The sequence below is a fragment of the Lepidochelys kempii genome, chromosome 6 (genome assembly GCF_965140285.1).
Source record: "Lepidochelys kempii isolate rLepKem1 chromosome 6, rLepKem1.hap1, whole genome shotgun sequence".
NCBI lineage: Eukaryota > Metazoa > Chordata > Testudines > Cheloniidae > Lepidochelys > Lepidochelys kempii.
The window spans coordinates 45,654,379-45,798,557 of NC_136385.1; the positions used below are offsets into that span (position 1 = coordinate 45,654,379).

Sequence of the window (144,179 nt, forward strand, 5' to 3'; positions counted from 1 at the left end):
ATTTTCATGGAGTGAGAGGGCTTGATGTTGCAAGCTGTTGAGAACCCCAGGAGGCAGTGAGTAACCCTTAACTCCCATTGAAACATTGTGCCCAAAGTGAGGGCAGAATTTGACCCATGGACTCTTTCATTGTCCATTGTGTGCTGGATTCTGGATCTGAAATATAATGACATGTATCAATGCTCCTCTCAATGGTACTGTACTGTATTCAGAGGGTGATCAACAGGCCATGAATTAATTAGAATGGGGACAACAGACTATGAGGATGTAAACACAGCTGCTCATTTCTGGCTTATGGGATATGAATGTGATCAGTGACTGAATAAATTGATAGGCCAATGCACTGCTTTGTTGGGTTTTTTTGCATTCTTAATTTGACTTGACAGCAAATCATCTGGCGCATTATTCATCAATATAATCTGATTGCCTGGAAGCTGGAAATCAAGTCCAAGGACTGATTCCTGCCCAGCATGTTTTCGCTCTGAGGGGCCAGAGTTGAAACATCTGGAAGTCTTGTACAAGAGTCTCTAAAAATGAAACACAAGAGCACATTTTTCCAGTCCAGGATGCAACAGCGCCAGCCAACGTTCTAAGAACGTTCGCCTCCGTGAGCATTGACATTAATGTACCTAACCCACCCAACTGCCCTCTGGCACTCCCAGCTCGCTTTCTCACTAGCTTAATTGCTTCATCACAGCACATGTTCTATCTTTCATGGAGATACAGTGGCCTCACTTAAACTCTTCCTAATTCTCTTAGATAAGCAAATAACACTGCCTCGGCATTTGCGGCACTAGCATAATTCCCTACTAAGTCTTATATCTAAAGTATATACTGTAAATACTGTCTTATATCTAAAGTATATACTGTAAATTACTGAGGTAAAACCATTTTTCTAAGGAAAAATCTTTTAAAGACTTTAAAGATTTTTTTTTTAAAAGGGAATCCCCACAGAATGGCTGTACTATGGGAATGGCGTTACACCCATGATCACTCATCAGCAACTGATACTATAATGTCACCTCTGGAAATATTGCTTCTATACAAGAGTGCTTTCTGGACTCACATTATTCAGTGTTGTGCCACAGGGTGGGAGTGTGATTTAGGGGTTAGTGCAGGTGACCAGGCACCAGAGGGCTGAGTTCTATTTTAAACTCTACCACTGACATTCTGTGTGTATCTGGTGCAAATTACTGGGGTCCAGACTTCAGTGGGAGGTAGGTGCCTAAATACCTTTGAGTATCTGAGCCTAAACACCTCCAAATTCCACTGACTGCCACAGTATAACTGTCTGCATTATATGCATAATACTTAAATGTGCCACCCTCATTAAGGTACTGTGAGGTTTAATTTTGAAATCTGACCGTGACTGATATTGTTGAAGTACAAAATGCTAGTATCAGAGAAATTGTTTTGATGTAAGTTCGGACGTCAAACTGCTTCACTTATCTGATTGTTCCAGAACATTGCTTTCACTCTTCAGTCACTGTCCTCAGCCCAGGTATCAAGACAGTGACCTTTTAGATGTACACTTAGAAATTTTAATCATTCTCTTCAAAGACTATGTGTCCAGTGCACTAAATAGTAAAATATAATAGCAAATCATCCTATTAAATAAACAGAACTGTTAAATGAATTGTTTAAGCTAAAGAAGAACAAACAAAAGTTGGGAAAGATACCAAAAGTTGCTCAGATCTAGTGAACAGCAATGCAGTTTTTGGAGAAAATGAATGATTGCAACTTTCTTCAATAATGCATATATACAGAATAATATTATGAACTATGAAGTACAACGATTTAGTAACAGAAGAATTTCTCATGCAAAGGCTGATTTTTCTCTTCTTGCCAGGTTTGTTTCCAGTAGCTATTTACCCCATCAATTTAAATGATTACTGACAGTTAGGAAGTTTTTTCCTAATGTCCAACCAAAACTGCCTTTGCTGCAATTTTTAAGCTCATTGCTTCTTGTCCTATGCCCAGTGGCTAAGGAGAACAATTTTTCTCCCTCCTCCTTGTAATAACCTTTTATATACTTGAAAACTGTTATCATGTCCCCTCTCAGTCTTCTCTTCTCCAGACTAAACAAATCCATTTTTTCTCAATCTTCCCTCTTAGGTTATGTTTTCTAGACCTTTAATAATTTTTGCTGCTCTTCTCTGGACTTTCTCCAATTTGTCCACATCCTTCCTGAAATGTGGCACCCACCACTGGACACAATACTTCAGCTGAGGCCTAATCAGCACGGAGTAGAGCGGAAGAATTACTTCTCGTGTCTTGCTTACAACACTCCTGCTAATACATCACAGAATGATGTTTGCTTTTTTTGCAATGGTGTCCATCAACTCATATTTACTGTGTGATCCACTATGACCCCCCAGATCCCTTTCCACAGTACTCCTTCCTAGACAGTCATTTCCCATTTTCTATGTGTGCAACTGACTGTTCCTTCCTAAGTGGAGGGATTTGCATTTGTCCTTATTGAATTTCATCCTATTTACTTTAGAACATTTCTCCAGTTTGGCCAGACCTTTATCTAATTCATTGACGAAGATATTGAACAGAACTGGACCCAGAACTGATCCCTGTAGGACCACACTCATTATGCCCTTCCAGTTTGACTGTGAGCCATTGATAACTACTCTCTGGGAACAGTTTTCCAACCAATCATGCACCCACCATATAGGAGCTCCATGTAGGTTGTATTTCCCTAGTTAGTTTATGAGAAGGCCATGTGAGACAATATCAAAAGCCTTATTAAAGTCAAGTTATATACCACATCTACATCTTTGCCCCTATCTACAAGGTTTTGTTATCCTATCAAAGAAAGCTATTTGGTTGGTTTGGCATGATTTGTTCTCGACAAATCCATGCTGATGGTTATTTATCAACTTATTGTTTTCTAGATGTTTGCAAATTGATTGCTTAATTATTTTCTCCATTATCTTTCGGGGTACTGGAGTTACGGTGACTTTTCTGTAATTCCCCAGGTTGTCCTTATGTTTATGGCTTATAACTGTATGTGAAATACTAACTTTTTTACACCTAAGTTAAATCAGGTTGTTCATTCTATGCAATTCAAATAATGTTAAGGACATTAAAAGGTAATTTCTGTTGCCCTTTCAGCTCAAAACTCACATTCTCAAACTTCAGTGGTCAACATTTTGTGTGTGCGTGTTGTGTGCGTCTTAGCTTAAGAGACAAAAAGATGAGTTTGTGTTGATACAGTTTCACTTATAGGAAAAAGTACATACCTGCAGGGATAACCATATTTAACAAGGAAAATGACATCAAACATTGTTAATCACTCAAAACAAAGTACCACAATTAATTTGTTCAAACAGAAGATCAGTAACCTCCTGTGAAGCACTGGGCTCAAGTGCTATTAGACTGAATCTAGATGGACTGGGTTAAAAAGTACAACAAGATTATTGCCATATCCAGGTCCCAGTAAGCACTGTCTGAAATTATGCCTGCACTGCAGATATAAAACTGAACCATGTAAATCTTGGGATATCCAGTGACTGTATTTTTCTTTCCACTGGTATGGCTCATTTGCGCTGCTGCCTCTGTCTCTTCCTACTTACTTCAAGCACATATAGTCTGGAAGTCTGAGCACAGGACTGTGTGCTATATACACCTGAATTTTAATCCTAATCCTGATTTTTGTAACCTCCCTGTATCTCTGTTTTTCTAACTGTACAAAGGATGTAATGATGATTATCTACCTGACAGAAGTATTGTGAAGATCAGTCAGTTAATGATTGCACAACACCATGCAAGTGGTAATTGTTTTGAAGCTGCAGTAAAGTGTGCTACTACTCCTTGTTTGGTGGGACCTTTTGCCTTGTTTATTATTATTATTTAACACTCAAAAAGCTCAGTCTCCTGCAATGAAAGTCTGTCTTCCTGTCCTAGCTAGTGATGATAAGGCAAAAGAGCTACTTGCTAAACATGCCTGAAAACACAAGAGGGCGCATAGGTGAGAAAGTCACGGGAATTAATGATGGCTAGAAGGTGGGAATGTTACATTTGTGAATCAGTTTAAAGAATCTGATGTACTCCAACTGACTATGTGTTTGCTGCAACCAAAATACAACTCCTCCATTATATTATTATGAGTAAAACATAATTAAAAAGTTTACAGAGAGGACACGCATGTAACACTTTCATTTATTAGGATACCTAGTCCTCTCCATTTTGCATGGGTTGTTTTTTAAACTATGGTATATTTATCACTCAGATAAAAAAATGGACTTTGCTTCAGCTCCTTTTGCTTTGGTTGTCCACAAATATCCTAGCAAATGTGCTCGCTGGCAGGGATGTTCACTGAAATAGGTTAATTTGAAGCAAATATTAGAGAATACGTGTGCTCAGCCAATTTAAAACTCGTGCTGGAAAGCTGATTTCCGAGAGTTATGCTGACTGGGTGAGGAATCAGAATCCCATCACATCTCACCAATGCGGCTTCAGTGACTTGCCCACACAAGGAAATCTGTGGTGGACCGCACATTGAACCCTGGCTTCCTGAGCCTCGGTTCAGTGGCTCAGCATAAGATCAGCCACCTCTCATTTTACATGACATTTTTGATTAAAAAATTAGAATGATGTAAAATGGATTAAAAACTGGCTGACTGATAATTCTCAAAATGTAACTGTAAACAGAGAATCATCACTGACTGGGTCTGTTTCCAATAAGGTCCCGCAGGGACCGTTTCTTGACCCTACACTATTTAACATCTTTATTAATGACCTGGAAGAAAACCATCACTGATCACTGAAGTTTCCAGATAACACAAAAATCGGGGAAGTGGTAAATAATAAAGGGTCACAGATTCAGAGTGATCTAGATCACTTTGAAAACTGGACACAAGCAAACAATACACATTTTAACTTTTAAATCAAATAAAAGGCTACAAGATTTAATGCAATCTTGGGATACATAAACAGGGGAATCTCGAGTAGGAGTAGTGAGAATATTTTACCTCTGTGTTTGGCACTGGTGAGACCACTGCTGGAATACTGTGTTCAGTTCTGGTGCCTACAAGAAGGTTGCTAAATTGGAGAGGGTTCAGAGAAGAGCCACAAGAATGATTAAAAGTTTAGAAAACATGCCTTGTAGTGACAGAATCGGGGAGCTCAATCTATTTAGCTTAACGAAGAGAAGGTTAAGGTGACTTCATTACAGCGGATAAGTACTTACCCTTGGAAAAAATATTTAATAATGGGTTCTGCAGTCTAGCATAGAAAGGTATAACACAATCCAATGGCTGGAAGTTAGAGCTAGACAAATTCAGCCTGGAAATAAGGTGTAATTTTAATGCTGAACGTAGTTAATCATTGGAACAATTTACCAACGGTCATGGTGGATCACCGTCAATTTTAAAATCAAGATTGGATGTTTTTCTAAAAGAGATCATCTAGGAATTATTTTGGGGGAAGTTCTATGTCCTGTGCTATACAGGAGGTCAGACTAGATGATCACAACGGTCCCTTCTGGTCTTAGAATCTATGAACTCATGCTACTTAGATGTATAACATTTTTCAAGACAGCTCTTTTTTCCCTCCAGGAAGAGCAGAGCAGAGCAGAATGTGTTTATGAGCAAGGATGGTCATGCATGGCAGCAGGAACTCTGAGGTCATTCTTTCCCTGTCCTAAACAAGAGATGACTGGTGCCAAAATTGCTTGCTGGAAAACATAGAATACCATGCTCCTCAACCACATCAAAGGTAACTGGAACCATAGATTTATTGGTGGCATCTTTCATGGACTAAATGAAAATGCATGAAGACAATAGGTCAGCTTTTGAGGATCATAGACGCTTCATCATGTCCTGGCAAAGCAGACCTGGTAATGAAAGCAAAACTGGCAGCATGTTTGCTAAGATGGTATTTTTTAGACAAATACAAAAGATCAGCTACCTAAACAGGATTTGGCAACTGTTTTGTCTTGTGTGTTATTTCATCTGCCCAGGAGAACTGGGCTATTGATCATGCCAAATGGACCATCTTCATATGTATCCATGGTCTGTGCTAAAATTAAAAGGTAAGAGAAGACCGTAACAGCACATAATATTTTACATGTATATAATGCCTTTTGTCCAAGAATCAAAAAACACTTGACTCCTCAAAGCATTGTTTAATAGATGCGGAAAAGGAGCTTGAGATGTCAAGTGACATGCCCAAGGTCATGTAGGGTGTCAGTGACAAAGTCACAAATATGCCTGCCTGTCCTGTGTTCTAATCACTGAGCTGTAGTCTCTTTATTAGACTACTCTTCTGTCATAGGCTGACTCGTCCACTGTCCTGTGTGATTGCTCCAGGAGGGGCATGGTAGGGAATTCTGGGCTGAGAAAGGGGTTAATGAGTTAACGGGCAAGTGGGGGCTCTATTACTGTCACCTAGGTGCACCTGGACAGGGTGTGCCAGGCTCAGGGAGGACTTAAAGGAAGGTGTTCAGGGCAGTTAGGAGGGAGACTGTAGGTGAGAGAGAGGTATCAGGAACCAGGAAGAAGTTGCGATAAGGAGGGTTAGCTTTTTGTTTCCCCAGCAGGAGGGGAGACTCGAGGGAGGCAGCCCTGGGAGTTATTGTTCTGAAAAAAGGTGGCAAACTTGAGGGGGAAGTGAAAGAGGTTTGGAAAGTTCAGGCCCATGAGGGCCAGGAGTTGTATCTTTGTTTGGTTAGGAGGTGGTTTGTCAAGGAGTTTTGCCAAGGGGAAATGCTGTGCGTCACTGCTTTGGGCAGTGATCTAACTTAAATATTATTTGACCCCCATTACATAGTGTCCGAGTACCCCATCATCTCTATCCCCACAACATCCCTTTGAGGTAGCAGGTAAAGTACTATCCCCATTTCACAAATGAAGGACAGGAAGGTTTAGCCAAACTGGTGGGAAAGCAGAGAATTGAACGCTAGTTTTCTGAGACCCAGGCAAGCGCCCTAACCAGTGACCCATCTTTCCACTAGCCCAGAGTCATTGATGATATGCCTTATGAATATTGAGCACTATGATGTATTTGGACCTCCACTTCCATGTGTATGAAATGTCTGTAACAGTGCAATGTACAGGCTTTAGTTTCTTAAAGGACAACTTTATTATTAATGTTAGGCCCCTTTTTAAAGGGAATTTTCTGCAGGCTGAGTCCCTTCCGCCCCCAAACTGATGCAGATTTCTCAACATGATACAACTGAGAGGTCCCCATAAGGGCCCACTTCAAATGCTCCTACCCTACTTTAGAGGGGCAGTTCCTATTTCCTTGATTATAAATAGCAAAGATACAAACCATAAATATTCAAAAAACATTCCAAGTTGCTATTAAACATAAGAAATATAAACCCACTTCTGTCCCAGGGTGAGCAAATCTATGCAAGTTACCATATAAGTGATTGTAGCTTAGTGAAACTGATGATTTGCTTAAACCAAAGGTGGTGCATATTTTAAGCTTAAACTCAGTGAGGAGGCCAAATTGCTTCCAGACTCAGATGGATAACTTTGCCATTAATGCAACTCGTACGATCAAAGCAGAATGCGTAGTTTAGCAGCCATTTCTTTGCTCTGCAGTGGACAATGTGCCTTTTATTGTGTTATTTGGTTTTGGTTATTTTGTGTAATCAGTAGCACCACAACCACAGCGCTCTCAAAATACCAGAATTTCATATTCTATAAAGCAGGGCAATGGAGCTGCCTGAAAAACAGATATCCCGCAATAAGCCACTAGATGGAAGCCCTGTCCCATCATGCACAGTTCATAACCAAGGGACACAGAAGCCAGTCAAGCCTATTTTACTGGGTAAGAAACATTTTTTGTGGACTGTGGGTCTCATCCAAAACCCATTCAGGTTAATAGGAGTCTTCATTGGCACCACTGGGTTTTGGATTAGACCTTGTATTGAGAAACTCTGTGGGCACTGATTTTGTTTTGATTTCTAATTTGAAAGATAATTGCTAGCTTCAGCTTCAAATTTCTGCATGTCTGTTAAATCCCTCAATTATTAGTGAAGCAAAGCACCTTCGATTCTAGAGGAAGTCCTTCAGATGAAGCATAATTTAGAGGATAGTTTTCAGCATAGAAAATGAAAATTAAACTCCTTTAAAATGTTTGTGGCACAGTTGCCAACTTTCATGCGGTAAATAAGCACTCTGACTTTCACAATAAGATAAAAATCAAGCTAATCCCATTTTAAAACAAGGCCAGAACAAGCCAATCCCTAAGACCTCCATCACTCTATGTGACTAGATCCTCTTGGTGTGCAGTCTGGGACTGTGGTGGGCCCACTGTGCACCCCTGACTCTCTCCCCCCTTTGCCTCTGCTTGCCAGGAGCCGATCAAAAAAAAAGCAGCAGCAACAAGCTACAAGCCCAACAAGCTACAAGCCAAAAACTAGCCAACAAGCAACTCACAAGCCAATTAAGCCAAAACCAAGCCCAATTTCTGTTTTTCCCCCCCATGGGTTTGGCATGTCTGGTTTGTGTTTGTTTTTTCTTGTGAGTTGCTCAGGAACTCCTACTATTTCTATTACAGCCAATACTAGTGGCCCCACCCGAGACTGGATCTCCATTGTGCTCAGTGCTGCATGTAGACAGGAAGAGACTGTTCCAGTCCCTAAAATGGAGCTACCGTCAGTGTCACTCTTCCCAGCATTCCAGTCTATTGGCATGTTTTTGTACCAAAATGGTTCTATGAAGAGCCAGGTATGTCAATATGCTTAATACCCAGGAGTGTTACAATTAAATTAGTCCATTTTTGTTTACTATCAGCTCTCCTTTAATGCAATAAGGAAGTCTAAAGGCAACATGCTTCTATTTCTGCCAATTGTCTTGAATTTCCTGGTCGTCATTAATTACCCCAGAGTGATGCCTGGCACGTTCTGGAATTACGTTATTCTTCTTGGCCCCGGTCCTGCAACAGTGAGAGAAGCCTGAGCAACTGGGCTTTGGTCATATGCAAAAGGGTTAAAGCTCAGCAGGGCTCTGGGTAGGAATCCTTTGTCCCAGCTGGTGCTTTAATGCTAGTGCTCCTGGGTAGATGGATTAACACCATTACTGCTGGTTCTTGGGAGCAGCAACAGAGACACAAACAGACATGAGGGTTCACCATGTGACTCCATGTTCTCGAAACGGTGTCCTCTGCTCAGCATGACCTTGCACGCACAGTCTGTGAGAGATCACATGGGCAGAGGCATTCCAGTAGTACTACAGCACAAAACTATATATTTAAATAATAAACTAACCTAATAGAATAATAACAACATGAAACTTATGTATAAAAAGGAAAGTGGTCCATGAAATGTAGTGAGATGCAGCTCAGGGTCTCAGCACCTTTTAGGTGCATATCTAGATCCCAAATGAAGAAGAGGGCTTTGTACAGTTTGCTAGTAATTTGCCCACTGCTTCAACTTGTATTTGTGTAGCTGAAACTGCATACCACTGTGTGAAACTGAGGCACAAAATCACTTGCAAAACAATACTGCAGAAACATGCTCTGCTTGAACCTCTGCTGGTCTCATTAACTTCCACAGACTGTAAGAGTGACATCTTGTAGCATAAGTTGCTAAAACCAGAACATATAGAGCCAGACTCTGAAATCAGTGCAATTATCCCAGATGTGTGTTGGTATAATTAAGAGTAGAATTTGGCCCACAAACTATTAAGCAATAAACAGTGGTTACTACTAAAGGCAAATTTAATTTTGCATCTAATTTCTGCAGGCTCTGGGGAAATCATTAAACAACTGAGTCAGCTCTGGCACTTTGTTAGTCACGTGGAATTAACTTCCATGTGAATGGGTTAAATAGCCTCATCTATGTTGAAGCTGAGCTCAGCACAGCTGTTGGGATGGGGGATGCAAAGGCTGATCTTATGCCAGTGAAATTAAATTAAATGGGGCAATTTCTGCCCTCAGTTACACCTGTGCAATCATCAGTGAGATCAACTGGTTGCAGACTTCGATCTAATTTAGTATGAATAATGAGGGTCATATGCTCAGACCGCACTTATACTTTTTTATATAAAGAATGCATTGATTTACTTAACAACCATACCCTGTATTGATATCATACAAGATTTAGCCTGCCTCGGGACTGAATGTTTTCAAAATATTATAACATGTATGTCTGCAATATATGCCAATTTATTCTTGTCCCACGATACAGCATGATTTATAAAACAGAGGACTACTTAGCTGGTTATTAATCAGATGAGTGTGGTGGAATCAATGTAATCCCTAGTGGATATTTTTGACATAGAACCAACACTATTGCTAATACAATTGGCACTCGGTTCAGGTTTAAACTGAGACAGCGGGTGTGCTGGAAATTAGGATTCAATCTCATCGCGAACTTCTTTAGAAGAATATTTGTCTGATCAGTCTATAAACTAATGTTCATTTGTATTAAGTTATACAATTGGTCTTTTAATCTCTAGCTGAAGTACAGCCTACCTGCTAATCACTGGTGCAGTAATACTGTGTCACATTCTTGGTACTGATAATTCCCAGACATTTGGATAATAAAGTGCCCCATACCTACATCTGTCCTGATTTGTGCTTGCTATCTCCATGAGAATATAGAATGTCAACAAAGTTGGCATGTTACATATGTACAATAAACCTCCTTTCTTGTCCTCAGCGTTCTGAGGTTCCTAGTTAGATAATGTTTAACTGCCAGTAAGCAGAGAATGGAGGAAAGCTTTACCTATTGTTGAAGGCAAGTTCTTTACTGACCTCTGCATCCTTAAGGATATGTCTAGCCTTGAGAGCTATTCATGCAAACAGACTAAATCATGTTTTTTCTGTCCCATTAGTAGTGATAGGAGATTGACAATGGACAAATGTGAGCTCCATGCCAAGCACATTATGTACAAATAACCACAGCTTAAAGATCATCTGCTCCTGCAGCTTGCTCATCACAGTGCAAAGAACAGCAAAGCAAGTGAGTAGAAAAAGAACCTGGTAAAGCCAAGCAGAAAATGAAACATGATTGATGCACTACTGCAATAATTTTACTGCACAGCCATTTCACTATGATGGTTTGGGAAAGTAGGAGGGGTCAGGGGATATAATGAATGATGAGACTCTCACCATGCTAGGCATATTGGCCCAGAGCCACAAAAGTACTTGAAACCCAAAAACTCAGTGAGGAGGGCAGGGCGAGGGCCTGGGTATCCCATAGAGCTAGCTTTAACATTTATTTTATTCAGCAGTAATGCAAGGAACCTACAGGCCTGTATCCTGTAAGACATTGGCTTCAGCAGTTAGCACAAGGCTTGAGGCCTATGAACTTTGGCATAGATAAATGGCCCAACAGTCATCCCTGAGTTTTGGGGAACTGGGGATAGAGTGTTTAAGGGAGAAGTTTGTACGCAATGACACCAGGCAACCACAGGAATATGAGCTAACACCAACTTTTGGATATTTTAGGATAGGAACATCTGCAGGTATCTGACCAGCAGAGTGCCATGGTAACCAACTGACATAATGATAATAAGTTGAGATCATTAATATACTAACCTATAGGAGAAGGATACTCAATATAAGTAGTGTGAGGAAATACAAATAAGGAAAAATCTCTACTGTACATGCATTAGGCATCATGTCATCAGCATAACATATCGTAAAAGTTACCAGCAGCAGAGTGGGGTGGGGGGGAGAGAAAACCTTTTGTAGTGATAAACACCCATTTTTTCATGGTTTATGTGTATAAAAACATCTTCTGTATTTTCCACAGTATGCATCTGATGAAGTGAGCTGTAGCTCACGAAAGCATATGCTCAAATAAATTGGTTAGTCGCTAAGGTGCCACAAGTACTCCTTTTCTTTTTGCGAATATAGACTAACACGGCTGTTACTCTGAAACCTGTCATATTGTAAAAGTTGTATCCCAGCCTGTGTGCTGGAGGAGAGAGAGATGTAGTTCTTGGGAGGTGTCAGGATGATGGCTACTGGAGATGTAGAGGAAGGTGATAGTGATGAGGAAGATCATGGCTAACATTTCAGGTTGTTCTGCAAGAGATGGTGGGAGTACATGGATGTTCAGATATATGTTCTGTATTCTCTCTCTCTATCTTTCTGGGTTAGAGTGTTTGTAACTTTGCTAAATGTATTAATAAAACTATTACAGATGCAGAAGGGTTCCTAAAGTGTGAGTGTTGTAATTGTGCACATTGGGGTTCCCACATGAACAGTCATTTTAATAATACTTGGCCTGATCTTGGTACCTGTCAAACCTCAGAGTGATGACAGGGAATTCTTAAGTAATCAGTAGAACTAATACAAAATCCATAGTTTAGGCAACAAGCCACACCCCTCTCATTGGCATCTTCTACTGACTAGCTCCTGGCCTAACATACTAGCTTTTGTGGATCTCATTCTCAGATGCATATCTCTGCCCATTCACTGTATAGGGACCCTTGGTGCCTAATGTAGTTCTGTGGATCCCATTGTTGTTCCAGTGATTTTTTTTTTTTCTAGGTGCCTAAAAGTTAGGTGTTGCAATGTGTAAGTCCCTGTGTGGATCAGACCACTTCTGCAATTTCAGTAGAGAAGCCAAGAGCAGGAATGTGCATGGATATTGTGACTTTCCTCCAACCCACAGTGGTCCCTATGGAGCAAGGTAAAGATGTAATTGTGGAGGGAGCAATATTGTGTCACTTTCACATCACATATATCTTGTATACCAAGGAGCTGGAGACAGTGAACTATGTATTTAATGGAGCCCACCATTTTCAGTAGATATTTGGCGGAGAGCACAGTCCTGTTCTTACCAGACTGGCTGCTTGCAGATTTGGCCAGTGTTCTTTCAGTGTTGTAGCCAACCCCCTGTATCAAGCAACACTTCAACAGCATGACGCTGAACTCAGTGCATCACTTTTCAATGGAACCTTTTGCAGATATGGGCTTTTGCACTGATTTCCATGAAAAGACAGTTAGAGGGGCTATAACACACTTTTCTCCTTGTAAACAACAACCTTGTTTGTCTTTTAACAAAAGCAGAGGACTCCAGAAATAGAGTGTGATGCATGCTATAAAATTAGGGCTGTCAATTAATTGAAGTTAACTCATGCGACTAACTAAAAAAAGGTAATCACAATTAATCATACTTATAACAATGGAATACCACCTGAAATTTATTAAATATTTTTGGATGTTTTTCTACATTTTCTATATTGATTTCAATTACAACACAGAATACAAAGTACACAGTGCTCACTTTATATTATTAGTTTTGATTACAAATATATGCACTGTAAAAATGATAAACAAAAGAAATAGTATTTTTCAATTCATCTTGTACAAGTATTGAAGTGCAATCTCTTTATCGTGAAAGTGTAACTTACAAATGCAGATTTTTTTTGGTTACATAACTGCACTCAAAGACAAAACAGTGTAAAACTTTAGAGACTACAAGTCCACTCAGTCCTACTTCTTATTCTGCAAATCGCTAAGACAAACAAGTTTGACAGGAGATACTGCTGCCTGCTTCTTATTTACAATGTCACCTGAAAGTGAAAACAGGCATTTGCATGGCACTTTTGTAGCTGGCATTGCAAGGTATTTACAGCCAGATATGCAAAACATTCGTATGCCCCTTCATGCTTCGGCCACCATTTCAGAGGACATGCTTCCATGCTGATAGTGCTCGTTAAAAAATGAGTTAATTACATTTGTGACTGAACTCCTTTGGGGGAGAATTGTATGTTTCCTGCTCTATTTTACCTGCATTCTGCATATATTTCATGTTTTAGCAGTCTTGGATGATGACCCAGCACATGTTTGTTTTAAGAACACTTTCACAGCAGATTTGACAAAATGCAAAGAAGGTACCGATGTGAGATTTCTAAAAATAGCTACAGCACTCGACCCAAGGTTTAAGAATCTGAAGTGCCTTCCAACATCTGAGAGGGATGACGTGTGGAGCATGCTTTTAGCTGTCTTAAAAGAGCAACACTCTGATGCGGAAACTACAGAACCCAAACCACCAAAAAAGAAAATCAATCTTCTAGTGGTGGCATCTGACTCGGATGATGAAAATGAACATGCATCAGTCCATACTGCTTTGGATTGTTATCAAGCAGACCCCATCATCAGCATGGAAGCATATCCTCTGTAATGGTGGTTGAAGCATGAAGGGACATATTTACTTGCCAGATGAGCTAAAGATTCATATCTTGCAATGCTAGCTATAAGAGTGCCATGCAAACGCCTGTTCTCACTTTCAGGTGACATTGTAAACAAGAAGCAGGTAGCATTAGCTCCTGCAAATGGTAACCAACCTTGTTTGTCTGAGTGATTGGCTGGCCAAGAAGTAGGACTGAGTGGACTTGTAGGCTTTAAAGTTTTACATTGTTTTAATTTTGAATGCAGTTTTTTTTGTACATAATTCTACATTTGTAAGATCAACTTTCATGATAAAGAGATTGCACTACAGTAAGTGTCTGAGGTGAACTGAAAAATAATTATTTTTTTGTTTTTTACAGGGCAAATATTTGTAATCAAAAATAAATATAAAGCGAGCATTATACACTGTAATTGAAATTAATATATTTGAAAATGTAGTAAAAAGTAACCCCCCTCAGGAAGGGCATGTATTGAAATGCTCAAGCCACTTGCTTTCCTCCAGCAATCATGAAAATGCCAGCTGGAAACTAGTATTGAAACTGATTACAGTACATAAAAACGACGACTTGGGATGGGACCAAAACATTTATCATTGCTCATTTACAAAATCATATGCAGACAAGCCAACAGGGCTTTATTTGCATGGAATAAAACCAAACACATTCTATACTGAGTGTGGCCTCTCGCTCAGATCCCCAGTCCTGCAAACACTTACTACAGGGCATTCGACTTACTACCATGACTAGTTCCAAAGAAGTTAAGGAGACCATAGGAAGCAGTATATGTGGCAGTGTTTGCAGGGGTGGGAGCCCAAGTCAAGTAATGTGCATATACCACTACTGCAGCCAGACCTCCTGTGCGCAAGAGCTTTGGTTCTACCATGCAGATTGTGGGGTGGGGGAAAACAAAGGTGGCCCTAAGCAACCGTTAGGATTCCTAGGCATGACTGGGCCCTAAAATCAACCCTTTGTAACTCAGAGTAAGCTGAGAGTAGCCCTACGTTGTGCCAGCTAGAATGGGCAGGGGTGGTGGGGGAAAGGGGACAACTGTATACAGTGGTAGAGTGGCAGCCAGCGATGGCTGGCGGAGTCCAGCACCCCTGGTGGGCAGAGGACATAAGGTTGCCAGGTGTCTGGTTTCCAACCGGAATGCCCGGTTGAAAAGGGACCCTGGGCGCCAAGTCCAGTCAGTGGCGTAGCGGAGGCCCGGGGCTAAGGCAGGCTCCCTGCCTGCCCTGGCTCCGCACGGCTCCTGGAAGTGGCCGCCAGGTCCCTGAGGCCTCTAGATTCATGGGTGGCCAGGCAGGCTCTTTGCGCTGCCCCCTCCCTGCGGGCCAGGTCAGCAGTTCCCATTGGCCAGCCAGTGGGAACTGTGGTAAGTGCCACTGGGAGTCTGAACCCCCTCCCGCACCCCAAACCCCTTTCCCAGCCTGGAGTCCCCTCCCACACCCAGACTCCCTCTTGGCACCCACACCCCCCCATCCCCTGTCCCAGCCCCCTCCTGCACCCCAAATCCCTCATTGCCAGCCCTGAGCCCTCTCCCATACCCTGAAACCCTCACTGATGGCTCCTTTACCCCCTTCCGCACCCCCCCAACTCCTACCTGAGCCCCCGCCCACACCCCACACTGCTCAGTCCCAGCCCGGAGCCCTGTTCTGCACCGCAAACTCCTCATCCCCAACCCCAAGCCCTGAGCTCCCACCCCCGTGCTGAACCCATCAGGCCCAGCCCAGAGCCCCCTTCCGCACCCTGAACCCCCTCCTCGCTAGACACACCCCGGAACTTGCACCCTCACCCACTCCTGCATCCCAACCCCCCTCCCACATGCCTCTCTGCACCCCCACAACCCCCTCCTCCCCAACACCACTCTGAGCCCCCCCATCTCAACACTCCAAGCCCCTTGGGCCCAGCCCAGAGCCCCCTCCCACACTCTGAACCTCCTCATTGCTGGCCCCCACCCCCAGTGTTCACACTCCCCCTTCCGCACCCCAACCCCCCATCCTCATTCCCAACATGAGCCCACACCCTCAGTCCCCACCTCCTGCACCCCATCCCTGAGCCCCCCTCCAAATCCCTTGGCCCAAGCCCCCTCCTGCACCCCAAACCCTTCATTCCCAGCCCCACCCCAGAGCCCTCTAGCCCACACACCAACCCCCTGCCTCAGCCTGGTGAAAATGAGGTAGTGAGCAAATGTGGGGGTGAGCAAGCGAGGAAATTGAGTTAGTGGAGGGCAGGACTTTGGGAAGTGTGGGGGGGCATGGAGCAGGTCAAGGGTGTTAAGTTTTCTGATATTAGAAACTTGGCAACCCTATCTTGCTGGCCCTGGTCCCTATTGACGCATGGGGCCATGCACGCGCCACGGTGCCCCTCTCCCTGACAGATATGTGGCGTCCTGCCGGGTGGGAGGAGGTACTATTTAACTGTATAAGTTGATGGGGGGGCACAATGTAAAGGTTTGGCTGTCCCTCAAACTGCTTGAATCACCCCTCTCCCCATAGTGCAGGGATCCCCTCCTTATGCTCGCCTGGCCTCAAAGGTCACTTGCCTGGCTCAGCTCTGGCCAGCTGCTGTGCAAGGAGGCGAGGCTGGGTGGTTTCCAGATGTGGCTTCCAAGGTGCCCCCCTTTCCCCCTCGACCTTCTGGGCTGGGGCCTCCTGCACATTGGCCAACCCATGTCCCTTGTTAATTCGCCCCCCAGGTCCCTGTGCAAAACTCAAACAAACACGAGGGCAGGCATGCAGCCCCATGGGCCAGCGGTGAGCCCACAGAGGGCCCAGCCCTGAAAGCATTGGACAGGCCCAGAATTTGCGCCTCCGTCCCTGCCACGCACAGCTACATTGGCCTGCCTGGAGCCCCCCTGGCCCAATATAGAAGTCAAATTATGCCTATGCCATCTTTTAGAGCAGTGGCCTAGGGACCAATCAGTTGGCCAAGGATTCCTGAAGACCTCACTGTGAGCTCTGGCCCTACATCTCTGACTGGTGGCATGCCCCAACACCCCCCTTAGACACCTCAGTGCTGAGCGGGGGCATTGGCTGCCTGCTTATGGCAGCTAGAGTAACCCTGTGCACTGCTCTAGTAAAGAGTACTTTTGGAGAAAGAACACCAGTCAATTGTGCCATGAAATCAAACAACCATGTGTGACTGAAAAGGGCTATCAGTCAGCAACCCTGGTGTTGTAGTCCCAGTTTGACAACAGACTGAGTCATTTAACCCCCATGCCTCACTTTCCCCATTTGTAAAGCTGTGATAATACACCTCTACCCTGATATAACGCGGGCCTTGGGAGCCAAAATATCTTACAGCGTTTTAGGTCAAATTGTGTTATATCGGGGGGGGGGGGGGGGTCGGTGACATGGCAGGGGGTGAAGTAATGCGGCACCGAGGGAGGTTTCTGATGGAGCAGTGGGGAGGGCTGGCAGGTTAGCAGTGGAAGGGTCAGTGGGGGGCTGTTTATGCGCTCAATGGTGGGCCAGTGGGCGATCCGGGCAGTCCTGGTGGAGCACTGAGGAGCGAGCGGGGGATGGGAAATCAGTATCTCCTGGTGGCTGTGTGAGCACGGGAAGGGGAAGGACAGACACTTGTGGCACGGGGGTAAGCTCTGGGTGCCAGGGGCGCTGCAGGAGACATGCTGGGACCAGCAAGGCGAGGAGTGTCTGGAGGGGAGGTGCCAGGGCAGCTAGCGGGACGAGAAGTTCCACAGCTCTGGAGACGGTCCTGGTGGAGAGCTGGGGGGCTCCCTAGAGGTGCAGCGCAGGCCCCCTTGGTGTAGTGGTGCAGCGAAAGCCTGAGGGGACTGATGGGAGTTGGGACCCATACAGCATGGAGCACTTACTATCCTGTGACTCACAGCTCAGCGCCAGGCTGGGAAGCTTGGGGCGGACTCACTGAGGGAGAAGGGTCTGTGCCTAGCAGGAGAAGCAGGTGGGGCAGGGAGATGCTGACTCTCAAGCCCCTCTTCCTATAATCCCATTGGAGCTATATGATGCAGGGAGCCCCACAAACCAGCTTGAAACCAAAAGCTTCCCTAGACCTTGTGCCAGGATGCTGCTCAATGTGAAGGAGCATTCAGAAGAACCCGAACACAAAGAGGTTTCCCTTGGCACCAGTGTCTCCGATAACGGCTGTCAGGGCGCTGCTAAACACGAGGCCAGAATACAGGCTCCAGAGGGGGTCCCTAATCTCACTTGCACCATCACTGCCACCCCATTAGTCCCATTGGGGACCCTGCCACCCCATTAGTAAGCAAAGCCTCCCTGGACTCAGGGTTCCCTCCCCACTGCCTCATGAGGTCCCTAAAATAGGCCCTTGTAGCTTCCCTCTTATGTAGAGCAGGGTAAGGCAACTCCAGAGAATTGCAATCTTTCTGCTTTCCCAGGCATTTTCCTTCACTGTCTCCTTCTCTCGCCTGGCTTCCCTTTGTTCTCTCTCTTCCTCCTCCTTTCCTGCTCTTCTCTCATCACTTTAATTTTTGCACTGCTCGCCTCCCCGCTAGTCTCCTCACCGTCTGTCCAGCGTGCCTCCCCCCATCCGCCGCTCTCCTGCTCGCCATCTTCCCACCCACCTGCCTCCCCATTCACCTCCTCGCCCTGCTTGCCCATCCGCCTCCTTTACCTTTATAACACTTAACAGCAGTAAATCTGAATTCGTATTATATCAGGTCACGTTATATCAGGGTAGAGGTGTCGCATGGATTAATTAGATCTTGTTTGTGCTCTAGTAGAGCAGTGTAAGTATTATGGACTTTGTCTTGCACAGAATTATACCTCTACATACTACTGTGGCCACAGACCTTTATGGCTAGGCTGTGTCAACTGCCTGCAGCTCATTGTAAAGCGTGCTTTAACTCAACTGCAGCCTGTGGGAACACCACAAAGCATTCAGAATACCTCCTGGAGCTCCCCATTGTGCAGTGGGAGTGTGTACACTGTTATACTCATTCTCAGAGTGTAGCATACAGCCGCCCCCACCCATGGCTGGCCATGGTACCGCCTACTTCCCAACACCACTGGGAACTGGTGTCCAGACCCTCACATAGGTAGGTGCCTAACTTCTATTGATTTCTGCTGCTTCGATGATATGATCCTCCCTAGCCTAATTCAGATTCTTACCCTGCTTTTTTTGAAACAAAACACTCTGCCACATGCTTTGCTAATAAAGAAATGAACTAAATATAGCTGCATGCACACATACCTATGGGAAATGAATGCCATCTCTGTCCCTGAGTTTGCAGATTCATGAATAATCTTATGTTTGTAACAGGCACATAGATCATCAGTGAAAAGTGTCCTTGGAATCGGCAGAAAAGGAGCAGGGAGTTAAAGCACTAAAAGCAGCTTTTCTTACCACGGAAATCAAGACTCTGACAACCAGCATTCAAAGGCTTCACGTGTACAGCACATTTCATGACTCTGAATATAAAACTAGTCACTCTAGCACACAGGACATGCCTTTCATAAATGGAACGTGCCAACTAAGCAGCACAGCGCATTTAATGTTTTGGGATAACATGAATATTACACGAATACAAATGTACACAAAGCAGTGACATATGAACCGGAGAGGTAGTCTGTTTTTATTTACCTTCCACTTTACATTTGGTCTCAGAGTAGTAGCTGTGTTAGTCTGTATTCGCAAAAAGAAAAGGAGGACTTGTGGCACCTCAGGGATAAGCTTTTCGTGAGCTGTAGCTCACGAAAGCTCATGCTCAAATAAATGTGTTAGTCTCTAAAGTGCCACAAGTACTCCTTTTCTTTTTACATTTGGTGTCACAGATGTATGCAAAACGTACACACAAGCAAATCCATGGCTTACAACTGCCAAAGGACTGAATTCATGCTGTCTGTACTCCTGATCCTGCACCACTGGGAGTTTTGCCATTTACCTCTCTGGACACTAGCTCAGATTTTATGGTCCTACCTGCTAAAGGCCACATTCAGCGTGACAGGAGGGCATGGGACACTTCTCTCCATGCACAGTCTATTTCTCTCATGCCCAGGAGATAGGTTCCACTGTGTTGAAGCATAGCGGCACAAGCATAGTCTTCCAGATAGGTGGGGTGCAGTCACTGGTACATGCTAACCAAACTGCACACACTAGGCAGCAAACAAGTGCATGTTACTGCAGATTCCCCAGGCTCACCTGGATGAATACTGCACCTGCATTGCTGTAGGAGAGGATGCACTGCTCAGTGCAACCACCTGAGTCAGAATTTAGCTTCTGTAGCTGATTGGTAACTATAGAGGTAAGACAAATTTGGCTGCACTGGGCATATACACAACCAATCAAATTGCTATCTTTGGAAAAATATCTCCTGGCCACCATTCTCCAGCATATGAGCAAAATCCAATGTCCAAAGCAACTTTTAATAATACATAAGCATATGACTAAAATGGCTCTCGGAAAAGTAATGCACAAAATGACACTCCCCTATAAGCATTTGTATAAAGCCAGGTGTCTTGCTTTACAGTTTAATTCACTTTAACACCACTATGTGGCAAATGATATATAAGAAAACTAATGTACAATTAAAACACAGTGCTGTGGGGTTTTGGTTTTAATAGAGATGTACAAACAGACTGCCTGCATATTTTTTGAAGGAAATGTTGAGGGATCAAATAGCTACTAAAAGCTAGGTTTTGTGACATACCACGAGCTTATGCTGTCACTTCAGACTATAATGTGATGCCCAAACTCTGAGATGTCAAAATTCACTCTTTAGTGTTCTAAAGAACTCGCTCAGTTTCTCACATTCTCATATCAGGAGTGTGAAAATAACCTGTTTCTGTAATCCTGAGTTGTTGGGGGCGGGGGGAGAAACTAACAGACAAAATATGTTCTGGTTAGCAGAATATATTTTTTAAACCTCCCTTTTCCAAATTGAAATCTGAATAAAGGAAATTCATTTCTGTGAAGGATAGTACCCAAGCAACCTGACAGTACTTTGCTGTTGTACACCATCGTGTGTCCCATATTCTGGACCCTACAGTGAGTCTGCAGTACAGCTGGGGAGGGTATTTTATCATGCAAGAAGGGTGCATGAGAGGAAGGATGTCCTTGTGGGCTGGGTTCTAGGAGATCTGGGTTAAATTCCCAGCTCTGCCACAGACTGACTGTGTGATGCTGGGCAAGCCACTGAGGTGGAAGGCTCCTTAGTTCAACATTTAGGCACATTAGAACTGTTGAGCCGTCAGTCTAGGGTTGTCTGACTGCCTATGAAATTTCTTTGTGGGGCAGGAATATATACACCCAGGGAGCGGAAGGTGGCACTGGAGTCCTTCAGGATATGCAAAGACTCACCTGTCTTTTTGTTAAACAGATGAACGTCATTGAAGGGCAGATCCTCCACGGTTTCTGAAGCTCCCTGGGAAACCCTGAAGCATGAACCCCTGATTCCCTGCACATTGAAATGGCTGTAGCCATCACCCCTGAAGATGTCTCAACTGCATCTACCACTGCTGGAAGAGTGGTCCTGGCAACAATCTTGCCTTCCTCTATAAAAGCCTGGAAACAAGCTCTGTCCTGCTGCGGAAACTTGTCAGCAAAGTCCACAGATTCTGAATAGTTCAGAAAATCGTACTTAGCCATCAGTGCTTGGTAATTGGCTATCCTGAACTGAAGGCTAGAAAAAGAAAAGACCTTCCTTTCCAATAAGTCAAGATGTTTGCCTCCCTTATCAGTTAGAGTAGATCATGGGTGTTGCTGCCTAGATTTCTCCATGGACCACTAAAGAGTTTGGGGAAAGATGAGAGAACAGAAATTCCACCACTTTGCTGGGACATGGTAATATTTCTCTGCCCTCTTAGGAGTAGGGGCACAAGTAACTGGGGTATGCCAGAGCACTCTAGCTTACTCCAGTATGGCTTTGTTAACAGGGAGCGCTATCTGACTGGAACCAGAGGATAGCAGGATGTCCAGGAGCTTATGCTGAGGATCCTGAACTTCCTTAAGAGGAATCTGCAGCTCCTCTGCAATTCTGCAAAGTAGTTCTTGGAACTGCTTATAGTGATCAGAAGGATGGAGACATCAGAGCCACCACCTCATCTGGGGATGAAGATGACAATCTTGTTGGTTCTAGTGGAACTGCTGGGTCCAGCATGTCTTCCTACTCCTCCTCAACTGGATTAGGAGGAAGCTCTGATTGCCCTCTCAGACAGGTGGATGAGATGGTTCCCCAGCACACGGCAGCATGGTATGGGTCACATGGCTCCCAATAAGGCCAATAAAATGAATTGGATGAGGGTGGCAGAGGTCCCCATGGCATGGGGTACCAACAGCTGTGAGGCAGGTGATGAGGTGGAGGTTAATCCCAAGCTGGTCCAGGCCTCCTGTCTGGGAAGGCATGTTTTGGAGGAGGAATTAATGGTTCATTGGGTAGTTCAGAATCTTTCGAGGAAGAGAAAGCCTCGGTCAGAGTTATGAGGTGAGCTAGGGCACATGTGTGGACCAACGAATTCTGATTTCATAATTCTCCGGCTCCAGGCGCTTGGAACACATGTGTACCCACTGTGGAATACACAGACGGATCAGCACTCGAAGATGAATACACAATATTGATCAAGCCTTTGCTGAGAATGCTTTAAAGGGAACTGGCGATGCAATCTGTTCCATGCCTTTCATGGTATGTATCGATGCAATCCATGATGAAGCTTGCAAAGAATTGGTGTTACTAGTGTAGTATTTAATGGAGAAAAGAACTGGTATTAGAGAGATTTCTAGATTTAAATGAGTATAATATAGGGACCAATGTATCTGTATTTGAGAAGACAGATGTTAGTAGTAGATGTTGAAGATACAATAACTAGAGTATACGGTCACTTTTCAAGAAGCTCTAAAAGAAAAGAAATACTGAAAGAATTTGATGATTTTTGCAGTGTAGAAAGCAGAAAATTTTTGAACCATGTGCTAAGTCGATGGCTAAGTTTGCAGCACTGTTTAACCAGACTACTTCAGCAATATCCAGCTTTGAAGGCATATTTTTTCCCCCAAGGTAATAAAAATCCTGGTGTAAAATCTCAAAGTAATTTTTGAAAATCTACAAACTGAACTGTACTACCTGTTTTTGCGCATTATGCAGCTGTTTCAAAAGATCTTTGGAAGATACATAAAGCCATCCTGTCTCAAAGAAACAAAAGAATTGTCAAAGGTAGATTTCTTAAATCCAGAAAACTAAGTGGAGGATAACAAATTGTTGGATTTTGTGCCTCACCATTCCTGAAATCTGAAGAAATGCAATGCAGTGCTCATTGTGACACTATCAGCAAAAGTTTTTACTCTGATGTGAAGTGAATGAAAGTGAAGCTAGGAAAGCTCTTCTGGAAAATCTCCCAGAGAAGACAGACATTTTACAGTCTTTGTGTTAGATTTCAGGAAGAGAAGCAGACATGAGTTTTCTATTCTAGTGAAGACACTGACGACCTTTCCAGTAATTCCCACAGAAGAAATGGAGAGCCTCAATAATGAATTTGGTACCTCCCATTTAACAAGGAAGTTTGAATTTGAAACAGAATCAATGCTAGTGATTTTTTTTGTGACGGGTGAACTAAAAAGTCCAGTGTCAGGGACACCACAGTTTCCACTGCTTTCCAAAGCTATCTGAGTTTGTCTCATAGCAGTGCTGGGTGTGAAAGGATTTTCAGCATATGTGTAAAAATTTGCACCCATCAGAGAAGTGAAATCAAAACTAAGACACTAAGGGGTGTACTTGCCACCAGAATGAATTTGTTTTGCAAACAGTACTGTTACCAGCTCTACCTGAGCAATGAGAGGCTGAAGAAAGCAAGAGTGCTATGTTCACAGTACTTCAACAAGATCATTAATAAGTTAAAATACATGTTTTTATGGTATTATTTAGCAAAGTAATATAAGGGAACTTATATAGTGTGTCTAGTCAGATAGGGGTTATTAGCAAATTAAACACCACCACAAATTTCCCTGAAATTATTTTGGAAATGTTGGTCACTATGGATATCTGAGACAGAAGGGGGAACTGAACCAGAGCCTCCCATGTTCCGGGTGACTACCAGTGTTGGTGGGAGGGGGCCCCTCCTCTGTTTTTCTTGGGAAAGGGCTGACCTGGCTTAGGCAATGAATTCCAGGAAAGGCTTATGGCTGTGACTCCCAAGTGGAGGGATTCCCTTCGGCCTGGAGTTAGGCACCTACTGAAGAGTGGAGTTTAGGCCACATCTCTCTCGTTGGCATTTCCTACTGGCTATCTTAGGCAGCTCCTAGCTCAATCTGCTGCTTTTTGTGAATCCTATCTTTAGGCAACTAAGTCTCTCCTTCTATTGTATAGGGAGCCTAGGTGCCTAGCTCAGGGCTGTGAATTCCACTCAGTGGCAAGGTGCCTAAAAGTTAGCCTTTGCAATGCTGAGCCTAGTCCCCCATGTGACTCTCATGCTGAATCTCTCAATGCCTCAGTTCCTAGCTGTAAAATGGGGCCAAAAACATCTTTCATCTGTACAGACTGAAAGCTCTTCAGGACAGGGAGAGTCTTCTACTAAGTATATGCTAAGCACCACAGTAGGGGTCTGATCTCTGGACTTTAGGTAGTATTGTAATACTACTACGGATAAGGAGGGGTATGAGTCCATCTCCTCTCTTATAGCTGTATGGACTCTTTAGAGCTAACTGGAATAAAAAGTACTAAAAACACTCAAAAAACTGGTAGTGTGAAATTAAGCAGGAGTGGCTCTGAACCATACACAAAGAGCAGATCTGTTGAGTAAGAAGATGCTATTTTTGAATAGTCACTTTTCAGAGTAGAATTGCTTGTTAACCTCACTGGAGATTCTAAAGCTATTGTTGGTTTTTTGGGGGTGGGGTAAAGAAAATGAGTCATTATATATAAAATGGTTTTATCTCTCTGAAAATAGATATAAAATTCTCAGAAAGCTGCTGTCCATTATAAACACTTAATGGGTGACACATGAAAGGCTTTTCTTGATGCCTCACCTGGAGAGACTGATTTCTGAGAAGGAAAGGCCTATTTGTGATGTATTGGTACTAACCAGTTTCAATCTAATACAGTAAGTTGTAATACCACTTACAATGACAGCAGAATAAAGACATACTATGAGAGATATTGTTTTCAACAAAGCATACTTTCAAAAAATATGGTCAGTCTTTCAAAGGTTACATTAGCGAAGGTTGTAAAATGTATGCTTGGTGTTGGAAATCCAATACATTTGTATTTTTTAAAACAAAGATGAACCGTCCGAGGCATTGCTAATTGCTAAACCAGAAGAAAGTTTAATTGCTATTCTGAATGATCTTCCTCAGGAGTCGGAGTCTTGACATTACCACATCCCAGTCTGCATAAGCACCTTCAAGGTGACGGGATGTTTCTGCTCCTGATTGGTAGCTCCGGCGACCATGCAGTAAACGCCAGTTGTCAAATGTTACTATGTCCCCTATGAAGATATTAAACAATGTACTTCACAACTTTGTCATGTTTTCCATCATTTCAAATATATAACACATTGACGTGATTTAAATGCATTTGTCTGAGTGTCTCTTAAAACCCGCAGCCCCAAAAAACCCATTCCCCACAATTGAGAAATGTAAACATTCTGAGAAAGCACAACATTCCATCACTTACATTTGTCTGTGCCTGGGGTAACTGAGCACCTCATAATCATCAATATACTGATGCTCAACATCCCAGTGGCATTGAGGCGCGCTATTATCACCATGTTACAGATGGGGAACTGAGACACAGAGGGTCTAAGTAACTTCCCCCAGTCACCCAGGAAGTCTATGGCTGGGAATTGAATTCAGGTCTCTCAAGTCTCAGGCTAGAGCCCTAGCCACTGTATCTTCTGCAAACTGCAACTCCCTCCCACATCACTAGGGTTATAGGGGCTGCAGGAGTACTACAATCCTATGGCTGAAATAACCACTTTGCATGGATCCAACCAGCACAGAGAAAGGGGTTTGACATGAAATAAAATGACCTCACCAATGGTGGCAATGCAGCAAAGCCTCTACTCCCCCACCCCACCCTTCTCTGTCACCTGAATGGGGGGAAATGTACAGGGTGCCCAATTCATTGTTGTAGAGGATAACTACAGTGCAAAATGGAGCTAGGAGGCTCTCACTCCTCAGTCAGGGACCATTCACATTTGGCCAAGTTCTGAGCCTTTGAAAAACTGCCGTTTGCACCCCAGATGCCAACTTTCATGCGGTAATAAGCACCCCGACTTTCACAATAAGCCAAAAATCAAGCTAATCCCATTTCAAAACAAGCCAATCCCTAAGTCCCCCAACACTCTATGTGACTAGATCCCTTCGGTGTGCAGTCTGGGACTGTGGTGGTCCCACTGTGCACCCCTGACTCTCTCTCCCCCTTGTCCTTGCTTGCCAGGAGCCGATCAAAAAACAGAAGCAACAAGCTACAACAAGCAACAGGCTACAAGCTAAACAAGCAACAAGCCAAAAACTAGCCAACAAGCAACTCACAAGCCAATTAGGACAAAAACTAGCCCAATTTCTGTGTTTTTTTCAGGGGTTTGGCATGTCTGGTTTGCACATGCTCAGAAGCAGCTTCTTACGGTCTGGGAGCTAAATTCTTCAAAGGTTCTATTGGCACTGAATACACAGCTCCATGTGTGACTGCACTGCGCATGTGCTATCCCCAAAGAACAACTCAGCATGCCTCATCTCTGGGAGTTGGGGCTAAGCAGGACCTTCCCAGCGATTGTGGCTCTGGGCTGCTGTGGTGCGGGCACCAGAACTGAGAGCAATGGACTTTCTGTCCTGTAGACTCAATGCTCTTGCTGATGGTGCCCAACAGTGAGAAGGGGGAAGCAGCCTGATTAAAAGGCCGAGGTGAGGAATGGTGGGGGTGTGCGTGTGTTTGGGTGTGGGGGAACATGAAGAGAGGGGAATGAAAGAGCCAAAGGGTGGGGAGAAGCAGACAGGGAAGCAGTAGCCAACAGGAGCTGGGGGAAGGGGCAGCAGAGGGAGTTAGGGAGGAGAGGTGCAGGTGTCTGGGTGGTATACAGGTGTGATTCAGGGGGAACAGAGGTAGGAGCCTGGGTCTGGATAGGATTAGAGGGAATGGAGGCAGGAACTGGGGGAAGGGGCTAGAGAGGGTGAGCCAGACTTGGTGGGGGATGGGGCAAAAGGGTCAATAAGCACTTAGCGCATACTATCTTTGGGCTTTTGCACTGCTGCCCACCATTGCAACGTCTGAGCACCTTCCATGCAAAATCCCCTCCAGAATGCAGACCTGAAGCCAGGAGTCCTGAGACTCTACATTCCTCTGCTGTCAGCAAATATGTACGAAACCTACTTGCAAACTGTGTTTTATCTCCCTCTATGCCCAATCCACGTACTCTGCCTGCTGCTGCTATCAATAGCTCTGTTAGCTCAAGTGGCAGAGGTCTGAGAGGATCTAAAGTTTCCAAACCTGCTTGATGACCCAGGCAGGTGTCAATATGATGCTACATGATGGAATTTCTGTGTTTTCAGATTTTTTTTTTTTTAACATGAGAAAATGACATCCCAAAAGACCACATTAAAAGAACATTACTAAGGTTGCAAAGTCGAGCACTAAAAAGTTAGGAAATGTCAGAATTAAGTTTGCCCATACAGCCTTAATTCAGCCTCCTTGTGCATATGGCTTCTGATACCTACTACTTTTCCACCCAAAGGCACTCCTGCCTCATTCAGTGCTTTGGGAATTAATCAGGTTTATATAGTCAAGGAGGGTGTTATCTCTAGGACTCCTGCCGCACGTTGGAAGGTATGTAGTGAATAAGGCAGGAAACTGGAGAAAGAGAAACAAAACTGCCTGTTCTCAAATGGATAAAGCAGATGTTAATTCCTTTGAAGTTTACACCGCTGTTGTGGAGTCAGGAGTCTGGCTGATTCCATAGGTGTGGTGGGAGAGGAGGACCTAGATGGGAAATGTTAGACAAAGGATTAGGAAGCTGTTAAATAGAGCAGACTGAGGAAGAGAGGTAGGATCTGCAGTGAAAGAGACTGTAACCAGTTTCCTAGACTCTGGGTAACCAGGTAGGGCTATGTGAGGGGAGGGCGGCTGCATGAGAGATTGTGCAGAGGAGGAGGAACTGTGAAGGACTGCATGGAGGATGAGAAAGACGGACCATGAGGGATCATGCAGAGGAAGTGGAAGGACCACGGGGGATCCGTGGCAAAAGAGGAAGAACCACGAGGTATCACATGCCGGGGGAGGAGGAGACGGGACCATGTGGATCATGTGGAGCAGAAAGAGGGACCACAAGGGACCATGCCAAGGCGGAGCAAGGGGAGCAAGTACAACAAGGGATCGTGCAGAGGAAGGACAACAAAAGATCACGAGGGATGATGCTCAGGGGCCAACAAGGGATCACTGGAGGAAGAGGGACCACAAAGGTTTGCTCAGAGAAGCAGGAGGAGGAAGCCGCATGAAGTATCATGCAAGGATGAAGAACTGTTGGGAAGAAACAAATGCAGGTGCCTTAAACAATGAGTGATGAGTAAAAAAACAACTAGGTTGAGGAAAGAGACAGCTCCACAGATAAGAGTCGCCCACAGCAACCTCCCAGGAGATGTGTGAATCTTTATTCCCTCTGGTGCAGTGAGCTAGGGCAGAGCCTTATTCCCTGTTACAGCCAGCACAGGGGAGGGGCTAATAAAGTTCTCGTGTGTGGGGCTGTCTCCAGCCGGGGGAGCAACCTTGGGAAAGTGGCTGAAATAGATAGCACTCATGGCTCCCCACCGACCTCGATCAAGGCTCCACATACAATAATCTGGACAAAAGGTTTAAGTGGGTGAAGTCACTTCACATACACAAAGCCAGAGGCTTTGTGCAGGTGATGAGCATGGGTGCTAGCAAGTAAAATCCACCCATAACCCAGAGGCTCCCCCCCGACCTCGATCAAGGCTCCACATATGATAATCTGGACAAAAGGTTTAAGTGGGTGAAGTCACTTCACATACACAAAGCCAGAGGCTTTGTGCAGGTGATGAGCATGGGTGCTAGCAAGTAAAATCCACCCATAACCCAGAGGCTCCCCCCCGACCTCGATCAAGGCTCCACATATGATAATCTGGACAAAAGGTTTTAGTGGGTGAAGTCACTTCACATACACAAAGCCAGAGGCTTTGTGCAGGTGATGAGCATGGGTGCTAGCAAGTAAAATCCACCCATAACCCAGAGGCAAGGTGTGGGTCTGCAGTGCACACCCCTGGCAGCTATTACTGCAGCCTATGGGCTGGAAAAGCATGTGCTCCATCACCTCCGCCCTGCGTGTGTGGGGCAACAGTGCCACTAGAGACATATAACAATGGATCCCCTGGTCCATCTACGTTGCTGCCCTCTGCAGCACACAGGACGGCAGATGCCTTCATGTGTAGCCCTGCTGCACAACCCGACCGCGACATATTAGCATGGCATGTCTTTGCCCAAGCACTGTGCACCAGGGTAATTTTCAGCCAACAGGCTCAGAACAGCCTGTATTTTTTGTGTGTAACATATCTAACTACATTATAAAAACATTCAGGTTACAAAGTCAAGTGTTTAAGAGTTAAGAAATGCCAGAATGTAGCTAACCCATGCAGCCTTAATTCAGTCCTCTTGTGTGTATGGATTATGATACAGGTTACGTCTATACTTGGAACTACGGGTGGGATTCTCAACTCATGTAGCCGTACTTGTACTAGCCCTCATTGCATTTGTGTACTGAAAATAGTAGGGTAATCACGGTAGCAAAGACTGAAGGGAGCGGCAGGAACAGATTAGTCACCTTGAGTACAAACCCGACTGGAACCCCCTGGGTACATGCTTAGGGTGGCTAGTCAGTGCCACTGCTTGCTGCTGCCCATTCTACCACAGCTACACTATTATATTCAGGGTGTATGGGAACTGGGATTCACACTCTCAGCTCCAAGTGTAGACACAGCAACAGTCCTTCATTAAGTGATCACATGCTACTTTTTTCCACAAGACCCCTGCTCACACAGTGCACAACAGGAACGTGCTCACTTAATGGGCAGCTATTCAACGGTCTGTGTTATCCTCATCACTCAGCCTGGGCCCCATGAATTATTTACTGCACACTATTTAAACACAACTCCAAAGACAGAGTAATTAATTTCCTCCATCATGGTTTCTATGATGCTCTCATCATAGTATCTGATTGCTTCATACCTAATAGTGAATGCGTCTTCATAACACCCTGTAAGGTAATGCAGTGCTATTATCCCCATTTTACAAATGGGGAACTGAGGCACAGAGAAATTAAGGGTAAAACTGTCTAAGGTGTCCACTGATTTTGATGCCCAACCTCAGACCTCATTTTCCAGAATATTTAGCATTTGTATAGCACTTTACGTGTTCAAAGCACAGCTCCAATTGATTTCAGCTGTGGTCATGAGTGCTCTGGACTTCTCCAAATCTGGCCCCAAGTGTTTCATGCTGGGTACTCAGAGAGGACCAAGGTTGTCTTTTCATACCAGCATTGTACTAACATATTCAAATGGTTAGGATTTTGTTCTTAGGCAAAGGCATGAAAAAAATCTTCCAATTACCATAAGCAAAAGCAACTTATTCACTGACCTGGTTTCATCTTGTAGGTAAACTTATGTTCCGGGCTGTTCAATAGATCAATGAACTCCTTCAGAGCTGCATAAAATGGCTGCACTTTTTCAGCAGGTATGTCAAAAACAGTGTCTCTTGTTGCATTATTATAATTGATACGAACCACTTGGCCTCTGTAATCTACACTGAGAGACAGAGAGAGAGAGAGAAAAATGTATTATCATGCCACTCAAACCTTTTAGCATATTTTTGTTTTGGTGGGGTCAGGTTCACTTCCCCCTTTCAGTTGTTGGTTGTTACAGTACAGTTCAACAGTGAAGTGCAGTGCTATGACAAAGTATTGTACATTATTGCATATCAGGCTGCTGATTCCAAGTTTATCAATGGGTCAGGGTTTAGGAAGATTAATAATCAAAGGGACTTGAGCTCCTAAATATTTTGGTATTTTTGAAAATCCCACCCTTATTCTGTCTATATAAAAAATCAAAACACACACACACACAATTTATATATCTGTATGTGTGTGTGTTTTGATTAATAGATTTTTACAGCCAGAAGGGACCATTCTGACATCTAACCTGACCTCCTTGTCATGTAACAAGATTAAAAGATGATGATAATACAACAAGACAGCCTCTATGTAACATCAGAGATTTTTCTATCTAGGAGCTTCAAAACATGGCAGTGCCCCAGCATTGGTGAACATTTCATATAGAATTTAGATAGAAGACCAACTGCTCCTAAATTCTATTTGCAGCTGTGAAGGATATCAACTGAAGGTTATTATGGTTGCTGTGAGTTCCTGGAGGGTGGAAAGAATGAGTAGGGAAAGTTGAGACATGATACATTTAATAATAAAAATAATAAAGAATAACTGACACATTATAGTACAACATAATTCAGTTGACAAGACATAATACTTAAAGACAAAATTGAAACACTGTTTTCCCACAAGGTGGCAGGCACAGACCCTCTAACATCTTTCTGCAAGAGAAACAATGAAAGATGCAAATAGAACTTTTTCATTCAAACAAATTGTTGCTATGCAACCAGTACTAAATTTGTAATGAAAGCGTTGCTGGGACTCAAACAATTTTTTTACATTCATAACTAATGCAGCAAGCCCAGATGTGCCTGGGCTATGAACTGCCAAGCCTAGAGGTACTGGGGCTCAGCCCTGGCAAACCTAGGCACAAATTAAGCACTGTGTGCAACTCTGTAATTCCTGGTGAACCAGCAATATGGTATGAGCTACTACTGGGATTTTGCTAGCTATAATCAGACCCTTGACTATTACTCACTCTATAATCCTCTGTTTAGACTGCATAGTGAAATCACAGTAGTCGATCCCAACATCCGTGAAGTCTACAAGGGTGGAGGAGAGGATTTGAAAGGCTTGGGGATTTTGCTCCTTCAGCTTGTTGGATATGTGAAATCCATCCACAACTTCACTTTCACCTCCAGTAGCTGCTTGTTTTATACAATGAAGAAACTGAATCTGTAACAAATTAACACCTCATTACAGGAAGAAACAGCCTGGATATTTAATAATTCATTATCATCAGTTCACTCATCTGCCCTGTCATTTAAAAATATCCTAAAAGGACCTGTAGCCCCATTGTATTACCCCAGTTTTACACCAGTCTGGATCTACCGTCACAATGGGGTAAAACTTAAGTAACAGGGTGGTGAATTAGGCCTAAATCACAAAGCTCTGGTTCCATAATTTTCTTCTGGCCTGAGTCAGGTTGGTATAACTGGTTATTGTTGCCATATAATTTTAAAAACACACTGTGGTCATTACATCCTCTCTAAATATAGGGGATTATTTTCCACTTGCAGAAATGACATAATTAGGTGTGAAAAATGTGCTCACCAAGGATGTCAGTGTATGTCACTGGCTTATTGAGGACAACAGGTCTAAGATATCTACAGCAATAATGGACCCTCAGGAAACATACACTTCTGTTTATGGTGTGTTCAGAGTTCTCAAAAAACTGGACAAGATGGAGCTGAAGGGCCAAATTCTGCTCTCAGTTGCACGAATGTAAATCCGGGATAACTCTAGTGGGCTCAGTGTTGCTCCCAGTTAATGACAAACTCCCATTGACATCCAGGAGAGCAGCATCAGGTCCACTTACTGCAGCTTACACCAGTGTAACTAAACACAGAATTGGACCATGCAACTTTCACTGAAGTCATAGAGGACTGCACCCATGTAATGGAACTGAGTTAGATCTGAAGAAAATGGGAAGTAAGGCAAAGAAGCGAGGGAAAGGAACAGATTCAGGTATTGTTAGCTGCCCCTGTAGTATGGGGTGATGTAATATGGCAGTGATTATACAGAAAAACAGGGGTAACTGTTGAGGCAGAAGAAGAATCAATCAACATAACCATTAATGAAATGAAGTTTAGATTCTAATTACAACCTGCCCTAGTTAAGGGATGGTGTATGGCTGCACTGGCCCAGGCACAAAGGTGATTCAGGGACTCACAATTCATTCCCTGTTCCTTCCGTGCGCTGGGGAGGGAGTACATTACTTCAGCTTTTTCACAGAGGAGCTTGCTCCTACTCTATATCTCACACCAGCTATTCTGGACAGAATGTAGAGGTGCACAGGAGACAGAACACCCATTTGCTTACAGCAGGGAGTACTAGGTAAGCAGCTTCTTCTCTCACCACCGTGGCGAGAACTGCAATCTGTGCATGAGCAAACAGGGGCATACATGGCTAGGGAAGGGCTGTGACAGTTTAGCCCACAGTGATAATGGCCCTATGACAAAACTCCAAGGGATGCAAAATGAGACATTAGCTTTCCAGTCAAGAGAGATGGAAACTCCAACCAAAACTAGCACTCATCTTTAACAGGATATCATGTGAATGAAATCAAAACTTTTGAAAAATCCTCAGATATTTTTATAGGTGGCCTCTAAAACTTAACCACCACCCATTTAGGGCTATACTTTCTGATAGTCTGTTTTAGATACATTAAAGTACCCAGATACTATATAATAATTAGGAAATTAGGACAATCATGCATTGTGAGCCTAGGTGGTAAATATGTTTCTAATGTGCTAAAAAACAATTTTTATTTTAAAGTAGGGTTTTAGAATTGAACAGGTTGTGCTTTTCTTTTTTTTTAAAATGTTTTATGGCAGTACGTGATTTTGTGGTTTTGGCACAGATAAGATAGTGAGCTAAGGCACATCTGTTTCCTATTAATGAATTACCACTCTATTCCTATTCCACATTAACCAACAGCATCTAAATGAATTTTCAGCAAGTAGCACATTAATGTGAAAGATTTGGCACCTCTTCAGAAATAGATCTTACTGGCCTGTTCATTTCATCACAAAATCATTACTTCAAGCCTTGGGGTGGGGTGGGGTTGGGAGGGATGATTGCAAGTATGAAATTTGAAGATACAAATGTTTGCCGTAGTATCTTTGTTAGTTATACATTCTTTGTGGTACTCTCTTTCAGGTCTGTTGTGAATTATGTGAATCATGTTGTACTGTCATGGTGACTCAGAGTTCCACAGGTTAACTGGGTAAAAATGCATTTCCTGTTATTAGTTTAAAGTTGTTGCCATCCAGTTTCACAGGATATCCCCTGTTTCTTGTATTATGCTTAAGTAAACAGAAGTGGCGATTTACCTTCTCTCACTCGTTAGGTTTATATCTTGATCATCTCTCCTGTTTGTCTCCTCTGAATTACACACACCTAGAATAAAGTTTTCAAAGCTGCCTAAGGTATGCCCAGTTCCCATTAGTTTTAATCTTTTCAATCTCTCTTCACGTGGAAGTATTCTCAGGCCTCTAATGATTTTTTCTCCCCATCTCTGAACTTCTGTTTTTGTTACATTATTTTTCAGATACGGTGGTCAGAAATGGACACAGCATTCAAAGCGAGGGACCCTATTGAACTGAATAATGGCACTGTAATATAGTCAATATGATTTTTGTGCAACATACTGCATCCTAATATGCAGTTTGCTCTTTTTGACTTGCACATTACACAGAGGTTTTCACTTAGCCATCTACAGTGGCTTCCTGACCTTTTTCCTAAGTAAAAAGTTTTTTCATTTAGTCCCCGCTAGTATGAGTATTTTAAAATGTTTCCTTCCAATGTGCACTACCTCTCATTTGTCAAAAGTGAATTTCAGTTGCTATCCTTGCTGCCCATTCAGCTGGTTTTGTTAGGCCACTCTGGAGTACCCCACATTTTTCCATAATCTTGATTTACTTCAATCATGTTGTATCTTCTTACTGTTCACTGTCTTTTCTAGACCATTAATGAATATTTTACAAAACATTAGCACTATAATAGCTCGATGGCTCACCTTTTGCTACATGGAAAACTGACTATTTATCCCTGCTCTTTTCTGTCTCTTAACCAACTCCTAATTCAGGACACAGAACTTCACCTTCACCCTGATTAGTTAATTTGCTTAATAGCTTCTTGTAAGAGACTTTGTCAAGGTTTTAGGAAAGTACAAAAAAATTGTATCTACCAGTTCTCCCACATCTACTAGTTTGTTGACTCAAAGAATTCCAGCAGACTGGAGCAGCAATTTTTCCCATTATAAACATCAGAAGTTGAAACAAAATTAATGACTTACAATGTATGGAAGTAAACATCACTGCTACTGATTTTACTTGATCCTCCCTGTGCCATCTCATTCAGTACCAGTTAGGAACAAGTTTTCCTTAAATATTGTTTTAAGTTGTTTTCAACTTCTAGAGAAAGTGATGAGGTGACTTGATCTCAGCCCATACATACGACAGAGAAAGTATCTGGTATGAGGGAACCTTTTCATTTAGCAGACAACTGCCTAAATAAATCCAATGGCTGGAAGCTGCAATTAAATTCAAATTGGATATAAGATGCAATTTTTAATTTCAGTGAGGTTGACTAAGCGTCAGAGCATCTACCTAAAGGAAGTGGTGAATTCCCCATCATTTGGAATATTTAAATCAAGACCAGATGTCTTCCTAAAAAGATAGCTTCTAATTCAGCCACAAGTTATTGGGTTTGATAGTGTTCACTCATATAGCAGGAAAGAATAATTCCCTCCACTGTGGGAATTACTGTGTAATTCTATGGCCTGTTATATGGGAATTCAGACTAGATAATCATAATTCTTCCTACGGATTGATGAACTTTAAAAAACAGGAAATTCATCAATTTTACATATATCTATTTTTTGCTCAACATACACATGACCTGTCGCTTTTCCAAACGAAAGAAACCATGAGATTCCCCACCTTGCTGTGTGGAAAAGTCAGTAGGTTCCCCTTACCCCAGGTGGATGATACAGAACAGGATAATCAGTGTGAAAACTGAGCTTCCCAGATGTGTAAGCCACATTATTAGCATCGAATTTGTCTTCCACTTGCCAAGTAGGACTTTACAATGAAAGGAAAGAAGAAAAAAAAAAGAGGAAACATGTTAAAGCCGTCTGCCATTTAAGCCAGCGAAGTACAATGAAACTATGAAATCTCAATACAAAAGAGCTATTAAAAAATTCTGAATATAGAATTATTGTTATACTGAGAAAGGGAACAATGAGTCACCAGTGCCCCTCACAGCACTGAACTGGCCATTTCAGCAACTGTGCAACAGAAGCAATCACTTCAAAAATGATGCTAGTCTGTGTAGAGTAGGCCAGACAAGTTGCCCCCAATGCTGTACCTCTGAGGCTATTGCCTTTACTTTTCTCATAAAAGCTCTGAGGGCTGTATTGTGCCAACATTCAGCGGAAGGACAGGCCAGAACCTCAGCTGGTGTAAATCAGCTTAGCACCTACTGGGGTTGCACAGGTGTAAGGGAAGACAGAATTTTTGGCATATGTTTTGTTCAATTTTGCCATTTCCATTCCCCAAGTTGGTCTGTGTTACAAAGAAGCACTGTAAGTTGCATTTCTTTTTCAATGAATTTTAAGCCTTTAAATGACAGGGAAAATGTCAAATACAGAGTACCCTTTACGACATGGCCTTTCCCATATTCCCTTCAAAGAAAAATCTCTGGATGAAAGACGTCAAGATATAATATTTTGCCTTTCCCTTCGTACTTTCTGAGAGCTAGTCCCATTATTTTACCTCTACATTTTTATTAAATTTCAAGATGGATGAACTAAAATCAGCATGAGTCTTGCTGACAACAGCAACAAATTATATATTGTAAGGTGGTTGAGTACAAAGACATGCAGACACCACATTGCAATGCAGTCAAAATATGTTTCAAATGACACACCATGCAGCAAAAGTCTAAGGCCAAAAACCACATGTTCTGGTTTGCACAAAGTTCATACAATTAAATACAGTTCATGGCAAACGTGTAATATAGATCCAGACACTTGTCTGGGAAGTGTAAGTCAACATATGCAGTCCATGTAATCACTGAAGAAGACATGATTTAAAAAGAAAAATATGAAAATCCATTTCCCCTTGTGAATTACTGCAGACTAACTATACAAAACACAAGCCATTTGAAATATAGAGATAATGCTTATTTTTTATAAAATGCCCAGGTTAAACTCGAAAACACAGTTCAAAATGATTTATATATTGGATACAAAAACTTTTGCTTTGGGACAAGGATTTTTAAAGTATAGGAATGCCAAACAATGCTAAAGGCAGATTTATAAAATTGCTGGGAAGAAACCCCAGAATAATATTAACAAATGTGTTCAACTGTCATGGGGAAATTCATTTAATTATATGGTATAGTAAGTATTCATCACGTGTGACTTCAGTTCTAAAATATGAAGACCTCAACCACATTTGCATAGTTACTAATTTTAAGAAAAAAGAAAAGAAAAAAGTGTTATGTCATCCTTTGTCATTAGTGTTGAGGGTAGCTTTGTCATGGCAGGCTCCAGAGCAATTTAATGGCTCCAAAGCACTTTAATTTACTGTAATGCTCTTGCTTCTGAGAAAATCTCTCTCTCTGGTGAATTAAAAATACATGATAGAATTACGGTGACATTTTACAAAAAGGCACGTTCATTCTGTTAAACCACGTAGTGCTATGGGAGTTAATCCACTGGAACATTTGTTTCATGTAAGGAGATTCTATCAAAGATCACGTTACTAATTTACAGCCAAATATCGATTAAATGCAAAAAGCTACATTAATGCAATGTCCAGCTTGAAAATGTAATGCACAGAAGTTAGGAAATTCAAACCTTAACATTGCTAAAACTAAAACTCAGTCACAGGGAGAGTTGCTGTCAGATGAGAGTGCTGGTGCAAGAGGTAAAGGAGGAAAAAGTGGGTAATCGCAGAGGACTCTGATCCCTCGACAGAGAACAAAACGGGCTGGGCATGGTCTATGGATCAGTAACAAAGGTCAGATACCAACTTCAGTTGCACAGCCTGCATGGCAGAAAATCAAGCACTGTGCAGGTACAACTATCATGTGTGTTACCTAGCAATACATACAGCCCACCTGAGCTGAGAAGCTAGCCTCTTAGCTGTGACTGGGAATCACTGGCACTGAAATCTGAAACCACACTGAAACTCAGGCCGCAATAATTAAAAGGTTCTGGAACCCAAGCCCAGTTTAGCAAAAAATATACCATATTTTTGGATCAGAAATGGGAAAACTCAGCATGAAGCAGGGGTTCTCTGGCCATTGAAAAGCATAATCAAATACATCTTTAAAAATATTTGACTTAGAGGAAAACAACAGTGTGAGTTTCTGGCTTTATAAGAGGTACTAGAGAGACCATGGGCTTGTCTAAATGATGGCAAACCACAAAAAGGGGCATAATTTGTGAAGTGCTCTAATGTGTTGTGCTCTAATTCCCCATGTTGGCACACTCTGAAAAGTACCTACAGCGCATTGGTGTGGTCCCGTTTCAGCTACACCAGGAATCTCTTACGTATCTATTTGTCCAAGCTTTCTCAACTGACTGAAGCAGGAAACCCCCATTCTTAGCCAATCGTCTTCTGCCTTACAGCTGCAGTATCTGGGAAGTGCAGTTTGTCTGATCCACTCATCCAGAACATCAGTGACTGAATGGAAACCTTGTATAGTATAGCAACATACACAGAACTTGGAGGGAGCAGCACAGGTGGAAGAGAAAAAGAACAGTTTGGAAGATGCACCAGAAAGCCAGTCTGTGTGCCCGTGGCTGCCATGCAGACATAAAACATACAGTAACCCTAAATATTTTGGTAGGGACACCTTTAAAAATGAGTGATAATAAATAAAAGTAAATGTACATGATTTCTGTGCTCCGAAAGGGCATCTGTGCAAGATTAAAGACTTGTGCTTCTTTTTTCCATTTGTGAGAGCTTCATTTACCGTTGTTCTGTTATTGGGAGAATCTGCAAACTGGCTGGCATATTAATTTAGCAAGGCTGCCAATCTGAAATTTATAGTTTGGTTTACAGTGTTTGTTAGACCTTTGGATTTGAGTGCTATTAAAATAACAAGGAATTATTATGAATTATTATTGTATTATAGTTTTTTTTAAAAAAACCCTCAACACTGCACATAAGCACTAATCAAACTTCTTTGTTAGGGTCTAAAGTCTTTTACTAAGAACTGCAGGTTCAATAGGTTCTTACTAAAAAAATGTTTACTTGGTCTGCATATGGAAATGCCACCACCAGATGCTGAAATTTCCTAATAATTCGTGTCTCAAAGTGAAACGCATTAAAACTGGGGGGAAAGATGCTAAATGTAGCCAAAAAATCATCAGGGGAGAAATGAGTAAGTGTAATTGAATATTAAGTCTCCCTCTATTCTATGATCTTTTAAATGAATTCCAACTACAAATGACATCAAAACAATGAGACTTTTCCCTTATAAACACTTAGGGTGACCAGATGTCCCGACTTTATAGGGACAGTCACGATTTTTGGGTCTTTTTCTTATATAGGCTCCTATTACCCCCACACCGATTTTTCACATTTACTGTCTGGTCAACCTATAAACACTTTTGAAAATGTTGTTAGCTTTGACATAACAATGAATACAAAAATCTGAAAACAGGCAAAAATTGTTATAAAAATCTTGAACATAATAGCTACATAACTGTATTCATATGCATTAACCTGTTTCCTTAAATATTTACTATGCATTTACTTCATACGAACCCGTATTAAAACACTTAAAGCTATTTTTCAGATTTTACAAATGATGATGATAATTTCTTATGGGTGAATTTCGCCACTGTGCAGAGGGCCAGTGCAAGACCTATGCATATATTCATAGATTCCAAGGACAGCAGGGATCATTGTGATCATCTAGTCCAGGGGTTGGTAAGCTTTCAGAAGTGGTGTGCCGAGTCTTCATTTATTCACTCTAATTTAAGGTTTCATGTGCCAGTAATACATTTGAATGTTTTTAGAAGGTCTCTTTCTATAAGTCTATAATATATAACTAAACTATTGTTGTATGTAAAGTAAATCAGGTTTTTTAAATGTTTAAGAAGCTTCATTTAAAATTAAATTAAAATGCAGAGCCCCCCGGACCCGGGCAGTGTGAGTGCCATTGAAAATCAGCTCGCGTGCTGCCTTTGGCACGCGTGCCATAGGTTGCCTACTCCGATCTAGTCTGACCTTCTGTATAACAAAGGCCATAAAACTTCTGCAAAATAACTCCTTATGAACTACAGAAGTTCTTTTATAAAACCACCCAATCTTGATTTAAAAATTGCCAGTGATGGACAATCCACCAGAACCCTGGGTAAATTGTTCTAATGGTTAATTATGCCCATGGTTAAAAAATTTACACCTTATTTCCAGTCTGAATTTGTCTAGCTTCAACCTCCATATGCTGGATCATGTTATATCTTTCTCTTCTAGATTGTAGAGCCCATTAACAAATATTTGTTCCCCTACTAGGTACTTATAGACCAGTGGTGGGCAATCTGCGGCGTGTGGGCTGAACGCAGCCTGTCAGAGTAATCGCTCGCAGGCCGTGAGACAGTTTTTTTACATTGACCATCCGCAGGCATGGCTGCCCACAGCTCCCAGTGGCCATGGTTCGCCGTTCCCGGCCAATTGGAGCTGCGTGAAGTGGCAGCCAGCGTGTCCCTGTGGCCCATGCCGCTTCCCACAGCACCAATTGGCTGGGAATGGCGAACCGTGGCTACTGGGAGCTGTGGGCAGCCATGCCTGCAGACAGTCAATGTAAACAAACTGTCTTACGGCCTGCCAGCGAATTACCCTGATGGGCCATATGTGGCCCATGGGCCGCAGGTTGCCCACCACTGTTATAGACTGTGATCAAGTTATCCCTTAACCTTCTCTTTGTTAAGCTAAATAGATTGAGCTTCTTTGGTCTATCACTACAAGGCATGTTTTCTAATCCTTTAATCATTCTGGTGGCTCTTCTCTGAACCCTGTTGTTTATCAACCTTTTTTAACTGTGGATACCAAACTGGACAGTATTCCAGCAGCAGTTACACCAGTGCCAAAGCTTATGCACCTCTTAAGTCTTACTTAAACATTAAGTTTAGGGTTTTAGTGGGAATTAAGTGGTGCATAAGCTTTGTGCTGGCCCTTCTCTGCGCAGGGTGGATTTCATCCATGATTTATGACAAAATCCATTAGCAAAACCTCTTTTTTAAAGATCTGGCTAGTTACACCCTCAAAATTACTGGACATTCAGTTAGGGATGAAACCACTAATAGCTAACTACAACAAGAGGGCAGCTGAGTGACACTCAGGAAGATGGTGTCACCTTAAATATAATATGTGTGGGTGGGTGAGAGCGAGAGAGTGCAGTTACTTGAATGTCAGAAATGAAGAGGATCAGTTGAGAGAGGAAATGAGGTTCAGCCAACATCTGCCCAAATTTCAGTTTTCAGTATCTGAGGCTAAAGTATCTCCTAAACAAGACAAAAGAATGTATTCATACAGGGATAAACGTTCAAAACACAGTGGCTCCACTATGTCTGCAAACTGTGAAGATGCATGCAGAAAATGGTAACCATTACCCGATCCAAAGCCACGTGAAATCAACAGGAGTCTTTCTAATGACGTCAGCGTGCTTTGCATCAGACTTCATGTATGCAGGTAATTACCTCTGTGTGAACACGTTGTTTGCAGGTGCAATTAAACTGTAAATGTATTCCTTATTTTCATAACAGTAACATTTAGTACATATTCACGTTTTACCTTTTCAGAGCACTGGACAATATTAACAAATGAGTTCTCACATCTCTGTGAGATAGTTAACTACTGTATTATTATCTCTGATTCAGAGATGAGAAAACAGAGATTTAGAGAGGATGAGTACACTTGACCAAAGGGTTTCTGGCTCTGAACTCTATACTAAAACAATTAGGCCATGTTCAGAGAGAGGGTTCAGAGAAGAGCCATGAAAATGATTAAAGGATTGGGAAACTTGCCTTATAGTGAGAGTCTAAAGAAGCTCAATCTATCTATCATAACAAGCTGTCTGTAGTGTATATTATTAGTTTCTATGCTTGCAAGTTTGGCAATCTGTTTAAAAAAAAGAATATCTGTTCAACAGATTTTTTCCACAAGCGCTCACAGCTCTATTAGTGTACATACCCTTTTATGCACATGTTCCCTTTTATAATAAGCTGCTCTCCTTTGGCACGAGAGAGTAAAATAATATTTTCTCAGTGCCATTCTGTACACAGGCTTTTGATTCCATCATGTTATTGATTTGTTTTTATTTGCACCCAAAGGCCAAATACTATGAAAAGCTAGTCTCCTGATTTAAAATTTGCCTTTCATACCTAGAAAGCTCATGAGATTTCACTCTGAGATGCTAAGCTGTACACCAACTTTACATTTTCATTTATGTAGCGAATATCCTATAGTGAACATGCCAATTTTCAAATGCTTTGACTAAGATTTTAAACAATAAAAAATATTCCCGTACTTTCTTTTAAACGTTGAACGACTAGTCAAGTTGGAAACGTGGCACAGTTGAAATTGTCTTGCTATATCCTGCTAACAAAATGAGTTTTGGAGAAGTGAGGTAATTTACAAACCTTTTCCCTTTCCCTGAAATGTTAATTACTGAGAAACCTGATACATAAGGATACACACAAGACAAAGGTTTTAGTCAACACTGAGCTATAAGCTTGCTTTAACTACTGTTAAGGATAAAGTGGTTCCTAACATGATCTTGTCAGCTGTTGTGCACTGGGCCACACTGTGGCCCTGATCCTGTAATGGGAGCTGCGTGGGCATAAAGCCATCTACAGAAACTAAATCTGTGTTAAAATTATATTTAAAACATGTTCTAGCCCAGGGGTGGGCAAACTTTTTGGCCTGAGGGCCACATCAAGGTATGGAAATTGTATGGCGGACCATGAATGCTCACAAAATTAGGGGGTGGGTTGTGGGAGGGGGTGAGGGCTCCAGCTGGGGGTGCGGGCTCTGTGACGGAGCCAGAAATGAGGAGTTCAGGGTGCAGGAGGGGGCTCTGGGCTGGGGAAGGGTGGTGGGGTGCAGGGGAGGGAGCTTTGGACAGGGGCTGAGGGGTTCAGAGTGTGGGAGGGGACTCCAGGTTGGGGCAGAGGTTGGTATGTGGGAGACTGGGGGGTGCGGGCTGCTCTGGGGATGAGGGATTTGGGCTGCAGGAGGGTGCTCCAGGCTGGGACTGAGGGGTTTGAAGGGCAGCAGTGGGATCGGGGTGCAGGCTCCAGGCGGCGCTTACCTCAAGCAGCTCCTGGAAGTAGTGGCATGTCCCCTCTCTGGCTCCTATGCGGAGGCCCAGTGCCAGTCAGGTGGCTCTGTGCGCTGCCTCATCTGCAGGCGCTGCCCCTGCAGCTCCCATTGGCCATGGTTCCCGGCCAATGGGAGCTGCAGGTGTGGAGCTTGGGGTGGGGGCAGCACATGGAGCCCCCTGGCTGCCCCTACATGTTGGAGCCAGAGAGGGGACATGCTGCTGCTTCCAGGAGCTGTTCTGAGCTACGGCATGCGCAGAGCGGGGCAAGCCCCCAACCCCGCTCCCTGGACAGATTAAAAGGTCTGACAGGCCGGACATGTCCCGTGGGCCAGAGTTTGCCCACCCCTGTTCTAGCCTCATTCCCTATCCAGACAATTTAGCTTGACTGGAACCACGCTTACCTCAAGTGGCTCCCGGAAGCAACGGCATGTCCCTTCTCTGGCTCCTATGCGGAGGCGCAGCCAGGCAGCTCTGCATGCTGCCCTGTCTGCAGGCACAGCCTCTGCAACTCCCATTGGCTGGAAAGCATGGCCAATGGGAGATGTGGGGGCGGCTCTTGGGGCGTGGGCAGTGTGCAGAGCAGAGCCCCCTGGCTATCCCTTTGCATAGGAGCTGGAGGGGCACCATGCCGCTGCTTCCGGGAGCTGTGTAGAGCAGCCCCTGACCCTGCTCCCTGGCTGGAGCGGGGCAAGCCCCAGACCCTGCTCTGCAGCAGGAGCTTGAGAGCTGGATTAAAATGGCTGGAGTTTGCCCCCCTTTTTTAAAGTCTGATATCTTGTGAATGGTCAAGAATAGAAACACTTGCCAGTACAAAAGCTTTTAAGGGAAGAAAATATTTACAAGTACTAAGTGTGGTTTTCAAAGCTGAGTAGAGGATTCAGCTACACAACTCCCATTAAATAATTCATTAAAGGCTCACTCTCCTAGTGAGCTTTGAAAATCTCAACCACTGTTCCTACTGGGCTGGTGAGCAAAAAGAAAAACAACAAATTCCTGCTGAAAACACATCACCTTAAATCCAAAAATCACCCAGTAAAGCTTTTTTTTAAAAGCTTCAGTGTAGCTCCTATCCTATCACAGGATACCAATCTCAGTGTATTGCACCAAAAATATTCTTTTTTTTTTTTTGTATTGACTCAATAGGTAAAACACTTTAAAAAGATGTTATGTCTGACTTTCAGCTAGACCGATGTTCAGCATTACACACACACTCCGTTCACTTAAGAAGTTTCTGTTGGCTTGACGGAAATTTCTTGTTCCAGCATTATTCCCCATTTTAAGTGCAGGGAACCGCTCTCAAACTGGTGGAGTCTTTCAAAATAAAAGAAACTTTTTAAGTTCGGCCACTGTAAATATTATATTTGACAGAGGAAATAACATCTTTTTACATGCCTACAGTGGTTGCCTACTGTAGTCACATTATTTAGTTATCTAAGGAAACTGGCAAGTTTTTGAAGGAGACCAACATATTGGATAAAAACCTTAGGTAAACATATAGTTCTCATTATTTTGCTTCCATTTTATCCGTTAGCACATTTTCCTTTGCCAATCCAATAAAAGCGGACCAGTAGCTGTTTCAGAGAAAATACTCTTTTCTGGTTGACCACCAGTAAGTGCTGATGGCTGGAGTAATTCATATGCTCTTATTGGGCCAAAGGCCAAGTAATAAGGGCATTTTCTCAGCCAGACTAGCCATAATACAATGATGCCTAGCTTGGCTCACAGGCATCTTTTTGAAATACAGTAACATTTGGATGGGCCATAGATTTTAAATACAGTTCCTGTTTCAGAAAGATTGCAATGTTAATCACTTTAGGTTGCTTTAAAACTTTTAAAAGGCAAATAAAACTACATTAAGTATATTTATCCCAGGTACTGGTGCTTTATATAGAGAGTTAAATTCTTTCCTATTGCATTCATGCAACCCTGCTGATTTCAGTGCTGTTGCATCCATGTGACTGAGATCAGAAGTTGCCCCAGAAATGGAGCTCAGTAGCTGGGTGGACACAAAAAAAATGACAGAATGGAAATTAAATCAGAAGGAACTTGTCCAGTGCCAGAAATAAGCTACGGGATCATGAAGGCGATTTTTCCGGCTTTCAGAACTTTTTCAGTAAACTTGAATGATGGTAGCATCCCAAATAATTTATTTTTCTATGACAATTAGTGATTGAGCTATTTTAGCCCAATAAAATGAACACTTCATTGGCATTATTCAAGCATTTCTTTACTTTGCTGAGACTTTCACTGCATCTCTTCATTAACAAGAAGCAACATAATGAGAAAAAAGGATCTTTTCTTCCCTTCCCTCCCTCCCAAATTAACATTTCAGATAAACATATTTTTCCCATTATCACTGTGCTGTGCTTATCAATCTTGCCAGCCCTGCATATGCCAACATGACTTGAATGTGGCCTCATACAAAAACGTTATACGAGGGAAGTAAATCTTTGCTTCTCTGTTCTAATATGGAAGGAATGTGGGCTTTCCAGCCAAGGTTTGGATTTTGTCTTCTCCTATTTATTTTAAATCTTTTCAGACAAAAAAGGGAGACATTCACTGTTGCACCCATATTGTTAACTTTTGAACTGAGGTGCTCAAATACATGTTTAGCTGGAATTTGTATTATCTGATCAGGGAAAAAAGCCTGGCTAGGAGCCCCTGGATGTCCCGGTTTTAGTGGCTATGCAGACCCCAACGTATAAGATACAATTGGCAAAACAGGACAGAAACACAGATGGTAACATTTAAATGTTATGGGTTTGTTATTTTTTTCATAAGTCATTGAAGAATATGTGCAAATCAGAATTCTGAAAATTATTCTCCAAAGATGGATGGGTGACAGAACAAGACTATTGAGCTCAGCAAGACATTAGCTAATAGCATTCAAATGAAGTCCAACAGGGATCAATTCTGGGTCTGGTTCTGTTCAGTATCTTCATCAGTGATTTAGATAATAGCAGACAGAGTGCATTTATAAAGTTTGCGGACAATACCACGCTGGGAGGAGTTGCAAGTGCTTTGGAGGACAGGATTAAAATTCAAAATGATCTGGGCAAACTGGAGAAATGGTCTGAAGTAAACAGGATGAAATTCATTAAGGACAAATACAAAGTACTCCACTTAGGAACAAACAATCAGCTGTACACACACACACACACACACACACACAACATGGGAAATGATTGCCTAGGAAGGAGTTCTGCCTACTGTGGAAAGGGATCTGGGGTTCAGAGTGGATCAGAAGCTAAATATGGGTCAACAGTGTAACATTGTTGCAAAAAAACCAAACATCATTTTGAGATGTATTAGCAGGAATGTTGTAAGCAAGACATGAGAAGTAATTCTTCCACTACTCCACGCTGATTAGGCCTCATCTGAGTATTGTGTCCAATTTTGGGTGTCACATTTCAGGAAAGACGTGGACAAATTGGAGAAAGTTCAGAGGAGAACAATAAAAATGATTAAAGGTCTAGAAAACATGACCTATGAGGAGAGATTGAAAAAATTGGGTTAGTTTAGTCTGCAGAAGAGAAGATTGAGGAGGACATGATAACAGTTTTCAAGTAGATAAAAGGTTGTTAAAAGGAAGACAGAGAAAAAATGTTCTCTTTAACCTCTGAGGACAGGACCAGAAGCAACGGGCTTAAATAGCAACAAGGGCAGTTTAGGTTGGACATTAGGAAAAACTTCCTGTCAGAGTGGTTAAGCACTGGAATAAATTGCCTAGGGAGGTTGCAGAGATTTTAAAGAGCAGGTTAGACAAACACTTGTCAAGGATGGTCTAGATAATAGTTAGTTGAGCCTTGAGAGCAGGGGACTGCACTAGAAGACCTCTCAAGGCCCCCTCCAGTACTACGATTCTATGATTGTTCACCCCTCTAGCAGATCATTAGGGAGTTGGAGATTTAGGGCCCTAATTCATGAAGTCAATGGGACTTCTTAAAGGTCAGCACATACTTATGTGTCTTACTCTTTGTGACATTTTGAAATGAACCCTTTAGAAGAAGAAAGTCTGCAAGTGAAACATTTGGAAAAAGCCGTGGAAAGCCATAGAATCATAGAATATCAGGGCTGGAAGGGACCTCAGGAGGTCATCTAGTCCAACCCCCTGCTCAAAGCAGGACCAATCCTCAATTAAATCATCCCAGCCAGGGCTTTGTCAAGCCTGACCTTAAAAACTTCTAAGGAAGGAGATTCCACCACCTCGCTAGGTAATGCATTCCAGTGTTTCACCACCCTCCTAGTGAAAAAGTTTTTCCTAATATCCAACCTAAACCTCCCCCACTGCAACTTGAGACCATTACTCCTTGTCCTGTCCTCTTCTACCACTGAGAATAGTCTAGAACCATCCTCTCTGGAACCACCTCTCAAGTAGTTGAAAGCAGCTATCAAATCCCCCCTCATTCTTCTCTTCTGCAGACTAAACAATCCCAGTTCCCTCAGCCTCTCCTCATAAGTCATGTGTTCCAGACCCCTAATCATTTTTGTTGCCCTTCGCTGGACTCTCTCCAATTTATTCACATCCTTCTTGAAGTGTGGGGCCCAAAACTGGACACAGTACTCCAGATGAGGCCTCACCAATGTCGAATAGAGGGGGACGATCACATCCCTCGATCTGCTTGCTATGCCCCTACTTACACATCCCAAAATGCCATCGTCCTTCTTGGCAACAAAGGCACACTGCTGACTCATATCCAGCTTCTCGTCCACTGTCACCCCTAGGTCCTTTTCCGCAGAACTGCTGCCTAGCCATTCGGTCCCTAGTCTGTAGCTGTGCATTGGGTTCTTCCGTCCTAAGTGCAGGACCCTGCACTTATCCTTATTGAACCTCATCAGATTTCTTTTGGCCCAATCCTCCAATTTGTCTAGGTCCCTCTGTATCCTATCCCTGCCCTCCAGTGTATCTACCACTCCTCCCAGTTTAGTATCATCCGCAAATTTGCTGAGAGTGCAATCCACACCATCCTCCAGATCATTAATGAAGATATTGAACAAAACTGGCCCCAGGACCGACCCTTGGGGCACTCCACTTGACACCGGCTGCCAACTAGACATGGAGCCATTGATCGCTACCCGTTGAGCCCGACAATCTAGCCAACTTTCTACCCACCTTATAGTGCATTCATCCAGCCCATACTTCTTTAACTTGCTGACAAAAATACTGTGGGATCAATCAAGAATACTGTGGGATCCATCAATACAGGGGTTCTGCTTTGTTGAGAGAGGGTGGCTCTGAAATGGATATACAAGATGATCTGCACCCTATGTGCATGGTGGAATTGAGCTCTGCACTGGTCCTGCATGGCCCACCGTGGAAAAGGGGTTGGGGACAGACCGGGATGTGACCACTGGGTCTGTGCTTACATGAACATTAATGTGATGTCTATATCCTCTAGAGTCTAGTTCATGAGTTCTCACCTGGGTGGTTGCAAACAGGTGTCACACTACTCTTCCCATATTGCTAAATGGGAGGGAGATCCTGGCTAGGTGGGAGGGGAGAACTGGTGTATATCCTGGTATGGAAAGGGTTCAGAACCACCATGGCCTAGTCAGCTTTGAAAATGTATTTTAAATATTTACATTGTAACCCTCATTTCAGCACCTTCTGAGCTGACTGACTCTTCTGAGCAGAGCTTTCATTTAAAGGTGGTGAAGTGGGTACTTAAAACTGATATGAAAGACAGTCTCTCACTTGAACCTCCTCTATTTCCATGACTAGAAATGGGTTTGACACAAAGTTTGAATGCAAATGCTGATCCAAAGTTAAGGTGTTTGGATCCAGGGTATTTGATCAGGCACATCTCTATCCACGGCTTGAGATCTTGTTGATTATCATCTTATATTTGTTTTCAATTCTGTTATTCTCTTTTACAATCACGATTGTCATTATAGTTTGCTCCTGGCTACCATGCTATTTGTCATATATCCCATCTGGCATGGCAAAGCAATCCACATCCACAGAGTGTTATGAGTGATTACATTTTCTAATGTGAAGCCAAGAATAATTCTGATCCAGCTACAATAAATTAATCCCCAAGAAGGGTCCTACATCTTGAAGCGTAACATATCAAAGGTGATTACATTGCTGGCAGAACTAGGACATTTGAAAAACTAGCTCACCCATAAAATGTGAGACGCAGGAAACCAATCCTTTTGCCAAGTTTAACCAACTCTCCCTGTCTAGTGGCAGCTCCTGTTAACAGCACAATTCCTACTTTTTTAAGGGTGGAAAGCCACTTGTAGGCACTTTCGTCACTGTGTAAGACTTCTTCAAAAGACATATTTAGGAGCTGCAGATCTGAGCCCCAATATTTACATTCTGTAAGACAAAAAATATTGAAGCAAACTTTTAGTTATTATCTTTATTATTTCTTATTTGTATCACTGTAGTTATTTCCATGTTCAAGGTTAGGACATATTCACAATATTAAACTATTTTAAAGTAATGCTTTGCTTTTGTGTATTTCTGAATATGGTCCCAGTCCTGCAATTAGATTTGCACGACGGGACCCATGTGGAGCCTTTGGTACATACATATCACAAACAAACAGTTTTCTAGAAGTAAAATACATCAAACAAACATATAAATAACATTTTAAACCATGTATAATCTGAAAGGAATATTATATTGCAAACCAAAGCAGAAGTGCCTCCCTCTCTCTGAATATATGGACTAAAAGAGTGAAAACTGTCAATACTCAGTTTCTTTAATGTTTTGTTTCATGCTATGCTGTTATTTTTATTCATTGTTTGTATTAGAGTAGCACCTAGAGACTCCAGTCAGGACTGATGTCCCATTGTGATTGGTACTGTATGGACACAGAGTAATAGAGAATCCCTTCCTTGAAGAGCTAACAATCAACATACCAAGATAGGCCAGATGAATGTGTTAATGTATGATTTTAAAAACAGAATAATTAAAATGGTTTCATCTAAAACACATCAACAAAAAAGAAAAGAAAATTCACTCAACATATAAAAAAGTTACAATTCCCAGTTAGAGTTAAAATCGACAATACAGAATGCTCTGTAGTGTGTAGTTACAGGACAAACACTACCTTGCTTTCAGTGTCTTTTCCTATGTGTATTTGTTGTAGATATTTAACACTATTTCACACAGATGTTATTTTGGTAATTGAGGCCCAAGAAGTTAAGAAACCTTAACATAATTAGAATATGGAGAATGCTCCATACTTATCAACGATTCAGTGAAGAAAAAGAATTTACATTCTGGCCACTGTCATCAAAAATGATTTCTAAAAGATGTTCGTTCACGTTTGGCCTATAATACAAACAAACAATATATATTTGTGAACTATATATACGTGAACTGTGTGTGTGTATATATGTGTGTGCCACAAGACTGCAGAAAATGTATGCATATTATATTTTTACTAATAAAAGTACAAATATATTATTAATATAGCACCATAAATGTACCCTGCATTTTACAAACACAGAAAAAAGACATGCTCCTTGCCTCAAAGAGCTTTTATTAAAGAGCCAAATTGCGGCTATCCCCCCTTGAGTGCATTAGTGGGGGCAGAGAACACAGGGAGTTGTTTCCCCTCTGTCTCCAAGCAGAAGGCAGTCAGCATGCTGAAGTATGTGCTCCTGAGTGGGAGACTACTGTTGACTGCAGCGCCGTGCACTCCAAAAGTAACACGATCAGGTGAGGTGGCTGGAGGGGGCGTGGGCAATGCTTTTTTCAAGGCGGAGTACATGCCACTTCTGAGAGTACTCACATAAACATTCTGCAGAAAATCTCCAGTCATTATCACTCTGGAACTACAATTCCATCACTGGTGGATTAAGACTAAATGCAGCTCTGATCCAACCTAGCTCCTCCTCGCCAAAGAAAAACAGAAGGCCCACAACAACAAATCAAAGCTCCCGCCCCAACCCCCCTGCTTGTTTCTCATATATTTCTATTTGATTCAGATAAATAACCTTTCTATAATCTGAAAATCACCTTACCATAGTGCAAATAGAAAACAGGCACATCTCCATTTCCATCCTGGTGCAAGGCCAAGCACAATTTAATCCTTGTGTGGAGGGAGGGTAGCTACTACACTGGCCTCTTCAAAGTGGGCTCAGGAAGGGATGAGCCATTGCCACACTGCCCCCTTTGCATCAACAACATTGGAGGGCGTGGGAGGGTGCACAGCACATGCTGAAAAACGTTGGCTCAGCAGCCACTCTCTCCCTGTGCTCTGAGGGCCACTGTGCCTAGGCAATTTGCTTGCCTGGAACTCCACTGGGTTGGTCAGACTCTGCATCATGTCCATCCCAGAGCTGTGGTGGCTTAAAGACACAATCAGTCCTTGCATATTTATACAGGCTATAAACCATGAGAGGGGGATTCTGTTTTGCTCCACATACAGAACTCAGATGTACCTGTCATTGATATTACCCCAGTAGCGGAGCCACACACACAGGAGCTCTGAAGTCTAAGGGGAAGTTTTTGCTTACGTCAGGGAGAGCAGGATAATCATATCATATATGTGTTATGCTATTCCATATTTCAGAAGAAAGTAAACCCATAACTTCCCAATGTTTCAAAGGGATACCTAGGTTTTACTCATCCAATGGGACAAATATGATCAAATGCTATGTACCCCTGAAAACTAAGGGTTATCTGCTCATATGCTTTTATATAGTTTCAGCTGCCCAAATGCCCTAAATCTAGCATGGCTATTCTAAGGATGCCTTAAGCCTACAGTCTGAGCCAGCAACTGGGTAAGAGTTACTGATTTCCATTTTTAACAATATGGTTTTCTTTACCCCTTACTGAGTCTTAAAGCAACCACATTTTATTTGAGTTGGAGAGTTCAGGAACAGAAAAGCTTCCTAATACAGAGAGATATATGGGTTCCAGGGGAATGCTGCACTCAATATGAATTAAAAGTAAATTAAATGGACTGTCACTAGAAGAAAACACTCCTGGGTTCTTTCTTTTGTTCGGGTTTTCCTGAGGAGGAATGTTTTCTGCATTCAGACAATATGTTCTGATGCCAGTTCAGGGGAAAAAAAAAGATTTACAAAAAGCCAGACAGAAATTTATAGTTGGAAAAGAAAGTACAAATTATATAGTACCGTTGTATTAGGGTAGATTTTTCACAAGTGACGAAGAAATACATAATTCACAAGAGACGAGGCTTTCCATGAGATATAATATTTAGGTCATCTTCTCACCATAGGAAACGTTATAAAGTTTGACTACAGTTATTTTCAATAAAAGATCACTGTAAGTCATACTGCAAATTTTGGGCTAGACTCTGGCGTTCAAAGACAGAGCTAAATAGTGGGGGATACTCTGAGCAGCAGTTCCTGGAGTCATTCTGCTTACAGGGGACAAAGACAGACAGCAAGCCTCCAGGAGGGCTTTGGGAGAACATTCAGAAATGGTGGTTACTACAGCACTTAAAGCCATGGTCTCACACCCATTAATGTCAGTGCAAGCTGTGCTACTGACTTCAGTGCTTGCAAAATCAGTCCCCAAAATAATGCAACATAGAATCCCTCCGCCATTGACCTTGGACAGCCAGCCAGTGCAGAAGACAGACGAGGACATGGCAATGGCAGACTAGCTTTTGGGGTGTCTTGCTCCACAGCTGCCTATGCCTCTCCACTGCCTGGGGGTCAGGCAGTGTGAGAATCTAAATTCTGGCTGCCCCTGCACCCTCTCTCCTCTTGCAAGTGCAGCCAGAATCTGGACCATTATTTAGGACAAAAATGTGGCAAAGCCTTTCTCCCTCTTATTTTTCCTCTTCTTTTAACTCTTATACTCCTTCCTATTCCTGTCTCCTCTTGTCCTTTCCCTCCAAGGGGCATTCTTACATTTAGGGAGACCGTGTGTGTGATGAGGGCAGCCCTAAGTCTCACTGAACACTGACAAATGCACAGCTGGAAACCAATCTGGCTCACCTGTGTGTTAGTATTGTTAAAATATGTATTAGATTTACAGAGGTGTTTCAGACTTTATAAAATGCTTGTGAGTTGCTGCATGCATTAATCTCACTTATTATATCTGTATCCCGCATTATAAGGTAATATTTAAGTGTTTTCTTTGTAACTACAAAAAGCGGTTGCTATGAAACTGAAAATGTTCTCAGTCAGAGAAACATTACCAACTGTGAAATACTAGTTTACCCCAAGAGGTGTCATCTCCTGCCCAACAAAAGAAGGCCAATAGACACCAGACGAACCAATGTGGAACATCAGTGGACAAAAGACTCTGTTGATTGCTCCCTCTACACCCATGAAGAGGAGATGTGCACAAACACTCATCCCATCACAGCCTGAACTCTGGGGGGAAGGGAACAAAAATCCCTGACCAGTGGGATCTGTATCACTATGCTGCTTGGAACTTGCAGAGGGCAATATTTCTAAGTATAAGCAAGGGATCCCCAAGCTGCTTAGCTTGGGTTAGCCCAAAAAGGCAAATAGCAAAAAGCACATCACAGTAGCTTCTATTACTTTTTGAAACCTAAGATTAAATCATTTGTGTGTGTATGTTTACCTGCTTTAACCTTGTAAAGAACTCTCATTTCTTTTTCCTAGTTAATATCTGTAGTCAGGTTATCACAGGATTGGCTACAACAGGAGTGGCCAACCTGTGGCTCCAAAGCCACATGCGGCTCTTCAGAAGTTAATATGCGGCTCCTTGTATAGGCACCGACTCTGTGGTTGGAGCTACAGGCCCCAACTTTCCAATGTGCCGGAGCGTGCTCGCTGCTCAACCCCCTGGCTCTGCCAGAGGCCCTGCCCCCACTCCACCCCCTCCCTTCCCATCCCCTCCCCTAAGCCTGCCATGCACTCACTCCTCCCCCTTCTCCCCCGAGCCTCCTGCACGCAAGAAAACAGCTGACTGGGAGGTGCGGAGGTGCTGCCAGTGGGTGGGAGAGCTGCTGACGTATTACTGTAGCTCTTTGGCAATGTACATTAGTAAATTCTGGCTCCTTCTCAGGCTCAGGTTGGCCACCCCTGGGCTACAAGCATTGTCTTTGGTGAGAGATCTAAAGGTACAATTGACCTGGGTAAATGACTCGTCCTTTGGGAATGGGAGTAACCTACATATTATTGTGATTTCTGGTGTAAGGCATCATTTATCACAAAGGCAAGTTTGCCTTGGTGGCAAGATAGACTGGGGTACTCAGGGGGGCTGTCTGTGACTCCATGGTTAAGCTGCTGTAGTGCTTGGAGTTCATACCTGTTACTTGGTTAGTGAAAACCTAAGTATAGAACTCACAACGAATTTGGGGTTTATGCACTGCTTCTTCTTCCTGCCCCAAGGTTGACACTCCTGTTTGTGAGCCACTTCAGACAGCTTGATACTTTTTCAAGAGAGACATGCCTGGTATGGGTCCCAAATACTGTATGGGATTTCTCCTTGTCCCAGAATCCTGAACATGGGGCTTCTCACTTGTGTCCAGTGATGGATTTTTAACTCATACAGGGTCTTTTTGTTCTAGCCAGACATTTCCCTGTGCTCCAGTATTGAGGGGAACTATGAGTCAGCATATAGTCCAGGCCTGAGAGGTGACTGAGGGAGTTCCACTAAAATGCAGACCTCTGTGCAACCACAGGCTTGACACATGCTACAGCTGGCCTTCCACCTTCTTCCTCTTCCTGATTTATTGTCCCTTCCCAGCTCAGTGTGGAAGCTCTGTTCATGCCATTCCCTTCACCATCAAGCCCAGTCCTCTCATTTTCGGCAATACTCATCTCCCTCGGCCTATAGCATGTAGACACAGTGAAGCAAGAAATTTAGTGAGCCTCTCTCACATTTCATAGTTTCTTTCTGGTAGTTCTGATGGTATGAAATACCATAAAGATCCAGGTACAAAATTCTATTTCTCTTAAAATGTACCAGGTATAATGGTGATGTAATATCTGTAAAGAATAGGACAGAATGGTGTCATTTAGCTGTCAACCTGAGTAAGGGACAGCGTGCCATTGTATGGGCCCATGGGGAACACATGGACAGACTGTGGCTTCTGGCTCCCTTGAGAGATCGTGCCTGCAAACAGCTCAGCATGCAGGGAATTGTGCACAGTTCACAATCCTTGAACACGCTACAGCTTTTTCCAACTCCCACACATTATAGCCATTTCAATTTGTGGACTGGCATGCAGATGTGAATCTGCCACGGCCATACCACCTACCAGCCCCTTTTGGGGTGATGTGAATCCCAGGGACCTCCAAGGGAGAAGTTTCTGTGTTCTCCTGAGTGCAGGAACCATTTCTGTGACAGGATGTTACACAAGGTATGCAAAGGAGGAGACTATGTGCACTCTTCTCTTGCCCCTGCCTATCCTAGGCACACTGATTCACAAATGAACATGTAAAGCAGAACAACTGAGCTAGAGCAGACAGTTGCCTTGCGTGGCTGTGAAAGTACTCCCTGTCAGACAAGTGCTGAGTAAAAGAATGCAGCTGTTCTCTGTTTCTTGCGACCCATGAAAGGAGATTATTACATGTGCTGAGGGAAAACCTTTCCAATTATTTATGTATGAAGAAAGTTAATTTCAAAAGTAACCCTTGGGAACCCTCCCAAGAATTTCGTTCTGTGATGAGTGAGGTTATAACATTGACTGTTGTAATAAACTGAATCTAAAGCAGACATCCACATCTTTGGTTACATAACAGCCACCACAGAGTACAGAAGGGAATGATACCGTTGATGCTTTCCTAGTTATCCGAGTCCTTATTTTATTCAGCTGAGCAGGGAAATAAAAAGGAGTCAGGCTCCTCTCTCTCCTCCCACCCTTTCTAGCCTACATGAATCCTGGGTTCTGCTCTGTGGATACAACCTCCTGCAAGCAAGTAGCTGGGGTGTGGACTGAGCATTGGCTCACTTCCCTCCATTTGCTGCCCTAGAATGAGAGGAGAGTAAGGTACACCCTTTAAAGGGCTGCAATAACCAAGAGGAAAGCAGTGGGGAACTGTGACTCTTGGAGGATCTTCCCAGGGATGCTGCTGAGGTAGAGAAGTCATGAACAACCCCAGGTTGAGCCTCAATCTATCCCTTGATCTAGCTGAAAAAAAAAAAAAGAATACTGATATGCTCCAAGTCTGGTATTTATCTTCTAGATGATTAGGGCTTGTCTTCATTGCAACAGTCAGTTTGAATTAGTACATTTGAGTCATTCCACTTCAGCTAGTTTAGCTCGAGTGACTGACCAGACCGCTGTACGAAACACCAGAGCTACACAGCGTGATTCGGTTAGCAGCACTGTGTTACTGGATTAGCAGCAGATGAATTGTTGCAACTCAGACTCCTATATTCCCACTGCATTATTAGCTCCAGCATCAGCAGCACTGGAGCTTTGACAACCTTCCTTGGGTCAGCTAGCTCGAGCTTAGAGCACCACGTAACTTGAGGTAGAGACTTGTGTGTGTGGACAGGACTCAGTGTAGTAGCAAAACTCAAGTTATAGCTTGAGCTAACAACACAGCGAAGACAAGCTCTTAGTTAAAGTCTTGCCAGTTCTCGTGATTTTTTTCATGAGTTTTGTGGCACTTGATGTTTTACTTTAAGCTCCAACTCCTGGAGAGAAGTGCCTCTGAGAGATCTCAAACTTCCATAAATAAGGGAAGTTTCTAAGCCTCATGGTTGCGGAGAAAAGCTTGAAAATGTGACCTGAGTGTATCCTAAAGTATCAGAAACCAGGAGGCAAACAGTGATTTCCTAACAGGGCTGGATGGGGTATAATGCAGCTCATCCTAACCACCCCCACTTTTCTTCCGTCCTACCCAGCTCTGTGGAGGTGACTAATACCATTTTCCTTTCATGTAGGAGAGGGGAGATTGACACACGCAACTGGTCTCTTCTGTGCATGGAATGGTGCACCAGGGTGTTGATCCCGCCCAAAGAAAAGACAATTTGACGTAATAAGTGTTTCAGTTGTCTTACTTCTTCACTGTTTTGATTTTAATTTCTTACATCCTTACCACGAAAACAGAGTTACATAGGAAATGTTGTCTTAATTAGCCAAATTGCCAGGCTGAAGAGTCATGTAGGTTATTTTGTTGTTATGCATGTAATATCATGTGTTCCTGACTCTGCCAGCTGAGAGACTGACTGGATTTTTTGATGAGTTACTTGAAATGTAAATTTTCTACAATCAAAAATGTTTACGGTCTTCTAATAGATAGGTTCAGCAAACCTGGGTTCTGCTCAGAAATCTACTACTCACACAGCAGTTAATCTTAAACAAATCACTTCATCTCTCTGTGCTTCAATGTTCACCTCAATGTCAGATTTATGGGGTCCATCCTAAAATGAACAAGACCCTCTGCGAGAAATAGCTGGGAACACTTTTGCAATCTCTCTCTCTCAAGGGAATTCCCAGGTTACACTATGTTCCTGGCCAAGAAGATGTTACTCAATCTTAGGAAGTGGGAGAGCAGCCATTGGGGGCTGTCAACAGCCACAGCAAACTATAAACCATACAACAGTGCACTATAACTGTATCCCAAACTAGCCACAATGTGGAAAGCCACAGTAGCCTGACAAGGCGGCCTCCAAAAGGAGATGAAAGACCTAGGTAATAGCAGAAAGCTCACCAAGAGAATATACAGGAAAAACATCTTCAGATCTGAGCCTCAAGCAGTTTTTGCATTAGCTGAAAAGTTGTTATTGGAGGGCTGAAAAACTATTTCCCAACAGTCTACAAGTTCTTATCTAAATTCAGCAGCGCAGATTGGACAGCACTGGCAGTAGATTGCGGGCTGTGACTGAGTAGTACTTTATTATATATCTCTACATATTCCATAGATCTTGCCAAGATTTTCCTCTCGTGAGCCCCACGTCTGATCCAGTCCCTCTGAAAGCTTATTCAAGTTTTATTGGGATGTGAAAGCAATCTTGTAAAAAGGCTGATCATTGAGGCAGTGTTCCCAATCTTAAACTACATCAATAGTTCATACTGTATCTCAGATTTATTTTTTAAACAGTCAATAATTTATATATATTAGTACCATGATGACTGACAGCAATCATATAAATTAATCTGATGTGGAATAGTCATTTGAGCTAGAAAGAAAATACTCTGGGCAAAAACTCTAGGCAATTATGTACATAACAAATCACCAATTTACTTGTTCCAGCAGTTACAATCAATGGAATATATTCATAAATGTAGGTGAAGTACTAGAAATGGTTTCGAGATTTCCAAGCCTAAATTTAGGTTTGGCACTTTGCTGTTAATATAACTAGAGAGAGTTTTGGAAACACTCCATTACGGTCACCAAGGTGAGGTCCCAGTTTCATAGGATTTAAAGGGAAACCATCAACTTAAAATCTAGTCACTTTAAAAAAAGCTTACTACCCCTGACCCTAAGTGCACTTGCCTATATCTGTGGTTTTATGGGGATGGTGTTGGTGTTTGCTTTCCCCTGCTTCTGAGTGAAAGACCCACAAAAGCTACAGGAAAAGCGGACTTTCTGACTATATAGTGGAAACAGCGAAAGAGACTGTACAAAGTGCTGTCAAATATACAAAATAAACAGAAAATAGATAATATCATTTTAACTTTATTTCTGTCAGTTACACTAATTTTAGATGTTCCTTGTAACTACACAAAATGGAAAATTTCCAGATAGAAGTATGATTTCTAACTCAGTGGCGCTTTAATTTTTTGTTGTTTAGAAATTTGGTAACATCTGTGAACGGCACTGCAATTCATTTTCCTTTGAGACACTTGTTATGTTGTAAGTGTGTATCATTCACTCTTCCTTCCTTTAACCCAGATTTCCAAAGAAACAAGAGATCAATCTTGTAAAATATTTAAAATCAAACTTTGCTACTGTAAAGTCTCCTACTGTATTTAATTTTCCTGAACCCCACAAGGAATTGGCAGCCCCCCAATGTCAGACAAATATTCACCAACAACCACACACCACACAACAGCAACACCAACCCAGGAACCATCCCCTGCAACAAACCCCACTGCCAACTCTGTCCACATATCTACTCAAGTGACACCATCACAGGACATAACCACATCAGCCACACCATAAGGGGCCCGTTCACTTGCACATCCACTAATATGATATATACAATCATTTGCCAGCAATGACCCTCTGCCATGTACATTGGCCAAACTGGACAGTCTCTACACAAATGAATAAATGGACACAAAGTGGACATGAAGAATTATAACATTCAAAAACCAGTGGGAGAGCATTTTAACCTCCCTGGCCACTCAATTTCAGACTTAAAAGTGGCCATTCTTCAACAAAAAAACTTCAAAAACAGACTTCAACAAGAAACTGCAGAACTGGAATTCATTTGCAAACTTGACACCAACAAATTAGGCCTGAATAAAGACTGGGAATGACTGGGTCACTACAAGTAATAATCTCCCATCAACTGTTGACTATGGGCCATTCACCCTGATGGAATTGGCATAGTTAAAAATTACTTTTTGTAGTACTACTCTGTTGACATTCGCATCTTCTTGTCAACAGTTGGGAATGGGACACATACACCCTGATTGAATCATTGACTCTCCTGCTTGGTAAAGCAGCTCCCATCTTTTCTTGTGCTGTATATTTATGCCTGCCTACTGTAATTTTCACTCCATACATCTGATGAAGTGGGTCATAGCCCTCAAAAGTTTATGTTCTAATAAATTTGTTAGTCTTTAAGGTGTCACAAGACTCCTCATTGTTTTTGTTGAAATAGACTAACACAGCTACCCCTCTGAAACTCTTATGCTCAAATAGATTTATTAGTCTCTAAGGTGCCACAAGTACTCCTTTTCTTTTTTCTGTTATAAGGGAGGACAAGCTAATTGCCTTATGTTAATCAGTGTAACTGGATTATCTGTGCATGCATAGTAAATAGAATGTTAACTTCAAAGTGATGGGACAGTGTGTGCTCAACAAAGAAGAATCCTCAGTCACATGCTGTGCTCAAAACATTTAACAGCCCATTTCAACTATAAAAGTGAAACCTCTGGCCTGATACTTTCATCTCTAGGCTGCTGAACTTTGAACGGGGAAAGTTTAAACCGTGGGACTGAGATCTTCCAAACAGTCATTTGGAATACCCTGGAAAATGTATAGAAAGACTTTAACAAACTTTACATCTAAGCTGCCCTGGATTTTGCCCTGTTGAGATAATTTCAAATAAACTTTTGCAAACCAACAGATATAACATCACTGCTATGATCCTGATCTGTGAACACTGACAAATCACTTGTATGTATGTATATGATTCCTTAACCATTAATAACTCTTTTCTTTTATTAATAAATTTGTAGCTAGTTTACTAAGGATGGCTGACAGTGTGTTATCTGGGAAAGATCTGAGGGTAAGTGTCTGACCCTTTGGGATTGGTAGAACTTTAAGTACGGTGAATAGGGTTTTCAATAACCCCTCACTATATTAGACTTAGTTGGATGGGAACCAAGGGCTAGAATGCCTAAAAGGGGCTGGGTTTGGCATATTGTAACCAGTGTGGTAATACAGAAGTTCTTTTGTTACTGGCTTGGTGAATCTATTTCTTGCAGTCTGCCCTGAGTGTGACATTCTCTGGGTATCCCAACCTGACACCTGGTCACAGAGGCACAATCTGTTCCCAAGTCGCCCACTGTGCAGGGGCTGCAGATACTGCTGTCTTCTCCCTTTCAGTATAGTACGCTCACTCTGAGCTGGTGTGGAATGGGAAGCCATGGCCGTTCCTCTTCCCGAACCCTTTGGAGGTGGTATTGATTATATTTACTGAGAGAAAATTTCACTCATTCATCTGCTAGCAATGGAATTCTTCTAACTGACTCTTGAAGAGCTTTATTATTTGTGCCTTCTTCCTTGGAAAGCTGCTCCATGAATATATAATAGCACTAACAAACAGAAACAGATCAGTTCCATATGACTTATGGTTCAAATTCTGTCCACAACATATAGGGTGGGGTTTTCAGAAGTGCTTAGTGTTGACCTAACTCTGGTCCTATTGATAAATTTCCTGTTTAGATGGGAGCAGAGTTAAGTCAATCCTAAGGTCTTTTGAAAATCCCTTCCATGCAGTACAAAGAACACAGTCACATTTAAAATAACTTCCACAAAGAACTGTGAAATTGTGCCAGAGAAGGGCAAAATCTTCACAATGAAGGAACTGATTTGTATCTCCTTCTAAAAGATGGTGCCTTTTGAAACTAAGGCCAATTTTAATATAATGGGGGAAGGAAAAAATTTAGAGAAAAGAAAATAATTATGACGACACTATCCAGGGATATATGCCAAAGGGTCATCTCGGAGGTTGCAGATAAGACGGACATGTAGGAAACCCTAGATAACACTGATCTTGCTGGATTTTTCCCTCCTTTTATCCATATGCAGACTGTGAGATTTACAGACTACAAAACTAAAAATGCCAAACAAATATTCTTCAAACATAGGGAAACCTGTGTTAGATCAAATAGTTCTTTGGTTAAAACTTCTGGCAGAGCTCTCTGAGGAAGCTTGCACACTGCTTCCGTGTACTGTGGCTGTACCATCAGTTTCTCCTGTCCACATGCAGTACAATTTACTCACTATAGGCAGAGCTATCATTAAGGTTGCTCAACACTTTCCATTGTAAGAACCTGTTTTCAGTTGCTTAAAACTTTGCCAAACTTTAACCATTTCCAATGCCAGGTGTCTGTCTAATGCTCAATTTTCTGGAAACTTTTAGCACAAATGGCTCGGATGTTTCTAAGAATGAACTTTGTGAGTAATATATAGCTTTGTCATGTTAAAAAATTGTTACAATTTTTTTAGTTGGGAAATTGTAGCGCCTCCATTCTCTGGAGCAAGGGCTTGAAATTTGACAGGGGAGGCATCTTGATGTTCGGGATGTAACTTTTGCTACTCCTGTTAAAAAATACTCAAATGTGACAAAGTTATAAACCTTTGAAAAATGTGTCTGTATATGCTCAGTAGAGACTTCTTAGCGTTTGGTGGCTAAATTCTCCAAAGATTCTGTCTGCACTGAGCATACTTCAGCCATAGGACACAGGGGCTGAGCAAAACTTTTCCTCTTATCTACATTAGTGTAAGTCAGGTGTAACTCCAGTGAAGTCAATTAAGTTACAATAGTGTATAATTAGTGAAGTCAGAGGAGAATCAGGTCCACGTATACTGACATGAATGTATGCACAGATATAAATATATCCTCAAACATTTATTTGGCTGGGAGTCTGAAATGTATCAAACTTCTAAGAGTTAAAAGTAACAGTTCATAAATAATATAATAATTATTGGACCTTATCTTCAGCTGATATAAATGTGCACAGCTCTACTGCCTTTAATGGAGCTAAAATGATTTACTCCAGCTGAGGATCAATATTTATACTTGTTGGTCTACATTTAATTTTGTAACAAACTGAAATGACTCATACCAGCAAGCTGCTATAACCGTTACTGTTGTCACTTTCTACATACTTACTGTGCTCTGCCACATGGCACAACAAGGGAAAGAATCTCTTTGGGACCCATCTGTTCAAAATTGCTCTACTTAAGATTTGTAGAGCCATTTTCATCATCCCATTAATTTTCTTGGATAAAAAGCACTGTTGTAGCTGTTCACTACTGCATGCACAAACACCTTGTAAGCAACAAATGCTGGGATTTTAATCTGCTTTTTAACATAATTATCCCTTTGCCAAGATTACCTTGTTAAAATAATCAAGAGTTGTTTATTTTAAAGCTTATCCCACAAGGGCCAGCTCTACTAGACAAAACTGAAATGGATATCATCTAGGTTTTAATTGCACTGTAGCCTTCTATCTGGAGCGTTCAGCCAAGAACTCAGGGGAATGGTAATGCAAAGAGAAAGTGAAAAGACAGGAAATTAATCATGGATCCCAAAACACAGTTTCTCAACAGGCCACTTTCAGGAGTCTGGGAACTGCTGATGTTAAATGTTACTTTAATTTAGGAGTTTGCCTGCGCTACTGGTATATGCAAGCTTAAATTTAGAATTATGGGTCAGACTTCATTTTATACTATAACCAGTAATTGTAAAGTAGGCACAATTACAAAAAAAACCCATGTTTTAAAATATTGTACACACTGTTTAGAATCCTGGACCCATTTTGGTTTGGTTTTTAAATTTTATGTTTAAAATCTGGTGCAAGTGCACCTTACAGAATGCTGCTACATACATTTAATACATGGTTTTATTGTAATAAATTATTTTTGCAACTATCTCCATTCATATATAGTAAATTGAAATAATTGTTTTAACAGTGTAAATAAACTTAGGGGTCCACATTTGATGTGCACAGCAGCTATCTGCATATATACATATACACATACATATATATACATATATTATAATGTTTTGTTCTGTTTTTGGGGGAGATTGTTATTAAGATTGCCAGATAAGCCATTTGGGCTGAAACTTTCCATGCTGAAACTGGTACTTGGAGTTGGAGTGAATTGAAGAAATGGTTGGTTGGAGGGGACTAAGAGTTGAGGGAGGACGACACTGAAATCGGACAAAGAGCTAGCAGGGGATACTGTGACTGGCTGGGCAAGGAAACTGGGAGTAGGAATAGAGGGCCCTGAAAAAAGTGATGTCGGGGGGAGGAGGGAAGAGAAACAGATCTGATGAGAAGCAGTAACTTTGGCAGTCTCCTATCACTACACACTGCTGTTAAAGATCTTCTCTTGTGACTGGATCTGTCACAGATAGCTATACCAAGCCGCAATGAAGTTGGTGGGGCTCCATATAAGTGTTATGGTTCATCTGATTGCATAATTCGGGCCCAAGTAATGCAATCCATACAGAAATGAACACCTCAAGCTTAGAATATAGTGTGTGGAAAGAGGATGAAGAGAAACTATTGGTGCACAGTCTCCTTTTTGCAATAAAATACATTATAATATGAGCATGGAACCCCAAACACAGTTTCTCAACACTTTCTCTCCATACCTTACATATGCTCAGTGGTTAATACAGATGCCGTACCAGGTAGAAACAGAGAATCATATATGTGCTATACAGAAAAAAAATGAATTTGTTTTATGAGCTACCTAACATGCAAGTGACTGGAGAAGAACCTATTAAACACATGAATCATCTGGAATCATATAACTGTCAAATTCAGGATTTCCTTGCAATTTCCTCTGATGTATCTCTTATTGACCACTAGATGGACCATTGGCCTGGCTGAGTGTGGTACTTCTTACATCTTGAATGCTGTAACTGATTCTGTATTATTCTAAATGGTTAAAAGATGGTACTGGGAATAATATTTATTTCCTATGTATAATACAATAGTAAAATGTCATTATTTATATAATTAAAGAGCCAATGAACATTAGATATTTTTAAAAATTATGCTTGACAATATTCTGTTCATTTTACTCACACACGTAGTCTCACTGAAGTAAATGGGACTATTTGAAAGAGAATGGCAGTCAGGATTTCATCCCCTAGCATATTTCAAAGCATAATCACCAAATCTAGGGGCAGATCTTCAGCTGGCATAATTTGTCGTAGTGCCATTGATTTCAAAGGTGATGACATTATAACAATTTATACAAGCTAAGGAGCTGGCCCCTGGTTCTTAGAAGGCTCACACATTGGCTTTTTTAGTGCTAAATATTTTCCACATTAATTTTCATAATAATTTTCATAATATGTTCTGATCTGGACCCTTGGTTTTTTTAAGAAATGACTGTGACTAATACTGACAACTGACCATATGTTTTCTATTTCAGGGGATATCTGTAGAAAGACTAAGGACTTTAGGGGAAACTTCTTTTCACTTGTACAAGACAGACATTCTTCAGATGTAAGATGTACTCCCCAAATACAAGACTATATTCCTCCTCATTCTTTTCACAGGAGTTTTATTTGTAGTGCCTTGTAAGTTTGCTTTTAGACTAATGATTTGCACACAACTATGCCAAATTCGAGATGATGCCCATGTCATATTGGTCATCAGAATTTTGCTGTTGCTTCCTTTCTTCAACATTCTGTTTTTAACTAAAGAATAATTAAATTAAAATAGAAAACAGTGGAGAAATTTGATATCTGAAATATTTAAACCATGGGGATCCTTTCATTACGCTTCTCAATGGGGGGATGGGTGGGGAAGCTTTCATTCCCCTTTCCAGATGGGAAACAATGCTATTTCTAATGCAGAGCATTCCTGATTAACAAAGAAAAGCTAGGAAATTCATAGCTAAGGCTACATCTCTAACCTTAACTCTCATGCCTGCACTTAGTATCATTAATACAGACATCCCGATATTTAACTCTTTGTCCTGCGTCTAGGCTGATATACAATCAGGACGCCATTTGTCCCGATACTGTAGGGTTCCTTGCCAGGCATCTGTTGGCACAGGGCTGGCAGGCTCCCTACCCAGCTCCATGCAGCTCCCTGGAAGAGGGTGACAGCGCCCTCTGGGTCCTAGGCACAGGGATGGCCAGGGGGGCGCTGCGTGCTGCCCCTGCCATGAGCACCTGCTCTGCAGCTCCCATTGGCTGGGAACTATGGCCAATGGGAACTGCAGGGGTGGCGTCTGTGGGTGAGGCAGCGTGCACAGCTGCCTGGCTTCGCCTCCACCTAGGACCCAGAGGGAGCTGTCACACTTCCAGAGAGCCGCCCAAGGTAAGCGCCACGCTGCACCCCCTCCAGCACCTCAACCCCCTGCCCTAGCCCTGAACTCCCTTTCACACCCAAACTCCCTCCCGGAGTCAGCACCCCGAACCTCCTCCCATGCCCCAACCCCCTGCCCTTGCAGTGGGGACCAGAGCCAGGGCTGTGTGACCCCAGCTTGTGGCAGGAGCCGGGGCCATGCGCCCCCAACCCACGGCTTGCAGCGGGCGCCAGAGCTGTGTCCCCCTGACAGACCTGCGGCTTGTGGTGGGTGGCTTGTGGCGGGTGGCTTGTGGCGGGACTGCTGCTGGGGGCTGCAGCGAGAGCTGAGCGCCACCAATCCGCGGCTTGCAGCAGGGGCTGGGGCCATGTATCCCCCCACCAGCAGCTTACGGCGGGAGCCGGAGTTGCAGCGGGGCCCCTGATTCACCTGTGGCTTGAGGCAGGGCTGGAGACGTCCTCCCCACATCAGCGGCTTGCAGCTGGGGCCAGAGCCACGCACCCTCAACCCGTGGCTTCCTAGGACTGTGTGCCTCCCACCCCCATGGCTCCGGTGGGGGCTGTGAGCCTATGGCTGTCCCCAACATGTGTCCCAATATTTTATTCTTGCGATCTGGTCACCCTAATCATTAAAAGGTGTAGCTACATTAGAAATGCTACAGCAACACAGCTGCAGCTGTTGCACTGTAGTATACAGATGCTTAATACAGAATGGGCTCTTCTATCACAGTAGTAAATCCACGTCTCTGAAAGGCAGTAGCTAAACTGACGGAAGAATTCTTCCATTGACCTTGTGATGCCTCCACTGGGGTTTAAATTGGCTTAATTTCATCACATGCAGCATAACATTTTTCACAGCAATAGGGTTAAGACAACCTAACTGTACAGTGTAGACCAGCCCAGAGAGTCTTCAAACCAGTGGATAATCTTAACATACGTGTTATGTTATAGGCATCATACAAGAAATAGCATTTGTCATTATGCAGGGATTGTGGTACTGTGGTATCTTCTAAGAATAGGAAGACAGCATGGTCACTACAGGTACTTGGGGTGGTGAATGTTGAATTTTCAAATACGGCTACACTGAAGACCTTATGGGGCACAGCTGTACCGATGCAGCTGAGTTGCTGTAAGAGCTCTCGTGTAGCCACTCTATGGTGACGGAAGAGAGCTCCCCTGTTGACATAATGAAACCACTTCCAATGAGCAGTGGTAGCCACGTTGGAGGGAGAGCATCTTCCACCATCATAGCACTATCCACACCAGACTTCGGTCGGTGTAACTTATGTCACTCAGAGGAGTGGGTTTTTTTTTTCCCACACCCCTGACCAACATAAGTTATACGGACAAAAGTGCTAGTGTACACATAACCTTAGTGTACCAGTATCTAAACTTCCATGGCATTTAGGCACTTCTAATGCTAAAAGTGTGCTTTAATTGCTTTGCTGAATTAGAGCCCATATAAGAATTAAGCATGAAATTCCAGCAATAACTAACTTCTCTTTTTCCCCACACGTATTTATGTCAGAACCTGATTATTATATGTTCTTTGATAAACAAAGTATAAAAAGTTTAAAAACGTTTCATAGGCTAATAGTTGTGTTTAACTTGTGCATATTTTAACTCAACATTTTATCTAACCTGGGGCTAATCTGTATGAATCTAGTGATAAACTATAAAAAATAGACCTCACAATGGCTGAAAACGCAAGTTACATCATTTGCAAAGCCGAACTTTTTGTTCCCTATTCCCTTCAAAGGATGACTATAACAAATATATTTAGCATCCCCCTTCTCACAGACCCAAAAGCCCTTTGCAAATCTTGGCCCTAAGCTTGTGATGAGCTCTACATGTGCATACTTCTGTACTGACACTGAGCAGCTTGCAGAATCAGACCTGTGGGTGGAATCCTATCCCGTGCTGCATGGGACAATCTGGAGCGGAAGTGGATTTAAAAAGACAGGTTTCTCTTTAGTTCTCTAGAAAATGCTGGCAAAGAGAACCAACGTGCCTAAATACAGGTTTTGGGTGCTAAAGTCAGGCACCCAAGTTTGAAAATTTTGATCATATGTATATATTGGTGGCAGATATAAACTGCCATACAAGTTAGTAAAAGCTGCACTGAGCTGACGGACTACAGAGTGTAATTACAACAATTTTCAACATTTGCAAGGTTTGCAAATTTCCAACCACAAGTAGCATTTCTGATTCCTCTGGCTTAAGCTACATTAGAGAGAGAGTCCAAGAAATACAACACACATATCCTAATATAAGCCATCCACACAGACCATCTTTTATAGTCTACCCTTTCTTTCAAAGCAACCAAGGGTTTCACTGACAACTTGCTGAATATCTCAAAATATTCACAAAATGAAAAACAGTGCAATCCTTGAGGAGAAATATAATCTCACGTCATTAAATTCCTTCGTGAGGCCATTCCAGTGCCTTCTACTCACTGCTCTAGTGTGTTTAACTCAATATATGTCCCTTCACCAGTTTGAAAAATTTTAAAAAAGTAATTAAAATGCAAATGTTTTCCTTTTCTCTGGAAAAAAGTTGCCTTGGCCTCAAAATTAAAATCTCTTTGGACTGCACTGAGTGACCTGTCAAAAGTGTCCTGTAAAAGACAGATTTAAGTTTTATACATCAGTGCAAGTATATAATTATGAGAAAAAATGATGGAATATTTAAGTAAGATGCTTTTCCTTCTTAATCTTTTTTATGGTCTCATTAATAAAAACTTCCTGAACCTCTCTTATACCAAATAAAATATTCATAAATATTAGCATTCCAAGGACTATTTGATAGGTCATTGGTCCTTCCCAATGTCAGAAAAGATACATCTGGATTTTAATCCTAGCTCCAAGCTAAGGAAGTTTGCCCTGGCTCCCCTTTCCCGTTGAGGCAGCCTGAAAATGTATTCCCTTATCTTGCAGCCTCCAACATGATGGGCAACTCTCTTTTAAGGAAGGTCTCAGAGTACAAAAATGATCGGGGAGAGATCCTGCTGGCTAATGTGATGGGTTCCTAAGCTGCTGCAGATGCACAGAGCCTCTGAGTGCACAGGTCCTGGCCTCCGTGGATCCCCAAGTTCACTCTGCAGGGTGAATTCCACCCCACAACTCCAGGAGTGGAACCTTGTAATTTTTTTCTCCTCAGTAGACTTTCCCATGGGATCTACTGCTGGAGAGGGCATTCTGATCTCATGAGTCCAAATGTACAAAGCTCAAAGGGACAGAAAAACCAAATATTTAAATCACTTTTACAAATAAACTGAAAGAGTTCTTCTGTATGCAAAAAATGTCAAGTGCTGTGTATCCTACTGGGAAGCAGGACATCTACCCTTTCCAGCACTATACAACCTTTGTTTCTTAGCACTTATGTATGGCTCAAAATCTTCCAAGGGCTGAATAGACCTTAATGCATTGATCTTCTCAATACCTCCAGGAGTTAGGTGAGATCTCTGAAGCAGTGGAAAGAGCATAACTCCAAGAAAACAGTAATGCTCTCGGATATTATAAACACTTTACTAGAGCTGGAAAGCACTCTTATTCTCAACCAAGCACCACTTGTTGATCCTTGGAAATGGTACACTTTGATTTTTCAGTTCTTATTTACTATATGTGTTAAAAAAAAAAAAACGACTTTTACTGACACTGTCAAACACAGTAACTCCTGCCCTGGCCAATGCTGGTAGGGGGAGCAGGAATACTGTCCAGCGTATTCACTGATCCTGTCATCCAGGACACGATTCCAGGGAGATGTGTAACGTGCCCACACTGCTATTATTTTGAAAGATAAGCTCTACTGGGTCAGCAGCATCAAGTGCATCTTATGAATCCCTCCCTGCTAATGTAGGGGGAAAGAGGCCCCTACTTCCCAATTCCCTCACTAACACATCCATGCAGGCAAGAGTTTAGCCCTTATGCTGCTTTTACATTAGCTTTTCTACCTTAAAATTTCCCAGTGTTCCTACAACTGACTCATCTCCAGTGGTAGTTCCTTTGGCCACGGGGATCTTACCATCATGTTGTCCGACTTTGCTCAGAGAAGGTACAGATGATACAGTGGTAAATATGTTGGTGGCTAAGAGCCCTTTGTCTATAGTGGAGTTCCCATCATTGCTTCCACCAGTGGAGCTGAACAGACAGTGGTGAGATGGTGAGAATTTGGGGACTTCATAAAAGAACTGGTTGTAAAGGAAAACCTTGATTCAAATGATCATAAGTTAATTCAGTTTAAAATAAATGAAAGGATAAACAAACAGGTGTGCAATTCGGGTCCCTAATTTCAAAATGGCAAACTTTAAAAAATTTAAGGGAATTAGTTAGGGAAGTGGACTGGACTGAAGAACTCAAGGATCTGAATATGGAGGAGGCTTAGAATCACTTTAAGTCACAGTTGTAGAAACTATCTGAAGCCTGCATCCCAAGCAAGGGGAATAAATTCGTAGGGAAGTATTGCAGACCAAACTGGATGAACAAGCATCTTCAACAGGTTATTAAGAGAAAGCAAAAAGCCTACACAGAATGGAAAAAAGGGATGGATCAGCAAGAAAAGCTACCTCTTGGAGAACAGAAACTTTAGGGTAAAAAAGTGAGAACTGCCCAAAGCCAAGCAGATTTGAACCTTGCAAAAGAAATTAAAACCAACTGTAAAGGGTTAATTAGCCATATAAATAAAAAGAAAACAAGGAAAGAAGTGGGACTGCTAAGCGCTGAGGATGGGGTGGAGATTCAAGACAATCTAGGTATGGCCCAACACCTAAATGAATACTTCACTCTTATTAAAAACTGAGGCAATGAGGAGTTTGGTGGCCTAATGAAAACGAGGATATGGAAGTTGAAATGACCACATCCAAGGTGAAAGCCAAACTCAAACAGCTTAATGGGACCAAATCGGGGGCTCAGGATTATCTCCATCCAAGAATATTAAAGGAACTGGGACATGAAATTGCAAGCCCAATAGCAAGGGTTTTCCATGAATCTGCAAACTCAGGGTTGTACTCAATGACTGGAGAATTACAAATATAGTAACTATATATAAGAAAGAGGTAAAAAGTGATCTGGGAAACTACAGACCCATTATTTGACCTCAACTGCATACAAGATCTTAGAACAAATTTTGAAAGAGAGAGTAGTTAAGAACTTGGAGGTAAATAGGATAAAATATAACAATACCTTTTACGAAGGGTAGATCTTGCCAGACGAACCTGATTTCCCTCTTTGAGAAGATAATTGATTTTCTAGATAAAGAAATGCAAGAGATCTAAGCTACCTGGATTTCAGTAAAGCATCTGATACAGTTTCACATGGGAAATTATTAAATTGTAGAAGATGGGGATTATTCCAAGAATTGAAAGGTGGGTAAGGAACTGGTTAAAGGGGAGATTACAACAGGTCACGCTGAGAGATGAATTGCCAGATTGGAGGGAGGTTACGAGTGGAATTCCTCAAAGACTAGTCTTGGGACTAATTTTATTTAATATTTTTCATTAATGAGCTTGCACAAAAAGTGGGAGTGGGCTAATGAAATCTGTGGATGATACTAAGTTGGGAGGTATTGCCGATATAGAGGAGGATCGTACAAGATTTGGATGACCTTGAAAATCGGAGCAACAGAAATGGGATGAAATGTAACCATGCAAAGTACAAGGTCATGTACTTAGGGACTAACAAGAATTTTTGCTAGAAGCCCTTGAAAGTGACAGAGGAGGAGAAAGACCTGGGTATCTTGGTCGATTGTCACCAATGCGATGCAGCCATGAAAAAGGTTAATGCAATCCTCATAAGCATCAGGCAAGGTGTTTCCAGCAGAAATAGGAAAGTGTTATTAGGATTATCGGAGGAATGGAGAACCTAACTTACGAGAGGAGACTTAAGGAGCTTGGCTTGTTTAGCCTAACAAAACAAAGGATGAGAGAAGATACGATTGCTCTCTATGAAAACATCAGAGGGATGAACACCAGGGAAGGAGAGGAGTTATTTAAGTTAAGAGCCAATGCTGGCAAGAGAATAAATGGATATAAACTGGTGGTCAATAAGTTTAGGCTTGAAATTAGACAAAGATTTCTAACCATCAGAGGAGTGAAGTTCTGAAGCAACCTTCCAAAGGGAGTAGTGGGGACAAACAACCTAACTTGTTTTAAGATAGAGCTTGATAAGTTTATGACAGAGATTGATAAGGGGATAGTCTGATGAGATTGTCTATGATGGCATACTGCCCATTTGTGACCGCTATTAGCAAATATCTCCAGTGGCTGGAGATGGGTCATTAGATGGGGAGGGCTCTGAGTTCCTACAGATAATTCTTTTCCAGGTGTCTGGCTGGTGGGTCTAACTGACTGCTATATTCGGCAGAGGCCTAGTTTTTTTGTTTTCTGTTTTTGCCTTCCTCTGAAGCATAGGATACGAGTCACTTGCTGGTTTGAACTAGAGGAAACGGTGCATTCTATGTAACCTGAAGCCTTTAATTCAAGATTTGAGGACTTCAGTAACTCAGCCAGTGGTTGTTAGACTATTGCAGCAGTGGGTCAATGAGGTTATGTGGCCTACATTGTGCAGGAGGTCTGACTAGATGATCATGATGCTTCTTTCTGGCTTTAAAGTCTATGAGTCTAGTCATGTGTAGACTGCAAACCCACTGCTGATATACACTTAGCATCACTTGTTTATGACTTTTTCAAATATTCTCTCCTCGAGTAGACATACTTGTAAGCTTTGTCTAAGCTCAAAGATTAATTTTTCAAAATAGTTTTAGGAAAACCTACAATTTCTCTAATTATCTCTCTGTGTGCATATCATGTATATATATTTGCATTCAAAAATGTATCCGATTTTTTGTGCAGAAATAATCCAAAATGGCTGAACGCTAAATGGCCTGATTTTGAGAGAGCCTTTATTTTTGCCCTATAATTGTGGGTCCACAATAACCAGACTCACATTTTTGTTCCCACATGTAAAACTCTCCCCAGATAGGTGCTTCAGGAAGAGGTGAGAAGAAACCATTGAAATTCAGCCACACAGGAGTGTCTGTACTTCTCATATATACATAGTATTGTCAACCCAAAGCATTCAAAAACTATCAGCTCTCGAAAACTTATGGCTTATTAATAAATGTGGTGTTTTCTTTTTCCCACTCTGGTTTCTGAGTCTTTAGAATACACTAGGGTCATGTTTTAAAACTCTTTTGCACAACCATAAGGGCAAAAACAATTTTTTAAAAATTAAAGTTGGAATTCTCACATAATCACTTGAACAACAAGCTGGGCTTTAAGGAAATAAAAACAGCAAATATCATGGAACTCATGATAAAATAATGAGAGTTGGCAACACTGGAAAGGGTTTCTGTGCTGACTTTTCCTGACTTTGGTCCCAACCCAACAAAGAACTTAAATGTGTGCTTAGTTTTAAACACATGAGAAATCTCATCTGTATTTAGCAAAGCATTTGTGCATGCATTTCAGCGTTTAAATGTTCTGCTGAATTGGAACCTTTACATTTAGGAGCTGGATACTGCTAATCAATGAGAGGGACATTGAGGAGTAAGGCGCTAAATCTGAAACTTTAGCATTGTAATAATATAGCTGTTTGCATTTAATGTTTAATCTGCCAAACAGAGGTGCTGGAACAATTTTTATAGTGGGGGTGCTAAGAGCTATTGATCCAAACTGTAAACCCTGCATATAATGGAAACCACTTCAAGCCAGGGGGTGCAGTAGCATCCCCTCCCAACTATTTCCAACTGCCAAAATAAAGCTATGAAAATCAAACAAGAGTGACAACTCTCATATTGATTCTAAAGACAAGATCATAGTCTGTATAATTCAGAATAAAGCTTTCTGAATATCAAAAAGGCATCATCTGCATGGACAGAAAGAAGGGGGAAATGTTCCTTAAAATAACTACCACCATAAAATGACACATCTGCAGTTAGACAAGGTGTGTGAGGTAATATATTTTATTGTTCCAACTTCTGTTGGTGAAAGAGACAAGCTTTCGATCTTACAGAGCTCTTCTTCAGGTTTTTAACCTAAGATGACAAAGGAACTGAGCACTTTGTGGGATATCCTGACCATCTTACTGGAAGGAAGTGTGGGAAGAATCTTACCTTGAACCAAGACTGTAGTTTTGTTAAGAAAGCATTTTTCACTTTTATTTGCCATAGCCACCTCTGTCTTTATCCCTTATACCTGAACTGACTTAAAACCTCTCTTTTTCGGATTAAATAATTTATTTATGGTTTACTTTAAATTAACCCAGTATTGTGTTTGTCTTGAAGTGATTATTAACTCCAGTTAAAGCAGAAAGCTGCTGTGATTTTGTCTCTTTAAAGGAGCAACAGACCTTATTGCTCCTCTGGATGTTCCAGGAGAGAGTTGGACATTTCAGGGCGGCCAGTTTGGGGGAAATTTGGGACTGGGGATGTGTTGGGGGTCACTTGGCTAGTAGTAACCAAGGCTGGCGTAGACCAGAGTGTGATTGTGGTATAACAAGCAGGCTGCTAGAGTCAGAGTTGCTGAACCAGGGCTGCTCAACACACAGACACCAAGTGCATGCTTGTATGCTGGCTGGGAGCATCCACACAGGGTATGTGTATTTCTACACAGCAAAGAAAAACCCACACCTGGCCCATGCCAGCTGACTCGGGCTCACAAGGCTTGGACTGTGGAGCTCTTTCATTGCTGTGTAGACTTCTGGACTCGGGCTAGAGCCCAAGCTCTGGGAACTTCCCACCCCTCAGGGTTCTAAAGCCTGGACGCTAGCCCAAGCTCAGAAGCCTGCACAGCAATTCAACAGCCCCACAGCCAGAGCTCCACGAGCCCAAGTCGGCTGGCATGGGCCAGTCACAGATTTTTCTTTGCTGTGTAGACATACCCACAAGGAGCTACAGCAGCAGAGCATTTTAAAGTCACTCAGTGTTACCAGACAACCAGTAACAACCTCTCACTGGTCTGAATTGCACCCCAGAATATGACAATCTTACAAAGCTCGTCTTTCACCAACAGAAGTAGGTCCAATAAAAGATATTAAGTCACCCACCTTATCTCTCCAATATCCTGGGACCAATTTGGCAGCAACAACAACAGTGCAAACAATATCTGCTGTAATAAACATATCCAAAAATTGGCAGTAACTCAGTGTACTTAAGTACTAGTTGAAGGCTGTTTTTTTTTTACCATTAAAAAAGAAGAAACTGGCTGACAGTCCTATATGTTTTCTATAGTTGGACTACTGGTTATAACAGAAGTAATGATAAACACTTTACAAATACCTCAGATTAAATTGGACTGATAGTCATTCACAATATTAACATAGCATATCCTACAGCTTTAAAAACTGTTATGCTTGACTTGTTAGTTTTTGTTTTTTAACAATGATCTTTTAGGGCTTGATCCAACTCTGCTGGTATCAAAAGTATCTTTCCATTGATTTCAAAGTGCTTTGGATCAGACCCACAGTTTCCAGCATATATTTCTGATATGAGTGTGCATCACTTTTAGTTTAAGTACATTTGCATTAATATAAGTGAAAGGCTTCTCTACTGATTCACTGCGATGGCTTAGACTGTGTATCCTAATGCCTGAGCAGAGAGGACCTTCAGCATGTGATTCTTCCCACTCACTCTTGGAAGGCATTGATCCCCCCCCAACTCTGTGCCTTGACCATGGTCTGAGTCCATGGAGAGGGAGGGACAGAGAATAGGCAGGCTGAGGGAAATAGTGAATGAACTGGGATGAACACACACATCATTCCACCTCTTTTGCCCCACGGAGCTGAAACTACAACCTGGCTGTACTATCTTTTCAGCAGAACTCCCTTTTCCTGCCCCTTGGAGCTACTTCTGAAGTCCCAGGAACCACCAGAGCCAGAGGAATTGTAAGTAGAGTGGTTCCAATGGGGGCAGGGGAGCGGGGAGACAAACAACAGGGGAAAAAATGCAAAGGTATCTTTGCAGATATTTCCGCCTCAGCTCCCAAAGCCAGGGGCAATACAGGACCATACCTTCACATTTAGTGCAATTAGTTGCTCTACAAACTCTTATAATTTTGGAACGGATTGTAGGGGTTGGGGGTATCTAGATTTAAGTATATTTTCCAAATTATAAAATTGAAAAGAAGCTGTGCTTTTAAAATACTTAAATTCTTCCATCTAAATTATTTAAATGACTGCATAATAAAATGTATTGTAAAATTCTACGTCACACAAAATATATTATTTTCCCATATGCGGAACAACAGGGAACATTATTTTTCTTTTATCCAAGAAAATCTACAGCTTGAGAATCTATTAAAAAGCTGTTCTCAACAAGGATTGTGTTCTTTGCCAGTGTTTCCTGGTGGTACCCAGTCCCACTCACATTTTTCATTATTCTATCATGTCAGCATTGTATATTCTTTCTTTCTTTAAGTATAGTCAATATAATTTCCATTTTGCTACCATAGGATAGGATTCAAGGATACAAGTTATAAAAAGCTGAGCAGTTAAGAAACATTAAAGATGAACCATCAGCAGTTTGGCAGTCTTCATCCTCACTTTCATGGCAGAGCTGAAATCGCTCCATTGAAAACTGTTTATTTTTCAAAACCTTTACAGGAAAACTTAATAGCTGAGCATTTCACAAGGAATGAAATGCAAGTCCAGTGGAGCTCATTCATGACTTTCAAACCCAATTATGGTATGGCTGTGTCAAGGTTCCTCCCCCACTCTGAACTCTAGGGTACAGATGTGGGGACCTGCATGAAAAACCTCCTAAGCTTATCTTTACCAGCTTAGGTCAAAACTTCCCCAAGGTACAAAATATTCCACCCGTTGTCCTTGGACTGGCCGCTACCACCACCAAACTAATACTGGTTACTGGGGAAGAGCTGTTTGGACACGTCCTTCCCCCCAAAATACTTCCCAAAACCTTGCACCCCACTTCCTGGACAAGGTTTGGTAAAAAGCCTCACCAATTTGCCTAGGTGACTACAGACCCAGACCCTTGGATCTTAAGAACAATGAACAATCCTCCCAACACTTGCACCCCCCCTTTCCTGGGAAATGTTGGATAAAAAGCCTCACCAATTTGCATAGGTGACCACAGACCCAAATCCTTGGACCTGAGAACAATGAAAAAGCATTCAGTTTTCTTACAAGAAGACTTTTAATAAAAATAGAAGTAAATAGAAATAAAGAAATCCCCCCTGTAAAATCAGGATGGTAGATATCTTGCAGGGTAATTAGATTCAAAAACATAGAGAACCCCTCTAGGCAAAACCTTAAGTTACAAAGAAGATACACAGACAGAAACAGTTATTCTATTCAACACAATTCTTTTCTCAGCCATTTAAAGAAATCATAATCTAACACATACCTAGCTAGATTACTTACTAAAAGTTCTAAGACTCCATTCCTGGTCTATCCCCGGTAAAGACCAGCATATAGACAGACACGCAGACCCTTTGTTTCTCTCCCTCCTCCCAGCTTTTGAAAGTATCTTGTCTCCTCATTGGTCATTTTGGTCAGGTGCCAGCGAGGTTACCTTTAGCTTCTTAACCCTTTACAGGTGAGAGGAGCTTTCCCCTGGCCAGGAGGGATTTCAAAGGGGTTTACCCTTCCCTTTATATTTATGACAGGCTGATACAAAACAGACTTATGTGCTTAAAAAAAAACCTGGAGGACTGCATGGCTCATGCGCTTATTAATGAACTGGAGAGCCAGCCTTTGCTAGGTTGTCAGTTCACTGGAATTGAGGAATTACCAAACTCAACTGATCAGTTGTCTTCTAGTCCAATATCCTGTCTGCCAGGAACCAGTTGTTTCAGCTGAAGGTACAAGAAACCCAAAGTCAGCCTACATCAGGAGTAACCGGAAGTTACCATCTGACGGCATTTTGGCGGGAAATGGTCTCAGGCCTGTTTCTGAAGGACAGGTGTCCACCGTCACAAATATCACTTAATATTATTTAACATTTGTATGTAATGTGGCACTAGAGGGGCCAAGAGACACTCTTGGGGAGGTGAACAGGGCAGCAGGAGGGGCCGGGGAGAGACCCGGACCCGAACGTTGGTGGAGCTGGGCCTTCAGGGCCCTGAATTTGCTGGAGCCCAGGCACCATGGGCCCATACAACTCGCCGCCGCGGACAGAGCCTCATAGATAGTCAAAGGCCGCCAAATCCCAGCACACCCAAGGCGGGGCAGGGAGTGGGTCTCAGACACCGCCAGGGGACAGTGACACCTTAGATCACATGAAAGCATTAGGAAGTGGTACTCAAGCACACCCAGAAAGGCAAAAACCCTCTAGTGCCTGGCTCACCTGGGGCCAGGACCCTCAGATACTGGTACACACATGGGGACAGGGAGCATTCAATAAATCAGATGTGTTTGTTCCTCCTCTCTATGATTTTGACATACTTTTGACACCTGCTTTTTGAAACCAGAAATGTTGTTCTTTAGCAACAGCTATCATAAAAAGGCGAAATTACCCAATAGCAAAAACAAATAACTGCTTGTAAAAGAAATGCCACCACTGTGACAATATCAACAGTAGAGGTTAACCTCTAACCTAAGGCATGATGGTTAGGGATTAGACTAGCTATTACAATTGTTCAGAAAGAGTATTGGCTTGGTATGATAGACTGGTAACATCATACCACTGGGACCCGATTCTCATCTTAATTTACATGCGTTTTGCACCAGAGTAAATGACTTCAAGAGAGTTACTCCTTATTTATACCAGTGTAAGAGGAGAATCAGGCCATGTGTGTCTAGAAAGCAAACACTCAATTTACATAATGAAAGCTTCCATTTGTAAATGAAATCTGAGGAAAATTAAAAGAAGCTGTTCACTGTATCCAACCATTTCTTTTCCTGGAACATGGTGAAGAGCAGAAAGACACACAAGAACATAAAGCCAGCTCAATTATCAATATCATTGCTGTATTACAATATATATAAACAATTGTCTCATCTTTATCATGGAACACCAAGTTTCTGAAAACTATTGACCAAACAACAAAGTATCCCCTTCCTTAGTTATTAAAGTCTGACTGCCCAATCCTTACCCACAACTCAGCCAGCTCAGCACCTTCCCTTTGCAGGGGAAAAAGTGCCACAGAGATGGCTGCCAACACTTCCGCATATGACAGGTACACTCAACAAATATGGGTCCTTTCTGCATGTGGATCCCAGGGAGAAACTCAAGCCACCTTCCGCCAACCCTCCCCAGAAAAAAGGAGAAGAGAAACTAGAGTTGTTTTCTGCGGAAAGACAGGAGACTAACTTTCTGCCTCTATACAATAAATGTTCCCATTCTGAAATTTCAACGGCCTGATCCAAAGTTCCATTAAGTGAATGGAAAGACTCCCATTAACTTCAATAGGCTTTGAATCAGGCAGTAACGGGGAACCCAGGGAAGCATCTCTCTCAGGGGAACAGATGTTTCAAGGCTATTTGAGCTAGTGTCAGATACTGTAAAAAAAGAACAAGGGATTTTGAGAAAGATAAGAAACTGCTAAGCATGAGCATAAATTATATTCAATCTCTCCTGAGTAGTTAATATATGGAATTATTCAGGGTTTTAATTGATTTAAACATGAGACTGAGAGTTTGGGCCTGATATCATTTGAAGACTTCACAAAATGCCCCAAGATTAGAAGTGTATACCTTTGAACTGGTAATTAAAAATGAAGCCAACAAAAACTCAGACCATGCCAAGGTGCAATATTACAGTATGCCTGAGATTTCTGAGCAAGAAACTATAATTTGAAAACTTCCTTGGAGCTACTGGAGGTGAATCTGGCCCAGAATGTATGTTTGTCTTATTATGAATAAAACCCATACTATTGAACAGACAAACAGGCAGACAACCACAGATTATTCTGCCACATGGCAAAAATTTACTAATCCAATCGGTGGTTCTCAACCTATTTACCATTGTGGGCCGCATGTGCAGCTTTCTTTGTGTTAAGTGGATTGCATCCACACTATATACTACGTGTATGGCCTAAGGATGTCACATGGGCTGCAGCTGTGTGCTGATTGGGCCGCAAACGGCCCATAGCCCGCAGGCCGAGAACCACTGAACCAAATGAAGTATTTTGTCTTCCCAGACTCTGCCACCTACTTGCAACAATTTTAGTTGTTATATGATTGCAAACAATACCCTTACCTGTATTGACTGGTTGTTTCTGTGCAACTTTGCATCAGGTGCCAGGATCTCAATTCTAAACCAGACGCCTTGTGCCATTCAGGAGGTACAATGAGCTGGATTCTGGCCATACCGGGCCAGCTGAGAGTCCCATTGTTGGGGGTGGGGGTGAGTGAAGGGGAAAGCTGTCAGCTGGTGTACAGCTGGCTCCTGCATCAGATGCTCCAACTGACCCCATTATAGGAGCCATGGCAGGGGCAGGGAAGGTTGAAGGGAGGGAACAGAACTCTGTTAGGATGCTCTAACTCATGCCAGCTACAAATCAGGAAGCTGTAACTGGTTCCCCGATACTCATTCCCCTTCCGTACTGAGCATAGCCCAGACACAGGAGAGTTTCAAGCCCCATGTGTCTTGGAATTTTCTTTTTTCACCTGTAGCTCCCTAAAATAAAGTTAAAAATGAAACAACAGTAACTACCTCCTGCTGTGCCTCCCCCCTCCCCCCTACATCCCCATGATTATTTGCAAACTTCCAGCAATTGTCCTGTAAGCAGTGTCAGGATGAGCTCCACCCTGACATCTGGTGGTGAGGTGTGGCAAGTTGTGGAAAAGAACTTCAGGGGCCGATCTCATTTGCATAGGCACACCCACCACGCCTAGAATGAGACCATAGCTGCCCAAATGGTCACTTTGGCTGCTGTGGGATCCCCAGTGTCTCTGTTATTGGGGCAGAAAGAATAAATTGTTATTACCCTGATTATGGGAACTGTGCTTGGAACTGTACGTGGCCTTTTGTTATGATGGAGGGATTCACCATCAACTAAGTAGCACTCGCTAGGCAAGGGTCATGGGTTCCAAAACTGTGTGAATGGAGAGAGGCTGGGGACAAGTATTAATACTTGGTGGCATGGGCCCCTTGGTGAGGGCCTTACATGCTGATTGCACTTCCTCCTCTCTCCACTGTGGAATATCAGAGCTAATTTTGATTTCATTAGAAGTCTAGTTATAGGCTGCTGAGCTCACTTTGGGCTGACAGTGCACCAGCACTGGGGCTCCCCTACTATAAGCTGAATTCACCTAAGAGCTGAAATCACTGAGTGTTGTGTTAAGTAGTGGGGGAGCCTGAAGATATATTGTGGAGCAGTTTGCGGGACGGCTGGTGAAGCAGTTCGACGCGGAGCAGTGTGTGGATGGCAGGAGCTGCTTGTGGGCCGTGGAGCTGAGTGAAGGAGTTCGTGGGGCGGCTGGCGGAGCGGAGCGCAGCTGAGCGAAGGAGTTCGTGGGGCGGCTGGCGGAGCGGAGCGCAGCTGCGCGAAGGAGTTCGTGGGGCGGCTGGCGGAGCGGAGCGCAGCTGCGCGAAGGAGTTCGTGGGGCGGCTGGCGGAGCGGAGCGCCGCTATGGAGCTATGGGGCGGTCAGCTTCAGATCACGTAAGGTGCCTCTTACCCCCGTCCCATTTCCACCCAGGTTGGGAGGTAAAGCTCCGCCGATAAACTTTCGAACTCTGGGGCTGCCCTGACCAGGGACAGAGACTTTTGGGGCATTGGACTTTTGGGACTTTGGGTGATTTGGGGTTGCTGGACTCAAGAACCAAAGGGAAAAGGGCATGCCGCAATTTGCCTGGGGTGGGGTTGTTTTTGCTCATGGGTTGTGTTATGAATCCTGTTGGTGGTGTTTCCCCAACATAATGCCACATTGTTTCTCTCTGTTATTAAAAGACTTTTGCTACACTCAGACTATGTGCTTGCGAGAGGGGAAGTATTGCCTCTTGGAGGCGCCCAGCGGGGGTGGTATATATTTGTCCCAGGTCACTGGGTGGGGGCTCGAGCCGGTTTGCATTGTGTTATTGGAATGGAACCCCTAGATATTGAACCCGGCCCTTGTTGCTGCCAACTCTGACGGGCAGGAGGGTTACAGTCCTTTTGTTGTGCTTAGAAATGAGCCCAACCCAAACCCCTAACCTGCACACTGCTGAACTTTTGGGAAATGCATATTTCAGATTGGATTTTTGCAGCCCGTCTCCAGTCACTTTTCATAAAAACTACATTCCTGTTTTAACAGATAAAATCATAACTCTTAATCCAGAATGAATCACTTTTCTTGCAGAGCAGAACTGACATAAAGAGACCCTGTCAAGGATGAGAGCAGAAATTTTGTCAGCTTCAGTACTTTACCTGCTCACAGTACTACAGCAAGCAAGGAGAGAGGGGCTAAAGCTATAAGCATCCACACACTGCAGCAAACCCAGTGGTCTGGGGTTGGTGATGGTGGGTCACTCAAGAGTAAAAGCCAGCTTTTTAACAGTGCTTCCTGTTTGTGCACCAATATCATATTATGTCAACAGAAATGTGAACAGCATTATATAGCATGGTGTACAAGTTAATTCATAGAATCACAGAGTATCAGGGTTGGAAGGGACCTCAGGAGGTCATCTAGTCCAACCCCCTGCTCAGAGCAGGACCAATCTCCAACTACATCATCCCAGCCAGGGAAATTCATTTTCTAGAGAACATAACCACCACATTATTGGAGAATGACAATAAAACTCTAGATATCATGATGTAAAGGAAACTCGAAAAACTTTAGCACAGGATCCTTGGTGTGTCACTTAGCTACTTATTAACATAGAGACAAGAAAAATAAATGAGCCCTTTTCATTTCAGCTACAATGCCTTTAAAATTCTGTCCAAAACTTCATAAAACAAAACAAGGGCTATATTATATAAATATATGCTGTCCTGTGGACCTATAGATATGTGATAGTCTATATAGTTTTAAGAAATGCATAACAGATTAGATTTTAGTCCCTACCTGGTGAATCCAATGAAGTGAGCTTTAGCTCACGAAAGCTTATGCTCAAATAAATTTGTTAGTCTCTAAGGTGCCACAAGTACTCCTTTTCTTTTTACCTGGTAAAAATAATTCTTCTTGCATTTCTGCTCTTGCTTGTTCAGAAAAGCACCTTTTCTTCAGCCATTCAGCCTCAAATTCACTGGTGTGTTTGTCTGGCCATGTAATATACACCTTATATCATAAAATAAAAAAAGACAATTAACAATGAGCGATTCAATTAAATCTGCCTTCCTGAAACAGCTACCAAAGGGACCAGGAAAATTCAATCTCCTTACTAGAAATATAATTGAAATATATTACTTGCTACTTTGCAATAAAATGTCTCTTGTGGGCAACCTCTTGTTATTTATATAACTGCAAACACTTTCAAAAATCCATTTAAGCATTACCTACATTCCCTCCTTTTACAAGAGGTCAGTTTCACAATGAAGAAGGGACCCGGCTTCCTGACTGGTGCTGGATGCTTTCATTCTTTATCCATGCTGCACTTAGCAGTGGGATGTTCTGTATGGGTCCCAGCAGTAAAATAAAGCAGGACATGAATAGATTGTGAAGGGCAGCACTTCATTGCAGGGAGTGACAAGGAGGAAAAGGGTAGAGGAAGTGACAATAGTTTGGGAGTGAAGGGGATGACCACTTGGAAGGACTGAAGGAGAAAGACACAAGAGGAGTGGATGGGAATACCTTTAAAATCTATTTCTGTTAGTTATGAATTAGTGTCCCCCTGTGCTAGGTGCTCTTCTCTAAAGAGCTTACAGTTTAATTAATAATTATAATTCATATGTATGGGTAAAGTAGGCGTTTACCTTGAATTCAGACAATTCAGAGAAACAATGCATGCTAACAGACAGAGCACGGGACTGGAAGCCAGGAACTCCTGAGTATTAGTCCTGGCTCTGCCACCCACTCACTGTGTAGCCTTGAGCAAATCATGTCAACTCTGCATCTGAGCTTCCTCAACTGCAAAATGGGGATAATAACCCTTATTTCCCTCCTACGTTTGTAAAGCATAAGAATGGCCATACTGGGTCAGACCAAAAGTCCATCCAGCTCAGTATCCTGTCTACCGACCATTTGCCAATGCCAGGTGCCCCAGAGGGAGTGAACCTAGCAGGTAATGAGCTAGTGATCTCTCTCCTGCCATCCATGTCCACCCTCTGACAAACAAAGGCTAGGGACACCATTCCTTACCCATTCTGGCTAATAGCCATTAATGGACTTAACCTCCACGAATTTATCCAGTTCTCTTTTAAACCCTGTTATAATCCTAGCCTTCACAACCTCCTCAGGCAAGGAGTTCCACAGGTTGACTGTGCGCTGAGTGAAGACGAATTTCCTTTGTTTTAAACCTGCTACCCATTAATTTAATTTGGTGGCCCCTAGTTCTTATATTATGGGAAGAAGTAAATAACTTTTCCTTATTCACTTTCTCCACACCACTCATGATTTTATATACCTCTATCATATCCCCCCTTTTCCAAGCTGAAAAGTCCTAGCCTCTTTAATCTCTCCTCATATGGGATCCGTTCCAAACCCCTAATAATTTTAATTGCCCTTTTCTGAACCTTTTCTAATGCTAGTATATCTTTTTTGAGATGAGGGGACCATATCTGTACGCAGTATTCAAGATGTGGGTGTACCATGGATTTATATAAGGGCAATAAGATATTCTCCATCTTATTCTCTTATCCCTTTTTTAATGATTCCTAACATCCCGTGTGCTTTTTTGACTGTCGCTGCACACTGCGTGGACGTCTTCAGAGAACTATCCACGATGACTTCAAGATCTTTCTCCTGATTAGTTGTAGCTAAATTATCCCCCATCATATTGTATGTATAGTTGGGGTTATTTTTTCCAGTGTGCATTACTTTGCATTTATCCTCATTAATTTCATTTGCCATTTTGTTGCCCAAGCATGTTGAAGATACCAGTGCTAAGGGACATTATTAATAATAAAATAAATAAAGGGAATCGAGTTTGCATATCTGTTTTATAACATTTACTATTTGCTGGCAAGAATATAAAGGGTCAAGTCCCGCCCTTAGTTACATCCATGCAATCTCACTGATTTCACTGAGATTCCACAGTGGAGACTGAGGGCAGATCTGACTCAAAGGAGGGTTCTCTCCTCAAATTTTACTTTATATATTTGTAAATGTCAGGTAAAATAAATTTAAAAATGCTCTTTTATAAAACAAATTAGAAACTATTTATTAAATCAAGTAAAGAATTTCCCTGCTCTGGCCTTTAAGGACTCCATGCTTTACTGTGACATCACAAACAGAAGTCTCCTGCAGGAAGAAAGACAGCGTAGGAGGTATGAGACAGTTACTTTCTTTGTGGGGGAGTCATACTATCCTTCCTCCATAAAGGAGTTAGACACACAGAGGGAAAGAAGTCTGAGGGAGTGAAAGACTAAGGTATTAAGAGTCTGCAATTTTATCCTCACACCAGCTCCTAGAGATTAAGAAGTGAAGGCTATGGTAAAAATGTTTTATCTATCTAAAGTTAATTAAGAAAAAACTAAATAAGAACATTTGGGGGTTCCTATACCTTATGCTTAACATTTTTGAAGTGGATTTTACCATAAGAATGACATAAAATGAAAGGATTTGGATTCCTCAAATGACAGTTATACCTAGAAATCCTGCAAATACACAGTATGATTTGCGGATCCATGATTATGGCATATTCTGATATTCCAGCTGCAGTACTATTCTCTCTATTCAGGTTGCTGATGAAAGGTTTGGCAAGAATTATTATACAAATGTACACATGAAAGCGAAATTTCTTTTAAAAAATACCTTTTGTCTATCTGTCAAAGTGACCTCCTTCACCCCAATGTTAACATCCAGGTCTTCCAAAAGCAGTTTGCGTGCTTTAGCAGAATGCAGGAAGCAGTCAGGGCACTGGCAGTTGTCTCTTAGCCATACAGCAGGGTAAAGGCTCTTACTCCCATCTTCCCACTGAATACGGACAAAATTATTCACGTCCAAAGCTTCCACCTTCTGGATACTTGTACTCATGCTGAAAGGCTGAACTGCTCCAGCTGTATGCTGCCAATGATTCCTAGAGGAAGGCGGTCTTATAAGAATACTCCTGCCCTTTTGCACTAGCAGCAGAGTGCGTGAACAGTCTTGGTGGACTTTAGTCCTTAATAGGTTTTTAGCCACAGCATTCCACATTTTGACGATTACAAAATCGTCAAAGCAAGAATGCCTTTTTACCAGTGCAAGTTCCTCCGAGTACTATAAATAAGAACAAAATTAATTATAGAAAGAACAGAGATAAAAAGATAATGTACAAAAAAAAAAGCTAATTTCCCCTTCTCTTTCTTCCTTCCCCCTGAACTCCTGAGAATACACGTTCCCCATAGTGTAGAAGTTTTGCCCAAAGACAAATGTATATTTAGGCCTAAATTTTCTACGGCGACTAGTGAATTTGGGTGGTGCCTCAACTTCTCCTCAACTTGATATACCTTATAGGGGCCTGATTTTCAGTGAGCTGAAAACTTTCTGAAAATCAGGATCTCAAAATGGGCACCCAAAACTTGAGGTACTCAAAATCACTAGTTGCTTTCGAAAATGTAGGCTTTAATGTACCATATCCTATCTCAACTTATATAGTTAATGATGATATCAGTTAGAAGATTGAACAATCCCCCTGCAAGGGAAATCTGTGGACACAGGATGCATCAAATATTAAACTAAGAACAGAATCTGTGACTGAATATTTACCTTATTCAGAAATATGATTACTCCTCTTCCCAAATTAATAAATCAATCCCAAGTTTTTTTTAAATAAAACTTCGCACCACTTCAAAGCTTTTGTGTTTGTTTCTGGTTTGTCCCGTTTTTTTGTTTTTTTGATGCCAGTGGGCAAATCTTGATATCCGAGCTCAGAATCCTGCCCCCATTAAAGTCAATGGCAAACTGGCATTGATTTCAATGGGGCTAATGCTTCACCCTTAGTCTTTACACAGGAGACATTCCCACGGATTCAATAGGTGTTCTGCCTTAGTAAGGACTGCAGGATTTGGTCCAGGGTTTTACATTTTTCCCCACTGTTTATGAGCAAGACCTGCGTAGTATGGGATCCTCGCGCTTCTTCTGGTTTCTATTTAGTTTAACTGAATGAAAAAATAAAATATTTCTACTTTTTCCCCTCTGGACATATTAATTCAAGGATCCCAATGATGCATTTATTGTCTATCAACCTTGCTCCATTTTTAATAAGTCTGTATAACAATACATACAAGCAAGGCATAATTACAGCTAAACTATACACACATGCACACATTTACACTTTGTAGGTATCTCTCTCTCTTCTAAAGCAATGGTTCATATCCAGAATGATCATTTCTGCTATATGCATTTATTCATCACTTTTTTCAAAACATTAATCCCAATTCCTACTAACTATAAAAATATTATCACCACCAAAATGGCCTGCAATCTCTTTAACAAATATAACAGGGATTTTTTAGACAAACCTTTAGGGTGTGCGCTTGGGAAGAACTTTGAATGTTTTAATCTGTTTTTAACATGGAATAATTGGATACTTATTCTAAACTCTTTAAAGGACAGATTTACTCAGCAAATATTGGGAAACAATTAGGATTTCTGCAATATTGAAATCCTAGAAGATCTGGATGCCAAACTAAGGTGAAAATAGCAACATGATTAAGATGGCTATTTTAGTGTATTGCAAACCTTGGGCAGAGTTCCTCAGCTGGTGTAAATCATCATACCTTCCCTGAATACTATGGAGCTACACGAGCTGATATTCTAGTCCCTTGTATATTCTCTAAGGTTCAAGTTATTTGGGGGGCGGGGGCGGGAACAATCAGCTGTCCTACATAAAATCCTGTATTTCAAGAAGTTCTTGTAAAAGGATAACTCAGGATGGCTAAAGGCTGGGCAGTGCCTTTAAAGCCCAGTCCATTGTAAAGGTGTGGAGATAAACTGCTTCCTAACCTTCCCCTGGGGCATTTTGCCTCAGGGAGCAGGAGCTTCTTGTTTCCACAGAGGCGGCACAGTAATTTGACACCTCTTTTGGCCTTCAACGCTTAGCTGGCCAGTTTGCTCAGTGCTGCTTTTGGAGAGGGTGATGGGGTTAGCTGCTTCCCCAGTCAGCCAACCTAAGAGAGACTTGAGTCCAACTTCCTTCCAGGGCAATCTACCCTTTCTTTCTGCCAGCTGGTCTTGCTCCTTTTCCCAGCTTAATCTCCCCATAGCTTGCTTAGGAAGAATATCTTGCAGACAATTCAGCTCCACACTTGCCTCTAGTTCTTCAGAGAGAAGCATGATCAGAATTTGGCTCTCAAAAAGCCTTCAGTCTCTGTTTCACTCATGAGCAAGCTTCTTGCCCTTATGCTTTAGCTATTAGGTGCAGAAGTTATAATTGTGTGAATAATGTATAGAAATAAACATCGCCCTTTTTAAAGAGAGAAGGACTAGAAATGTGGTACATTAATAAGGAAGCAATTGTCCTGTATTTTCATTTTTAATGTTTATAGATATATTACAAATATTTATTTGATACTTATCAGTCTCAGGTCAAGACTTCTGCTTTGCACTGTTTTTATGCTCCACTGTATGGAAACAAGTGTGTATGCTGAAAGGATGTGAGTTTCACAACTGACTAATTAACCACAGGGAAAATTACAGCTGGAATTTGTCCAGCTAGAGCCTCTGACCAGCTTCATGTTCTCCTTTGATGTGTATTGCTTAACTGGTGTCTGTTTGCAGTGATGGATAACAGAGTCACTCAAAATGCATGGCAAGCAAAATCAGTTCCAAAATAGATGGCAGTAAACCTCTCAAGTGGTTTGGAAAGGAAGGCCAGCATGCAAAATAAGAGAAGCCACCAACCAGGTCATGAATGGGCTCTGGAAAAAGGGATAATAAAGACTGTGGGAACTATCCATTGGGCATAATTTATGTTATAAAGAGGACATCTACAACCCAAAAACAAATTTAAAAATAGAATTGTCATTGGATTTGAGAAGTGAGATCAGATAACCATTACTACAGCTGTTTGTTTGTTTTTCCTTTCATGCTAAGGGAATTTGTTTTTTAAAAATAGCCAATACTCTTGTTCACACAGAAATGTTGCTATATCAGATGCATAGTACTACACTCTTCCCTACATAACCTATTGTTGTGAGAATCTTGGACGGGAAGTAACTATGAGCTCCATTACAAGTGGGAAAGCTTGCACTACTGGAAATGTTATATTTGTTCTGTGCACAGAGGACTTTAGTTTCTAATACCATCAATCTGACCCTTTCTCAAACTCTAAATTTAAAATACATATCCAGAATCTAGACACTTTCAGAAAGTGATAAAAGGTCATTCTCTCCACATAGGTCTTTCCCTAATCAGGAAATACGAGAGCAGTCCAGTGTCATTCTTTGAAGGAGGCAGCAAAAGCCTATTCCATTTTGAAACCAGCTGAGATTTCTACATTCACTTTAGTTTCTTACTGTGGGTGCAATTAAAACAGCCTTAGTACTCTCTCAAAAGGGAAGGACTGTTTCAAAAATTTCAGCAAAATCTAACATCAGCATGTTGCACTTATGTCTTAGAGCATGTTTTGGGTAAAAAACAATTCTGTTGAAACTATCATACTAATTTTCTTCAGTGATGAAAATATTCCAGCATGCTTTTTTAAAAGGTGTACAAACACTGTGTGTCATTGCTACTTTCCCCAATATTTGGGCCTGCAGCAAAGTCAAAGACTCACTGGCGCGGAACCTCCTGCTGGTCGTCTTTGGAATTAGCTCAATTCCAGCCTGGAACGCCCTCTGCAGGCCGGTGGCTCACCTGCCTCAGGCCCCTGTGTCCCTCCCAGACCCTGGTGCCCTTTACTTCAGGGTTCTGCCCCAGTAGTACCCCCACCCTGTGGGTCTCCCCTCCCCAGGAGCAGAGCCATCCCTAGCTATTTTCGTGCCCTACCAGCCCCACCCCAATGGGGCCCCAGCCCCTGGTCTCCACAAGGGACAGGGGGGCCTGGCCACTTCCTGCAGGAAGTGGAGTGACCCAGCCCCAGCGCACTCCGCTCCGCTCCCCTAGCTCCCAGGCAAGGGGAACCACCACCCCCAGCATTCACCAGCAGCACGGCTGGGAGCCAGGGGAGAGGAGCAGGCTGGGGCCTTCACCAGGCTGGGACTCCCCAGATCCTTTGCCCTATTCCCCAGTATTGCTCCAGTTCAGGTACCTTCCTCTCAGGCAGCTAGCCCTTCTCCCTCTAGGGCTGGAGTGAGACTCCTCACAGCTCCTGGCCCACAACCCTCTTCTCAGGGCCAGCTGGGCCCTGATTGAGCATGGCCCCAGCTGTGGCTGCTTCCCCAATCAGCTTAGCAAGGCTGCTTTTAACCCCTTTTCTGCAGGAGTGGGGCACGCACCCCACTACAGGGCCTAATTCTGATCCCTCACTGGTGTATATCTAGAGTAACTACTGAAGTCAATGGAGTTACACAAGCATAAAACAACTGCCTTCAATTCTAGTACGATTCAATTCGCTAACAATCTGTGAAGAATCTCTGGAACAGCTGAGAAAGACAAAGATATTTCCTTTGTGGTGAAGTTAGCCATTTCCTTCTTTGAATATACAGGAGTTCCTGTTGCCAAATCCCTCTGCTTATCGATTCAATGTGGAGTGATTGCCTGGGCTGGAGCTATTGTGTAATGAATAAAAAGGCTGTTTATTGTTTTCCTCAAGTCATATCATGTTGTCCATTTTCAAAACAAATCCCAGTTGTGACCAATGAGTTCAGCTTAGACACAGCTGGCAAAGTAAGTCCCCGTGATACTATTCTTCCCTAGATACATTTACAAAAACCTCTATGATTCTCCTCTCACTTACTTCAGTGTAACACCACTGATTTCAGCAGAATTTTTCAATTTTCAACAGCATAAGGGTGAGGAAAATCAGAAGCTCTGGGCCAAATCCTTAGCTAAATTGGCAACATTTTACTGACTTAAATGGAGCTACAGCAATTAACCCCAACTGACGATTTCGCTCATTATCTGTAAAGAAAATTAACAACAAAGTTGTTATTTTATAACAATGTATTGAATATATAAATTAAAGTGAGCCTTTTAGTTACAGCAAACTAAGGCCACTTTACTCCTGAATGAAGAAATCCACATGGGGGTTTCTGCACATTGACTTCACACCTTTAGTTGATTTGCCTTAATATTCCTGAGTCCCCATATAGACACACACCCTATTTTGTAACTAAAGATTTTCATAAATGCAGGAAGGGGCCTGCCTGATTCTGCTCTCACTTACACACTGGTTTTACACCAGCATAAGTCCAACGACTTCAATAGAGTTACTGTTGATTTACCAGAAAAAAGGAGTACTTGTGGCACCTCAGAGATTAACAAATTTATTTGAGCTTAAGCTTTCGTGAGCTACAGCTCACTTCATCAGATGCATGGCGAATACAGACTAACACGGCTGCTACTCTGAAACCTGTTGATTTACAGTGGTATAAGAGCAGAATCGAGCCTAGGGTCTTTGTTTCTTAAGAGTCTGTGCTCTCATTCCTGACATGAGAACAGCTGACTATGGAAATGATTATAGTCATTGGGTGAGCGTGAGACAGAATGACTCTATATCCAAGTGGTTAGGGCATCTCATTGAGGATCTAACCCAGGGGTGGCCAGCCTGAGCCTGAGAAGGAGCCAGAATTTACCAATGTACATTTCCAAAGAGCCACAGTAATATATCAGCAGCCTCCCAGCCACCCCCAATCAGCTTCCAATCAGCTGTTTTGTGGCATGCACGAGGCTCTGGGGGGGAGGATCAAGGGCATGGCAGACTCAGGGGAGGGGACAGGAAGGGGTGGAGTGGGGGCAGGGCCTGTGGCAGAGCCAGGGGTTGAGCAGTGAGCACCCTCCGGCACACTGAATGGTTAGCACCTGTAGCTCCAGCCCGTGCCTATACAAGGATCTGCATATTACCTTCTGAAGACCCTCATGTGGCTCCGGAGCCACATACTGGCCACCTCTGATCTAACCCAAAGTGTGTGCACCCTCTTTGGTGCAGGATGGGAATTGCACCTGTTTACAAAGCATATCTTAATACCAGAAAGACTCTGCAAAGCAACATTTGTATAATATAGGTGAATGTACCTCCAAAACTATGACAAAAGGCAGAGGAAAAGCATTTACAATAAAGGAAGCAAGGAAAGCTATTTTATGTATGATCATATTTCACTGTATTATCTAAAGTCTGTAATGTTTATATTATTTGAGTACATATATATGCAGCACCATAGAAACATGTGTTCCCTACAGGGTTAATTGCCAGTCCAGTGTCTGGATTCTGTTCTATTTCAACTCTGCATAACCTTCCAAATCAATATAATCAATACAGTAAACAATAAACAGTTACCTTTCCTGATTTATACATGTTATTTACAGCCTGGAAGTAAAACAGTATGCTAGCAAATCTACCATAAGACACTTATCTGAAAAGTAAAATAAGAATTAAAAATCACTACTGTTACATGCATAAGTGAAGCAAATGAGGCCTGTTAAGTGCTCAGATTTTTCATGCCTCCACTGCTAGGCTGCAAAGGTATGACCATTTCAGTAAGTGAGAGTTACAAATAGATGAGGAAAGATTTTGTGTCTTATTGAAACATGCTGCAAATATTCCTTTTTGCACTAGTTACAAATTGCCTTAGGACTGAGGGCCTTTAAAAAGTGATACTTGGCAAGGTGTACTTCATACTCCAACTCTGCGTAAAACCACACTGAGACCACAGGGGCCAACAAGACCACCTATAACTGGCATATGTAGAAACACTACAAACATCAGCCCGAACACACCCTGGACTAATACACTGTAGAACTCCCTCCCACAGGAGGTCAGAAAGTCAATTACTGTAACTGGATTTTTTTTTAAAAGGGCTGGATGATTTTATGACCAATATTTTTAATTACACATGTTAAAATGGGCTCATTGAATTTCACATTTCACACCATAAACTGATTACTGCCAGGGTCAGGAAAGAAAAATTTCCCAAGTATAGAGCAGTGTACAATTGGCCAGATGCATTAAGTATTTTTCTCTTCATATTCTTTGAGGCATCAGCCATTACTCACTGCCAAAGGCAAGCTACCAGATTTAATAAACTGCTAGTTGAAGCGTAAGGCAAATCTTATGTTTCTAATAATCTGAGAAGCGTACTTTTTTCCAGGGCCAGTTTGTAGAGACCTTACTCCATGCAGCCTCTTGACCCCAAATAAAAACTCAAAGTCCACAAGAAATCCATCTCTAAAACCCAACATCTAATTTAAACATGTAATAAATTAACAATCTGAAGGAATGGTTTAGTAGTCTGAACCTCAGATTTGAAACATGGAGACTCACTGGAGCATAGATGTCCACAGTTTATTTAGTACTTAATCCTTCTAAATATACCATACAGAAGGTGAGATCTGAAAAATCAAGGAGCTCCTGAGTGTTTGCCTGGCCATTAAAGACACATGGCACACTTCCTAAGGACAGCACGTTGCCTTGGTGCCCTTGGCCAAAACCATGTCCCTGCTCTCCCATCACCACTGAATGCTAGTGAGCTGCTGCTCTTCACCCCAGAGGTGGCTGCATTTCATGGTGGTTATCATCTGCTTTAAGGGCCACAAACATGGGGGACATTTGTAACTACCCCCTCCCAAGAAAACACCCCTCAAAGTCCTAGCAGGTGAGCTGATGAGCACATCCATGACCTGTGCTAAAGAAGCACCATCCAAATGTATGGCAACCTCCCCCCCCCCCCCCCCCGCAGCTCCTTCTCCAAAGCCAGTGTCCCCTTCCTGACCCCTCTGTCGTATCCTTCCCTAAACACAGGGTGTCCCACTCTGAAGCATCCCCCACATTCGTTCTCACACCTGACCCCCCCTCCCCACCTGCTCCCCGCAGCGGCCCTCAGGCTGGGGTGCCCCCCTGGCGCCCTGTAAGCCCCAGTGTTCTGGTGCCCCGCCCCCTGTTGTAGGGCGCCCTGGGCTCGCTCCCCCGGCAGGGCCTGGGGACAGGAGACGCTGCGAAGTTGTCCCTCCCCCACCACGCTCGGCGGCCAGAGCCAGCTGCTCCCGCGGCGCCGGGGCTGCGATCGGAGCGCGGGGAGCGGGCTGCGCTTACCTGCAATCCCCAGCGCCGGCCAAGGGGCCTGATCCTGCGGCGCCGCCGCCGTGCCCTGCAACAGATGGCGGGGGAGGACGGGACCTGCGGCCTGGGGAGCCGGGCCAAGTAGTGGAAAGGCCACCACTGCCGCCGCCGGAAGGGAGGAGCCACCGGCCAGCGCGGGGAGGCCAGCTGCGGGGCGTGGGGCAGGCGCTGCTGGCAGCCCCGGGGCAGGGCACCCAGCCGGGCCGGGGGCCGCTTCAGTGCGCTAATCAGTTGTTAATCCGGACCCTGGCGGGCTCAGCACCCCAACCCAATGGGAGCTGAGGCGGCACAGCCCTTCTGACCATAGTGCTGGAACTAGGGGTGCTACTGCACCCCCTGGCTGGAAGTGGTTTCCATTATGTACAGCCAAGGGTTTACAGTTTAGTTCAAAGGCTCTCAGCACCCCGCCCCATACAACTTGTTTCAGCACCCTGGCTTCTGGCAAACTATGCCAATACTAAAAAAGAAAAGGAGAACTTGTGGCACCTTAGAGACTAACCAATTTATTTGAGCATAAACTTTCATGAGCTACAGCTCACTTATGCTCAAATAAATTGGTTAGTCTCTAAGGTGCCACAAGTACTCCTTTTCTTTTTGCGAATACAGACTAACAAGGCTGCTACTCTGAAATATGCCAATACTGCCTCCCCACCCCAGCATGTACTTCCCTAGAGCACTGCATATGCGACTGTCACCCACTGAAAGTAAATCCCTAATTTCATAATGTTCTTTCATTAGGTAATCCTGAAACCCGAGCTCTATATACCGCCCTGTCAGGCACTCATATTGAAACTAGAAGTTCTTTCTGCCCTGCAGGCAAACCCAATCCTAACAACTGATGAGGAAGAATATTTGTCAATTACAACTGATACTTTGGCTAAGAAACTGATGGGATGCTGTGGCTCCATTAGTGGTATCTTTGTGCAGCTGTGGCTGGACCTAAAGCAGATGTGCTTAGGTGGAGTTGGTTGAAAACATAATGTACAGATTTTGAAGTGGTGTGAAAAAGGTGCAGAGCAAAACAAATAAACTTGTCTGTTTTAAAAAGTGAAATAAAGAGGTTTTAAATAATAATACAAAGAAAAGAAATGTGCAGTTATAATTAGGTAGTTAATTGCAAGAGTGGTAGTTTAACATTTTGCTTTGTCTTAAAAAGACAAGAACCACAGTTATTAGGGAGACATGTTAGTAAAGGCAGATACCTACACTGTTGGAAATACATAAAGCTTAGTAAGTAAACTAAAAGATCACTTAGCTATTAAATGGCCAAATTCTCTCCATTGATTAATATAAAGCCTAAATTCACCCTAGAGTTACAGTGGATGTATATCTATGTAAATAAGAGCTGAGTTCTGCTCCTCCTTTGTTATAGTTCCATAGTAGAATCTCCTTAATCAGATATATTCCACTTTTTATATTCTGAAACTTCAGACACAGAGTCTTAACATGTTTCAGACAAACCACATTTTATAATGTATGGGTGAAAATCCTGGCCCCATTAAAATCAATGTGAATTTTGCCATTCTTGGCTGGCATAACTCCATTGATTCCAGTGGATTTATATCAGCAGAGCATTTGACCCAACATGTTTATAGGTAAGAGACCTGAATCATCAGGATACTACATGGCATCTTATAAACAACAACTAGTTAATTCTCACAAGTCTCTGTAAGGCAGGTAGGTTGTATTACTCTCCATTCAGATAAGGAAACTGAGGCACAGAGAAGTAAAGGGATGTGGTCAAGGTCACAGAGAATCAGTAGCAAAGCTGGGGTTAGAACTCATGAGTTCCTGGCTGGCAAGCCTGTGTTCAGGTCATTAGACCATGTGTTAGACAATCTATCATAAAATACTAGTTCAGCGATTCATTTGTAGGTTTATAGATTTTAAAGCCAGAAGGGACCATTATTTCATCTAGTCTGACGTCCCATATAACGCAAGTAATAGAATTTCACCCAGATACGTATATATGGAGCCCAATGACTTGTGTTTCACTAAAGCATATCTTCCAGAATGGCAACCATTCTTGATTTGAAGCTATCAAGACGTGGGGAATCCACCATTTTCCTTGATGAAGACCTTTTATTCCTTTTATGGAATAGGTAGGGCCTTATCTTTTCAAAAGCACCTATTTTGATCAGCAGACGGATCTGATATGGAGATCCTCTTTAGGGGGTTACTCTGCATGACAGGCCAAAACGGCACAACATATGGACACCCTGGCCATCCCTCTTCAGGCATGCAATTTCCTCTAGTTACACCCATTACAGCAGCAAGGAGGGCAATGGTATAGGAATCCATAGGATATATGGCATCTCTATGCCACTAGAGGATCCCCTGGAATTAGGATAATCCTGAGGCAAAATATGCTGGTTCTACTGTCAGATTCTGCCTGTGGCGTGGTACAAAGTGGCTGCACTGCACTAAATGATCTGGCCCTTATTCTGGGGCTTAATGTTGCTGATGATATTACTGTCAAACAACTCTGCTGTGAGCACCAACCCTCAGAAAGCTGAGCTTTCTATAAAAGAATCTAAATGCATTTTTTAAATGCCTTCATTTATCTGCTGTGCTAAGGACCTCGGGTGCTGACAAATATTTTAATGCTCCATTTATTTCAATGGAATGTTTGTGGTGGGGATTTTTTAGTTGAGATTTCTAACAGGAGAGAGAAAACCTTTTACCTCAGGGTCACTGGCTCAAATCCAGCTGAAAGTAGTGATAGTGTAAAGCTCTTACCACTGGCTGCTCAGTGGCCTGCATAAAATTAATTTGGTATTCAGTGGATGCTTGAAAGGTGTCCACTTGTAATAAAACACCATAGCATGCATTGATTGGCATTGCAACTGGCCTTCCTGGGAGAAGCCAAGAACTGAATAGGTAGGGGAAATTCTTTTATCGCACACCCCTGAATGGGAACAGGGAAGCTTGCACTACCATCTGCTTGAGATGTATCTGTTCTGTTGGTAAATAAGATCCATGCTGTTGTCTATAAAGCACCTGACAAACTGGTGGTGCTTCTATGTAAATAGCAAACACACAACCTGTAAGCACACTCAAGCCAGCATATCTGACAAACAGCAAACATTCACAGAGATTAAAAATTGGATAGTTTGCTGGAAGCAAGCATGAGCAAAAGCAGTGAAGGAGTTAAATGGCTGATTAGAGAATGAGTTCTTGTATGTGTTTTAGCAATTAGAATGGACTCAGATTGAATTTTTTGATATATAGGAAATTAAATATTTTTGTTGGTAGTATTATTAAATAGTAACCTTCATATGCCAAAACAGTGTTGTAATGCATTCCTAATTTTATTTTGTACAGCAAGAGTAACAAGACATCATTGCTTTCAAATTATGATCCAAATCCATTCTCCATATTTCTTCTCATGTTCATTCCTTGCTTTCCCTCTCTTTCTTTAAGGCTCAAACATGCTCAAGCTGTCTTACATTTCTGTTTTTGTTTGTAATTTCCCATTGAGCCTTTTTTTCCTATTGAAATGATTCTGCTGAAGGCAGGAGTTTGCAAATTATAAACAAATTGTGACAGTGTGAATGTAATTAGATAGGTTGGAAGTTTATTAGAGGCAGATAATTTGGCTCTTTTCACATATACACAAGTTACAAATAATACCTTATTTGGATGAAAGTATTGCTGGTTTAATTATAAATATTATTCCAGAACTTTCATTTAACTCACTTACAGAAAAGTCCAAAAATCACATGTACATATTTCACAAATGTACTGAAGAAATATTTATAGGTTATTATATACATTAATAACCAATATGTTAAGGGTGATATGAACATTTTACCTTTATGTAGTGTGGCTACATTGATGTTGCTGGAAAAAACATAATTTTTAATTTCCTGACTTTAGAGCTCTTGACCTTGCAGTCTTAATGTTACACTAACACTAGAGTTTTGAGTTCTTTTTTTTCTTTTATGTGCAATGCCTCCATTGTTAAACGTACACCTGTAGATTTAAGAACATTTTCTATTGCACATGCTCAGTATGGAGCTTTCAAATGGTCATTTTTGTTAATTAACAAATGGGGCAGAAGAGGTTCAAAGTAAACCATGTCTAAAAATATTTGTTCAGAATTTTTGTAAAGAGAAATGTATATTTTATTACACGCACACATAGACACAACCTCAACAAACTCTAAAACAACTGAGGAGATTTTGATCAAACATTAAGAAAAATAATTACCTTTGTACAGAAATCAAGCATGGACATTTTCAAGCCAAAAGGTGAATGTTTTGGCAAGTAATGAGCATGGACAGCAGACAGAACTGAAATTATTTTGCAGCTATAGCCCCAATTCTGCAATGAGATTACTCCAAGTAGTAAGTACTACTCTCAATATTTGCAGGATTGGGCCCTTTAAATTTATAACAGGTGTGACATAATATCCAAGTGGAAAAGTATCATATCCAAATGGGAAAAAACACACACCCGCTAGATTACATAATCATTCAGCAAAAATATGACTCATTACTGTTACCCTTCTATTTTTTGAATGTCTATAAAACAAGGAATTTTAAAATAGAAATGTCAGAAGTACTGTATAATGGAAATCTGGAACTCATTTATTTTACAGTACATTCACGTCTTTGTTACTTTCACTATATCATTTTACAGAATCCTGTAGTGTAGGATTAGTTTATTTATTTCCTCTAGGCCTGATTCTGCCACCCTTATTCACATGGAGAAGTACCATACTGTATGGATTGCCTCTTTGATTTCATCTGGGCTACTTGTGGTGTAAGTGACTACTCAGTATGAGCAATGGTGGCAAACTCAGATCCTTTGTAATTAGTAGGCAAACTACATTGTGAACTCTTAAGTCGGGGATAGCATGCAAAACCGAAAGGGAAACAGAACTTATCAGGTAGCAACGTCTAGTTTTTATCCAGTTACTTTGTTAGAAAACCATATGGGCTTGATCATGCCATTTAGACACAGCCTATAGTGCTCTGTTCCAACTTTGCAGAATGCTCCCAGTGCTCCCTCGCATGCAGAGAGGCAATTCTATCATGCAGCTACACAGGCCATGCAAGAGGTACAAGGAGGGATCCTTACATTGTACACCCACTTAAGACCCAGGTAAAATTTAGCCCATCGCCTTTGCTTTGGGCCTGATCTTGCGACTCTCATTCACATTTAGTAGCACTTATGCAAGTGTTCCTATTGAAGTCTATGAGAATATTTAAGTAAATACATACTGCTCAACCTATGTAAGGATTGCAAAATGAGACCCAGTGGAAAGTCCTTTGGTGTAGGGACTGTCATTGCTATATATATGTACAGTGCCTAGCACAATGAGGTCCTGGCTGAGGTCTCTAATCGCTAATGCAATATAAATATTAAAAACAATAATGGGACTGATTCTCTGAGATAGAGCAACAGAACAGCACTAAAGGGCTATAAAGCTAGTGTAGCTGGCTACCCTGGGGATTCCCCTGGGGACGGGGTAAGCAGCTCCACACCAGCCCCACTTACAGCCCTCCTTATAGAGGGTTGTTGGGGAGAAAGGAATGTAGTTGCACTCCAGTTATTACCAGCAGTGGAACGGATCCTTCGGGCCAGGGGCACAGGATGAAAGCAGTGTTGGCCAACTTCAGACCAGACTTGGGACCTCAGTCTCCAAGTCACCTACACAAAAGTCTTTGATATTAGATTAGGTCAGATTGAATAACGATAGGCAAAAGTTCGAGAGGTAAAGGGTCAGAACATGAAGCGACTTTGTCTGTACAAAGTGCAAGCTGGTCTCCATATTGGAAGAGAAGATTGAAGGTCTGGAGCAACAGATAACAACCCTGCGTTGCATACGGGAAACTGAGGATTTCCTGGACGAAACTCAGGATAGGCTTCTAGGGGCACAAAGCTCTACAGATATAGAGCAGGTTGCACAGAGGAGCCAAGAGACCAGTGAAGAAGCTTGGCAACATGTGACCTCCAGAAGAGGTAAGCGGAATGTCCGGGTTCCAGTAACACAGACACAGGTAACTAACCGCTTTCATGTTCTCTCCACAGGTATCGTTGCGGAGAGTGGACCAGATGATATGTCTGGGGCGAGAAAGCAGAAGGAGACTCCGCTGGTTGGAAGGCATGAGATGCGCTGTCCTGAGGTTGGGGGTTCCACGACCACCACCCCCAAGAGGAGAAGGCGGGTGGTGGTGGTCGGGGACTCTCTCCTCCGGGGGACTGAGTCATCTATCTGCCGCCCTGACCGGGAAAACCGAGAAGTCTGCTGCTTGCCAGGGGCTAAGATTCGTGATGTGACGGAGAGACTGCCGAGACTCATCAAGCCCTCGGATCGCTACCCCTTCCTGCTTCTCCACGTGGGCACCAATGATACTGCCAAGAATGACCTTGAGCGGATCACTGCGGACTATGTGGCTCTAGGAAGAAGAATAAAGGAGTTGGAGGCGCAAGTGGTGTTCTCGTCCATCCTCCCCGTGGAAGGAAAAGGCCTAGGTAGGGAGCATCGAATCGTGGAAGTCAACGAATGGCTACGCAGATGGTGTCGGAGAGAAGGCTTTGGTTTCTTTGACCATGGGATGGTGTTCCATGAAGGAGGAGTGCTGGGTAGAGACGGGCTCCATCTTACGAAGAGAGGGAAGAGCATCTTTGCCAGCAGGCTGGCTAACCTAGTGAGGAGGGCTTTAAACTAGGTTCACCGGGGGAAGGAGACCAAAGCCCTGAGGTAAGTGGGAAAGCGGGATACCGGGAGGAAGCACAGGCAGGAATGTCTGTGAGGGGAGGGCTCCGGCCTCATACTGGCAATGAGGGGCGATCAACAGGTTATCTCAAGTGCTTATATACAAATGCACAAAGCCTTGGAAACAAGCAGGGAGAACTGGAGGTCCTGGTGATGTCAAGGAACTATGACGTGATCGGAATAACAGAGACTTGGTGGGATAACTCATATGACTGGAGTACTGTCATGGATGGTTATAAACTGTTCAGGAAGGACAGGCAGGGCAGAAAAGGTGGGGGAGTAGCACTGTATGTAAGGGAGCAGTATGACTGCTCAGAGCTCCGGTACGAAACTGCAGAAAAACCTGAGTGTCTCTGGATTAAGTTTAGAAGTGTGTGCAACAAGAGTGATGTAGTGGTGGGAGTCTGCTATCGACCACCGGACCAGGGGGATGAGGTGGATGAGGCTTTCTTCCGGCAGCTCACGGAAGCTACTAGATCGCATGCCCTGATTCTCATGGGTGACTTTAATTTTCCTGATATCTGCTGGGAGAGCAATACAGCGGTGCATAGACAATCCAGGAAGTTTTTGGAAAGCGTAGGGGACAATTTCCTGGCGCAAGTGCTAGAGGAGCCAACTAGGGGGGGTGCTTTTCTTGACCTGCTGCTCACAAACCGGGTAGAATTAGTGGGGGAAGCAAAAGTGGATGGGAATCTGGGAGGCAGTGACCATGAGTTGGTTGAGTTCAGGATCCTGACGCAGGGAACAAAGGTAAGCAGCAGGATACGGACCCTGGACTTCAGGAAAGCAGACTTCGACTCCCTCAGGGAACGGATGGCCAGGATCCCCTGGGGGACTAACTTGAAGGGGAAAGGAGTCCAGGAGAGCTGGCTGTATTTCAAGGAATCCCTGTTGAGGTTACAGGGACAAACCATCCCGATGAGTCGAAAGAATAGTAAATATGGCAGGCGACCAACTTGGCTTAATGGTGAAATCCTAGCGGATCTTAAACATAAAAAAGAAGCTTACAAGAAGTGGAAGGTTGGACATATGACCAGGGAAGAGTATAAAAATATTGCTCGGGCATGTAGGAATGTTATCAGGAGGGCCAAATCGCACCTGGAGCTGCAGCTAGCCAGAGATGTCAAGAGTAACAAGAAGGGTTTCTTCAGGTATGTTGGCAACAAGAAGAAAGCCAAGGAATGTGTGGGCCCCTTACTGAATGAGGGAGGCAACCTAGTGACAGAGGATGTGGAAAAAGCTAATGTACTCAATGCTTTTTTTGCCTCTGTTTTCACTAACAAGGTCAGCTCCCAGACTGCTGCGCTGGGCATCACAAAATGCGGAAGAGATGGCCAGCCCTCTGTGGAGATAGAGGCGGTTAGGGACTATTTAGAAAAGCTGGACGTGCACAAGTCCATGGGGCCGGACGAGTTGCATCCGAGAGTGCTGAAGGAATTGGCGGCTGTGATTGCAGAGCCACTGGCCATTATCTTTGAAAACTCGTGGCGAACCGGGGAAGTCCCGGATGACTGGAAAAAGGCTAATGTAGTGCCAATCTTTAAAAAAGGGAAGAAGGAAGATCCTGGGAACTACAGGCCAGTCAGCCTCACCTCAGTCCCTGGAAAAATCATGGAGCAGGTCCTCAAAGAATCAATCCTGAAGCACTTGCATGAGAGGAAAGTGATCAGGAACAGCCAGCATGGATTCACCAAGGGAAGGTCATGCCTGACTAATCTAATCGCCTTTTATGATGAGATTACTGGTTCTGTGGATGAAGGGAAAGCAGTGGATGTATTGTTTCTTGACTTTAGCAAAGCTTTTGACACGGTCTCCCATAGTATTCTTGTCAGCAAGTTAAGGAAGTATGGGCTGGATGAATGCACTATAAGGTGGGTAGAAAGCTGGCTAAATTGTCGGGCTCAACGGGTAGTGATCAATGGCTCCATGTCTAGTTGGCAGCCGGTATCAAGTGGAGTGCCCCAAGGGTCGGTCCTGGGGCCGGTTTTATTCAATATCTTCATAAATGATCTGGAGGATGGTGTGGATTGCACTCTCAGCAAATTTGCGGATGATACTAAACTGGGAGGAGTGGTAGATACGCTGGAGGGGAGGGATAGGATACAGAAGGACCTAGACCAATTGGAAGATTGGGCCAAAAGGAATCTGATGAGGTTCAATAAGGATAAGTGCAGGGTCCTGCACTTAGGACGGAAGAACCGAATGCACAGCTACAGACTAGGGACCGAATGGCTAGGCAGCAGTTCTGCAGAAAAGGACCTAGGGGTGACAGTGGACGAGAAGCTGGATATGAGTCAGCAGTGTGCCCTTGTTGCCAAGAAGGCCAATGGCATTTTGGGATGTATAAGTAGGGGCATAGTGAGCAGATCGAGGGACGTGATCGTTCCCCTCTATTCGACATTGGTGAGGCCTCATCTGGAGTACTGTGTGCAGTTTTGGGCCCCACACTTCAAGAAGGATGTGGATTTATTTTTAGAGAGTCCAGCGAAGGGCAACAAAAATGATTAGGGGTCTGGAACACATGAGTTATGAGGAGAGGCTGAGGGAGCTGGGATTGTTTAGCCTGCAGAAGAGAAGAATGAGGGGGGATTTGATAGCTGCTTTCAACTACCTGAAAGGGGGTTCCAAAGAGGATGGCTCTAGACTGTTCTCAATGGTAGCAGATGACAGAACGAGGAGTAATGGTCTCAAGTTGCAGTGGGGGAGGTTTAGATTGGATATTAGGAAAAACTTTTTCACTAAGAGGGTGGTGAAACACTGGAATGCGTTACCTAGGGAGGTGGTAGAATCTCCTTCCTTAGAGGTTTTTAAGGTCAGGCTTGACAAAGCCCTGGCTGGGATGATTTAACTGGGAATTGGTCCTGCTTTGAGCAGGGGGTTGGACTAGATGACCTTCTGGGGTCCCTTCCAACCCTGATATTCTATGATTCTATGATTCTATGCCTGTCAGGGACAGCCCAGCACGAGAGGCAGTGCAGAGCTGTGCCACCCTAGGTGACAGGCATTCTGAGAGGGAGTTTGCCTGCTACTATGCTGACTTTCCAATGTGCCGTGGGTTGCTTGGCCCCCAGCTCTGCCCCAGGCCCTGCCCCTGGTCTGCCTCTTCTGCCCCCCCACCTTTTCCTGCCCCGTTCCACCCCCTCCTCCAAGAGCGCTGCACCCTCGCTCCTTCCATCTTCCTCACCAGAGTCTCCTGCACACCACAAAACAGCTGATCATGGCAGGCGGGAGGCCCTGGGAGACAGGGGGAAGCGCTGATCGGTGGGGCCTGCTGGCTGGGGGGAAGAGGGTAGCTCATGGAGGGGTTGCCAGTGGGTGCTCAGGACCCACCACCTTTTCCCCATGGAGTCGGTGCCTATACGCCTTTCTGCAGTGCAACCTGCTCACCTGTGTGCTCTGTTCCCACTCTAGCATGACTCTGCCCACTATGAGGTACCTAACACCTTCAGGGGTGAAAGGAGGGAGCTGCCCTGCCGTGATCCCGAGAATCCTCACTGACTTCAGAGAATAATCCACTGACTTCAGTGCATGAGCATCTGGGTTTGCAGGATCTGCAGTATATTTGTAAGGAAAAGTGACTCCATTCTATTTTTAAATAGAACTGGGCCTGAGTCAGCTGTAGCTCACGAAAGCTTATGCTCTAATAAATTGGTTAGTCTCTAAGGTGCCACAAGTACTCCTTTTCTTTTCACTGTGTTACTGCAATTTTACACTGGCATAAGGCCTTTGGAGTTACGCTGGCATAAAATGGGTAATGCAATGGTGAAGCAGGCCCATAGTGTTCACTTACCATTTCTACTATTTGATATTTGAATGTCTTTTTAGGTCTGTTGCAAACTGAATATGGCAATGATCTTGGTATTAAACATGTGTATTTATTTCAATATATAGAACTGATTAGAATGAGGCCTTACCCTGGGAAGTAGATGAGTTTTACAGTAGATGAGTAAAAGAGCCAACTTCTTTTTGCTGGCCTACGAAAATTTTTGTTAGGTTTACCCTGAATTCCAAATACCCAAGCCAAGGAGTCTACTGCTACTTTGAAGAAGCAGAAGTCTGGTTATCAGATTTGCTAGATCACTTTGCATGTTTTTAAAGATAAGAGTCTTCTTAAAATATTAATCATTTATGTGATTCAATAGACTAACAAATGGCAGCTGGTGCTGTGTATTATTTAATACACAATCGAAGATTAAACTGAGGCTTGACATCACATAGCATTTAGAAAGAAGTCACCTTATTAAGATATGTCACCCAAAAGCACAATTAGGATACAACAACACAATAAGAGCTATTGCAGAACCTTTATGGATGTTATGGTGTTATGGATGGCTTGTCAGACAAAGTGTACACATTAATGCGATATGTAAGTAGTTAGTGACATCTTTCTACCTGTTGTTAGTGAATCCAGGATATAAAATTCATAGTTGACTGAACAGTGGATAAATTCTCCAGATAAATGACTGTATTGTTACAAGATCTGTTGATGGTACAATGGTTTCCTGGATTTAATTCTTTTCCTAAAGACTCAGTGTTCCTGGTTTTTAACATCAGTTTCCTACTGTAGCTTGTTTTAAGGTTAGTCTAAAAAAATCAAATGAAAAATGTATAGCATGGTATAGAGTGTATTAATAATAGATTTGTATTAATAATTATAGATTTGTTAAATAACTGACTGTGAGACCTGACATTCAAAATTAGTGGTAGCAGAAGTGACGATGTAAACTTTGAAGAGGCTGGAAATGGGCAATTAGATACTGGCATAAAAAGCAATCTGAACAGACAGCTAGATGGGCACATTTGTGCATACTACGTCTGTTAAGAACAAAATCAAAATTTAAGAAGAAAAAAAATGTGTACAGTGTTCCTGCTTAGGGCTTAGTTTTGACTTAGCAGCCCTCCCAAATGGGTACTACACACTCAAAGTAAAGATAAATTCTGCTGCACACACTTCAGTTACTTCCTTCTCCTCCTAGCACATCCCTCAATACATCCACAGGGCTTTGTTCCTACCAGATAATGAGCAACCGCAGCCTCCTTTGGAATGGGTCCTCTTCCACAGTCAAAGGGTCATAATGGTCATACACAAACCCTATTGAGTTTGGTGGGAGTTTCATATATGGGTTGTGGGTATGTACTGAGATTATGCTTAAAAGTGTGTATGTATGTGTTTGAGGCTTAAAGCTGTATCAAGTCTTTTAACCTGGACTTCAATTCAGAGAAGTATTTGCCCTGTACAAAGTAAGAATCTACACATTTTTACTCCCACAAGTTACATGAGTAGTCTCATTGAAGCCCATAGGACTGCTGGTCTGATTAGTATCTACTCATACAATTATATGTTTGTATGATTAGAGCCTAACACAAGTAATCTGAATTGAATATACACATTATGTGCAATATGAGGGAATAAATATTACAAAAAGAATATTATATTAATTGTATTTATGCAGCTTCAACAATGCATTTATTTGCATATATATGTTTAGTGCAAAGTATGTTGGATTACAGAGGGCATAAGGATCGTATTTCAGTATGAAAGTATCAAAATATGAAAATAACTTGGAAGAAATTAAACTGAGTTTAAATGTTAATGTATCACATATCATAAACTAAATTTATATTAAACTAGGACAGATTCTAATTCTTAAGGAAGGTCAGGTTCTGGTGTCTCAAGAAGTTTATCATGTCCTTCTATGTCTGGATGGTATCAAAGAACTATTCAGTAACATCAAAACAATTTACAGGAAGGATCTTTTTTGTCACTGTCCAGATATGTGGCTATTAAGCTCTCAAATAACCATTATGAGGAAAATAAGTGATGATTAAGGGCCTGATCCACAGCCCATTGAGGTTTTTCTATTGACTTTAGTAGGCTAAATTGTGTAAATTATGATGATCATATATTTGTAGGAAGAGATAATATATTAAGGAGACTGAAAAACCTCTTGAAACATTGACAGTCTGTTTATTGTAAAATGTGTTATTACCAGTGAAACAAAATTTATGATGGCAACTGCTCCTGCAGTAAAATGTGGAATGTGTAATATGAAATATGGAAAGTGTACGGAAAATATGATTTAAGTATGGGAATTCTTCTGTCATCCCACACTTGCCAATCTTAACTCTGAATTATGACTTTCTCTCTAAGCCAACCTTCCCTTAGGATTGTTTTCCCTCCAAAATAAGTTCAAACATGACCAACTGCTCTCACATGGAAAAAAGGTTCAGGATGTGTTTCTAAGAACATAAGAACATAAGAATGGTCATACTGGGTAAGACCAATGGTCCATCTAGCCCACAATCCTGTCTTCTGACAGTAGCCAATGCCAGGTACTTCAAAGGGAATGAACAGAACAGGGCAATTAACTAGTGATCCATCCCGCCATTCATTCCCAGTTTCTGGCAGTCAGAGGTTTAGCGACATCCAGAGCATAACGTTGCATCTCTGACCACGTTGCTTAATAGCCATTGGTGGACCTCTCCTCCATGAACTTACCTAATTCTTTTTTGAACCCAGTTATAGTTTTGGCCTTCACAACCTCCCCGGTAATGAGTTCCATAGGTTGACTGTGTGTTGTATGAAGAAATACTTCTTTCTGTTAGTTTTAAAACTGCTACCTATTAATTTCATCAGGTGACCCTTAGTTCTTGTGTTATGTAAAAGGGTAAATAACACTTCCTTATTCAATTTCTCCACATCATTCATGACTTTATAGACCTCTATCATGTCCCCCTCCCTCAGTCTCTTTTCCAAGCTGAACAGTCATAGAATCATAGAATCTCAGAGTTGGAAGGGACCTCTGGAGGTCATCTAGTCCAACCCCCTGCCCAGAGCAGGACCAATCCCAACTAAATCATCCCAGCCAGGGCTTTTTCAAGCCTGACCTTAAAAACTTCTAAGGAAGGGGATTCCACCACCTCCCTAGGTAACACATTCCAGTGTTTCACCACCCTCCTAGTGAAAAAGTTTTTGCTAATATCCAACCTAAATCTCCCCCACTGCAACTTGAGACTGTTACTCCTTGTCCTGTCATCTGCTATCACTGAGAATAGTCTAGATCCATCCTCTTTGGATCCACCTTTCAGGTAGTTAAAAGCAGCTATCAAATCCCCCCTCATTCTTCTCTTCCGTAGACTAAACAATCCGAGTTCCCTCAGCCTCTCCTCATAAATCATGTGTTCCAGACCCCTAAAAATCCCAGTCTTTTAAATCTCTTCTCATATGGAATGATTTTTGTTGCCCTTTTGTATCTTTTCCCATTCTAATATAACTTTTTTAAGATGGGGCAACCAGAACTGCATGCAGTATTCAAGGTGTGGGTGCACCGTGGATTTATATAGTGGCATTATGATATTTACTGTCTTCTTATCTGTCCCTTTCCTAATGGTTCCTAACATTGTTAGCTTTTTTGACTACCACTGCACATTCAACAGATGTTTTCAGAGAACTATCCACAATGACTCCAAGATCTCTTTCTTGAGTGGTAATAGCTATTGTAGACCCCATCATTTGATATGTATTGTTGGGATTATGTTTTTCAATGTGCTTTACTTTTCATTTATCAACATTGAATTTCATCTGCCATTTTGTTGTCCAGTTTCCCAGTTTTGTGAAATCTCTTTTAATTCTTCAGTCTGCTTTAGACTTAACTAATGAAAGTAATGAAGTAGTGAAAAAGGATGCACATACTGAACATGGTTGCCTTTTGAGAAGAAAAGGTGCACTTAGCATTGCATTTTCTAATGAGAGAATGCTAATGACATGTTGCAGACAACCATGGTACCTCTTCAAGGTTCAGCAGAACTCAAGTACAACTGCAAAGTACAAGAATTTCCAAGACACACTGTTGGGAGCTACAATAGTTATGGAAGATAGATGTTTTCTTCTTTACAGCTTTGTTCCTTAAACTTGGAATTCTCCAGTTGTTAACTGATGTAAGCAAGAAGACCAAGAAGAAAATGAAAACAATCATGATGTTATTTTCTTTTGTAATAACTACACTGGTAAAACATGGAAAAAGTGTCTGGATGGTTTATGTGGCAGGTTCTCTATTTTTGTCAGTGAGTCACACATTTCAAGAACTGAACATAGACCCATAATTTGCTTGTTTTATGGCTAATAGTTGGGCAGCTATTCAGGAAACAAATTTCCTTAACAGTCTTTGGGCAAACTACGTTTTTGCAATTAGCCAAATTCTAAGCATAATGTTTACTTCATTATTCATAGCTGTCAAATTTCTTTCACTGAAGGTTCTATATGCAACCCACAAAAACAAGGATTTTCTGAGCTAAGCCAAGAATCAGATTATGCTCTGTCCTTAGCTCAACCTGTTGACTACTACCTTACTGTTCACAGTGTAGAGATCTTACATTGCCTTTTTCTCTTTTCAGGTGCAAATCTTGATGAATTGCTATGCACTGCTATGGATATGAGCCCAGTTTAAGCAATTTCCACACACCAAGCTTAGCATATTCGAATCTGTAACTCATGGTCACTGCCTCCCAGGTTCCCATCCACTTTTGCTTCCCCTACTAATTCTTCCCGGTTTCTGAGCAGCAGGTCAAGAACAGCTCCACCCCTAGTTGGTTCCTCCAGCACTTGCACCAGGAAATTGTCCCCTACGCTTTCCAAAAACTTCCTGGATTGTCTATGCACCGCTGTATTGCTCTCCCAGCAGATATCAGGAAAATTAAAGTCAACCATGAGAACCAGGGCATGTGATCTAGTAGCTTCCGCGAGCTGCCGGAAGAAAGCCTCATCCACCTCATCCCCCTGGTCCGGTGGTCTATAGCAGACTCCCACCACTACATCACTCCTGTTGCTCACACTTCTAAACTTAATCCAGAGACACTCAGGTTTTTTCTGCAGTTTCGTACCGGAGCTCTGAGCAGTCATACTGCTCCCTTACATACAGTGCTACTCCTCCACCTTTTCTGCCCTGCCTGTCCTTCCTGAACAGTTTATAACGATCCATGACAGTACTCCAGTCATGTGAGTTATCCCACCATATTCCCATATTCAGATCAATGTCCCTGTGTATGTATATACACCTAAAGTTATTTGAAATTCATGCTAGTGTGATCATGTTTCTGTGATAAGTCTCTCCAATGGATATTTACATCTCAGCAAAAATGTTTTTAAATATACTCCAGATTGGAATGGCAAATCAGGTCATAAGTCATTAACACAATGTTGCTTATCTAAAGTTTGAAAAAAATCTACTCTGCCATTTTTAAGATGAGTACCAAATAAAATGGGGGTTTGATTCTGCCAACACTTAGGCCTGGATTATAAAAAATCACCTGTTTAACTAAAGGTGTGATTTTGAACCAATTTAGTTAACCCAATGCAAAACCATGAATGGACACTTAAATGTATTTAAACTGGATTTATATCTGTTCAGTTTGTGTCAGTAAATGTGTAGGCACAAACTAACCTGATACAACCATTTAAAAACCATTATAAATGCATGAGTGCAGGGGTCTGGACTGGTTAAAAATCCTTAGCAATGGGTGTAGAATTTACTACAGCAAGTAATCCCACTGAACTCAGTGATAAACTGTACTGGTACAAAGAGTTTGCAGGACTGGATTATCAGTGATTTTGTCCGGCTTTTTAGGGCCCTTAAAATTACAATTAAGACCTTTTTAAAATGACAGAGGATTGCAATTCACTTTGTAGCCTACTTGCTATTGTTTGTTTTGATCTAGGGCCAGGTTGATCTAGGTGTACCAAGTTACAGCAGCTGAGTGTCTGGTCCTCTGTTTTTAAACTCCTGAGTTTGTATGTTGAAGGAGTTAACATATACTTTCAAGCATCTCGTTGAAAATTTCTTGAGGATTTTAAATAGAGGGCCTTATTGAATGATTGCAGCAGTTACTTCTGTCTAGTAACTCATACCATCATGTCAAAATATTGCACCCCTTTTGGCGCTCAATCATTTAAAAAAAAAAAGTCATAGGCTGAACTAAGAGCAAGCTGCCTTTGTCTGTTATGACTCCACCCCATCCACTACAGCTCATTTCCAAGCTGGTGTTATATCAGTTTGTTGAAGTAGACTCAGGTGATGGAGTTTTTTTTTTTAAGCAAACCATATATCTGGAACTATCGTAAAGAAGCTTACTTGTTACTGTAGTTTTGAAGGAGCCTTTAACTCACTCAGCCCCAAAACTTTAGAGATGATTCTCTAAGTCAGTAAACAAACTGTTTTTTCCCCCTCAAGTAGCTTACATCTGGAGTCAGTTCTATGTCCTAAACATTCTCATACCTTAGGTATTTTCTTCTCAGAGATACAACATTAGAGGGGAGGAGAACTATTTTAAAGTTACAGACTTGAATATGCTAAGCTTGGTGTGTGGAAATTGCTTAAATTAATTAAATTTGATTCTATGCAGTTATACCAAACATCCCTATATAATTCCTGCTTTGGAAGTAGCTACCCTGAAAGCCTTTACCTTCTTGACATTGTGCTCTGTGTTGTTGGATTGCTTGGAAGGACCAAATAACATTATGCGACAGCAAATCCTCTCCATAGTACAGCTAAACCAATTTAACGTAAGCTATGTTCAAGAGAACTGTGTCTGAGACTCTTTCTTGTAGGGTCAGAATAGAGGTATAAAATGGTTTTAATAACCTCTAGTGTAGATTCAAGCCATGTTAATTGCCACCTCACTTCCCTTAATAAGGTTTAGAAATTATATTGTGGCCAGTGACTTATTAAATTGAGACTCTAAAACGCAAGCTTTAATACTGTTTTTTAAAAAGCTGATTGTGCAGAGGCCATAGATGAGCCTTTAAATTAAATTTAAAAGCAAAAGGCTAAATTCATCTCTGGGGTAACTCTGTTGGCATCAGTGGAGCCATAAAGTTATTTTTAAATAATCTTAGTATAAATGGAGTTATAGTACGGATGTATTTGGCACAAAATTCCAAGCAGATGAGATAAAGAAAGATAGGAAAGACAGTGAAGTATGAATTAATCCCCAAGTTCTCCGAGGTATGGTCAATAGCCTAGCTCAAATATATTGGTGTGAAGGAGTAGTGTGGACTCGAGAGCAAAACACCACAAGTAAGTATATTGCCTTTAGGGACAGCTTCTACCACCTTTTCTCACATTAAGTAGTATCTTACCCTGTGAAATTCCTATTGAAATGAATGAGCAAAATTTTCAAAGAGGCCTTAATGTCAGATTTTCTTTAGGCACCTAAAGATTCAGATAGGCACTTAATAAGATTTTTAAAAGTGCCCAGATGCCTACCTCTCATTGATCTAATGAGAATTAGGTGCCTAGGTGCTTTTGAAAATCCCATTAGGCACCTATGTCCATTTTTAGGTGTCTAAATACCTTTGAAAATCTGTCCCTGACTGAGCACTTCTGAATAATTTACCAATTGACTAGTTGTAGAGTAAGGTACTGCTAAATATGAGTATGGATGGCAGAATTGGGCCCTACATGTTTACAAAACAACTTTTGTTGCAACTCATAAAGTTGCAAGTTCCATATGTTGATTTTTTAATGGTTATGAGCGCAAAAAAATCTGCTGTAGCATTACTTGCATTGAGCAGTTGTGTGCTGAATAATTTTACATTTTTCAGTAAAAGGCAAGTTCTCACTAGGTAGGCACTTCATATTCCAGCAGTTTTGCTGAAAAGATACGTTTGACAACCTTGTGATTAAAATTAGACTCATATAGAACCATAAAAGAAAATGTGTGCTTCAATTTTGTGTTCAAATATTTATTAAAAAAACAAATGAACAATTCTTATTTTCATCCAAACAGTGATCCTGCCTGCAGTACCAGTATTGCAGTAGCTAATATTCCACCCAATTCATTAAACAGTGATGGTAATAAAGATTTAACCGTAATGCAAAAACCTGCTATGCACTTTTGCTATTGTCTAGGAGCACAAATAATAACAGATTAGCTAGCAAAAGTACAGAGGTAACAACAAATAAAAGTTTTGTCTGTTCCAAGACAATGATTTTTATCAGGTTTAGAAAAATAAGACTCTAAAAGTCGAGGGTCTAATACTACAAACACTACTGGCAGTAGTGCTTATTTCTGCTTTCTATTTCTTATTTAAAGTTACTCACGTCCATAAGTTTTTGCAGGATCTGAATCTCAAATGCCTTTTCAGCTGGCTCTTGGGGTTTGATAACTTAGAGTCACATACAAGCAAGCTTTAAAGAGTACAAGGTTTGCCAGAATGGTTTTCTTCTATCAAAACAGAAATGAAAATCACAGCTTTAAATTATTTAGCAGAACAATATTTTACATAAGCAGAATATATGTGCTGTTAACAAACCAAGAAAGCTAAGGATTTACTGGCAGGCCAGAGGTCCTATATTTGAATGAGTAAAAAAAAATCAAAACAAGAAAATGAAAGCAATTCAAGAGATCCATAGTCCAGTACATATGCATTTGAATATGGATCCAAAAAAGTACCTTGTTTTGTCCATGTTTATGGTAGTTGAATCAAGAATCTAGTTGGAAAAGATGGCATATTAACTAATGGTAGAAAATCTAAAATGACAAAGTTACTTTATTGTAATCAGAGATGCACAACATAATACAGAGGTTTTTTAATTTAAATATTGGGACACTTAATTTAAACATACCTGTAAACTTCAGCTTCATATACACGTGCTATTTGTTTACAATTTACAACCCATACCTTAAAAAAAAATAAACCAGAAATCAAATCTAATAAATACAGTCCCAGAAAGAAAGTTGTGTGTTAGTGGGAGATACATAATAAAATCTACAGAACTTCAGAACACACTCCACCTGTTATTAAACTGCAATTAGGACCTACTTTGAAAAAAACAAGGCCTGATCCTCTGCTGTTTGGTATCTTGTGCAGCCATTTTACACTTATGCAAAGTCCCTGTAAAATGCTAGCAAAGGACAGGTTACAGCACCTTTACTTCTATTGAGTAGCACTATAAGTAAGCTTATTATTTTGAAATCAACAGAGCTTCTTGTGGAACAAGGTACCATCAGTAAAGGTGGCAGACTCTGGCCCTGTGGCAGCATTTTATACTTACTTTGCATAGGTGTTGAGTGAGGACAGAAGTGGAAGGCAAGTAGAGTAGCAGGCCCATGACATTTACCCTTTAATAACACTGTCATAGCAATGTGCTAAATCGCCCTATTAACTGATGATATTTGCTTTTAATTTTTTTCTCTATTAATATAAAAAAGATTTTATTAGGGGGAAAAATCCCCCACTTTGTGCTGATCTGAATGTTGGGCACTATCTAGGGCCAGACTGCCACCTTCTTGTTGGTGCTGAGCAGTTACCTCCAGAACTTCACTGGGACAAGTCCTGCCAGCAAATGCTCACCAATGTGCCTGATTCTCCACTGCCTTGTAGCTGGGTCCTATACTTTGTGGTACGGAGCGGCCCAGGGTTGAATGCAAAGAGCATGGCGAAAAGCAGAGTCCCCCTCGCCATGATGGGCAGGGAGGTGAGGCTAGGCTTGTAGGTTTGGCTTGCTTTTGTCAATGTCACTTCCGCTCCAAGGAGAAGCCCGCAGGTGGGATTCCCAGCGTTGTGCCCACTGCTCCTAGTACCCACCACAAGAAGCTGTTTCCCAACCCAAGGCCCAGGTCTCTGCTGCCCCGGGGCGTCACCCTTTGAGATACTCGTTCCTGAGCCTGGCCAGCCTGGCGTCGTGGCTCCTGATGGTTAAGGAGAGCAGCTCGTACTTATCCCGGAGCCCCGCGGAGATGTCCAGGGTCTCCTTGAGCAGGGCCCCGGTGTGGACGAGCATGGCCAGGAAGTCATCATTGAGGCGGCTCTCCTCCTTGCTCTCGTGCTCCTGGCCCTGCCGGAACTTGCTCTCCAGCTCGGCCAGGGACTTGTCGGAGTTGGAGTAGGCGTCGCTGATCTGGTGGGACTCCCTGCGCAGGTACTTGCCGTAGCTCTCCTCCCCGTCCAGGTCGTACGAGATGCTCCTGCTGATGCCCTCCAGCACCCGGCCCGCGTCCTCCACCTGCCGGCCCAGGATGGTGAACTCGTCCCGCAGGGTGAGGCTGGGCCAGCCGCCCGCCGGCCCCTGCTCCCCGCCCGGGCTGCAGCGCCGGTGCTCGCTCACCCTGAAGAGCAGCTGGCATTTCTCCGGGTCGTCGTTCTCCTCGTAGTCGCCGTCCGGCACGAAGTAGTGGTGCAGGGTCCCGTTGGACATCTCCGGGTGCAGGGGACCGTCGAAATAGCCTCGGCACAGGCTGCCCAGGCAGCTGACCCACAGCAAGCGCAGCCCCAGCATCCCGCGGGCGGGAGTGAGCCAGAGGGGCTCAGAAGGGGCGCAGAGGGATCGGCGGGAGCAAACAGGCGCACACGACCCTGCCCGGCTACCCCCCTGATCAGGGCAGCCTAGGGAGCCGCGGCAGCTAAGGCAGTCCGCTTCCTCCAGCCACTCCTCACAGACTCAGCATGCTTCATTAAAGGCACTGACTTGGCTCCCAGTTGCATCCAGGGCTCCCAAGCCAGAGGAGATCCTCTGGAAGATCCCCTACTGCCCGGACTTACGTCGGGGATCCCACCCCCCGCCCCTCTTCCAGGTCTCAACCAAAACTTGGTGATTTTCTTCTCCCCCCTCTTCCCCCTCTTTTCTCTTGCCGATGAAATGTAGCAAAGCCGAGGGGGTGCAGAGGAAGGCTGAGATCAGATAGCTCGGTCTGGGGCTCCGGAGACCTTTGCTACTATTCTTTCACATCTGGACTGGCAATGTGGAGCTTTGCTTTTGGCTAATGCTATCCCTAGGATCTCTCTGCTCTCAAATTACACCACGGTTCCCTCACTTAAAAAGCCAAGAAGCGAGTTTGGAAAGAGTCCTTACAATAGGACTCTCTTATTAAAGCTACAGTACCATGCCTACGAGTGGGTCCATAAAGATCTGCCACTACCGATTTGTGCTGAAAAAGTAAATAAGGGGTTCAAAGGGAAAAGTGTCACCAGTCATTTAACAAGTCAATGTTTTGGCAGCAGTGAATATATTAGTTTGAAAAGATTAGACAGAAATACCAAAAAAGATTTCCTACTTAACTAGCATCTTCTCCCTTACAATCTCTGTAATTAACATTTCTTGAACACAGTCATTTGCAGAAACAGCAGTGTTTTGTGTGCTTCCTTTTAAGTAAGAAGTTAACAGACTTGATTATTGAAGGTAGAAAATAGGCTATGCCCTCCCCACCCTTTAAAAATTGAGCAATCATAGTATTTTTTAAAGTGTTTCACTATAGTTCTATATAGGCTTCAAGGTGTGGAAAAATAAATACAAGGATGAGAGGTCTGGAAAGATAAAAAGAAGATATTTACTCTTTCGAAGCACACAGTTAGTCACTGATAACAGGAAAGAGAAAATAAAGGATATAGAATAAAGCTTTAATATGATAAAACTTTCTAAGTTAAAGCTGAAAATGAAATTTCATCTTATCAGGCAACATAAGAATATAAGGATGGCTATACTGGGTCAGACCAAAGGTCCATCTAGCCCAGTATCCTGTCTTCTGACAGTGGTCAACGCCAGGTGCTTCGGAGGGAATGAACAGAACAGGTAATTATCAAGTGGTCCATTCCTTGTCTCCGATTCCCAGCATCTGGCAAACAGAGGTGAGGGACACCATCCCTTCCCATCCTGGCTAGTAGCCACTGAGGGACCTATCTTCCATGAATGTATCTAGTTCTTTTTTGAACCCCATTCTAGTTTTGGCCTTCACTACATCCTCTGGCAAAGAGTTCCATAAGTTGACTATGCGTTGTGTAAAGAAATACTTCATTTTGTTTGTTTTAAACCTGCTGCCTATTAATTTCATTTGGTGACCCCTAGTTCTTGTGTTATGAGAAGGAGTAAATAACACTTCCTTATTTACTCTCTCCACCCTAGTCATGATTTTATAGACCTCTATCAGATCCCCCCTTAGTCATCTCTTTTCCAAGCTGAAAAGTCCCAGTCTTATTAATCTCTCCTCATATGGAAGCTGTTCCATACCCCTTATCATTTTTGTTGCCCTTTTCTGAATCTTTTCCAATTCCAATATAACTTTTTTGACATGGGGCAGCCACATCTGCACAAAGTGTTCAAGATAATCTGTTTTTGTGTGAAAAGCTGGGTGTATTTTTGGGAAAAGTTATGAAAAATACAGTTATATTTGTCTTCTAGGGGCAAAAATACACATTTTGATTTTTTTTTTAATCAATCACTATTCTGGCTGGTTTCAGCAGTTGGGTTACTGGGGATGGTGGCTAGTGTGTAATCAGCTTTTAATTGTCAGTGGAAGTCTCAAGCTAAGAATAAGGTAAGAAGAAATTCAGCATATATACGCTCTGGAATTGCCCCAACTCTCTTTGCACCATTTTTATTGCACTTCTAGGCAGGCAAAACTTCCATTGGAATTCATGAGAGCTTTGCCTAAAGAAGGCCTTCATTAATGTTAAGATGGTCCCTTTGACATAAATGTTTCAGCTATAGACCAGTGTTGAACCTTTCTGCATGTTATAAGATTCTAAGGCACTTAGGACCTGATCTAGCTCCCATTGACTGAACTGGGAGTTGTATTGGGCCCTCTGCATTTCTCATCACTATTTTGGTCATTTAGGCCCAGATCCACAAAGGTACTTAGTCACCTAAGTCTCGAGCTTAGGGACCTATATCCCAGTTTAGTCTCCACTTTGATCCACAAAACTCCCACCGAAACCTGTAGGTGCCCAAACTCACTCTGTCTAATTTTTTGCCATAAAAGTTCCCTGGGCACCTGTGTGTCTGCCTGTAGGCATGTGCGCTGGTGCCTCCCTCTGGGATCCTGGATACATCTCTCATGCCTAAACCTCAGCACACTCACAAACCTGGGGAAGACAGGCATTCAGCCACCTAACTCGCATGCAGGGCCTGATCTGGTAGGTGCGCTCAGAGGCTGCCTACCAGATTGGGGCTCTCTCAGTATCCAGGAGCTGGTGGTGTTCACCCTACAACTTTTAGCTTAGCGGCTAGCACACTCAGTACAGAGTCATTCTCACCCATTCTCCCATTTCCTCTCTGGCCCATTAACTATTTCAATATTTAACCACAGTGGAGCAGTCATTATGATGCTTAGCATTGCAATGCCTAAGTCTCTTCAGGGATCTCACCCTTATTACTTAAATCCCATTGACTTTAATGGGATTTAAGCACATGCTTTTAAGTGCTTTGCTGGGCCCAAGGCGAACAAACAAACAAAACCAGCCAACCAATATAACTCGGATAATATTTGCAACCCCTCATGCACCTTGAGTAGTACTTACTCACACCAGCCATCCCAGTACACTCAGTTAGGACAACTTGCACATGTACTTCAAAGTGAGTAAGGGGTTCAGAATCAGGCCCTTAATTTTAATCAATGTATTTTGCATTGCTAAAAGCCCTATACAAAACAACCAACCAACCAAAATACCTACACACTTGGAAACATTTTAATGCTTAAATTTGTGATCAAGTTTAGAAAACTGTCATATAACACAGAGTGGACTGGTCTGAACTTTTGTGCCTTGGGTGTTTGTAAAAGTTTTAAAGCTTATTCATCTAAGCTTGCTTGGCAGCCTTCCTTTGGTTGGTGCTTGCTCGCAGGGGCTGCCTCAAACAGCCTCCTTCCTGGGATGCTCTTGTTTCACTTCAGATTCTCGTTGGTTCCCAATTCTTTCTGCCACACATAGTACTTTATCTGCATAGGTCTCCTTCAAAGCAAGTGTCATGGCCAGTCTATGGGTTTGGCTGATATTTGAGTTAAGGTGGGCTCTGCTTTCTATCTATCTTTCCAGAAACACAGTGCTGTAAATCACTTCACTATAGCTTGGACAGCATGCAGGTGCTTTCGCTATTACAGAAGCAGGCAAAAGACTCACTTTTAGTACTGTTGTTGCTCCACTCTCTGCATATATTAAGACCTTGAAAATATCCTGGAATTTTAGCAGCATTTTTGCATTCTTTGTTTGTAGAAGATTAAGTGCTTCCTTTTCAGTTCTGTTGCCAGTGTTGCATTTGCTGGTTTCTCAGTCCCTGGCTGTTTTCCCTCTTATATGTATTGTCCAAGCTCTTAATTAAATACTACTAAATCAAAATACAACTCTGCTCCCTATGGTATACTTTTGGAATGCCTGCTTCTGTAGGAAGATGATGAGACAGGCTCTGTTACTTCGATGACTCAATAGCTGAAGCCTGAATAAAAGCCAAAGCTTGCTGTAATAAGACAGGCAGCTACCTTATTAGAGGCGACATCTACATGGTTCTAAACTGGGACACAACAGCAGCCTAGTTTTTGATCGAGAATGGAATTAAAGTAGTTTTCAAACTATAAAATATCTATGCCCATCCTGTCGGGAAGAATACTACTTTGCAGGGATGGACATTGTCTCTTCCAGAATTCCATGGTAAAGAAGGCAAATGCCTTAAAGATGAACTGAAGAGCTTTTCTAAAATACATACATTTTAAAATGACATAAAAATTCCAAACCACCACCACTATACATGTTTAAACTGAAAACATTAACAATGACAAATAAGATTTTAAAACAAGATACTTGAAAATATCCTGCCGCTGCTTTACTTATCTACCAAGACCTGAGTTCCAGTTTCAGTGTTTTCCTGTCGCAATTCAGGGTAGCAGCAACACCAAAGCATGGACAGAACACAGTCATGAAATTCTGTGACACAAACCGAAATCCTAAAGGCAAAGGCCCAGATGCTCTCCTCTGCTGTGGGGCTCAGAGGGCAGTGAAGTAAAATAATAATACCTCAAAAGCACTAGATGAGGGAGCAGTGTCTTTGCATATGTTTCCTTCCCTGCAGGGACCTCACAAAAGTCATCGCGTGTGAGCTCTGTGCAATTTCTGGGTCCATCCATGGAGCAGCTCTTCTCTGTGGTATGCTCCCATGAAGATTGTGGGTGAAATCCTGGCTACATTGAAGTTAATGGGAACACTCATTGACTTCACTGGGCCCACGATTTACCCCCAGGTGCCTATCCAAACTGTCTTCAGTTCCTTCTGTATGATAGAATTACAAGCAAGTAAAAAAACAAACAAACTGATATTGTCCTTTTACTGTCCAGTCATATTGGGTTTACAACTGCGTAAATTAGAGCAGAATCTGATCTCCTGGGCAAATTCTGCCCTGACTCCCCATGCAAAACCATTGAAATCAATGCCCAGTTTTGTACTAATACAACTGCCACTGAAGCAGATGGGAGTTATACTTGTCTGAGGGTGGAATTGGGCTCCTGTTACTTTTATTTAAAGCAGAGTTTAATTTCAGTACTTGGCTCCAATGAGAAAAAAGAATGTTGCTATTTGCAGTGGCTGAGTTCTCCCTGGGTCATGGCAACCTGACAGGGACGCCCTTGCAGCATCAGAAGGTCTTGGGTGTAAACAACCAGTCTTTTGAAAACAGATGCATGCTGTAAGGTCCTAAAGGCCCTACAGGCTTTAGGGACCTAAAACCTTTAGTGAACTTAGGAATTTTAAATAAGAGAAATATGGGAAAAGCTTGACAGTCTTTTTCTGACTACTGGCTGCTATTCTGCCATGAACTGTTATACAGCTATATATATAAAGACATATAAAGACAACTTGTTTTAAAGGAACCACACATACATAGGTGTGTATGTTTTCTTATTGTAGGGTTCCATGCTGAATGCACCAAATAGCAGCAGGTTAGAGAGGCATTTTCAACATAAGTTTTTATCCCCCACCAGTCTTGGTTTCTAACAATTGCTGGCCTGAGTTTCTGCATTTATCTTCTCTCTTTAATATTAAGTCCTGCTGGTGCTAACAGCAAGGAACCTGGAAGAAAGTGCTACTATTTTACCTTCTCTTCCATGGAGCTAAAACTTGTTATCTGCCATAAAGAGCACTGGGTTAAATTAAATAAGAGCATGGTCACTATTTTACAAAATGATACATGCATCAGCCCTAATGACAAGATACTAACCTGAGTGAGGAGTTTCTAAAGATCAGTTTATATAAGCACAATATTGTGTCAAAGTCAATATAAATTAGAGCAATTCACAAGTTACACCTAAATCATTCTGAAGCTCCTTACCTAAATATTTAATGCTCACTTTAACAGTACAGGTCTAGCATTATTTTGACAAGCCATTTATAACCTATCCCAGCACTCTACCACTGGTACATGATAGTATACGACACGGTAATACTTCTTTTCCCAGTGTGAACAGAGGTGTATCCCTACTCTACTTAAAATGCCCAGAACTGCTTTCAGCAGGCAGAGGGTGCCAAAGCAAATAAGAACTAAAGGATCCTGTTACTGACGGTTACACATGACTGGCTGGTGTCTCATAAATGGCTATAGGATTACAGCAGGGCATTTTTGTGTGTGTGGCAAATAGTAAGTGCATATTTGGGGGCACCGAAATTCTTTGCGGATTCAAATTGAATTTAGTGAAATTGTTTTGGCAAAAAAACCAAACCCACCAACCTGATTATTTTTTCCTGGGATTGGCAAAACACATCATTTCGACACCTTCTGAAAGGAAACATTTTAACGTTTTCTTTTGAGACAGTGTTTCATTCTGAAATTGAGCTCATTAAAAAAGGGTGAAAACCCTGAACAGCAGTCTGAAATGAAACAAACAAAGCAAAACAAGAAAAAAGTGTTTTGGGTTGAACAAAACATTTTGTTTGACTGGAAATGACTTTGGTTGTTTTTTGTTTCGGTGAGAAAAAGCCAAAAAATAAAATAAAAAAGTTTCGGTTCAAATTGAACTGATTTCACCCTCTCCCTCCTTTGGCCCCCAAAGTGAAAAATCCATTATTTGCTTTGCTCCACATAGGAGATTGTTATCGGCTACCTTACAAAATAGGGTGGAGAGAGTATTGCCAGATCTAATGAACTCCCAGCCAGTTAGGGTCTGTTTTTAGTTTCAGACTGCAAATGCTTTGAGGCAAAGACTGTGTCCTCCTATTTGTCTGCATAGCCCTTAGCACATATTGCATACCAAAGTAATACACAGGAATAATATTATGGGCTGCAATGTACACTTCAGTTACTAGAGCTAGAGACAGTTTCATTCTGAACTTTAATTATGTAACGGTTGGCGAGATCAGTTTAGAAGTACTTGCGAAAGCACAGTCGTATACCAAGGCACCACCAGTCGTGATACGCCATCGGCAGCTTTGCACAGAATGTAAACACTCAGGTGAGATTTTTAAAAGCACCTAGGTGAGTTAGGCACCCAATGTCCATTGATGTTCAGTGGGATTTAGGTGTCCATCTCACTTAGGCACTTTTGAAAATCCCATCCTTAATTTTGATGAGATAGACATTTGCTTTTTTCTTGCACCTTTTTATTAGAATGTTGAAACATTTTGGAAACATCCTTTGCAGAAGTCATTTTGCTGTGCAAAGATGTCTTTTGTAGGGGGTCATTTTATTGCTTGAAGTTGACTTTTGAATACCAAACATTTCTGATAGGCAAATTCTCTACTATGTGCCAATTTAACTCTGGTGTAACTCCACTGAGTCTAGTGGAATTTGGCCTCAGCATTTTATGAAGCCACTAGGCTGCAAATTCTGCCCTAGATTCATACCATGGATTGGAAACATCAGACAAGTTAAAGATAACCTGAAAGTGTTTGTAGAAATTAATCTAATTACAGGGTTACATACTTGACTGTCTCAAATAGTGAAGGGTAGAGAAGTACTTAGCACATTATACATAATATTTCATTGTTCTAGGTCTGGCCATCAGGGCTGGCCTTACCATGAGGTGACCGGCTGTTACTGCAGCCTCCATGTCTCCATCTCAAATGGATGTAACCATGCACATTCCTGAAGAAAAGTGTAGATCAGAGAAGATTGTGGTGGAGGCGCAAGAAACAGCTGCTGCTGAGTTTAGTTCCTTAAGTCTAGATGATCCAGGACTGTGGACCCACTTGAGCAGTAGCCTGAGGGACTTCCTTGTACTGCATGGGCCACAGCAAGTGAAAAACTTCATGTTCCCCAAAGACAATGAAAATAGAAGTTTCCATCCAACACATTACTGGTGTGAAATCCCCAGTGGTGACAAAGTAGAAAGGCCATGACTTATGTACTCAAAAGCCCAGAATGCTGCATACTGTTTTTGTTGCAAACTCTTCCAGTCTAATGTTCCAGCCACATTGTGTTCTACAGGAACAAAGGACTGGAAAAATCTGGCTAGAAATCTGGCATGCCATGAGAAGGCAGCAAGTCACCAGAGAGCATTCCATAGGTGGAAAGAACTTGAGATGAGACTGAGGTTAAAGGCCACCATAGATTACCCGCATCAAGAGAAGATTGCACCAGAGTCTCTTTACTGGCAAAATGTTCTGAAAAGGCTCATTGCCATTGTGAGAATGCTTGCTCCCCAAAACCTAGCACTGCGTGGCACTTCAGATCAGCTGTATTAGTCTCTAAGGTGCCACAAGTACTCCTGTTCTTTTTGCAGATGCAGACTAACATGGCTGGTACTCTGAAACCTTCCTTAAAATTGTGGCGCTGATGGCTCAGTTTGATGCTATACTCCAGGAGCATCTAAGAAGAGTCACCACCCAAGAAATGTACACATACCACTACCATGGAAAAACAATTCAAAATGAGATCAACAAGTTACTGGCAACAAATGTCAAACAGAAGATTGTGGCAGATCTGAAATTAGCAAGATATTACTCTGTTACTCTGGACTGCATACCTGACATCAGCCATATGGAACAAATGACTTTAATGGTGCGTTTTGTAACAACAACAGAGCCTAGTGAAAATGTCTCTGCAATGGTGACTGTCAGAGCATTTTCTATAATTTATTGACATTGGTGATACTACAGGAGCTGGTATGACAAATGTGCTTCTTAAAAAGCTGGAAGATACGGGAATTGCAACAGCTGACATGAGAGGTCAGGGCTACAATAACAGTGCCAACATGAGAGGAAAGAACAGAGGAGTGCAGACACGGATCCAAGAGTTAAACCCTCAAGCTTTTTTTGTCTGATGCAGTTCTCATTCATTGACCTTGGTTGCAGCATCAGTTTCTAGTGAGGCTAGATTCATTGATGCAGCATCAGTTTCTAGTGAGGCTGCTGAATTTTTTAATGTAATTCAAAGCATCTATGTATTTTTCTCTGCATCAACTCATCGATGGCAAATTTTGAAGCAACATCGGGAACATCCTCTCTGACACTGAAACCACTGAGTGCCACATGATGGGAAAGTCGAGTGGAGGTGATAAAGCCTACCAAACACCAAATTGGGAAGATAGATGATGCCATAGTTGCCTTTATGGAGGATAATGCTATGACAGGAACTGTTCATGGGAGAACAGTGGCAGAGGCAAATGGAATCACCAGAAACATACGTAACTTCAAATTTCTGTGTGGCTTAGTGCCGTGGCATGACATACTGTTTGAAATGAATGTTGTAAGCAAGAGACACCAAGATGTTGACCCTGATATATCTGGAGCAATGGAACAACTGGACAAAGCTTGACAACTGACAGTCTTACTGGTCAGATGAGGGATTTCAAAACCTTCTGAAGAATTCACAGAAGTTGGCAGAGGAACTTCACACTGAAGCTATTTTCCCACCCATTCAGGAATACAAGAGTCACCGAAGAAGATGACATTTTGATTATGAGGCATGGGATAATCCCATAAGAGACCCCAAACAACAATTCAAAGTTGACTTCTTTAACCAGGTGCTAGATTGTGCAATACAGTCAGTTGAAGAACATTTCATGCAGCTCAAGGAACACAGCAATATATTTGGGATGTTGTATGATTTCCAAAACTCCTCACTATACTTGAAGAAGACCTACACCAGCAATGCGGGGCACTAGAGACAGTGTTGACACATGATAACATGCATGATATTGATGCAAGTGATTTAGATGATGAACTGAAAGCCCTTTCAAGATACATTTCAGCAGGATCAACTCCAAAGGCTGTTCTGGAATATATGTGCACAAATAAGATGACCACCCTCTTTCCAAATGCTTTTGTTGCTCTGCGCATACTTCTAACACTTTCTGTAACAGTTGCCAGTGGAGAACGCAGCTTCTCCAAGTGGAAGTTAATAAAAAACATCTACACTCCACAATGACACAGGAGAGGCTGGTTGGCCTTGCAACCATCTCAATAGAGCATGAGCTGGCCCAGAGTGTAGACCTTCAGGAAGAAGTTCAAATCTTTGCAACAAAGAAGGCACGGAAAGCACTACTTTGATTATTCAAACAGATAAAAATGCCAATGTTTACTGTGCAGACAAGAAAAGTTAAGTTTGCTGTTCAGGCATTTGAAAGTTAAGTGTTACTTAAAATTTTTGAACAAGGCATTTTAAGTTGTTAGTTCTCCTTTATTGGGGTAGGTAGCAGAGCAATAGCATGAGAGGAGTAGAACAGGAAGAAGGCAGAATTGAGACCTTTCAAAGTTTTGGCCCAAGTGAGGGGCCATGGGGGTGTCATTTTGAGCTCCCCACCTGAGGTGCCAAAATGTTGTGGGCCGGCCCTGCTGGCCCTGTCCATATTCACTGATTCCTACGCCAATGTGACACTGCAGCAGAGACTTTGCCAACATAGCCTATGACACCCCAATGGTGTAGCCTGTAAATGGACAATTTTTTATATGTACCATAGTTTTGAATAGATTTCATATTATTTTATATCCATATTTAATTCATGTAAGATAAGTGTTTTCCAGTCAAAACCAGTACACCAATGATTACCCACAGTTTGTCAGTAAACTGCCTATAGAATGTTCCTTCTTAAGGGATAATGGTATATAATGGGACGCACGATTCTTGCACTTAGTCCTATTTACCTCCCCAAGGGAACAAGTGGAAGTTATAATACTGATCTTGGCTTTTTTTTCTCCCTAGCAAACTGTGCACCAAGTGCTGCAGAAATACATTTCACTGGCTGTATGTAGTATCAAGAGGGTTTTTTTTGGCCGGGGTCGGGAGAAAACAACACATTTTAAAATTTGACATGTTCTGCCCGAGAAGAGGCTGGAAAGAAATTTGAACAGAACACTGTGAAAGATTGAACACAGTGGTGGGCAAACTACGGCCCGCGGACCACATCTGGCCCGTGGGACCATCCTGCCCAGCCCCTGAGCTCCCGGCTGGGGAGGCTAGCCCCTGGCCCCTCCCCTGCTGTTCCCCCTTCCCCACAGCCTCAGCGCGCTGTGCTGCCAGCATGCTAGCATGCCGCTCCTGCCTGGCAGCCTGGGCAGCGGGGCTGCGAGCTTCTGCTGCTCTGAGTGGCATGGTAAGGGGGCTGGGAGGTTGGATAACGGGCAGGGGGTCCCCAGGGCAGTCAGGGGACACGGGGCCGTTGGGTGGGGCAGAGGTTCTGGGGGGGCAGTCAGGGACAGGGAGCAGGGGGCGGTTGGATAGGCGTGGGAGTCCTGGGGCGGGGGGGGGCGCTGTCAGGGGGCAGGGGTGTGGATAGGGATCAGGGCAGTCAGGGGACAGGGAGCAGGGGGAGATTGAATGGGGTGGAGGTTCTGGGAGGGGGTCAGGGGACAGGGAATGGGGGGGTTGGATAGGTGTGGGAGTCCTGGGGGGCCTGTCGGGGGTGTGGGTGTGGATAGGGGGCGGGGAGGCAGGGGACAGGGAGTGGGGGGGTGTTGAATGGGGGTGGGATCTCAGGAGGGGGCAGTCAGGGGACAAGGAGCAGGGAGGGTTGGATGGGGCAAGCTTGTGAGGGGGACAGTCAGGGGGTGGGAAGTGGGAGGGGGTGGATAGGGGGTGGGGGCCAGGCTGTTTGGGGAGGCACAGCTTTCCCTACCCAACCCTCCATACAGTTTCGCAATGCTGATGTGGCCCTCGAGCCAAAAAGGTTGCCTATCCCTGACCTAACAAGTCTGATGGCCAAATTGTATTCTTATTTACACTGAGGGAAATCAGAGTAATACCACTGACTTCAGTGGGTTAACTCTGGATTTACACAGGCATAAACAAGAGCCAAATTTGGCCCAGCATATTTAAGAAACTGATGCTAAGAGAATTTTAAAAGAAAGCACATTTAACATCTCTGCCTTTTTGTGTTTCATGAAGGAGGTACTGAAGAATAAATAAAATAATTCTTTGGTTCACTTTTACACCTTATAAATTGCCAAGTCCTGGATTTGATGTAATTGAAATGTCTTGACACCACCACATACATTCCAATTCTCTGAAGCATGCAGCCCACATGAGTGGGTTTTTTTTAGGTCAATTTGTCCCTCTGCAGCCCTGATAGCTTTCATTCAATATAATCCTCAGTTTTGTTGCTGCCTTTCCTGTTGAGTAAGCTACCTGCTCCCCTGTGTGGATGTGGTAGGTGGAAGGCTCCCTGAGCTGAAAATATTAGGGAAAAATTAGTTTATAACACAATTTTAATTGATTGGCCAGTCACCCTACAGTTTTTTTCACTAATCACTTAAGTGTCCCCGGTTTTGAACATAGAATGAGTACCTAAGTGTTTATTCTAATCAGGTACATTGAATTTTCTTTGTCATGTTTGCTATAGCCTGACAGTGTCCACAGTATTTTCCTTTTCATATGTACTTCCCCAAGTCAGCCTAGGGTGTGTTCCTATCATCTGAGTGGATTTATAGACTCCATAATGCCACAATGCAGTGGCAAATAAAATCAATTGCATTATAATGGTGAGAAGAGAGTGACAAATATCCTAGGACCTTATTGACTTTGCAATTTGAACCTCCTGTCTTTCAGACCACTACCCAATACAGCAAAAAAAGAAAATTAAAAAACTTTCAGAGTAAAATTCCCTTAAACTCCCAGTTCTGTCTTTAAAAGTTAGAAACTGTCCATTTTGTAGCCAAATATATTCATTCTGGGATTTTATTTCTAGGTGTTTTTAGAGTGCATTATGTTTAAAACTAGATACATTTTGTAATTGAATAGTATAAAACCAAACATATGGTTTCAACTGAAATATACCAATATTTCCTTGTAAATAAATCTCTCACTTTAACAAACATTCTCATAAAATTCTGCACGATGAGTGGTTTAGAAGCAGGTGAAGAAACAGTATTTCCAGCCAGTTCTATATTTATTTTCATACACACGTTTGACCATTCCACAGTTTAATGACTGCACATACAGTGCTTTCATTCAACAGTCCTAACACTGAGTTATTCTGCAGCCCCAGAGGTTTGTGTAGAATATTGATTGGGAATTCATGCCTTCTGCTACCTATAACAGCATGACTTAGGTACTGGTATTTAACATGACTTGCTTAAGTCTTTGTGGACTTTTCCAAATTGGGTGCAATGGGCAGATTGGTAAAACTGCATTCGAACCCTTTGCACCCACAAAAACTTGCAACTGTACACAGCCTGCAGGCTAAACTCACAGTTATTGGTTATTATTTGTGTAGCATCAACCGTGTGCTAGGTGCTTTAAAGGTACAGATGAAGACAAGGTCCCTGCTCCAATCTATACACACATACTAGAAAGGAAATTGAAAGAAAGGTGATTGGATGTTATGAAAAGAAATGGGAATGAACAAGGTTTATAGGAAAATTTAGGATTAGGTTATTTTGGGATCACATTATGGCTGCTCCAGCCTGCGTGCCCTAGAGATGAGTGTGCAGCAGATAGCCCTGATGCTCCCATCAGCAGTCACTGATTCTACTTCAGCAAACATTGAAGTACATGCTTAACTTTAAACATGTGCTTTAGTCCCATTGAGGAAGTTTGTTAATGTTGCTGTTTTGGTGCGATCAGCTCAAGTTCCACCCCTCCCTACCCCAACCACACACACACACACACACACACACAGAACCTAAACACTTGTTTTGTAACTGACTAGCTGTAGAGTTGGCAGCAGGTTCCCTTAGCCTCAAACAGGGTCCAGATACCACCCCGCCCCTCCGCAATTCCTCCAATCCCCAGGGCAGGGTGGTGGGGCCCTTTACTACCAGCCCCAGTTCAGATACCCCTAGAGGCCCTGTGGGAGGCTGGCACTGCTGGGTGTCTCCTGTCCCAGCCTTGTGCCCTGTAGTATTTTGTACAGCAGTTCTTACAGTCAATGAAGTACTGTCTCTGTGCCTGACAAATGGGGGTGAGTCATTGTTATGAACTGATGTCGGAGCACTGCCAGCAGATTGAGGGACGTGATCGTTCCCCTCTATTCGACATTGGGGAGGCCTCATCTGGAGTACTGTGTCCAGTTTTGGGCCCCACACTACAAGAAGGTTGTGGAAAAATTGGAAAGAGTCCAGCGGAGGGCAACAAAATGATTGGGGGGCTGGAGCACATGACTTATGAGGAGAGGCTGAGGGAACTGGGATTATTTAATCTGCAGCAGAGAAGAATGAGGGGGGATTTGATAGCTGCTTTCAACTACCTGGAAGAGGGTTCCAAAGAGGATGGATCTAGACTGTTCACAGTGGTAGCAGATGACAGAACAAGGAGTAATGGTCTCAAGTTGCAGTGGGGGAGGTTTAGGTTGGATATTAGGAAAAACTTTTTCACTAGGAGGGTGGTGAAACACTGGAATGCGTTACCTAGGGAGGTGGTGGAATCTCCTTCCTTAGAGGTTTTTAAGGTAAGGCTTGACAAAGCCCTGGCTGGGATGATTTAGTTGGGGACTGGTCCTGCTTTGAGCAGGGGGTTGGACTAGATGACCTCCTGAGGTCCCTTGCAACCCTGATATTCTATGATTCTAACTGTTGATTGTGGATGAAATGACTGCTTTACAATGAACGGGGTGGGGAAAATAATGGTGGTTTGTGTGACATAAACTGTGGATTTTCATTATGGATTTATCTGAACAGATGTACTGAGAAGTTGTGTTTGGATACAACTTTTCTGTTGTGCCCTATTGTGTCTTTATCTTTATTCTTTGTAATAAACATATCGTGTGATGCAATGATGATAATAAAATAAAAGCCTTTATTTGTTAACATGGCTGTATTATAAACAAACACTATTAAAAGACTGTCAGGCAGACCAGCTGCCCTCACAACACTAAAATACGAATAATAAACCAACACTCAAACCAGTAATAAACTAAAGTACATAACACAAACATTGAACAGTGAAGCTAGTGCAGATAAATAAATTCCCTACTTTTGTGCGTCCTCTGGCCCCCTGTTCTCCGTTCCCTTTCTAGCATGTTTAGCATATACTTGGCACTATTGCATGGGGTGGAGGACAGCTGGGGGTACAGTTGCGTTCTCCAGCTAGTGTTCAGTCCCAGTTGCATGGGCCACCCAGCCAGGGTATTGTCCAATGTGTTTCTGGTCTGCAGGAGATGGTGCTGTGGAGAGGACTCAGGTTGTGGTGTGAGTGGAGCAGGAACCTGAATTCTTGTAGCCATTAGCACAAGCAGCCTCTCAAACAGGTCTTTCTGCTGCGCTCTGTCTTCCTCCCTCAAGTGATATCCCTGCTACAAAAACTGTGCTGCAAGTCTCTCCTTGCACTTTACAGTCTGTCTGTGCCTTTCCACTTGCTGTGAATCCTTTTCACTTTGGTATTGGCCCTGTCCAGGATGTCCACCATACGTTCATCAGGGAAACACTTCCTCTTTGACCACTCCATGACAGTTTGAAATCAAACTCCTGCTGCAGCGTAGCTGGGCTGCAGAGGTGGAAGGGCCTGAAAACAGACAAATAGTACATTATTGTCTCTGCTTCAAAAGAGGTTTGGTATATCCTCAGAGAAAAGAGCCTGTGGAATCTCAATGCCAAAAATGATAATTTGTAAAACTCCACTTCAGTAAAGTCTTAGGAACACTTCAGTTCCCAGAAGCTCTGCAGACACAACTGGGTCGAGCAGAGTGAAAAAGTGCACCAACAGTGGTAAGATGAAATTTACAAATGTTTAAAAATTGGAGACCATTGTAGCCAGGCATGGAAGGTTGCCATGGTTTACTACCTAAGGTTTCTCAGTCCTATCAGGCATTCCACATTGTGGAGGACATAACAATCCATGAGGTTCCTGAATGGCAAAGGGACATTCTATTCCAAGCTACAGCCATGCATATCACAGAGCTGTTCAAGCTTATGGCATCTGAGCAACAAGTGGAGTAGGCTGGTGTCCCATCCCCAGAATGTGACTACTTGTTTGGTGTTCCTACTTTAGCAAATGTTTGCAGGTATCAGCACCTGTGATTGGGTCAAAATTCATGACGGAAATCAGCAGGATGCTGCTTTAGCATCCACATAGATTACTGACTCCCTACGGCTTACAATACAGCCTGCTCTGACTACATCTACTTATGGACTATATGCAAACACAAACATACAATAATACAGGCTCTCAAAGAACTGCACATCTAGACCCGCTTCTCTGGCATATGTCTGGACTACATACAATCCCCTGTCTTATTTCAGACATTGATTTAGTCACCCATGCACTACATTTCCCCTTCCCCCCACAGTTTTCTGTTTGGAGGCAGCTCTTTATGCTGTGACATAGCCAATTTGTATGATGTGGTGAACTAAAAGGGAGGCAACATACGGTTCTTACTTTCAACACCCCATCACATCTTTGGAAGAATGTGAAAGTATCTAGTAAAAGTTTAACATTAAATGCTTGCTTAACCATTGTTTGTGCTTCATGGTATCTATTTTGGAAGTGGTGGTGATGGTGGTGGCGGGGTGGGGTGGGGTGAGGCCAAGGTGCTGGCACGCATTCTGCCATTAGCAGATATACACTGCTACCCATGCCTGGTAAAAAATTGCATTGGATCATAAACCAGAAATCCTTCCCATTCATATATTAACAACAACAAAAAACATTGAGCCAGACACTTACCAGGCACTGTGGCTACTTCTGTCTCTTCTGCAAGCTCTATGGCTGGCTGCTCTTCTGTGGGGTCATTACACAATTCCTCCGACTATGGACCCATAATGTGCTGCAGCTTCTCCAGCAGCAAATCCTCCTTGGGGACTGGTGTGAGTGCCAGTCACTTTGCTAGCCTGATCCGGTGCCTGTTGGCGCCCCTCTGGTCCTACATTAGATTCAGAAGTCAGAAGGTGACCATCCCGGCTGACCAGGCTATTGTGAACAGCTGGTGGCTCAGTGCTTGGCACAGTACACACCATCCAATCAAAGTTCTTGTAAAAGAGGCAAGATGATGGAGGGCGGGGAGAGGAAGGGCACTCCCGGAGATGCGGTTCTCAACCCTGGCTTTCCAGTGGTTGCTCTTGAGCCACTTAATCTGCTCCTTGCACTGGTCACTGGCCTGGTGAATCCCCAACACTGCCAGCTTGTCTGTTATTTCTTAGTACACGTGTTCATTTCTGGTACTCTTACTGAAGTCGAACATCTTGCTCACGTCCCACCACAGATTTACCAGAATCTGACTACAGTTCCATGACCAGGTAGCAACATGCTTGGCAAAGGACTTCTTCCTGTTGGTGGCCATAGCTAATGCAGGAGATCGTTCACTCTGTTTGCAGCACAGCAGTCAGAATAGAATGGAAGGTTAAACATCAAACAGCTGTACTAGAACCAAGAGGTTGTTTCCAATTCCTGTGAATTGATTGGCTAGTGTCGGGATAGAAATGATAGGAACATTGGCCCATTGGACTGGGGGATAGTGTTGGTGGAGTATCAGCACTTGAGTCAGAGGGACCTGGGCAAAATGGGAGTGAACTGTGGACCCAAGATCCAGTGGAATTTGGGCTTAGACCCATCCCCACTTGCCAGGTCCTAGGGTCTGGGTCCCGAGGGCTTGCTGGCCTGAGTCAGATAGCTTTGTGTGTAGATGTAAAGGGGGGGTTGGGCTTGAGCCTGAGCCTGGGCTTACACTGCAGTCTTGACATACCATTACTGACTTTGGAGCACAAGTCCCATTTATTTTCCCTAGTGATTTTGGGGGAGATTTCCAGAGGCATAAACGGAAGTTAAGTGTCTAATGCTCATTGACTCAGTGATAATCAAGTGTCTCAGTGTTATTTGTGTCTTTGAGAATCTCTGTTTGTTACCGTTTGGCAAACAGTATGTTTTTCCTTCACTGTATTCTAAATTAAATCAGCCTTTTTCTTTACTTTCTTGTTTTTTGAAATGGCAAGAATGTGAGCACACATCTGGGAACAGTGTTTGTGTGTTCTAGAGAAGGGAACACAAGCACAAAACTTTCCTTTTGCAAAGGTTCTACATAAACAGAGACTAATAAGTTTCTTACAGACAAACTAGTGGATTAAAATAAATAGATTTTAGGGGCTGCATTTTCCAAAGCACTCGATGTTGGCCTAACTCTGATCTCATTGAAATCAGTGGCAGTTTAACTCAATGTACACTGACTTCAACAGGAGCAAAGTTAGGTCAATGCTAAATACTTTTGAAAGTCCTTAGATGCTAGAGAACATTTTCCACTGGATTCTAACTAGAGTTGGTCTAATTATTAATTGCAAATACATTTGATGAATGCAGTTATGTTTTGTGACTCATCTGGGAATTAACCCTGTGAATAAACTGGGCATCAGTACCAATTTCTGGAAATTTATGTGTTATTCATTAATGTTAGCCAAAGAGTTCATGTGAACAAATGCCAGTCTATGTGATGCCCACAAACTGTTCTCTTTGACTATTTGCTATTCAACACTCATGATTAATGATGTATGATTGGTCAGCTGGGTTACAGGCTATTGGATGAAAGAATCACAGAAAGTAAATAGTACTTCTGCTAAACAATTTCTGATGAATAATCAGTTCTGCTGCACAGCCCTGGGACTCATGAACATGTTCAATCATCCAAACACTCTCAAACAATTAGCAATACAATCCCATTAAAACCAGTGAATGCAGCACATTTACTTGGGAAATATGCATGAATCACTTTTTGTGTTATTTAACCAACTCTAATGATAACAATGTTAAATCAAATCTAATATGGAAACTAAACTACTGGATATAGGTCTCCCTTTATGCTTGACTCAACATTTAATCTTTATTCCTTCTTCAAATGTAAAACATCTGGCTCTATAACTAATTGCAGGTGAAACCCTACAGCTGGATACATAATTTTATCAGCTTGTTTTACTAGTTACCAAACAACACCGTTTTTTGTGGCCAGATGTCACAGCCGTAAATAAGTTGGAAATGTAACACATTGGTGAATAAAAGCAGCAGACTGCCTGGGCATCTCCTTCCACAACTTGGAATTCTGTTCCAATTGGGTGAAGTACTTTCCTCTTTGAAGATAAGTGCTGTGTTTGTGGGAGACAAGTGGGTTTGTAGCAGAAGACTGTCGCTTCTGGAAGACTCTTTAGGAACTCCTCTAAAGTGGGCCAGCTGGGGATTCCCCCACATTGGAAAAAACTTCATGTGGGGAAATACGATGGATATTTCTGGTCTCTTTGGAGCTGCCAGAGCAGTACAAAGAGGCTAGGATGAAGGAGAGAGTCAGATGTCAATTGTTAGGATAGAAAAAAAAGTATATGTACTTAACAGTATACAAAATGTACTAATGTCACTTTGAATGTATACCACACCTTTGATAGACATATGTTAAAGCAGTTTATAAACATGAAAAGTATACCTCCCCACACCTCTATGATGTACCTAAGTAGGTTCATACCCATTATACAGATTTCTACCCAGAGATATATAGTAACTTGCCCAGGACCACACAACAAACCAGTAGCAAGGCCTGGAATGAAACACAGTAGTCCTGACACAGAGTTCCCAGCTATAATGAGACTCTACAAGGTCCTTTTAAAGATTCTAAGCAATTAATGACAGGGACTTTGCCTGATGTGCATTTTTACTGAAGGCCAACCCTGGCTGCAATATTTGGATCTGGATTTGAAACACATCATTCAGAAGTGTTTGAATGAAGGGTTTTGTTTCAGGCTTCTCTCTTATATTTACTGTTGTAAGCTACTGTGTATTATATTAACACACCTAGTCACTAGACCATGTTGCCTGTATTTTTCCCCATGTATGTAGCCGACAGCCCCTATCGAAGTACTTTTGCTGTTTGCATTCAACAGCATGTACCCGTGTTTCCAATTTCAAATTCAGTCAGTAGACATTCCAGGTGCTAAGAGAAAGGTTAGTATTTACCTGAGAAGCATTTTCATTTTTCATGGGGGTTCAGATTCTGCTAGGAATCTGCCATGGGAGCTGAACATGTTTCCCAATACAGGGATGTCTCTGCCAGCCTGCCATTGGATTGGTTGTATTACTGGGGCCTGTTTGTTGTGTATTCACTCAAACTCATTTCTACATGAAACAGCTCTGTTAAAAATGCTTACGGAGTATTTTTTTAAAAGTGAAACCTGTGATGTGGAACAGCAAAATTAAAGTTATTTCAAAACCACATTAATTTCCCCAAGACAATTTGCTTTGGACTTTCCAGTGCAGGCTATTTTGCAGTCTGTCTGTATCAGCTACATTTTTACACCTGATCATTTCATTGTTTTTCTAAGAACATTTTAGAACTCTAGATACAAATGTTCACCTTCTCAGCTGGGAACAAACAGAAATCCCAGTAAAGTGTTTTTATGTTGTATACTTATAAATGCATAAAAGGAATAGTTTTATTTTTTCTCAAGACACAAAAATGTGGCATGACAATGAAAAAAAAAGTCAAAGAGATTGAGCATGAAAAGTTAAAACAGAAAACCAGGATCAGCTGTCATTGAACGTGCTTTGAAAATTAGGTCATAGTTTCTCAAACCAACAAATATCATGCAAAGCAAAAGCAGAAGACTCCAGGTTGAAAGGGAATATGTGGTTAATGCAAAAAATCCTTCACCACTGGAATTAGAACTCAAACTAGCCATGTCAGAAGTAAAATGAAATTGATGGCATGGCCCCTGGCTAGTCACTAGCGGATAGACACCAGAAACTGCTTAATATTTTGTATTATTGGAGGGTCCTATTTTAACTATCATAACAAATACCTTAGTATCAAAAACTGTTCATCACTAGTTTCATCTGGTGGGATGTAGGAAACAGTGAAAGTCCAAGGGAATCTTCATTTTGTTCCATAATAATGTTTAATAGCCAAAGAAAACGCTACAGCTATTTAGGGAAAACTTCCACTGACTTCAATGGAGCCAGGATTTCACCCTTACAGCTTGCAATTTGAGAAGCATGTTATGTTTAAAAGACCCAAAGCTTTTATAAAAAATCATAAAGCAGGACACATCCCCTGGCCAAAAGAGCTCTGATTTTCCAATGGTATTACCACCCCCTTCTATTTATCGTCCATCTACTCTGGTTTACCAGATTAAAGTACTGATAGTCCTTGAATTTGTTCAGGGTAGATCAGCATATTGTGATGGAGGGCACAGTTTGACAACACCTGCAGCTGCAAAGGGAGCAAATTGATCCAATTCCTCATCTGTACATTTGGAAAGTTAAGGCTGAAGGCCCTATTCCTGTAAAGATTTATATACCTGCTTAACTTTAGCCACATGAGTAGTCCCATTGAACTGTGTGGCTAATCAGATGTATAAAGTGAAGTGAAGCAGGATGAGGGCCTACGGGAGGGCAGGTGTCATTTACACCATCATCCTCACCAGAGGCCCCACCAGGTGAGACAGCAAGTTCAAAATACAGCTGGGAATCCACAGAAACTCACCACTGGAGGCTGCCTGTGCTGAACCGGTGTCTCCTCCAGTCATCTTAGTCCTTCCCCTCTCTCCAGCTAGCACTGCACTCTGATGGGGCTGCACGGATGACCTCCACGGCTCACAATATACAGGGGACTGTGGGAACCTTGTGCTGACACTGAGTCACCTTTGTCTAGGCCAAAAGCTCATGGCCCTGGGTTATACCTGTAGAAGCTGGAAGAATCCAGGCCTAAATATAACCCTATATGTCAGCTGGACAAAGCACCTTTTCTCAACTTGCTCAAAGAAGAAAAATATAACATATAGCCCTGTAAGTCTGAGTGGGAGAAGACAGGTAAGCTAGTTGCACCTGCAAATTAGCACAGATCAGGTGCAATACACTTGGTGGAGAAATCTCACTGTATTAATTTACTGGCAAAGAATTATTCCACATTCCCCTTTGGGAATTACCAATTTTGAAAAATTGCTGTCAGTTATACCTTCTCTGCTGTCACAGAAAGAGTCTCTAATCCTCTCCCGAAAGTTTTATTGGATCCCAAGGCACACTTGGATGCTCCAGCACTAGGACGGTTCAGAAATGCCCAGGCCTTGTGTAACTTGTCAGTTGATTTGCTGTACTTTACTTGGGCCAGCAATAAAATGCTTTAAGGTCTGTACAAATGTACACTGTCAAATGCACAGAGTTTGAAATAAACAAAATGCTTCCCTTGACTGCTATTGTTTCAGATCCAGGGTGGTGCTCACACCTAGCTACAGGCAGTATATTTAGTAACAAACAGCCTCCATTCAGCGCACTTAAGAGAAGGAGGGAGAGAGGTTGGCAAACCATTCAGAGAGTGCAGGTGTGAAACATACCTGACACTTCATGGTCATTTTAAAAGAGTCCAGTTTTTAAACTAGCTCGTTTGATCAGGCCAAGTGCAAGTCTGAAAACATTTTATACACCAGAATCAGTATTCATGTTATGGTCAGTATCTAACCTAATTACGGCTCTATAACCAGCGTATTTATCAATATAAAACTATTTGCTCTTGAGTTAGGCTGAGTGAACCCCTCTAAGAACCCCAGTGTTATCAGGCGAGTGCAGGTCTGAGCACAGCACTGCAAGCAGAAATTCATTGATTCTTGGGTTCTAGTGCTAAGCTCGATGGGTTCAGTGTGACTTTTGGACAAGTCACCTCAGTCCCCTCTGTAGGATGAGGATAATTTAATAATTACCACGTGCTTATTAGATATTGAGGATTAATTAGGGTTTTTTAAATGCACTTTTAATTTTATGGGCCAAATTTGGCCATGGTGTAAGTGGGCATAATTCCCATTGACTTCAATCTGTGACTGCTTTGCCGGGGCTGCATTTGGTTTTTATAAATGCAGTGTATTATGTTAGGAATGTTGATGCCGTGTGTGACGTGTGTACGGTTCAGGAGCATTGCTGTAACTGCATGCTCTCTGGTTGTAGCTATTTCCTTTTCTTTGGTAAGTTTAAAAGAAGAAGAAAAGGAATCCCACACTGGCGTGACAACACCAAACAAGGAAGACACTCATATTTCCTCCACTTTAACAGCCCTTTCTGCTTCTGTTTTAATTCAATCCTTTTATCTGGCTTACACATCTGGGGTTAAGCAAATGTTCCGACACCACTTGATATGAATCCTTTCATTCCATTAACTCATAGACATAACATGAAATAATCCACAATGGAATCTACTGTTCTATGGCAAAAGACAATGCACTGGACCACGTGAGGTAGAGAGATTAACAGCAAAAGGACCTGTCCATCCCTGATGGATATCATGCCCAGGCACTTTTCCAGATGTGCCAATCTCACCCTCACATTTGCTCTGTGAGAGCAGCACCAGCTACACTAAAGGAAGTGCTCTTAGCTCTGTAGCCAACAAAAGTGGGCTTGCTAGATGATAGTTGTGTGTAGGAAACAGGCTCCATACTGCACTTTCCATTCCATGGCAGTGTGCTAAGTGGAACTATCAAGGCTATACAGTTTCTTTAAGTACTGATCTAGAAAAGCAGGGACATCACAAGAGTTTGCTATGTCCTCCCCACCTTCTGCTAGAATCTGTGCACTCCAGTTTGCAGGGCTTCTATACCATTCTATCACAGGTAGGTGGTGGGCAGACATGTAGCTGCAGAGCAGTGATCAACAGTACACAGCCCTAGTCCCCAGTAGTCCATTCATTATGCTTGGTCCCCATATCCTGACTCCAGCAACAGCCAACTCCTTGCCTCTCCCACAGTGATATGGAAGCAACACACCTGACAGTACCCAGGTACACAGGCCTAACAACTGACTCCAGACCACACCAGTATGTGTCAGAGCTCTCGAGTCTGTAGGTACTTTACACTGCTCACATTTATTATGCTCTACTGTACTTCATATGGAGGTTTGTGGGTGAGCTGCCATTTATCCCTCTGTAATCCATTATGCTAACAAGGAAATAACCCATGTAGACTGACATCACAAATGATAAATAGTAAATAAACAATAGGAAGTCAGGTTAGATTTACAGTAAGTATGAGATTAAGTATATTCTTTATTTGTATTTATATTAATTTATATTTTTGCTTTGTAATCCTGATTTTTAGATGCATGTGTAGCTTCTTTAAAAATTATGGAGTCTGAGTACTCAAGCAGGCCTTTATAGGTGTGGCGTACCCAGGGGTACAATCCTGCTTCCATTGATGTCAGTTATAGTGCTTCTGTTGATTTCAGTGCTAGCGGGATTGATCCATTTATGAACAATCTCTGTTGGTCAATTACATTGGAAATGGGTTTAGGTGAACCTAAGAATAGCCATACTGGGTCAGACCAATGGTCCATCTACCCCAGTATTCTGTCTAACAATGGCTTCAATGCCAGATGCTTCAAAGCGAATGAACAGAACAGGGTAATAATCAAGTGATCCATCCCGACCTCCAGACCCAGCGTCTGGAAGTCAGAGGCTTAGGGACACCCGGAGCATGGGGTTGTGTCCCTGACCATGTTGGCTAATAGCCATTGACAGACCTATCCTCTATGAACGTACCTATTTTTTTTTTAAACCCAGGGATAGTTTTGGCCTGCACAACATCTCCTAGCAATGTGTTCCACAGGTTGACTGTGCATTGTATGTAGCCTCCTGTTTTAAACCAACTGCCTATTAATTTCATTGAGTGATCCCCTGATTCTTGTGTTATGTGAAGGTGTATATAACACTTTCTTATTCACTTTCTACGCACCACTCATGACTTTAGAGACCTCTCTCATATTCCCGCGTCATCTTTTTCAAGTTGAACAGTCCCAATCTTTTAAAATTTCTCCTCATATAGCAGCTGTTCCATCCCCTAATCATTTTGTTGCCCTTCTCTGTATCTTTCCCATTTCTAATATATCTTTTTTTGAGATGGGGCAACCAGGCCTACATGCAGTATTCCAGGTGTGGGTGTACCAGGGATTTATATAGTGGAATTATGACATTTACGGTCTTATTATCTATCCCTTTCCTAATGGTTCCTAACATTCTATGAGCTTTTTTGATTGCCGCTGCACGCTGAATGGATGTTCTCAGAGAACTATCTATGATAATTCCAAGATCTTTCTTGAGTGGTAACAGCTAATTTAGACCTCATTGTTTTGGTTGTATAGTTGTGCACAAAGGCACCTCTTGGCAGGAGTACAACTATTGCAGTAGCAGTGCTATGTGTGGGAAGGGGTGAGTATAAAAATTGTGGAAATTAGGGGGTTCAAGACCAGCTGTTAGGAATCAGAATACAGTTCCAGTGTGCATGCTTTCATAAGATGTTTCATGTCATTTGGAGACCAGTCCTGCAATCTTTAGTCACATGAATCCTATGGGACTATTGCATGAGCAACAGGTTTTAAGGTTGTTAAAGAGTAACCTGCATGACAAACAATCAGCACAGGTTTTTTTCTAATTTTTTTCCTGGCCTTTATTCAGGAGAAAGAGCTGGCGGGATCTGATTTACTTTTGTAATTTTACTGGCAATATGGTGAATTTGCCATTTTTATTACACAATATTTTCCAGGTGGAAGAAAATTCTGTCTTGCATTTTCTCTTCTGAACATGAATATTTCTTCAGCCCCTCCTCCCTGTTTGACAAAATTAGCAAGCAGTGCACCCATGTTGTACTAGAATGGAAATTAAACTGCTTACTCTCCCCAGGTACTTATTTTATAAAGATCACAAATAATATCTGCTGCAATTCAGTCTAGCATATGCCATTAGAAAAGAAAAGAGTTCTATTGATTTTAGCATTATTTATAGCACTAGTGCACAGTCATATGCCTATTCTAGGATATAATCTGACAAACATCTAGAAAGACTACTCCTGCTTCATTGTTCTTGGAGACTTACTTTTCCTGGACAGCAACAGGAGAAGATACTGAAATTGCTTATGTACTTGGTGGATCTAGCAATATCCCATATACAAATGGAGAAACACTAGTTGACGTTCCCGGGTGCAGCCTGTAATGAAATATACTTAAACCTAAACATCAATTATTTTATCTGAGTGACAGTGTGACATGGATCCTGACATTCCTGTAAACTGAGAAGGTACAAGGGACTGCTTAAAGAACTATCAAAACACTCCTGGGGTTTTCAGAGTTTGAATACGCTGATAGGACTTCTAGTTATAGCTCTCCTCAGTAATGTCTCCTGTGAAAATGGAAGAGACATTAGAGTACATGAAAGGGAAAGCCATCCTATAACAGAACAGCAACAATGTAGCTGCTCAGAGGCAACTGGTCCTTTGCTCCTTTAATTTCAAGGCAGGATCTTTTGCAACTTCCATTAGCATGACTGGCACCAGCTGGAAAACATAATAGTTAGAATCTGCAATTGTTCTCATCATAAAGAAGACTTTTGAATGGAGATTTTAGTTAATGAACAAAATTGCTTGTGAATAACAGTATATTTCCCCCTATAAGCTACTGTACTTGTAGGCAAAATAGGAGGAAAGAATGTCTTGCTTTAATGCACAGCTGGTTTTATTTATACATGTGGGGGTTCTGGTAACTACTGAACTTACTTTGTTTGTAAAGGAGTATTTACCATAGCAACCAAGAGCTCATGTTTTGTGTTAGGTCAGAACTACCCACAGTTTGTACTTTTGTTGGAATTCAGAAGACTTGTGAGCAATACATTACATTCTTTGACTGTTTGCACAGCAGAGAGAATTTTAAACATCAGTTTATTCTAATTAATAGGCCGACTATCAGAAGCTGGGACTGGACAACAGGGGATGGCTGACTTGATAATTGTCCTGTTCATTCCCTCTGAAGCATCTGGCACTGGCTACTGTTGGAAGACAGGATACTGGGCAGATGGACCACTGGTCTGATCCAGTATGGCCATTCTTATGTTCTTATTTATGCATGGAAGGGCTCCCCAGCTTGTGTGGCAGGAGAGCAGCTGCCTCCATGGTGTTAACCCCTACTCCAGACTTAGTCCATGAAAGGGCAGGAAGAGACAGGAAAGCCGATTGGTCCTTTATCTCCAACCCACCATAAATAAATAGGGAGTCTTCTGAAACTGCTCATGCCTGGGAGTGCGTTAAACTTTCGGCAGAGCTCCTTCTTGCTGTGAATTTGTTTTATCGGATGGGGTGGGGGAAGGGGCAGGGTGGTAGAAGATCTATGACCAGTGTAGGAAGCCCCGACAATGCAGGGGAGCTCAAGGCAGTGAGGAGGCACAGGGCCTCTTTGCATATGGCCGCAACATCCAGTGGCTCTCAGGATCTGTACCCCTGCCCATTCCCTAGAGGGAAAACCTAGCAGAGAATGACCTGTTGGCAATTCCACAGAGGGGTCCCTCAAGGAGTTTTCCTTCCCATTGCCCCCTGTAGTGCATTAGTGGTGGTCCCGCCTGCTTTGGTTCACTATGGTTCACTTCGCCTCACTATGTCAGTGGGTGTCGCCTACAGTGAGGGAATTAGCAGAGCACTGAACAGTCTATGGCTCTGAGCTGTAATCAGGGTAGAACAGCAAACAGTTAGGAGCTTTGGCCTGCAATCAGGGATGAACAGCAAAAGAGTCCCTCAGCCCAGGCTTTCATGCAGGGTGGGGCAGCAAATAGTCTATAGCTCTGGCCTCTAATCAGGGCAGAATCGCAAAGGGGTCAGGCATCCTAGCTCTAGCAGATGGCCGAAAAACACAGGCCTCTTGGCCTAGAGAGAGGAGGCTGCCACCCCAGGGGTGGGGTGGCAGGGACTAGGGAAACCCGGGCCCATCGGACTCCACTGGGCCCCAGCCCAGGGCCCTAACAGTGGTGGAGTGTTCCGCCACTGGGTCAGCGGGGAATCCAGCCACAACACGCTGACAGTGTTTTAGGCAGCAATGCAGCCAGACTGAGGTCAGCTGCCCCTGGGCCACTTTCTCCTCTCAGGGTGTACCTGGATCCGTGGGATGTCCTTCAGCTCCTCAGGGTAGGTAGCTAATGGCAGTCTTAGCCACTCCTCGGGTATCTCAGTATCTAGCAGATTCCAGCCACTCTGTCAGTTTGGTGGAGCTCCCCTTCCGTGTTCAGGCTTGGGAGCGGGCAGAATGCATCTGTTTCCTCCAGCGGCTGGAGACCAACTGAGCTCCAGAACCTGCCCTTTATCCTTCCTGTCCCACCTCCTGACTTCTAGTGGGAGGGGCGAGCATAGCCTGGCTCTACCCACCTGGGTTCAAAGGGTGGTCCCTCTTCACTACACCTGCCTCCAGTGGGATTTTTCCTGGGGGGATCTGGCCCATGCTTTCCTCTTTTTAATTCAAAATTTTAAATATCTAGTTTTCTAAATATGAAATTCAGTTCATTTCCTAATGGACAAATGACCATATCACAACTGGTGCCCATGCTGGGTGTGCTAGCAGAGAACCCCTACTAATTACATCAGCATGGAGAAGGAGTTGTTCCCTCCCTCCTCCCTAAAGTGATGCTTCCTGATCAGGGAGGAGGCATATTAGTTGAGCAACAGGGGGAAGAGGATTGAGAGCTTCCAATCTCCAAGGCTAGTAGTCTGATGACAGAGGATGATAGAATTAATGCCCTAGTCAAAGCTAGCAAGGCAGGGCCTTCCTTTACCTATTTATCTAGCTATTCTGTCTGTACTTATTACATATTAATACAACTGGTCATACCTCTTGAAACCTAAACCAAGATTTTGTTCCAACTTGGCACAAAAATTCTTAACAGAATACTCCTGGATAGAGTCAAACCATTCCTATTAGAAATTTGCTGCAGGGATTAAAAAAAAAAGAGCAATCTTTTCATTTTTCATCACAGCAGTCCATAATCTACTGAAAAGGTCTGACAGTTTGCATCACAGAGGCACTGAGACAATAATAACTTTTAGTTTGTGTGGTAGCTTGTTTTGTTCACAGTTGTTATCAGTGACCTGGAGACACTGAGATTATAAAAACCCTAGCAATCTTTATAGAGAATAAATAGTAAGGAAGAATACAGAGGCAAGGAATTTAGTTATAAAGTTTATATCAAGTTATAGACGTGTTTCAAGAAAAAAAGGAAATTCTCACAATATCAGACTCAAAAATAAGCTGAGATTTCATAAAAAAATATAACCTTTTTAGTCAAAACCCAAAATGTTTTGGGTTTTGTTTGATGAAAAGCAGTAAAGTCTGTGGACATTACCACACCCTCATTTAACAACCAGCTCTATTCAACAGTAGTTCAGGTGTAACGGTCATGTCTTCACTGTAACAGCACTTACTGAATTCTCCAATTTCTTTACTATGAACAGAAGTCTGTAAAAACTGGTCTGGATTCTCTGCGGCAGT

General features: G+C 42.4%; 2 protein-coding genes across 4 annotated transcripts; both read right to left on the reverse strand.

The window, feature by feature from the left end:
• Positions 1–19,562: 19,562 nt before the first annotated feature.
• Positions 19,563–94,211, reverse strand: BBOX1 (gamma-butyrobetaine hydroxylase 1). Of its 3 annotated transcripts, XM_073347796.2 has the most exons (9): positions 94,074–94,153; positions 90,444–90,594; positions 85,718–86,161; positions 82,969–83,083; positions 49,451–49,649; positions 35,961–36,066; positions 31,959–32,155; positions 30,676–30,842; positions 19,563–25,522 (listed from the first exon to the last, which is right to left on the reverse strand). In XM_073347796.2, exons 3-9 carry the CDS (start codon positions 86,096–86,098, stop codon positions 25,362–25,364), a joined length of 1,326 nt encoding a protein of 441 aa, XP_073203897.1. In that variant the 5' UTR covers positions 86,099–86,161; positions 90,444–90,594; positions 94,074–94,153; the 3' UTR covers positions 19,563–25,361. The 3 variants fall into 3 exon arrangements, with proteins under 3 accessions (XP_073203897.1, XP_073203898.1, XP_073203896.1); XM_073347797.2 differs by lacking the exon at positions 90,444–90,594 and having other exon boundaries at positions 85,718–85,982; positions 94,074–94,211; XM_073347795.2 differs by lacking the exon at positions 90,444–90,594 and having other exon boundaries at positions 94,074–94,158.
• A 19,294-nt stretch (positions 94,212–113,505) lies between these two features.
• FIBIN (fin bud initiation factor homolog) lies at positions 113,506–115,347 on the reverse strand. Its single transcript, XM_073350652.1, has one exon. The coding sequence runs from the start codon at positions 115,101–115,103 to the stop codon at positions 114,465–114,467; it is 639 nt and encodes a 212-aa protein (XP_073206753.1). The 5' UTR covers positions 115,104–115,347; the 3' UTR covers positions 113,506–114,464.
• Positions 115,348–144,179: the final 28,832 nt, after the last annotated feature.

Excerpts from the sequence above, each read along its gene's own strand:
- BBOX1 (XM_073347795.2), bottom strand. The coding sequence starts at position 86,098 with ATGTGGAATGCTGTGGCTAAAAACCTATTAAGGACTAAAGTCCACCAA. Across the intron at positions 49,650-82,968 it reads AGAAGAATTATTTTTACCAG|AATGTAAATATTGGGGCTCA; the intron begins GTAAAAAGAAAA and ends TTTGTCTTACAG. Across the intron at positions 36,067-49,450 it reads CTGCGTCTCACATTTTATGG|TCCTACTTGGCAAGTGGAAG; the intron begins GTGAGCTAGTTT and ends TTCATTGTAAAG.
- FIBIN (XM_073350652.1), bottom strand. The coding sequence starts at position 115,103 with ATGCTGGGGCTGCGCTTGCTGTGGGTCAGCTGCCTGGGCAGCCTGTGC.